The sequence below is a fragment of the Salmo salar genome, chromosome ssa24 (genome assembly GCF_905237065.1).
Source record: "Salmo salar chromosome ssa24, Ssal_v3.1, whole genome shotgun sequence".
Classification (NCBI taxonomy): Eukaryota; Metazoa; Chordata; class Actinopteri; order Salmoniformes; family Salmonidae; genus Salmo; species Salmo salar.
The window spans coordinates 33,408,066-33,552,244 of record NC_059465.1 but is presented as its reverse complement, the minus strand read 5'-3'; the positions used below and the strand labels follow the sequence as shown (position 1 = coordinate 33,552,244).

General features: G+C 43.6%; 2 protein-coding genes across 8 annotated transcripts; one reads left to right on the top strand and one right to left on the bottom strand.

The window, feature by feature from the left end:
- The first annotated feature begins 24,680 nt into the window (after positions 1–24,680).
- LOC106585761 (DNA repair protein XRCC4) lies at positions 24,681–114,245 on the top strand. 7 transcript variants are annotated; one of them, XM_045706641.1, is made up of 9 exons: positions 24,681–25,009; positions 25,200–25,321; positions 51,876–52,049; positions 53,371–53,576; positions 87,466–87,626; positions 104,963–105,112; positions 106,009–106,121; positions 110,851–110,995; positions 113,951–114,245. In XM_045706641.1, exons 2-8 carry the CDS (start codon positions 25,306–25,308, stop codon positions 110,985–110,987), a joined length of 957 nt encoding a protein of 318 aa, XP_045562597.1. In that variant the 5' UTR covers positions 24,681–25,009; positions 25,200–25,305; the 3' UTR covers positions 110,988–110,995; positions 113,951–114,245. The 7 variants fall into 7 exon arrangements, with proteins under 7 accessions (XP_045562597.1, XP_045562600.1, XP_045562599.1 ...); XM_045706644.1 differs by lacking the exon at positions 104,963–105,112 and having other exon boundaries at positions 24,683–25,009; XM_045706643.1 differs by lacking the exons at positions 24,681–25,009; positions 25,200–25,321 and adding an exon at positions 30,869–30,889.
- Positions 25,399–35,428, bottom strand: LOC106585762 (protein kish-A). Its single transcript, XM_014172347.2, has 4 exons — positions 35,230–35,428; positions 30,717–30,826; positions 26,365–26,399; positions 25,399–26,229 (listed from the first exon to the last, which is right to left on the bottom strand). The coding sequence occupies exons 1-4, from the start codon at positions 35,230–35,232 to the stop codon at positions 26,159–26,161; spliced, it is 219 nt and encodes a 72-aa protein (XP_014027822.1). The 5' UTR covers positions 35,233–35,428; the 3' UTR covers positions 25,399–26,158.
- Positions 114,246–144,179: the final 29,934 nt, after the last annotated feature.

Genomic DNA, 144,179 nt, shown 5'->3' with positions numbered 1-144,179 from the left:
ATGATCCCGGGCCGCGCCCCCCCAGCCAAGCTACCCCAGATAGGAGAGGAGAGGACACTGTCTGCAGTGAGGGAGATATGGGGGAGGAACTGTGTTGGTCTTGACCCCGAACAGCAGTTGTTGTGGTAGTTGCTGTTTGAATTCAAAGACAGCTTTGAGCTGAGTGAGGAAGAGGTGGATCAGACTCATCTGGTGCAGCATGAGATCAACACAGATGATGCTCGGCATGAAGATGCGTCCCCGCCGTATCCCGCTGGCACGCCAGGAGGCGGCAGACAAGGCTGTGTTGGAGATGCATCAGGCAGACTTCATCGAGCCTTCAGACATCCCCTGGGCAGCGCCAGTCGTCATAGTTCCTAAGAAGGGGGGCAAGCTGAGGTTCTGTGCAGAATACAGGTGGCTGAATGAGGTAACCAGGAAGGACTCATACCTCATACCACATATATATGAGTTGCTGGACCTGGTTAGGGGGTCCTCCTGGTTCTCATCACTAGACCTCCGCAGTGGCTACTGGCAGGTGCCCCTCTCCCCAGAGGCCAGAGCCAAAACGGCATTCTCCACTAACAGAGGACACTGGCAGATCAAGGTCCTGTGCTTCGGCCTGTGCATCGCTGCAGCTACTTTTGTGCGTTTGATGGACAGGGTGCTGGATGGCAGTGTCTGGTATACCTCAATGACATCCTGGCCCATGGCAGCTCTTTCCAGTCAGCGCTGGGGACGCTACGGCATGTGCTGGAGAGGGTGGTTGCTGTAGGCCTGAAGCTCCACTCCGAGAAGTAAGTGTCACTTCATGAGGAGAGAGGTGTCCTTCTTTGGGCACCGAGTGGGGAAGGAGGGTATCAGCACCATGAAGGACAAGGTGGGGGCTGTCCGAGACTGGCCCACCCCCACCAACCAGCATCAGTTGAAGAGCTTCCTGGCCTCGTACTACAGGAGGTTTGTACAGGTGCATCCACAGCGACCAAGGCAGAAACTTTGAATCCTTCTTTTCGCCACCATGTGTGAGAGGCTGGGTATGCCCCGCACTACTCCTCTCCATCCTCAAAGTGATGGCCTTGTGGAGCGCTTCAACAAAACGCTTGGACAGCAGCTAGCCATCGATTCTGCAAAACACCAGCGTGACTGGGACAAGCACCTGCCTATGGTCCTAATGGCATGCCGTGCCGCTGTCCAAGGCTCCACCTCCTGCACGCCTGCCCTAATCCTGCTGGGGAGAGAGATCCGTACCCCTGCGGAGATGACGTTTGGTCGGCCCCTGGATAGCCCTCCAGTTCCCCCAGGGGCCGGAGTATGCCCAGAGAGTATGCCTGTCTCCGCCTGGAGACAGCCCACACCTTCGCCAGAGAGCAGCTGGTGAATGCAGGTGTGAGGCAGAAGATGAACTATGACGTGCACACCCGGGGAAGGCACTTTGTGGCTAGGGAGCTGGTCTGGGTCTACAGCCCCCTAAGAAAAAAAGGCAGATGCCCCAAGTTGTACAGCCACTGGGTGGGGCCCTGCAGCATCCTGGAGAGGGTAGGGGTGGTTGTTTACCAAGTGCAGCTTTCTCCCAGGGGGACAAAGGTGGCACTGCACCAGGACAGGTTAGCCCCATACAGAAGGGCCTCTTCTCCCCAAACCCCAGGGACCGTAGTGAGCCATGAAATCTAGTCTGCTAATGAAGAGGTCGCAATGAATGTCCCTAGAGAATAAGGGTACATCCTTGTCTACCATTGATTCTATGTGTACATATGTTGGCAAATTTGTGAATATGTATAAACGTATTACAACTGGAGCAGGCCAACCCTGCTGAGTGTGCAGGCTTCTGTTCCAGCCCAGTACTAACACACCTTATTCAATGTATCAAAACTAATTAGTTAATAAAGTGTGCTATTGCTGGAATGGAACGTAAGTCTGCTCACTCAGTAGATCAGGGATAAGTGGACTGAGGTTGGCCACATCTGGTATTGACTTTTTTTTGTTCACCTGAAATTATGGTTTACTACAAATAGCCAACGTGTTACTAAAATGTCTAACCTTTACATATGAGTTAGCTTACTTGTACACTTTATATTATATGAATTATATGAAATAGTGTTGATTCTTTGAAGTTAAGTGTTGAAACTTTTTTAATTGTTAACTTGACTATTATTCAAGATGAACTAGTGTCAATGTTGATTAATCGCAGATCCCAATCCTGCAATAAAGAGGGGAAGGGAATCTGTCTCTAATTTGTCTGTGTTTCTGTCATGTATTCTCAAATAAACATTACCTTTTTGTTCAATAACTCTCCAATGAGTTGTATTTGATTGTCACATTTTTTTCAGGATATCAGACATGTGGACCCATTTTGCAGCTGTTCTTGGCATGCCACACCAATGCAGCCAAACACCTACAGCAGTGGTTCCCAACTCCAGTCCTTGAGTACCGCCAACAGCACACATTTTGGTTGTAGCCCTAGACAAACTCACCTGATTCAACTCATTGAGGGCCTGATGATTAGTGGACAAGTTGACATGGGGATATTAATATAGGTCAGCTGGTAAACCTACAGTACATAAACCAATGAGAAGCACACCTGATGTTAGAATATCACTTCTTCAGGTAACCTGTACCATCATGGCTCTGTAATGTTTGGTTGTGTTTAATTCATTCAGGTGTTTTAGTGTCATATAAAGAATAACTCCATTGTTGGGCTGGAACAACCAATAGTCAACACATCAGGTTGCTCTATCCAATTGAGGCTTTTGTCCTATGCTGTAATGTCCATACATTTTCCCTCTTATGAATACAGTTTCAAATTATCATTGGGTTGTTATATGAATATGAATATATGATTACCACTGGAGTTTTTCTGGACAATAATCTCCTCCAGGCTACATGGAGGTCATATTGTACAATTTGCGTCTCCCCTTTTCCCGATCAAGGCTAGAAGGGATTCAGCTGTTGTCAAATTAACGTCATGTTTGACATTTCAAATCAAATTAAATCGTATTTGTCACATATACATGTTAGCAGATGTTATTGTGGGTGTAGCGAAATGCTTGTGTTTCTAACAGTTCAGTAATATCTAACAATTCACAACAATACACACAATACCTAAAAGTAAAACAATGGAATTATTAAGGAATATATAAATATTAGGATGAGCAACGTCGGAGTGGCATAGACTAAAATACAGTGGAATAGAAGAGTAAAGCAAAAATATGTAAACATTAGAGTGACTAGTGTTCCATTATTAAAGTGGCCAGTGATTTCAAGTCTATGTATATGGGGCAGCAGCCTCTCAGGTGCAGGTTTACGTAATAGGGTGGAAGCCGCCTAGTGATTGTAATGGCCGTCGAAGGGAGTAGACCAAGGCGCAGCGTGGAGAGTGCTCATCATTTAATTTTAATAGAACACTTTAACCTGTTGGGGATAGGGGGCAGTATTTGCACGGCTGGATAAAAAAAGTACCCGATTTAATCTGGTTACTACACCTGCCCAGTAACTAGAATATGCATATAATTATTGGCTTGGATAGAAAACACCCTAAAGTTTCTAAAACTGTTTGAATGGTGTCTGTGAGTATAACAGAACTCCTATGGCAGGCCAAAACCTGAGAAGATTTCAAGCAGGAAGTGGCCTGTCTGAGAAGTAGTGTTTCATCTTGGCTCTTTTTATTGAAGACTCAGGATCTGTGCAATAACGTGACACTTCCTACGTCTTCCATAGGGTCTCAGAGCCCGGGAAAACGTTGAACGATATCGAGGCAGGCTCTGGCTGAAACACTTTATCGCTTTTGGCAAGTGGCCACTCAGAGTACTATGGGCTTAGGCGCGTGCCCGCTTCGACCGAATGGTTTCTTTTCCTTTGTCTGTTTATCTAAACGCAGATTCCCGGTCGGAATATTATCGCTTTTTTATGAGAAAAATGGCATAAAAATTTATTTTAAACAGCGGTTGACATGCTTTGAAGTACGGTAATGAAATATTTAGAATTTTTTTGTCACGAATTGCGCCATGCTCGTCACCCTTATTTAGCCTTTAGGATAGTGTCTAGAACGCACGAACAAAACGCCGCTGTTTGGATATAACGATGGATTATTTTGGACCAAACCAACATTTGTTATTGAAGTAGAAGTCCTGGGAGTGCATTCTGACGAAGACAACAAAGGTAAGAACATTTTTCTTATAGTAAATCTGACTTTGATGAGTGCTAAACCTGCTGGGTGTCTAAATAGCTATCCCTGTGATGCCGGGCTATCTACTGAGAATATTGCAAAATGTGCTTTCACCGAAAAGCTATTTTAAAATCGGACATATCGAGTGCATAGAGGAGTTCTGTATCTATAATTCTTAAAATAATTGTTATGCTTTTTGTGAACGTTTATCGTGAGTAATTTAGTAAATTCACCGGCAGTGTTCGGTGGGAATGCTAGTCACATGCTAGTCACATGCTAATGTAAAAAGCTGGTTTTTGATATAAATATGAACTTGATTGAACAAAACATGCATTTATTGTATAACATAATGTCCTAGGGTTGTCATCTGATGAAGATCATCAAAGGTTAGTGCTACATTTAGCTGTGGTTTGGGTTTATGTGACATTATATGCTAGCTTGAAAAATGGGTGTCTGATTATTTCTGGCTGGGTACTCTGCTGACATAATCTAATGTTTTGCTTTCGTTGTAAAGCCTTTTTGAAATCGGACAGTGTGGTTAGATTAAACCTCTTACATCTAGGCGTTCCGCTAGCGGAACACCTGCTCCAATATCCAATGATAGGCGTGGCGCGAATTACAAATTCCTCAAAAATACAAAAACTTCCATTTTTCAAACATATGACTATTTCACAGCATTTTAAAGACAAGACTCTCCTTTATCTAACCACACTGTCCGATTTCAAAAAGGCTTTACAGCGAAAGCAAAACATTAGATTATGTCAGCAGAGTACCAAGCCAGAAATAATCAGACACCCATTTTTCAAGCTAGCATATAATGTCACAAAAACCCAGAAGACAGCTAAATGCAGCACTAACCTTTGATGATCTTCATCAGATGACACACCTAGGACATTATGTTATACAATACATGCATGTTTTGTTCAGTCAAGTTCATATTTATATCAAAAACCAGCTTTTTACATTAGCATGTGACGTTCATTACTAGCATACCCCCCGCAAACTTCCGGAGGAATTTGCTAAGAATTTACTAAATTACTCACGATAAACGTTCACAAAAAGCATAACAATTATTTTAAGAATTATAGATACAGAACTCCTCTATGCACTCGATATGTCCGATTTTAAAATAGCTTTTTGGTGAAAGCACATTTTGCAATATTCTAAGTACATAGCCCAGGCATCACGGGCTAGCTATTTAGACACCCGGCAGGTTTAGCCTTCACCAAAATCAGATTTACTATTATAAAAGTTTGATTACCTTTTGTTGTCTTCGTCAGAATGCACTCCCAGGACTGCTACTTCAATAACAAATGTTGGTTTGGTCCAAAATAATCCATCGTTATATCCAAATTGCGGCGTTTTGTTCGTGCGTTCCAGACAATATCTGAAAGGGTAAATAAGGGTCGTGCGCATGGCGCAATTCGTGACAAAAAAAATCTAAATATTCCATTACCGTACTTCGAAGCATGTCAACCGCTGTTTAAAATCCATTTTTATGCCATTTTTCTCGTAAAAAAGCGATAATATTCCGACCGGGAATGTCCATTTAGCTAAACAGAGGAAAGTAAACAACGCTTTCGGTCGACGCGGGCACGAGCCTGAGTCTCACAGTACTGTAACCAGCCACTACCCAAACGCGCTACTTTGTTTCAGCCAGAGCCTGCAAAGCCACGATTCAGCTTTTTACCGCCTTCTGAGACCCTATGGCAGCCGTAGGAAATGTCACGGGACAGCTAAGATCCTCACTCTTCAATAAACAGAGACAAGAAGAACGACACCTTGTCAGACAGGCCACTTCCTGAATGAAACCTTCTCAGATTTTGGCCTGCCATATGAGTTCTGTTATACTCACAGACACCATTCAAACAGTTTTAGAAACTTTAGGGTGTTTTCTATCCATATGTAATAAGTATATGCATATTCTAGTTACTGGGTAGGAGTGGTAACCAGATTAAATCGGGTACGTTTTTTATCCAGCCGTGAATATACTGCCCGCTAGCCATAACAGGTTAACGAGAGTCTTATCTTTAAAATGGTGTAAAATAGTCATATTTTTGAAAAATTGAAGTAATAGCATATCTAAGGATTTGAATAACGCGCCACAGGATTCAACTGGCTGTTGAGTAGGTGGGACGCAAGCGTCCCACCTAGCCCATAGAGGTTAAACAAAACAAGAAAATGAACGACAGCCAAACAGTTCTGTCAGGAACATCAACTCTAAACAGAAATTAACCACCCACAAAACCCAAAGGAAAACCGGCTGCCTAAGTATGGCTCCCAATCAGAGACAACGATATACAGCTGTCCCTGATTGAGAACCATACCCTGCCAAAACAAAGAAATACAAAACATAGAAAAAAGGACATAGAATGCCCACCCTAGTCACACCCTGGCCTAACCAAAATAGAGAACAAAAACCTCTCTATGACCAGGACGTGACAGTGATGGCTATTTAACAGTCTGATGGCCTTGAGATAGAAGCTGTTTTTCAGTCTTTTGGTCCAAGCTTTGATGCACTGTTACTGACCTCGCCTTCGGGATGATAGTGGAGTGAACAGGCAGTGGTTTGGGTGGTTGTTGTCCTTGATATCTTCTTGGCCTTTCTGGGACATCGGGTGCTGTAGTTGTCCTGGAGGGTAGGTAGTTTGCCCCCGGTGATGCGTTGGGCAGACCACACCACCATCTGGAGAGCCCTGCAGTTTAGGGCGGTGCAGTTGCCGTACCAGGCGGTGATACAGCCCGACAGGATGCTCTCAATTGTGTATCTGTAAAAGTTTGCGAGGGTTTTAGGTGCCAAGCCAAATTTCTTTAGCCTCCTAAGGTTGAAGAGGCGTTGTTGCGCCTTCTTCCCCACACTGTCTGTGTGGGTGGACCATTTTAGGTCATTATTGAAGCTTTTCACCTGCTCCACTGCTGTCCCGTCGAAGCGGATGGGAGCATGCTCCCTCTGCTGTTTCCTGAAGTCCACAATCAGCTCCTTTGTTTTGTTGAAATTGAGTGAGAGGTTATTTTCCTGGCACCACACTCCCAGGGCCCTCACCTCCTCTCTGTAGGTTGTCTCGTCATTGTTGGTAATCAGGCCTACTACTGTTGTGTCATCTGCAAACTTGTTGATTGAGTAGGAGGCGTGCGTGGCCACACAGTCATGGGTGAACAGAGAATACAGGAGGGGGCTGAGCACGCACCCTTGTGGGGCCACTGTGTTGAGGATCAGCGAAGTGGAGGTGTTGTTTCCTACCTTCACCACCTGGGGGCAGCCTGTCAGGAAGTCCAGGACCCAGTTAAACAGGGTGGGGTTCAGACCCAGGGCTCCGAGCTGAATGATGAGCTTGGAGGGTACTATGGTGTTGAATGCTGTGCTATAGTCAATGAACAGCATTCTTACATAGGTATTCCTCTTGTCCAGATGGGATAGGGCAGTGTGCAGTGCGATGGCGATTGCATCGTCTGTGGATCTATTGGGAGGTAAGCAAATTGAAGTGGGGCTAGGGTGTCAGGTAGGGTAGAGGTGATATGATCCTTAACTAGCCTCTCAAAGCACTTCATGATGACAGAAGTGAGTGCTACAGGGCAATAGTCATTTAGTTCAGTTACCATGTGTTGCTGTCATGCTATGTTGTTCTCTTAGGTCTCTCTTTATGTAGTGTTGTGGTGTCTCTCTTGTCGTGATGTGTGTTTTGTCCTATATTTTTATTAAATTTTTTATTTTTAATCCCCGCAGGAGGCCTTTTGCCTTTTGGTAAGCCGTCATTGACTTGACTTGCCTTGTTAAATAAAAGTTAAATAAAAAAATGAACTTTGCTTTCTTGGGTACAGGAACAATGGTGGACATCTTGAAGCAAGTGGGTACAGCAGACTGGGATAGGGAGAGATTGAATATGTCCGTAAACACTCCAGTCAGCTGGTCTGCAAATGCTCTGAGGACGTGGCTAGGGATGCCGTCTGGGCCGGCAGCATTGCGAGGGTTAACACGTTTAAATGTCTTACTCACGTCGGCCACAGAGAAGGAGAGCCCACAGTCCTTGGTAGCGGGCCGGGTTGGTGGCATTCTGTTTTCCTCAAAGCGGGCGAAGAAGGTGTTTAGCTTGTCCAGAAGCAAGACGTCAGTGTCCGCGACATGGCTGGTTTTTCCTTTGTAGTCCGGGATTGTCTGTAGACCCTGCCACATATGTCTTGTGAATTGCGACTCCACTTTGTCGCTATACTGACGTTTTGCCTGTTTGATTGCCTTACGGAGGGCTATTTCATAGCATATTAGGAGATTTTACGCAGCAGTTTAGGAGAATTAAGTTTAGGTTAGGAAAAAAGTTAGTGTTAGCTAAAATCCCCAAATATTACTTTTTACAATAATTTGACAAAAGCTGGATCCCTTTGAGCCAGGACCCCTTTTCGGCCTAAATTACATGGTTGCTTCAAGGCGTGGTAATTTTTATTGATCTGTTGTCAGTGTCAGTAGAGTAGGCCAAGACTACCATTGTATTAAAAAAGTTCCTGCTAATGTCTCCAGTCATATAAATGGAAATTGAATTGCATGTATTTTTTTAATCAAATACCACATTTTCCTGTGCAAAGGAAAGAAGCATCTCTGATATAGCCTATAAACCTATGCCACTACGCGATTATTAATAGCCTAAATTATCACCATCCAATCTACTCATCACATTAGGAATAGTAGGCTTACAATAGTCTGCAAATGCGATGCTAGAGGCATGCAATCCTTTGTTATAAAGGGGCATTTTTATGGTGAAGAAATTACTTCCCTAAAACTTGAAACTCAAGGGTAGCTACTTGGCTGTTGTTGTCAGAAGAATTAATGCGGTGGTCTTCCAACATGGCCTCCAGGATGCGTTGTACGTCAACAGCAAGCCCTCTTTTGTATGGACACATTCACTGTCCATGTATGGTACAGAGATCGAAATTCCCAAGTGAAACAATGTTTCTGAGGTAGGAAAGGCAGATAGCGAGGCTTATCGAAATTCTAAAGTGAAACAATGTTTCTGAGGTCGGACAGGCAGATAGTGAGGCTAATTTGTTATATTAGCCCATGCTGTACCAAACGCTAGCGTGGAAGCAAGGGGAAATAATGTGTAAGTTGAGAAAAATACAATAGATGATTTGGACAGCAACATGACCATTATATTCTTGAGACGCAATGACAATTTTTACAGGCATAGTGACGTGCCTGTAAAGGCCAATAGACTTGGAACGCTGCTTGACCAATCAGCATCCAAACAACCAGCTTTATACATTTCTCTAAGATACTTACAATAATCTTTTGTCATTATGTCTAGTGACATAAACAAGCATTTCCTACATGTAAATGTACTGTTCTTTAGATAAATACCCTATTGAATGCTTTAATTGCCAAACAAACCCCCCCAAAAGACAACAATGTACCAAGAGTGTGTAAAGCTGTCATCAAGGCAAAGAGTGGCTACTTTGAAAAATCTCAAATATAAAATATATTTTGATTTGTTTATTAACACTTTTTTGGTTACTACATGATTCCGTATGTGTTATTTCATAGTTTTGATGTCTTCACTATTATTCTACAATGTAGAAAATAGTAAAAAAAAAAAAACTAAGAAAAACCCTTGAATGAGTAGGTGTGTCCAAACTTTTAACTGGTACTGTATGTGATTGTCTAATTACATTTATGTCAATAAATTATACCATGACCAGTCAAATCAGTTAACATTTCACTGAATATCAGCATAGCACGTAGCTTGTGGTATTATGTTTCTGTGAGATTATTGATCAATATGCGCTGTGTGAAAGGGACCATTGTTTTGCTTCCAAGAAGAAAAGCCTGGACTGAAGTGACCTTGTTCTGTGAAAGCTCGAAGAAAAAGGGGACTTGGATGGAGTAGAAGAAAGTGTGGAGAGCAGTCATGGGGCAAGTGTCCTTAGAGACCTGTGCTCCTCTCTCTCTCTCTCTCTCTCTCTCTCCTCCCCCTACGCCAATATCTAAATCAACTTCTTTTTTTGGGGGGGGGACTCAGTCGAGGTTCTCCACTTAATGTTGAGAGTTAGAATAGTAGAATACACCAGGTGAAATTTCGAAATTTCACTTGTTATATCAGTCACTGACATTCACTCAATTAGCCTGTGTCATCTCGAAATGTTTAGACTGGTAAATTAGTCTAGCCAGTCATCTAAAACGTGTAGTAATCATGGCTAAATTACCGACTGTGGGGTCCCCCATTGATTTTGTTCGTCACTGTCACTCAGATATCATATTCAAAACTGCAAACATTTCTCTCCAATCTATGGCAAAATGAAGTTAGTTATACAATTGCGAAGTCTTCTCTCTGTCCCATGGCAAAACTTGTAGAATTGCAGCAAACTTGCTTTAAAACTGAAACATTTTCTCTACATCCCATTGTACATGTGTAGAATTGCCGAGCCCCTCAAATGTTTTGCTCGCAACAAAATGTCACTTAGGGCCCCCAAAAGGCTAGGCCGTGTGTGGGTATGCGCGTACACAGACCTGCGAGCCACTGCAGCCCCTCATGAAGAGTTCAGATTTTTTGTGGCCCCCACCACCATCAAAGTTACCCATCCCTGATATAAATGGTAACAAATGTTTAAATAAATGACTTACTTATTATACTGATGGTCCAGTGAGAAGCAGTGGTGTAAAGTACTTTAAAGTATTACTTAAGTAATTTTTTGTGGTATCTGTACTTTACTTTAATATTCATATTTTTGACTACTTTTACTTCATTACATTCCCAAAGAAAAGTATGTACTTTTTAGTCCATAAATTTCCCCTGACACCCAAAAGTACTTATCAAGAGAACATATCTGGTCATCCCAACTGCCTATGATCTGGCAGATTCATGAAACACACATTTGCTAATTATGTCTGAGTATTGGAATGTGCCCCTGGCTATCTGTAAATCAATCAATCACATTTATTTATGAAGCCCTTCACAAAGTGCTGTACAGAAACCCAGCCTAAAACCCCAAACAGAAAGCAATGCAGGTGTAGAAGCACAGTGGCAAGGAAAAATAGATAAAAAATCTAAATAAAATGATGCCTTTGGCTTGCTTAATATAAGCAATTTGAAATGATTTATACTTTTACTTTTGATACTTAAGTAAATTTTAGCAATTACATTTACTTTTGATACTTAAATAAGTCAGAAGTTGACATACACTTAGGTTGGTGTCATTAAAAATCGTTTTTCAACCATTCCACAAATTTCTTGTTAGCCTGTTAGGGCTAGGGGGCAGTATTGACACGGCTGGATAAAAAACATACCCGATTTAATCTGGTTACCACTCCTACCCAGTAACTAGAATATGCATATACTTATTACATATGGATAGAAAACACCCTAAATTTTCTAAAACTGTTTGAATGGTGTCTGTGAGTATAACAGAACTCAAATGGCAGGTCAAAACCTGAGAGATTCCTTTACAGGAAGTGGCCTGTCTGACCATTTCTTGAACTTGTTTTCCATCTCTATCATTTACTAAGGATCTCTGCTCTAACGTGACACTTCCCACGTCTTCCATAGGCTCTCAGAGCCCGGGAAAAAAACAGAATGTCGTCATTCCAGCCCCAGGCTGAAACACATTATCGCCTTTCTCAAGTGGCCGATCAAGGGACACTGGCTTATGCGCGTGACCCCGACCGCCCCGCCTTTGGGATTTTTTTCCTCTGTTTGCCGAAAAGGAGATTCCCTGTCGGAATATTATCGCTTTTCTACGAGAAAAATGTCGTAAAAATTGATTTTAAACAGCGGTTAACATGCTTCGAAGTACGGTAATGGAATACTTCGAATTTTATTGTCACGAATTGCGCCATGCGCGCGACACTTCTTTACTATTTCGGATAGTGTCTGGAACGCACGAACAAAACGCCGCTATTCGGATATAACGATGGATTATTTTGGACCAAACCAACATTTGTTATTGAAGTAGCAGTCCTGGGTGTGTATTCTGACGAAGACAACAAAAGGTAATCAAACTTTTATAATAGTAAATATGATTATGGTGAGTGCTAAACTTGCCGGGTGTCTAAATAGCGAGCCCGTGATGCCTGGGCTATGTACTTAGAATATTGCAAAATGTGCTTTCACCAAAAAGCTATTTTAAAATCGGACATATCGAGTGCATAGAGGAGGTCTGTATCTATAATTCTTAAAATAATTGTTATGCTTTTTGTGAACGTTTATCGTGAGTAATTTAGTAAAATGTTAGCGTATTCCCGGAAGTATGCTAGTTCTGAACGTCACATGCTAATGTAAAAAGCTGGTTTTTGATATAAATATGAACTTGATTGAACAAAACATGCATGTATTGTATAACATAATGTCCTAGGGTTGTCATCTGATGAAGATCATCAAAGGTGAGTGCTGCATTTAGCTGTCTTCTGGGTTTTGGTGACATTATATGCTGGCTTGAAAAATGGGTGTCTGATTATTTCTGGCTTGGTACTCTGCTGACATAATCTAATGTTTTGCTTTCGTTGTAAAGCCTTTTTGAAATCGGACAGTGTGGTTAGATTAACGAGAGTCTTGTCTTTAAATGGCTGTAAAATAGTCATATGTTTGAGAAATTGAAGTAATAGGATTTTTAAGGTTTTGAAAATCGCGCCACAGGATAGCAGTGGCTGTTACGTAGGTGGGACGAATTCGTCCCGCCTAGCCTAGAGAGGTTAACAAACTATAGTTTTGGCAAGTCGGTTAGGACATCTAATTTGTGCATGACACAAGTAATTTCTCCAACAATTGTTTACAGACAGATTATTTCACTTATAATTCACTGTATCACAAATCCAGTGGGTCAGAAGTTTACATGCACTAAGTTGACTGTGCCTTTAAACAGCTTGGAAAATTCCAGAAAATTATGTCATGGCTTTAGAAGCTTCTGATAGGCTAATTGACATCATTTCAGTCAATTGGAGGTGTAGCTGTGGATGTATTTCAAGGCCTACCTTCAAACTCAGTGCCTCTTTGCTTGACATCATGGGAAAATCAAAAGAAATCAGCCAAGATCTCAGAAAAAGAATTGTAGGCCTCCACAAGTCTGGTTCATCCTTGTGAGCAATTTCCAAACGCCTGAAGGTACCACGTTCACCTGTTCAAACAATAGTACGCAAGTATAAACACCATGAGACCACGCAGCCATCATACTGCTCAGGAATGAGAAGCGTTCTGTCTCCTAGAGGTGAATGTACTTTGTTGTGAAAAGTGCAAATCAATCCCAGAACAACAGCAAAGGACCTTGTGAAGATGCTGGAGGAAACGGGTACAAAAATGTCTATATCCACAGTAAAACGAGTCCTATATTGACATAACCTGAAAGGCCGCTCAGCAAGGAAGAAGCCACTGCTCCAAAACCGCCATAAAAAATGCCAGACTACGGTTTGCAACTGCACATGGGGACAAAGATTGTACTTTTTGGAGAAATGTCCTCTGGTCTGATGAAACAAAAATAGAACTGTTTGGCCATAATGACCATCGTTATGTTTGGAGGAAAAAGGGGGAGGCTTGCAAGCCGAAGAACACCATCCCAACCGTGAAGCACGGGGTGGCAGCATCATGTTGTGGGGGTGTTTAGCTGCAGGAGCAGGTGCACTTCACAAAATAGATGGCATCATGAGAAGGGAAAATTATGTGGATATATTGAAGCAACATCTCAAGACATCAGTCAGGAAGTTAAAGATTAGTCTCAAATGGGTCTTCCAAATGGACAATGACCCCAAGCATACTTCCAAAGTTGTAGCAAAATGGCTAAAGTACAACAAGTCAAGGTATTGGAGTGGCCATCACAAAGCCCTGACCTCGATCCTATAGAAGATTTGTGGGCTGAACTGAAAAAGCGTGTGCGAGCAAGGGTCCTACAAACCTGACTCAGTTTCACCAGCTCTGTCAGGAGGAATGGGCCAAAATTCACCCAACTTATTGTGGGAAGCTTGCGGAAGGCTACCCGAAACGTTTGACCAAAGGTAAGCAATTTTAAGGCAATGCTACCAAATACTAATTGAGTGTATGTAAACTTCTGACCCACTTAAAATAAAGTGGTGATCCTAACTCACCTAAGACAAGGAATTATTATTAGGATTAAATGTCAGGAATTGTGAAACTGAGTTTAAATATATTTGGCTAAGATGTGTGTAAACTTTCAACTTCAGCTTGATATTTTAAACCAAATACTTTTAGACTTTTACTCAAGTAGTAATTTACTGGGTGTCACGACTTCCGCCGAAGTCGGTTCCTCTCCTTGTTCGGGCAGCGCTCGGCGATCGACGTCGCCGGTCTTCTACCCATCGTCGATCCACTTTTCATTTTCCATTGGTTTTGTCTTTGTTTCCCACACACCTGGTTTTCATTTCCCTATTACTGGCCATGTATTTAACCCTCTGTTTCCCCCATATCTTTGTGTGTGATTGTTTATTGTTCAGGTCGGTACGTTTCCAGCTGTTTTTTTCCAGCTGCTGTTTTCACCCGTGTTTTGTGACAACCGTTATTATTCACACATTGTTATGTTTACTGTGTGCTATTTCCTAAGTAAAGTGCGTTGTTCACTCATCTCTGCACTCCTGCGCCTAACTTCATGCACCAGCTACACCCACCGCCTGACACTGGGTGACTTTCACTTTTACTTGAGTCATTTTCTATAAAGGTATCTACTTTTACTCAAGTATGACAATTTGATACTTTTTCCACCACTGGTGGGAAGAACCTGAAGAGAAAGTCAAAGAGTATCTAAATGGAGATGGTTGTTATCCTCGATCAGCTGGCTCCACTCAGGCATATGAGTGAGCAAGTTGAGTGAGCATATGATTGAGCATGTTGTGTTGTTCCCTGAGCTGACATTGTTTATACAGTATAGAAGGTCTGACGGATGAGGCAAGAAAGGGAAGAAGGACAGAAATCCCTTGATCTGACTTACTCCAGCAGCTTTCTCCAAGCTCATGTTTGGAACCCTGCCTGCTGGACTCGGGCGTCTATCTCAAGTGCCTGAGTGGAAACACTCTTCAGGCCTCCTGGAAGGGAGACAGAAACTTTGAGCACTGGCAGTGAGGTAATTTACACAAGATTACTTATTTTCTGTGTCATTATACAGAACGCATCACAAAGCAAGTTTCCATGGACCCAGGTTTATTCGACAAAAGCAATGTCGCAAAAACAATCAATGCAACGTGTAATGAGCATGGAATTCAATAGGGTGCTCTTGACATAAAGCCTGTTTTTGCATGCACAGCACCATTGAAGACTTTCACCATTTTAAAGTAGTCAATTGGGCGGGACATCCAGGATCTCAGCAGGAGAGGTCAGACAATGAATGTGCTCCTGAGTCCTGAGAAAACATTCCATAACGGCAGGTGGCAGTAAATCAACAACCTTGGCTTTGTTGCCTGTTCAGACAACGGACTTCAGGTGGTAGTATGCACCCTTTCAGTCTGTTTACTGACTGTCCATAGACTCGAAGTACAAGAAAAATAAATTGAGTACTTTAAAATTCAGATAGCCCTCAATGGCGCTGCCCATGCTGTCAAAGAAGCCATAATGGCAAGATGCAAAGATGTGCCCTCTATCCAACTCCATGGGCCTAAGATGTCTGAAGGTGAATCGAGCAGAAACCCCAGCAAGAGTTTGTCTGAGAGGCCATCCTTGTTAAAAGCATCTTACATTAGGTGCCCATGTACATATTGGCCATCGCCCTGCCCCACTTTCACTAAGCAACTATAGATCAGGTAGGCTGACCTACTAAACCCAACACCACCCTGCAGAGAAACACACACAGATACAATTGAAACAATGTGGATGGTGGGAGGACCAGTGGAAGATGAAACACTGTTTCAAAGAGGATAAAGTTACTGATAGTCCCGCCTGTAAAACTTCAATAGGCTTGTCTTAAAATGGAAAATGTGATTGGATGGCACTAATAAAACATCCTATCCTGTATAACACTCTGTGAGCTACTTTAGTGTCATTTAATTAAGGCTTCTGTCAGGAGTTGAGGATACACAGACACTGCTCTCTGTAAGCCTGAAGTTGTTACATTTTACTAGTAATTGTTCTGTGTCAAACTTGGTCTACACACTTTGAAAGCGTTGTACCTTTGGCTAGTGCAACTGTGTTCTAAGGGGTTGTAATAATATCTTCCCACTTGGCACAGACGTCAATTCAACGTCTATTCGACATTGGTTCAATGTAATTTTGTTGAAATTATGTGGAAACTATGTTGATTCAACCAGTGTCTGCCCAGTGGGTTATTATTTTCATCATAGTGGAATGATCTCTTCAATCTGTCTGTTCTGCTAATGCAATGGATTGTGACGCAGACCAAATCAAAACATGTCAACACCCTCTAATTAGCAATCAGAGTTGGCAAAATAGTTGACTTGCTTTGTCTAATTTACACAAGACCGGGCTTTGGTTGTGCTCCCTCGTTAGCATGGCATGTTAACATGTTTGGTCCACAATTGCTAGGAAACACCAGTGCCTGTCCAAATCATTCCGCTCCAGACACATTTTCCCCTGTCATTTCAACCCCAATAATTAGTTGCCTTTCTATAGTATCTCTATCTATTATCTGACAGCCTATCATATGGAGTCAAGGCTGTAATGGAACTCATTGTGTCAATGCTATGGCAACAGGCACCCAGGAGTAAAAGGTTCTAAGAGTCCCCTTCTGCTCGATCAAAGGTCTAATTGGCTGTCAAGGAATCCATTTGTCCCATAACATGTTGCATTGTAGAGCACTGACCTGTAACTGCAGGGAACAGGCTTGGAGTGAATGGCCATTTGGGACATACTCCTTTGATATGGTAAGAGTTAGTTACTGTCTAACACTTAGACAGAAATGGATTCATAAAAATACACAACATAACACCCACTGCAGAATGAGGGTCATGGATTATTGGAAGGGAACATGTGATAGAATATGAAAAAATAAAAGAAGGTAGGTAGTAGACTCTGTAGCTACACTCAAAAAAATGAGAGGTTCAACAAAGGTTCTTCTAAGATCCTCAAAGTTCTTAGAAGAACCTCAGGGTTCTTGGCACTGAACATTGCCCCCAAAATGTTCTTCCAAGAACCCCATAGGAGGTGGGGTTCATCGAGGAACCTCCTTAGTTGATGGGGGTTCTTGCAGGAACCTAACTGCCCAACTGAAACATTTGAATTTGAAAGGACAGCAGGTGCAGGCACTTAACTGGAAAATGTAAAGATCTCCTCAATTTAAGGTAAGGTTTGTTCCTTGTATGATCTAAATTCATATTGATTCACGATGATCTTGTCTATCTTTTCAAATTTGTGCAAATCTTTCTAAAACAGAACATGAGCACAATTCAATGGATATCAATCAACAAAGAGGTAAGAATATGTAGGCTATAAGAATATGTTGAAGGCTATTTGTATTGGGTGCAGATGACTGAACTGCTCACTTTTGTGTCTATGTCTGCAGGTAAACAGATGAGGCATACAAAGGTATGTCAATTTGGTATTGATTGGTATGTTATGCACATCACATTTATCATCCTCCCTTAACTCTTCAATGAATATCCCATAGGCCTCTACATTATGGACAAGGTATGTGTATGAAAAGCATTATCCCCCAAAAAAATTCATTCACATTTACCACAAAAACCAAGGTATGAATAGTGTTGTGCGTATGTTTTGTTAATCATCTGTATAATTACAAATTTTTTGATTCACAGACTACACCTCTGATGAATATAACAGGAAACCTGTTCGATCATCATGCACTGCAAAGTAATTCTGGCTATGGAATTACATTAACACAACAGAGGATATACCCAGCATTGGACTTGGGGCTCTGCTGGGAGTTTACATCATATTTGGATTTTGACAAATTAAGCCCAAAGGGTTCTTCAAAAGGTTCTTTGAGGATCCATTAAACTTTTTTTTTAAGGAACCTTTTAAAGGGTTCTTTGAAGAACTTATAGGGATTCCCCCACAGTTTCAATTTGAAGAACCCCTAAAGGATACTCCAGGAACCTTTTCTTTTTATAGTGTACTGTAAATGGTTGATGTATTATTACCATTCTTGTTACTATGTCCACATGTCCAAAGGCGTTTATCTATGGGATCAACAGTAAAGGTTGTTTATGCAAATTATGGTTATATTATGCATGACTTGCCCAAGCTAGACGTGTCTAGGTGGAAACATAGAAGACAACCTGAGATCTAATATTCACTCTATGTTTGTAGAAAGTAATGCCTCATTGGTTCAGTAATATGAAATTCTAACTGTGGTTTGATAAGCTAGATAAGAGACTAGCTATTTTGGCAATGACAATTTATCTATCCACCCATGAAAGTGAGCATTTTTTTTAATGGGAACTGGTGAAAACAGGATTCCTCAGAAAATAAGTCAGAAAGTGATTATTCAGAAAGATTAAGAAGAGTTAGATGACTCAGCATGTTATCAATGGGTTATTCATCATTCTGACTGTAGTCTAAGATAGCCAAAACCTCATTGCAAGACCTGCATGTTTCAACACATTCACCAATACTTCCCATAGGTAATGCTGCCAGTTTGACAATGAACTACTGAACAGGAATATACTGTATCTAAAATGAACACAGAGATTCAACCAGATGGAGAACTATAAGACAGAGTTAATCATTATATTGTCCACCTTCAGACCTGGTTATAATCTAGTGACCCGGGCCTGTGACCCAGATTGGGGAGCTTTGATGACCCTGAATCCACCAGGTCAGGTGTTCTTTGAAGTGAGAGAGCTTTGGTTTTACGTAACCTTTCCAGGACCACTGTTAACAGCACATCCTAGCTATGGCTGACTCAGCTATCTGGGCACAGGGAGTGGGCTCCCAGGGCCATGTGGGAATAGACTGTTACATACCACTTCCGCCCAGGGCTGTCGAGAGCGTAATGAACCGCCCTCGGAGCGAAAGCCATCTTCAAAGGAAACACAGTGCCCCAGTTTCTGAGGCCGTGGGGAGTTGCCCAGCAGGACTTTCCTTTTCTCTTTCTCTCGTTAGTTTTCTGTAACAGATTGCATCTGTTGGGGTGAAAGTGACCTAAGTCGCACGCATGCACATGCACACACAAACACATTTTACTATCCTTGTGGGGACCAAACAATTAACTCCCATTCAAAATCATATTTTCCTTAACCCTAACCTTACCCCAGGCCCCCACAGACCTCTCCTGTACACCCTGTTCACGCATGACTGTGTGGCTACGCACGTCTCCAACTCAATCATCAAATTTGCTGAAGACACAACAGTAGTAGGCCTGATTACCAAAAACGATGAGACCGCCTACAGTGAGTGTATCGACCACACGGTACTCTACCTTGCACCTTAGAGACTTTTGCCCTATGTACAGTGACGAGAAAAAAGTATTTGATCCCCTGCTGATTTTGTACATTTGCCCACTGACAAAGAAATGATCAGTCTATAATTTTAATGGTAGGTTTATTTGAACAGTGAGAGACAGAATAACAACAAAAAAATCCAGAAAAATGCATGTCAAAAATGTTATAAATTGATTTGCATTTTAATGAAGGAAATAAGTATTTGACCCCCTCTCAGTCAGAAAGAGTTCTGGCTCCCAGGTGTCTTTTATACAGGTAACGAGCTGAGATTAGGAGCACACTCTTAAAGGGAGTGCTCCTAATCTCAGATTGTTACCTGTATAAAAGACACCTCTCCACAGAAGCAATCAATCAATCAGATTCCAAACTCTCCACCATGGCCAAGACCAAAGAGCTCTCCAAGGATGTCAGGGACAAGATTGTAGACCTACACAAGGCTGGAATGGGCTACAAGACCATCGCCAAGCAGCTTGGTGAGAAGGTAACAGTTGGTGCGATTAATCGCAAATGGAAGAAACACAAAAGAACTGTCAATCTCCCTCGGCCTGGGGCTCCATGCAAGATCTCACCTCGTGGAGTTGCAATGATCATGAGAACGGTGAGGAATCAGCCCAGAACTACACGGGAGGATCTTGTCAATGATCTCAAGGCAGCTGGGACCATAGTCACCAAGAAAACAATTGGTAACACACTACGCTGTGAAGGACTAAAATCCTGCAGCGCCCGCAAGGTCCCCCTGCTCAAGAAAGCACATATACATGCCCATCTGAAGTTTGCCAATGAACATCTGAATGATTCAGAGGACAACTGGGTGAAAGTGTTGTGGTCAGATGAGACCAAAATGGAGCTCTTTGGCATCAACTCAACTCTCCGTGTTTGGAGGAGGAGGAATGCTGCCTATGACCCCAAGAACAAACATGGAGGTGGAAACATTATGCTTTGGGGGTGTTTTTCTGCTAAGGGGACAGGACAAGTTCACCGCATCAAAGGGACGATGGACGGGGCCATATACCGTCAAATCTTGGGTGAGAACCTCCTTCCCTCAGCCAGGGCATTGAAAATGGGTCGTATATGGGTATTCCAGCATGACAATGACCCAAAACACACGGACCAGGCAACAAAGGAGTGGCTCAAGAAGAAGCACATTAAGGTCCTGGAGTGGCCTAGCCAGTCTCCAGACATTAATCCCATAGAAAATCTGTGGAGGGAGCTGAAGGTTTGAGTTGCCAAGCCTCGAAACCTTAATGACTTGGAGAAGATCTGCAAAGAGGAGTGGGACAAAATCCCTCCTGAGATGTGTGCAAACCTGGTGGCCAACTACAAGAAACGTCTGACCTCTGTGATTGCCAACAAGGGTTTTGCCATCAAGTACTAAGTCATGTTTTGCAGAGGGGTCAAATACTTATTTCCCTCATTAAAATGCAAATCAATTTATAACATTTTTGACATGAGTTTTTCTGGATTTTTGTTGTTGTTATTCTGTCTCTCACTGTTCAAATAAACCTACCATTAAAATTATAGACTGATCATTTCTTTGTCAGTGGGCAAACGTACAAAATCAGCAGGGGATCAAATACTTTTTTCCCCGTCACTGTACATAGTAATTGAACATGGGTTACTTTAATAATGTTACATAGTAGTTTAGCCACTTTATACACTACATGACCAAAAGTATGTGGACACCTGCTCGTCAAACATCTCATTCCAAAATCATGGTATTAATATGGAGTTGGTCCCCCCTTTGCTGCTAGAACAGCCTTCAATCTTCTGAGAAGGCTTTCCACTAGATTTTGGAACATTGCTGTGGGGACTTACTTCCATTCAGGCACAAGAGGATTAGTGAGGTCAGGCACTGATGTTGGGCAATTAGTCCTGCAATCGGCGTTCCAATTCATCCCAAAGGTGTTCGATGGGGTTAAGATCAGGCCAGTCAAGTTCTTACACACCGATCTCGCCAAACCATTTCTGTATGGACCTTGCTTTGTGCACGAGGGCATTGTCATGCTGAAACAGGAAAGGGCCTTTCCGAAACTGTTGCAACAAAATTGGAAGCACAGAATTGTCTATAATGCCATTGTATGCTGTAGCATTAAGATTTCCCTTCACTGGAACTAAGGGGGCTAACCCGAACCATGAAAAACAGCCCCAGACGATGAAGAGTGATTAATCACTCTAGAGAATGCGCTTCCACTGCTCCAGAGTCCAATGGCGGCAACCTTTACACCACTCCAACTGATGCTTGGCATTGCGGATAGTGATCTTAGGTTTCCATGCGGCTGCTCGGCCATGGAAACCCATTTCATGAAGCTCCAGATGAACAGTTATTGTGCTGATGTTGGGGAGTGTTGCAACCGAGGACAGGTGATTTTTATGGCGTCAACCATTTACATTATGAGGGTATCATTTTTCACTTTGTAATCCTTTCTCATTGGAGGGAAAAAGACTGAAGACTTCAGGAATGAGAATGTTGTGTTCTTTACAGTGGGGCTTGCTTAGCTGCCTGTGGTTGCTCTGTGTGACACCACAGCAATAACAGATTTGGCCTCTAAAGCTTCAATAAACTAAAGAGAAACAATTAAACAAACAGACAAGGCCATGGATAAACATGGGGTCAGACAGAAGGTAATAAGTGAGAAACTAACTCTCTATAACAAAAATGTATTAATATCCAATATAATCCCATTCTAACTAACTCCAGCCATGCATATTGCCTTTCTAACATCCTACTGTAACATCCTCCCTACCTCTCTCATCAATAAGCTGTCTCTCTCCTCCCCAGCTAACATGTTGAAAGGTCTGTTAGGTCTCCCGTGTGACTCCTGTGGTCCGGTCGTGGACAGTTTTAGCTTGATTGCCTTTGAAGATGTCAAACGAGTCCATGCTAACGATCAAAGGAGCACATGGTCTGTCTGGTCCTACCATGCAGGGCCTCAGTTGAAGATTTGACCATCGCAACATGCTCTGAAAGCAGTAAGAGGAATACATGATGAACCCATTCCACCTCAGAACCAGTAATACGTCTGCTGTGCTGTTTCTCAATAGACATGTCCTCAATGCTCAATATGACAGGCTTTTTCCAGTCATTAATGTAGACAGGAAATCTAGAGGACAGAAACTAAACCAAATGAGCCAAGCTCACTGTTGTCTTATGCTTTCCCACCAACCATCCATCAATTTCAACTTTCTAAGGAGAGGGAATACATGTATTAGAACAGGCCTGACATGAACCATATCTATTCATATGAATTAATTGCGCATTAAATTGACCAGCGAATTAAATTAGGTGTTTTGGATCAGAAATCTTAATTTCGTGCCACTTCATGGAGTCACTTACATCTGGGCTTCTGTTTTATACCTCATAAATGTAGAGGTTATATGGGTTTATCCCAAAACATACCAAATTACAATCAAAATAAAAACTTTATTTGAAACCGTATTCTTAAAAACTGTAGTACAGTAAGTTAGGTGCTGGACCAACAACTGCCAACCATGAAGCGAACATGGTAAACCAAGACCAGTCAAAACCAATTGGGGATATACATTGTGATAATGATAATGCTATTGGCTACACAGTAACTATTTAACACAGCAATGAATACAGAGTGCTTATCCTTTAAAACACTATCCAGGGAATCCGGAGAAGCAGCCTTTGCCCAGCAATGAAAGACAGGGCTTTGTTTCCTGAGATGACTCTGTCATCATTTGTCTGTGTGCCACAGTAGAGGTGAATGCATTATACACAGCTAAGCTATTCATCCCATTAGTTTAGCTTGACTAATACTCCATTTAGTTTGGGACTGGCTGTATAACAATTAGCCTGTTTCGGGTCAGCCTGTCTAATTGCACAATAACTAAATAAAAAACAAAAATATATATATCTCTTTCATGATCCCTGAGTGCCAAAGACACAAATATCAAGAAATGATTGACCATTTCGTTAAAGGGTTAGTTGCTCCTGTCAAGCTAACTCTGTGTATTGTCACAGTGGGGATTGAGACCTGGGGAATAGCAGAGCGTGGAATGTTTTGTGTTGGCGTTTCCCAGAGTGAATTGAGACCCACTCTTGGTGCCATGTCAGGACAAGTCTGTTGTGATGTGTGGTTTTCACACGAAGTGTGTGTGTCACAGGAGGTTGCCGAGGGGATAATGACTTATAATAATAGCCATAAAGCAGCAAATGGAATCAAACACCTGGAAACCATGTGTTTGATATCATTCCATTTATTCCGCTCCAGTCATTACAATGAGCCCGTCCTCCCCAATTAAGGTGCCACCAACCTCCTGTGGTGTGTGTGTGTGGGGGGGAGGGGGTAATGATGTAAAACCAATGATTTGGAAATCCAACTGACAGGTTTAACAGGAAATGGCCACAGTCTTATTTTTTCTGGTCCTTACCCTTTGGCATCACCGTGGGTAAATTCAGAGCAGCCAACTCAAATATATTACCAAGAATCAGGAAAGACTATTTTATTATCGACATGAATGGGTGAACTGTTGTTTTGGACAACCTACTCTAGAGTTTTTCGCCAGGTAGTCTTTTTTGTCAATGGTTATTAATTGAGTAGGAGGATTTAGGCAGATTAAAATGAACAGAGCAATTAAAAGAAAGCACATCTCCACTTTCACAAGAGTTGACATTTGCCAAACTGTTTAAGTATTAGCCAAGCTCAATGTCGATAATTCACATCAGTCTCATCTCAGTCCTGCCATACTAGACTGAATAAGCAGAGGACTCCATTTTGTTTTCATAATCAGTACCATCCCTCTCCTTCCATAATGGCATTGCTACTACCATCACACAGAGAAAAACAGACCCGAGTTTACCCTTTCATCTTCAACCAAGACAGCTTGGTCCTCTAGCCCAACACTGTCTCTCAGGTCCCATATCGGGCCTCTTTAAGATAGCAGCAGTGATGACTGAGGCCACTACTCCTCAGTGGCTCCTGTATCTGCGTCACGGCCTGATTATCACTGCATTACCGGCAGGCTCTGCTTGATGGGTCATCTTAATCAGAATATGCCAAAACAGATACGCACTAATATGGGGACCGGGGCATTCTATTGATGGACGCTGCCAGTTAGGCTACCATGGTTCTTGTATGTCGACACTTCTGCCGGTTAAGTTACCACAGTTGACACTTTTGTAACAACTGACAATGGTGAAATAGCGTGGGAAAACTTGAGTGTGTTCTGGACAGGCTTCAGCAGAGATACCTAGTGAAATGTAGTGTTTAAACTTTTCACAAGTAGTTGGTCTTAGAGACAAGCTTCAGCAAACTCCAAAGGTTCAAAACGAATTGAGAAAAAGTTTCCTCTGCATTTTAAAAGTAGAAGACTAAACAGGAACAGAGCACTACTGCATTAAGGGTGCAGAAATGAGAAGTGGCGTCTTGTATCGTTTGTCATCCTCACCGGAGTGCTACAACCTTAGCAATAGAAGAGTGATGAATGTGAGGTCATAGCCGAAAACACAAGGGCATCAAAATCCCCTCACTGTCTCCCTCAGTCAGGAGAGAATCCAGAGGAGCTCAGATAGGGTAAGCACATTATCCTCATATGACCCTACTGTAAACATTACAATGGAAATTTACATACACTTAGGTAGGAGTCATTAAAACTTGTTTTTCAACCACTCCACAAATGTCTTGTTAACAAACTATAGTTCTGGCAAGTCGGTTAGGACATCTACTTTGTGCATGACACAATTTGTCCAACAATTGTTAACAGACAAATCCGCTCAGGAAGGAGACACGTTCTGTCTCCTAGAGATGAACGTACTTTGGAGCGAAAAGTGCAAATCGATCCCAGAACAACAACAAAGGACCTTGTGAAGATGCTGGAGGAAACAGGTACAAATATGAAATAAGCATAGATGCATGGATCTTAAAGTACTTGACGTATGTAACAAACTGGGCGCCTCAAACAGTTTCAAAAAAGGTTATTTAATAAATAGACCCAATACACCGCTCTGTGAAACTGACATGTAGTTAAGATAATCAGCCTTATGTCTGCTGGGTGTCATGTTATTTTGATCACATTGACTTCCAACAATAACCTCTCAATAATATAAAGAAGATATGATAAGACTATGAGCTTGTGTTGTAAATGCATTATAAACTCTCCACGTTGCAGTTCAATTAACAAATATAAAATTCCCCATGAAACAGGTGTTCCCCGATCGCAATATCATTTTCATGGAGAAAGCATACATGTCCTCAAAAAAACGACACGTCTCAATTACAAAAACACAGTAAAGTTAGTTTAGTGCCCAATCAAGGCAAAATACAAACCACTGTCTTTCACGATATGTTTGAAATTCTATGACCAACCTCTAGCACAAGAGAGGAAACTATGTTTTGATCCCATGAACAAAGAGAGGGTGAAACTGAGTCATTAAAGCATTTGACTGAACAGTGGAGGAGACATTGCCCCCCCCATGACTGGAGTAAACATTACACACACTGACTAGAGTACCTGGTGAATTTCACACACTCCTTATGGGCGAGGGGACAACCACTGACTTTACCCCAGCCTCATACACAGACCCCTCGCTCTATCCATTACTATGGTAGAGATGGGTTTCCCCTTTCTCTCTATCCAGGTTCTGCTGTGCGTTGTGGATCATACAGTCCATTTGATGCTTCTTCTCCTTTCTCGTTCTTCTTCTCCCCTCCTTGTCTGGTGTGCTACTGTACAAACAGGATACTGAAAGCCATCAAGACACAGCAAAAAGCCACCCAGGGACTCTTACGTTCACCTAAAAAAAAAAGAGGGCAAGAGAGAAAAAGGAAGAGTTATAAGACTGTGTTTGGTCACAATTACTCTTATATAGCAAATCAACATATTAGCAATCATCTTAACAATTAAGAAAAAAAGGCTGTACATAGCTTACCTATTCTGGCACACTTCCAGAATATTCCCAAAATTCTGAAAGGGAACAACATATATTTAATTCAACAGCTCAATAAAAAATGTATAACTTCATAATTAAACATGGTGGCCAAACCCTACACAATCCCTCCTCGTGCCTTCCCCCTAAGCCACATCAAAAGGAAGGACAGAAATACTTGAGTCTGAAGATAGCGGCCAAGTCCTATCACATCCCTGCTGCTGTAGGGGGCCTATAGCCTGGGGTTGAGGATGAGCTACTGAGCCATGAGGTGGCAACCAGGCAGGCCTCTTTCACAGCTCCACTGTGTGTGATAATGCTCCTGTCCAGTGTCTCTCCTGTGTTATCTCCACAGAGGAGACACAGACAGGCCAGCCAGTTCACATCCGTGCCCATGTACGGGCTCTTATCGTGGCGGTAGAAGAGGAGGCAATGGCGCCTCCTTTCTGAAGAAGCGCCATGATATTAATTATACTCACAGCAGGACTAGACACCTACAGTGCCTTCAGAAAGTTTTCCACATTTTGTTGTGTTACAGCCTGAAATCAAAATCATCTACACACAATACCCTTTAATGACAAAGTGAAAACATGTTTGTAGAAATGTGTCCACATTTATTGAATGTGAAATACAGATCTATAATTTACATAAGTATTCACACCTCTGAGTCAAAACTTTGTAGAGGCACCGTTGGCAGTGATTACAGCTGTGAGTCTTTCTGGGTACGTCTCTAACAGCTTTACACACCTGGATTGTGCAACATTTCACATTCTTTTCAAAATTATTCAAGCTCTGTCAAATTGGTTGCTGATCATTGCTAGACAACCATTTTCTTGCCGAAGACATTTAAGTAGATTTAAGTCAACACTAAGGAACATTCACTGTCTTCTTGGTAAACAACTCCAGTGTAGATTTGGCCTTGTGTTTTAGGTTATTGTCCTGCTGAAGGGTGAATACATTTTTTCTCCTGAAAAACTCCCCAGTCTTTAACAAATACAAGCATACCCATAACATGATGAAGCCACCACTATGCTTGAAAATATGGAGAGTGGTACTCAGTAATGTGTTATACTGGATTTGCCCCAAACATAACATTTTTTATTCAGGACAAATAAATGTTCCCCACATTTTTTGCATTATTACTTTAGTGCCTTGTTGTGAACAGGATGCATGTTTTGGAATATTTGTTCTGCACAGGTTTCCTTCTTTTCACTTTATCAAATTGGTTAGTATTGTGACTACAATGTTGTTGATCGTTAAGTAACAACAATGCAGTTGAGCCATCCTCGGTTTTCTCCTATCACAGTCATTAAACTCTGTTTTAAAGTCAATATTGGCCTCATGGTGAAATCCGGCAATGGAGTTAGGAAGGACGCCTGTATCTTTGTAGTGACTGGGTGTATTGATACACCATGCAAAGTGTAATTACTAACTTCACCATGCTCAAAGGGACATTGAATGTTTTTTTTTTACAATCTACCAATAGGTGCCCTTTGCAAGGCATTGGAAAAGCTCCCTGGTCTTTGTGGTTGAATCGGTGTTTGAAATTCACTGCTTGATTGAGGGACTTTACAGATAAGTGTCTGTGTGGGGTACAGAGATGAGGTAGTCATTCAAAAATCATGTTAAACACTATTATTGCACACAGAGTGAATCCATGCAAATTATGTGACTTGTTAAGCAAATCACATTTTTACTCTAACTTATTTTAGGCTTGTCATAACAAAGAGGTTGAATACTTAATGACTCAAAGACATTTCAGCTTTTCCGTTAATTAAAAAACATAATTCCACTTTGACGTTATGGGGTATTGTGTGTAGGCCAGTGACAAAACATCTCAATTTAATTCATTTTAAATTCAGGCTGTACAACAAAATGTGGAAAAAGTCAAGGAGTGTGAATACTTTCTGAAGGCCCTGTAAAACCGATTCCCCTTCAGGAGAAAAGATTTGGCATGGGTCCTCAGATCCTCAAAAGGTTCTACAGCTGCACCATCGAGAGCATCCTGACTGGTTGCATCACTGCCTGGTATGGCAACTACTCGGCCTCCAACCGCAAGGCACTACAGAGGGTAGTGCGAACGTCCCAGTACATCACTGGGGCCAGGCTTCCTGCCATCCAGGACCTCTATACCAGGCGGTGTCAGAGGAAGGCCATGAAAATTGTCAAAGACTCCAGCCACCCTAGTCAGAGGCTGTTCTCTCTGCTACCACACGGCAAGCGGTACCGAAGCACCAAGGCTTCTAAACAGCTTCTACCCCCCCAAGCCATAAGACTGCTGAACATCTAGTCAAATGGCTACCCAGACTATTCACATTTGCTCCCCCCCACTCTCGGTTGTCATCTATGCATAGTCACTTAATTAACTCTACCTACATGAACATACTACCTCAACTAACCGGTGCCCCCGCACAATGACTCTGTACCGGCACCCCCCTGTATATATTGTTATTTTTTACTGATCCTCTTTAAATTACTTATCCATATTTTTTTAAACTGCACTGTCGGTTAGGGGCTCGTAAATAAGCATTTCACTGTAAGGTCTACACCTGTTGTATTCGGCGCATGTGACTAATAAAATTTGATTTGAATTCCGCAACTGGCATTTCTACGACTGCATTTTCATCCACAGATTGAATATTTACGTGTGTGTGTGGTCAGACAGATTATGCTCCTGTGTGTGTGTGTGCTAGTTGGCCAATAGCACCTCTCCAACTCAATCCCTCAATGACCAGAGCAGGCTTTTCCATTCTAAACTCTTGCACTGTGAAATAAATTAGCTCATGTATCTGAAGGAAATGTTTTTGGGGCAAACAGAATGTTTTCCAGTGATTGTTTTATTTTGCCACTGAAAGAGTGTAGTACAGGAAACAAGTGTTCTTTTAGGTTATCACCAACATCCTTTTTATAGAGATAAGGATATTGGTCGATGTAGCCGTGATGGTAGCCTCAGAGATTCAATCAATCGCAACACGCATTGGACCCATGATGAAACATTTGCTGTGGCACATCACAACCAAAAACACTCAAGCCAACAAATCATTCTTGAGCAAAATACTGCGTCCCTCCTAGCTCTAGCCGCGTGAAACTAGGTTACCTCAGCCTCATTAAAGTGAATCATGGACTGTGTTCTCCCAAGAAAAATAATGACCCAATGGAGATGAGAATAGGCTGGTCTAACATTCTCTGACAAGTTGTTTATTTGTTGAGAAATAAAACAAAATAGTTTAACAAGTATTAATGTGTCACTGTCAATAGCTAACAAACAAGGCTATCTAGAGGCAGGTTAATAGAAGAAGTCTTGTTCTTCTAGCTGAAATTTATGGTACACTGCTTTGTCCTTATAACTGCATTATATCTGGTAGCTCAGTGCAGTTATTACAACAGTAACATTCCGTCTTAGGGAATAACATTGGAGATGCGTCCCACATTAGAATGTATATCGATAGTCGGTAGGCTGTTGTTATTAAATTGGCATCACTGAGCAGTGCACAAAAAAGTATTAAATCCAGTTGTTAGACGCTAACAGAAAAATGCCGCGAAGTGCTGATAGATTGTTGGAGGCGCTGCGCACAGGCATAAAAATTGGTCCAATTTATGTGCAAGTCTACAAAGTTAGACTTTGTCCTTGTGTTTCTTTGCTATTTACATTGTTTTGCTCACAAGCTTGGTTGTTTTCAATGCTAGTTTGAGTCTTCTGCTTCCACTGACAGCAAAGAGACGCCCTAGTCAGAGCATGCTCAGAGTACACACTCTGGCAATGCGTGTGAATGTTGACCTGTTTAAAGGTCTTACATCGGCAACGGAGAGAGTGATTACAAAGTCATCCGAAACGGCTGATGCTCTCATGTATGCTTCAGTGTTGCTTGCCTCGAAGGAAGCATACAAGTAATTTAGCTCGTCTGGTAGGCTCGTGTCTTTACTAAGAAATGTCTTGTTTTAGAAACATTACAAAGCATGGTCATCTGCTTTTAGTTTGTTCTTTGATGTATGCATGACAAAAATATATTTTGTCTGGGGAAAAAATCTGAGTGGCTTCTAGATTGTTTAAAATCTACCTGCCACAGTGGCTGGTGGTCCAAAAAGTACATTTTAGGCCCTGGTAGCATCTAACAATTGGATTTCATTATTTATTGGGCACTGTAAATAATGCCTTTTTAAAATCAGAACTTTTTACCAATTAAAGGACCTTCTGACGTGGAAAACTTGTCGCAAACAGTACAATCACTGGTCGGGAATTAAGTTGCATGGTTTGCTTGTGAGATACTCATAGACCTTGTTCATCGAGGTCTGTAACATGGGCTAACACCCCGAGTTGCCCTTAAATGTATAAACTGGACTCAAATGGTACCTACCCTGACTTGTTCTTGTCTAGCAGGCTGGGGGCTAGAGCTCTGATGTAGGCACATGTACAGATGAGCAGAAGAATCACAGTCAGAAGACTCTGGAAGTTGAAAATGGCAGACTGCAAGAGGAGAGAGTGACAAATGAAAGAAATGCATCAGACAAACATTTTCAAAGAAAACAGGTATTTAAATTTAAAAAATGAACATATAAAACAAATTCTTAGCATCCTAACAAATGGGCATACACTTTTTGAAGGAGATATTGAAATAAAGTTTGATCTGGTATAAAGGCTCTAAACCTAGCCCAAGCCTTTAACATTAGCTAGTGGCTGCCTTTAATGAGGACCTTCTCAAAAACGTTCAGCAGTTGGGCATCCTCCTGTAGACAACATAACGTGCAAACCTCATCGTACATGTGGCGTGTGCTGCATATTTATTTTTAACACATTCATGTTATTCAATAATTTTAACCACACCGCTCGCTCGTGTGAACGAGCATTTGCATAGCCATCGCTAGAATACAACTTGGTTCTGTTTGAGACGCTCCATAAGTCCCCTCCTTACTGGATTTCAGGAAGATAAACCCATGTGGATGCTTGAAAGACAAATAAGACGAGATTAAAAGAGAACTAAAAAGCTCTTCTTTTTTAGATTTGCAGAATTTATGAGTCACATGCACTGGGTTGCAGATGTTATTGTAGGGTACAATGAGATTTTTATGCGCCGAGCTCCAACAGTGCAGGTCAAAGGGAAGTGAATGAAACAAAAATAATAGCCTAATATAAAACATATGTGGATTAAGCATTGGAGTAGAGAAACTCACAATTTGTATGACTCCAGGTCAAAATTCTACAAATAACCAACTAAAAGGGGCTCCATATGCATATCAAGTAAAATAACCAAATGTTAATCTCCCTGGACAAACAGGCTAGCAACAGCTAGCTAGCTAAATGTAAATTAATGTTGAATGTGTGTTTCGACCTGACCAGAAATTAATATAATTGATTCACAGTTGAATTTGGTATTTTAACCTGTGCGTCATGATTATGTCTGGCGGGGATAGACAAAATACACATGCGCATGATGGCAAGCATGGCCGGTGTAGTCAGCATGTCAAGCCTCGTTCCCATTACCCATAAGCACTCAGTTATGTTGCGCCGGATGTCATGCATTTCAACGGGGACATCCACAACAGAGTGAAAATGGAAGGCTCCATTGCGAGACTGAGGCTGCATACTTGGAAACTTTCCAAACTTCGCACCATCTTCAGTCCAGCCAGACTGTTGAAGAACAGGAAGTTACCAAACCACAGAAGATGAAAATATGTGGTTTTCAGTGATGGCTTTATGGGATAGCTAGCAACTTGTAAACAATTAACCATTCCTATAAATAAGTACCATTTTAATAGTAATGTTAAATAATACGCATTGGCTGTTAAGACAATTATATTATATGACTGTTGCCTCCCGTTTAAGTTTAATGTGATGGTAATGACGTTTTTGATGCTAATTATTAGGTGGTGGTGGTGGTGGGGGTTGCTAGCTACAATGGAATCTTCAACCTAGCCTACCTTTTAGCCAGCTAGCTTGACTTGCTATATTTAAACGTTAAGGCCCAAGGGGGTGTGGTATGTGGCCAATATACCACAGCTTAGGGCTGTGGTATATGGCGTAGATACAGCCATTTTATATTGGCAATATACCACAAATCCCAGAGGAGCCTTATTGTGATTATAAACTAGTTGTACCAGGAGGGCCTGCTGTCCGGACCTCTGGCAGTCTCTATGGGGGTTCCACAGGGTTCAATTCTTGGGCCAACTCTTTTCTCTGTATACATCATTGATGTTGCTCTTGCTGCTGGTGAATCTCTGATCCACCTCTACGCAGACGACATCATTCTGTATACTTCTGGCCCTTCTTTGGACACTGTGTTAACAACCCTCCAGACGAGCTTAAATGCCATTCAACTCTCCTTCCGTGGTCTCCAACTGCTCCTGAACACAAGTAAAACTAAATGAATGCTCTTCAACCGATCGCTGCCTGCACCTGCCCGCCTGTCCAGCATCACTTCTCTGGACGGTTCTGACTTAGAATTTGTGGACAACTACAAATACCTAGGTGTCTGGTTAGACTGTAAACTCTCCTTCCAGACTCACATCAATCATCTCCAATCAAAAGTTAAATCTAGAACTGGCTTCCTATTTCGCAACAAAGCATCCTTCACTCATGCTGCCAAACATACCCTCGTAAAACTGACCATCCTACCAATCCTCGACTTAGGCAATGTCATTTACAAAATAGCCTCCAATACCCTACTCAACAAGCTGGATGCAGTCTATCACAGTGCCATCCGTTTTGTCACCAAAGCCCCATATACTACCCACCACTGCGACCTGTACGCTCTCGTTGGCTGGCCTTCGCTTCATAATTGTCGCCAAACACATTGGCTCCAGGTCATCTACAAGACCCTGCTAGGTAAAGTCCCCCCTTATCTCCGCTCACTGGTCACCATAGCAGCACCCACCTGTAGCACGCGCTCCAGCAGGTGTATCTCTCTGGTCACCCCTAAAGCCAACTCCTCCTTTGGTCGTCTCTCCTTCCAGTTCTCTGCTGCCAATGACTGGAACGAACTACAAAAATCTCTGAAACTGGAAACACTTATCTCCCTCACTAGCTTTAAGCACCAGCTATCAGAGCAGCTCCCAGATCACTGCACCTGTACATAGCCCATCTATAATTTAGCCCAAACTATTACCTCTTCCCCTACTGTATTTAATTTATTTTGCACCTTGCACCATATTATTTATATTTTAACTACAAATCTACCATTCCAGTGTTTTACTTGCTATACTTTATTTACTTTGCCACCATGGCCTTTTTTGCCTTTACCTCCCATATCTCACATCATTTGCTCACATTGTATATAGTCTTATTTTTTTCTACTGCATCATTGATTGTATGTTGTTTTACTCCATGTGTAACTCTGTGTTTTTGAATGTTGTCGAACTGCTTTGCTTTATCTTGGCCAGGTCGCAATTGTAAATGAGAACTTGTTCTCAACTTGCCTACCTGGTTAAATAAAGGTGAAATAAAAAATAAAATGTAATTAGAAGAGTAAAACGTATTTTGTCATATGTTCTGCCAATCAGCATCCAGGGACCAAACCACCAGGTTTCTTTAATTTCATTTATAAACAAGTTGAGAAAAAAAGTAACTTTACAAAACATTTTATATTATCACCTGAAACAATATGTATCCTGTCTTGAACGAAAAAGTCATATTTTGCGGTGGGTATAATTTGTGGAACATTCCAACAAGAATCCGTTCCAAAAACTTTGTAAATAACAAGGTTGCCAACAAACAACGCACACAATGTTGTATAGCGGCAGAATAAAATACCGGGGTAGGGAGTGGGCTATTTAATTACGTTTTTTACTCACAATGTTTAGTCCCGAAAAATGCCTGTACTCACTCTGGTAGCCTATCGACAAACTAAGAATATCTTGATGCCTATTCGGCAGCTAGTTGGATTGATCATGTTACTTTGTATGCGTTGTTTGTTGGCAACCTTGTATTTTACGAAGTTTTTGAAACAGATTCCTGCTGGAACGTGCCACAAATTATACCTACCACATATTTCGCTATCTGATGAGACAGGCTAGGCTCTCTTCCATATTGCGTTACAAAGGCAACGCCACCAGGCAATGACTCAGTGAAGATCATGTAAGGCGTAATTCTAAACACAGGCAAAGAGTCAGTGAAGATGATGTAAGGCGTAATGAAATAGGTGACGATGTAAACGGCGTATAATGCCGCCTTCACATGCTAGTCGGAACTGGGAAACTCGGACGTTTTCGACTTGCTGTTTCGTTGAACGCTGCTCGTGTATAAATATAACCAGTTATAAAGTCGGAAATGTTCAAGTTCTGACTAGCACATGAATGCGGCATAAAACACAAATGCATGCTACATTGGTGGCCCGGAACGGAAAGGCTAATGCCTCGTTAGAAAATAACTGGGAAATCGGAAAAAAAACGAGTTCCGAATGGGAAAAATCTTTTGAACGGTCATCCAACTCGGAATTACAAGTCGAAAACTTGGGCCTCTTTCTAGAGTTCCCACTTTCCAACCCGAAGATCACTGACGTCATCATTTGACCTCTTTGAGTTCCCAAACCTGGTTGTCTTTAAAGTACCAGACGTGGCACAATTTCGTCGAGTTTGCGAACTGTTACACTGATTGGCATCTACCGTGTGGATATGCAATCGATATCTAAATGAAACAGTTAGGTCAGTATGATAGGAGATACTGAGACAACACAGATCGAGATGTTTTTGTCTTGATTTATTGCCCTTGTTGGCAAAGCTAGCTAACGTTACAGTACTGTTTGCTAACAACCAAGCTAGCTACACATACTGTCTGCAGAAACATTTGCCAGCTACTCATGTCATATAGAGGTAATTGGATACTATATACTATTGTCACGAATTGATATTGAAAAGTTAAACAACTCTCACTCTTACCATTTTTGTAGCTAAATTTCTCAAAGCCACATCACACTTCCTCTTCGTCCTCAGAAATGACCTAGTTACTAGTGCGTCATTACGTACTCACACAAGCCCTTCCCTGATTGGCTAACAATTTACCACACATTTTGTGGGCTTAGTTATCAAACTTCAAATGTCTTTGCTTTCAAAACATGCGTTGATTCTCTGAAGTGTAGTATTTAAAGTATGTGGGCAATAGCTAGCTAGCTACTTCGGTTGGTTTATTTAGTGTTGAAAACACATGCAGCCAGTGCATAATTTATTTCAGTGGTGTACAGTTTAAACGCTAGAGACAGTGACAATACCTAACCTACTTCTGAAACGCGGAAGTCAAGGTATTACTCTGAGGTGAACTCATTCATAAGAGGCAAGTTTCATGTAAGATTTGTTTCTCTTGGGTCATGTAGGCTACATGTGATGTATATCGGAAAATGTTTTTATTCATAATGAATGCGTGCAAAGTTGATTGAGAAATTGCTTGCTTACTTCCTGATGAAGATGTGGTGGTCAATATCAAATGAGCTACGACAACATACATTTCAATGGAGGAAAAACAGTGAACGATACTAGCTAGTTACCAAAAGTTCGACACAACACAGTCATAGGTTATATTATTTATAGTAAAGCTCTCAGCGTACAGTGACAGTTTTCCCGACAGTTTACAATCATGTAGGCAGGGAAGGAGAAGTTTAACAATTGGACATTACTAAAATTACTACATTGAAGGTTACTGGCAATGATGTGCTCTCTTTTTCTCTGACGTTCGACATGTTTGTGGTCATTTCCTCACGTCACAAGTTTTCACAATATGCCCCCTCCCTCCGACCATACCTAGAAGACATCTTGACATGATTGCATTTAAACCATGTTTTATGATCTCCCCAACGCCTGCCTCTTAGACACTCCTAATGTACCATTAATGCAAGAATTTTGAATCGAAACCACACATAAATCAACTGTGTTCTACAGTAAAATGCAGATGGGAATTTGGTCATGATTTCTTGGAGTTGAGACTTGTTAGCTCCAGAAGTGTTTATTTGAATCGGATTTGGAATGTTTGTTGTAATTCAATCTCTTAAATAACACACTGCACACTAGCCTTCTTCACCTAGTTGTTATTCATATTAAAAATACATGTCCTTGATTAAATAATTTAAGGTCCTGGTCATGAGTCGACAAGAAACAATAATCAAAGTTCCCAGGGGGGTATTCATTAGGAACCAAATGGGGAGGGACCTACTGGAATTTGTCCAATAGGAGTTTTCATTGCAAAACCTTTCGCTATGGTCCAAAAGTTTTGCTACGGTGTGCGACTAATGAATACACACCTGGTGTTCCACTGACTAGTATGTTACACAATTAGTCAGGTTAATAAAGTGTTGCAGTGTTGGTACAAATTCTCGTTTCAACTGTGATGTCTCGTGGTTTATGTATGTAGGCCTACACAATTAAATATTTAAATTTTCCATGATTTAGATATGCAAAAAGGAAGCTACAAAGTAATATCCATAGTTAATGAGCATATCTACAACATTGTGCAAGCCATGGACAGGTGGGACTATATACCATGTAGACAATTCACCTGCCAATGTAATGCCCATTTACATGGGTTTCAGTGCCACTTGATATGCCCTGAAGCGTCACTTTTAACAAAAAATATTGAGACACCATATTTTTCAATCATGCCCAATCTGTTCAAACTCCCATGGGCTGATCATGAAGGACTGGTGGGGGAGGGGCGGGCGACTTCATGAAATAGGCCTAGTAGCAAAACAAAGTCCTAATATATCACAGTGCTGTTGTCATGCCGCCAAAATTATTCTCTGATGTTTCTGCCCATAGGCAAATCATCAGTTTTGCAAGTGCAGAGCATGTTGGGAATGTCAGTTAATTACACTGCTGGTTGTCCAGGCCTTGGCTGCAGTAACTTGGGTATATGTAATTAGAGAATCACTTATCTCTTGGAAGCATCTTGAATTAGTGGCTGGGGTTGTTTGACTTCACATCCTCCATAACTCATCCTCTATGGAGAATTACCTTTTATCACCTAGGCCTAGTTCACATTTTCCAGGCAGCTCAATGTGCCCTATACAGATCATAGAGTGTCACATGCCCATAATCTTTATTTCTTTCTGGTACATTTGTTTTGATTTTGCCAAAATCATTTCCCTTGGATCAAAAGAGATTTGCATATGTAACAGTGTAGGTTCCGTCCCTCTCTTCGCCGCAACCCGGGCTCGAACCAGGGACCCTTGCACACATCAACAACTGACACCCCACGAAGCATCGTTACCCATCGCGCCACAAAAGCCGCGGCCCTTGCAACGCAAGGGGAAACCCTACTTCAAGTCTCAGAGCGAGTGACGTCACTGATTGAAACGCTATTAGCGCGCACCACTGCTAACTAGCCATTTCACATCGGTTACACATACAACAGTTTGTAATGTTGATTTTTTTTACATTTCACCTTTATTTAACCAGGTAGGCCAGTTGAGAACAAGTTCTCATTTACAACTGCAACCTGGCCAAGATAAAGCAAAGCAGTGTGACAAAAACAACAACACAGAGTTACACATGGGATAAGCAAACGTACAGTCAATAACACAAAATAAAAATCAATGTATAGTGTGTGCAAATGTAAGATTAGGGAGGTAAGGCAATAAATAGGCCATAGTGGTGAAATAATTACAATTTAGCATTAACACTGGAGTGATAGATGTGCAGACGATGATGTGCAAGTAGAGATACTGGGGTGCAAAAGAGCAAAAAAATAAATAACAATATAGGGATGAGGTAGTTGGGTGGGTGGGCTATTTACAGATGGGCTGTGTACAGGTTCAGTGATCGGTAAGCTGCTCTGACAGGTGATGCTTAAAGTTAGTGAGGGAGATGTAAATTGTATGTGATTTTTGCAATTCATTCCAGTCATTTGCAGCAGATAACTGGAAGGAAAGGCGGCCAAAGCAGGTGTTGGCTTTGGGGATGACCAGTGAGATATACCTGCTGGAGCGTGTGCTACAGGTGGGTGTTGCTATGGTGACCAGTGAGCTGAGATAAGGTGGGGCTTTAACTAGCAAAGACTTATAGATGACCTGGAGCCAGTGGGTTTGGCAACGAATATGTAGCGAGGGCCAGCCAACGAGAGCATACAGGCCGCAGTGGTGGGTAGTATATGGGGCTTTGGTGACAAAATGGATGGCACTGTGATAGACTATAATACCGGTCAAAAGTTTTAGAACACCTACTCATTCAAGGGTTTTTCTTTATTTTTACCATTATCTACATTGTAGAATAATAGTGAAGACATCAAAACGATGAAATAACACATATGGAATCATGTAGTAACCAAAAAAGTGTTAAACAAATACAAATATATTTTATATTTGAGATTCTTCAAAGTAGCCACCCTTTGCCTTGATGACAGCTTTGCACATTTTTGGCATTCTCTCAACCAGCTTCATGAGGTAGTCACCTGGAATGCATTTCAATTAAAAGGTGTGCCTTGTTCAAAGTTAATTTGTGGAATTTCTTCCCTTCTTAATGCATTTGAGCCAGTCAGTTGTGTTGTGACAAGGTAAGGGGGTATACAGAAGATAGCCCTATTTGGTAAAAGACCAAGTCCATATTATGGCAAGAACAGCTCAAATAAGCAAAGAGAAACGACAGTCCATCATTACTTTAAGACATGAATATCAGTCAATACGGAACATTTCAAGAAGTTTGAAAGTGTCTTCAAGTGCAGTCGCAAAAACCATCAAGTGCTATGATGAAACTCTCTCATGAGGACCGCCACAGGAAAGGAAGACCCAGAGTTGCCTCTTCTGCAGAGGATAAGTTCATTAGAGTTACCTGCCTCAGAAATTGCAGCCCAAATAAATGCTTCACAGAGTTCAAGTAACAGACACATCTCAATATCAACTGTTCAGAGGAGACTGCGTGAATGAGGCCTTCATGGTCGAATTGCTGCAAAGAAACCACTACTAAAGGACACCAATAAGAAGAAGATACTTGCTTGGGCCAAGAAACACGAGTAATGGACATTAGACTGGTGGAAATTTGTCCTTTGGTCTGGAGTCCAAATTGGAGATTTTTGGTTCCAACTGCCATGTCTTTGTGAGACGAAGTGTGGGTGAACGGATGATCTCTGCATGTGTATTTCCCACAGTAAAGCATGGAGGAGGAGGTGTTATGGTGTGGGTGTGCTTTGCTTTGCTGGTGACACTGTCTGCAATTTATTTTGAATTCAAGGCACACTTAACCAGCATGGCTACCTCAGCATTCTGCAGCGATACGCCATCCCATCTGGTTTGGGCTTAGTGGGACTATAATTTGTTTTTCAACAGGACAATGACCCAACACACCTAACAGGCTGTGTAAGGGCTATTTTACCACAAAGGAGAGTGATGGAGTGCTGCATCAGATGACCTGGCCTCCACAATCCCTCGACCTCAACCAAATTTAGATGTTTTTTTGATGAGTCGGACATCAGAGTGAAGGAAACGCGGCCAACAAGTGCTTAGCATATGTGGGAACTCCTTCAAGACTGTTGGAAAAGCATTCCAGATGAAGCTGGTTGAGCGAATGCCAAGAGTGGGCAAAGCTCTCATCAAGGCAAAGGATGGCTACTTGAAGAATCTCAAATATAAAATATATTTTGATTTGTTTAACCTCTCTGGGCTAGGTGGGACACTTGCGTCCCACCTACTCAACAGCCAGTGGAATCCCGTGGCGCGATATTCAAATACCTTAGAAATGCTATTACTTCAATTTCTCAAACATATGACTATTTTACACCATTTTAAAGACAAGACTCTCATTAATCTAACCACACTGTCCGATTTCAAAAAGGATTTACAACGAAAGCAAAACATTAGATTATGTCAGCAGAGTACCCAGCCAGAAATAATCAGACACCCATTTTTCAAGCTAGCATATAATGTCACAAAAACCAAAACCACAGCTAAATGCAGCACTAACCTTTGATCTTCATCAGATGACACTCCTAGGACATTATGTTATACAATACATGCATGTTTTGTTCAATCAAGTTCATATTTATATCAAAAACCAGCTTTTTACATTAGCATGTGACTAGAATGTGACTAGCATTCCCACCGAACACTTCCGGTGAATTTACTAAATTACTCACGATAAACGTTCACAAAAAACATAACAATTATTTTAAGAATTATAGATACAGACCTCCTTTATGCAATCGCTATGTCCGATTTTAAAATAGCTTTTTGGTGAAAGCACATTTTGCAATATTCTAAGTACATAGCCCAGCCATCACGGGCTAGCTATTTAGACACCCGGCAAGTTTAGCACTCACCAATATCAGATTTACTATTATAAAAGTTTGATTACCTTTTGTTGTCTTCGTCAGAATGCACTCCCAGGACTGCTACTTCAATAACAAATGTTGGTTTGGTCCAAAATAATCCATCGTTATATCCGAATAGCGGCGTTTTGTTCGTGCGTCCCAGACACTATCCGAAATGGTAAATCAGGGTCGCGCGCATGGCGCAATTCGTGACAAAAAAATTCTAAATATTCCATTACCGTACTTCGAAGTATGTCAACCGCTGTTTAAAATCAATTTTTATGCAATTTATCTCGTAAAAAAGCGATAATATTCTGACCGGGAATCTCCTTTTCGGCAAACAGAGGAAAAATCACAAAGACGGGGGCGGCCAGGGCACGCGCCTAAGCCCACAGTCCCTTGATCGGCCACTTGAGAAATGCGATAATGTGTTTCAGCCTGGGGCTGGGATGACGACATTCTGTTTTTTCCCGGGCTCTGAGCGCCCATGGAAGACGTAGGAAGTGTCACGTTAGAGCAGAGATCCTTTGTAAAAGATAGAGATGGCAAAGAAGTTCAAGAAATGGTCAGACAGGCCACTTCCTGTAAAGGAATCTCTCAGGTTTTGACCTGCCATTTGAGTTCTGTTATACTCACAGACACCATTCAAACAGTTTTAGAAACTTTGGAGTGTTTTCTATCCAAAGCCAATAATTATATGCATATTCTAGTTACTGGGCAGGAGTAGTAACCAGATTAAATCGGGTACGTTTTTTTATCCAGCCGTGAAAATACTGCCCCCTAGCCATAACAGGTTAAACGGCCTCCTACTCAAACTCAGAAGCTAGGATATGCATATAATTAGTAGATTTGGATAGAAAACACTAAAGTTTCTAAAACTGTTTGAATGGTGTCTGTGAGTATAACATAACTCATATGGCAGTCAAAACCCCGAGACAGATCCCAACAGGAAGTGGAAATCTGATTTGTGGGATCACTTTCAAGTCTTTGCCTATGAAACACACCGTGAGTTAGGATTCATTGAGAACTTCCTAAGGCTTCCACTAGATGTCAACAGTGTTTACAAAGTGGTTTGAGTCTTCTCCGGTAGAAACTGACCGAACGAGAGGCCTGGAAAGTTGGTCATAGGGGGAGGGCCATTACTACTATGACGCGGGCGCCCCTGGGTACCCTTTCGTTCCGAAACGTTTAGTAAGACAATGCAATCGTCCGCCTTGAATATTATTGAAGCTCTGGTTGAAAAAGGCCCTAAAGATTTATGTTATACAACGTTTTACATGTTTGAACGAACGTAAATATATATTTTTTGCACATTCGTGACGACAAGTCCCGCGCACTTCAGTACATTTTGTGTAGCCATCGTAACGCGCTAACAAGAAGGAGCTATTGGGACATAAATTATTAACTTTTTCCAACAAAACTACATTTGTTGTGGACCTGGGATTCCTGGAAGTGCCTTCTGATGAAGATAATCAAAGGTAAGGGAATATTTACAATAGTATATTTGATTTTAGATGGTTCCAAGATGGCGCTAACCTGTATCGCCTAGCCTATTTTTCTGAGCATAGCACCTCGTTAATTGCAAAGTGTGATTTCCCAGTAAAGTTATTTTTAGATCTGGCAATGCGGTTGCATTCACTAGATGTTAATCTAGAATTCTTTGAATGACAATATTACATTTTACAAATGTTTTCAAATAGTAATTTAGTAAATTGTAGTGCTGATTCACCGGATGCATTTGAGGGAAAATATTTTCTGAACATCATGCGCCGATGTAAAATGCTGTTTTTGTATATAAATATGAACTTTATCGAACAAAAGAATGCATGTATTGTGTAACATGATGTCATAGGAGTGTCATCTGATGAAGATTGTCAAAGGTTAGTGCTTCATTTAGCTGTTTTTTTGGTTATTTGTGATGCATGTGGTTGGTCGGAAAATGGCGGTGTGGCTATTTTGACGATGTACTCTCCTAACATAATGTAATGTTTTGCTTTCGCTGTAAAGCCTTTTTGAAATCGGACAACGTGGTTCGATTCAGGAGAAGTGTATCTATAAAACGGTGTAAAATAGTCCTATGTTTGACAAACAGAAATTATTAGATTTGGTTATGAATATGGCGCTCTGATTTTTCGCTGGATGTTGATCCCGATTACGGGATCAGCGCTGAGCAGTTGAAGGCCACGGAAGGAGTGTTGTATGGCATTGAAGCTTGTTTGGAGGTTTGTTAATACAGTGTCGAAGGAAGGGCCAGATGTATACAGAATGGTGTCGTCTGTGTGGAAGTGGATCAGAGAATCACCAGCAGCAAGTGCGACATCATTGATATATACAGAGAAAAGAGTAGGCCTGAGAATTGAAACCTGTGGAACCCCCATAGAGCCTGCGAGAGGTCCGGACAACAGGCCCTCCGATTTGACACACTGAACGCTATCTGAGAAGTAGTTGGTGAACCAGGCAAGGCAGTCATTTGAGAAACCAAGGCTATTGATTCTGCCGATAATGCGGTGATTGACAGAGTCAAAAGCCTTGGCCAGGTCGATGAATACGGCTGCACAGTAATGTCTCTTATTGATGGCGGTTATGATATCATTTAGGAGCTTGAGCGTGGCTGAGGTGCACCCATGACCAGCTGGCTTTTGAAGACTTTAGAAAGGCAGGGCAGGATGGATATAGGCCTTTAACAGTTTGGGTCTAGAGTGTCTCCCCCTTTGAAGAGGGGGATGACCGCGGCAGCTTTCCAATCTTTAGGGATCTCAGACGATATGAAAGAGAGGTTGAACAGGCTTGAATTAGGGGTTGCAACAATAGGGGGGTTGGGCATGTTGCTGCATGGGGTGCAGAGCAGTTGGTCGGGGTAGGGGTAGCCAGGTGGAAAGCATGGCCAGCCATAGAAAAATGCTTATTGAAAGTCTCAATTATCGTAGATTTATCAGTGGTGACAGTGTTTCCTAGCCTCAGTACAGTGGGCAGCTGGGAGGAGGTGCTCTTATTTTCCATGGACTTTACAGTGTCCCAAAACTTTTTGGAATTAGTGCTACAGGATGCAGATTTCTTTTTGAAAAAGCTAGCCTTAGCTTTCCTAACTGACTGTGTATATTGCTTCCTGACTTCCCTGAAAAGTTGCATATCGTGGGGGATATTCGATGCTAATGCAGAACGCCACAGGATGTTTTTCTGCTGGTCAAGGGCAGTCAAGTCTGGAGTGAACCATGGGCTATATCTGTTCTTAGTTCTACATTTTTTGAATGGGGCATGCTTATTTAAGATGGTGAGGAAAGCACTTTTAAAGAATAACCAGTCATCCTCTACTGACAGGATGAGGTCAATATCCTTCCAGGATACAAGGGCCAGGTCTATTAGAAAGGCCTGCCTGCTGAAGTGTTTTAGGGAGCGTTTGACAATGACAAGGGGTGGTCGTTTGACTCCGGGCCCATTACGGACGCAGGCAATGAGGCAGTGATCGCTGAGATCCTGGTTGAAGACAGCAGAGACGTATTCAGAGGGCAAGTTGGTCAGGATGATATCTATGAGGGTGCCCATGTTTACGGATTTAGGGTTGTACCTGGTTGGTTCCTTGATAATTTGTGTGAGATTGAGGGAATCTAGTTTAGATTGTAGGATGGCCGGGGTGCTAATTATATCCCAGTTTAGGTCACCTAACAGTACGAACTCTGAAGATAGATGGGGGGCAATCAATTCACATGGTGTCCAGGGCACAGCTGGGGGCTGAGGGGGGTCTATAACAAGTGGCAACGCTGAGAGATTTATTTCTTGAAAGGTGGATTTTTAAAAGTAGAAGCTCAAACTGTTTTTGCACAGACCTGGATAGTATGGCAGAACTCTGCAGGCTATCTCTGCAGTAAATTGCAACTCCGCCCACTTTGGCAGTTCTATCTTGATGGAAAATGTTACAGTTAGGGATGGAAATTTCGGAACTTTTGGTGGCCTTCCTAAGCCAGGATTCAGACATGGCTAGGACATCAGGGTTGGCGGAGTGTGCTAAAGCAGTGAATTAAACACATTTACGGAAGAGGCTTCTGATGTTAACATGCATGAAACTAAGGCTTTTACGGTGACAGAAGTTAACAAATGAGAGCGCCTGGGGAATAGGTGTAATGCTGGGGACTACAGGGCCTGGGTTAACCTCTACATCACCAGAGGAACAGAGGAGGAGTTGGATAAGGGTAAGGCTGAAGGCTTTAAGAACTGGTCGTCTAGTGCGTTGGGAACAGAATAAAAGGAGCAGATTTCGGGGCATGGTAGAATAGGTTCAGGGCATAATGTACAGACAATTGTATGGTAGGATGTGATTACAGTGGGGCATTGAGTGACGATGAGGCAAACCTTGGCATTGGGGCATTCGGGCAAACCTAGGCATTGAGTGGCGATGAGAGAGCTTGCATCTCTGGAGACACCAGTTAAGCCTGGTGAGGTCACCCCATAAATGGGGTGTGTGGCAAGAGAGCAATCTAAGGCATGTTGAGCTGGACTAGGGGCTCTACAGTGAAATAAAACAATAATAACTAACCGAAACAGAAGAAAACAAGACATATTGACATTAGAGAGAGGCATGTGTAGCCGAGTGATCATACGGTCCAATGAGCAGCATTAGGTGAGTCAGGGAGCCGTTCGGTAGTAGGTACTATGCTAGGCGAGCGGGAGGCACGGCGTTCAGAAAGCTAGCGGTCTGGGGCTAGCAGATGGGTCTTCTGCGACATCGCAACGGAAAAGCCTGTTGAAACCACATCGGACGATTACATCGGCAGACCAGTTGTGATGGATCGGCGGGGCTACAGGAAAGGAAGACCCAGAGTTACCTCTGCCACAGAGGACAAGTTCATTAGAGTTACCAGCCTTAGAAATTGCAGCCCACATAAATGCTTCGCAGAGTTCAAGTAATAGACACGTCTCAACATCAACTGTTCAGAGACTGCATGAATCAGGCCTTCATGGTCGATTTGGTGCAAACAAACAACTACTAAAGGACACCAATAATAAGAAGAGACTTGCGTGGGCCAAAACACACGAGCAATGGACATTAGACTGGTGGAAATCTGTCCTTTGGTCTGATGAGTCCAAATTTGAGATTTTTGGTTCCAACCGCTGTGTCTTTGTGAGATGCAGAGTAGGTGAACGGATGATCTCCGCATGTGTGGTTCCCACTGTGAAGCATGAAGGAGGAGGTGTGAAGGTGTGAGGGTGCTTTACTGGTGACACTGTCTGCGATTTATTTAGATTTCAAGGCACACTTAACCAGCATGGCTACCACAGCGTTCTGCAGCAATACGCCATCCCATCTGGTTCGCGCTTAGTTTGACTGTCATTTGTTTTTCAACAGGACAATGACCCAACACACCTCCAGGCTGTGTAAGGGCTATTTGACCAAGAAGTAAAGTGATGGAGTGCTGCATCAGATGACCTGGCCTCCACAGTCACCCGCCGTCAAACCAACTGAGATGGTTTGGGATGAGTTGGACCACAGAGTGAAGGAAAAGCAGCCAACAAGTTCCCACAAGCATATGTGGGAACTCCTTCAAGACTGTTGGAAAAGCATTCCAGGGGAATCTGGTTGAGAGAACGCCAAGAGTGTGCAAATATGTCATCAAGGCAAAGAGTGGCTACTTTGAAGAATCTCATAAAACATACTTTGATATGTTTAACACTTTTTTGATTACTACATGATTCCAAATGTGTTATTTCATAGTGCTGATGTCTTCACTATTATTCTACAATGTAGAAAATATTAAAAATAAAGAAAAACCCTTGAATGAGCAGGTGCGTCCAAACATTTGTATATATATATATATACATAAAAAAAATCTTACAGGTGTATTTTACATATAGAATTACAATATCTTTCAATGAACAGACTGAGCAAACGTGTAGAAAAGAAAAGTAAATCAAATCACATTTATTTATATAGCCCTTCTTACATCAGCTGATATCTCAAAGTGCTGTACAGAAACCCAGCCTAAAACCCCAAACAGCAAGCAATGCAGGTGTGCTTCTGATTTTTGCAATGTTACGTAGATGGAAAAAAGCTGTCCTTGAAACAGTCTTCATATGTTCTTCAAAAGAGAGATCAGGGTCCAGAGTAACGCCGAGGTCCTTCACAGTTTTATTTGAGACGACTGTACAACCATCCAGATTAATTGTCAGATTCAACAGAAGATCTCTTTGTTTCTTGGGACCTAGAACAAGCATATCTGTTTTGTCCGAGTTTAAAAGTAGAAAGTTTGCAGCCATCCACTTCCTTACAGGCTTCTAGCGAGGGCAATTTTGGGGCTTCACCATGTTTCATTGAAATGTACAGCTGTGTGTCATCCGCATAGCAGTGAAATTTAACATAGTTTTCGAATGACATCCCCAAGAGGTAAAATATATAGTGAAAACAATAGTGGTCCTAAAACGGAACCTTGAGGAACACCGAAATTTACAGTTGATTTGTCAGAGGACAAACCATTCACAGAGACAAACTGATATCTTTCCGACAGATAAGACCTAAACCAGGCCAGAACTTGTCCATGTAGACCAATTTGGGTTTCCAATCTCTCCAAAAGAATGTGGTGATCAATGGTATCATAAGCAGCACTAAGATCAAGGAGCACGAGGACAGACACAGAGCCTCGGTCTGACGTCATTAAAAGGTCATTTACCACCTTCACAAGTGCAGTCTCAGTTCTATGATGGGGTCTAAAACCAGACTGAAGCGTTTCGTATACTTTGTTTGTCTTCAGGAAGGCAGTGAGTTGCTGCGCAACAGCTTTTTCTAAAATTTTTGAGAGGAATGGAAGATTCGATATAGGCCGATAGTTTTTTATAATTTCTGGGTCAAGATTTGGCTTTTTCAAGAGAGGCTTTATTACTGCCACTTTTAGTGAGTTTGGTACACATCCGGTGGATAGAGAGCCGTTTATTATGTTCAACATAGGAGGGCCAAGCACAGAAAGCAGCTCTTTCAGTAGTTTAGTTGGAATAGGGTCCAGTATGCAGCTTGAAGGTTTAGAGGCCATGATTATTTTCATCATTGTGTCAAGAGATATATTACTAAAACACTTTAGTGTCTCCCTTGATCCTTGGTCCTGGCAGGGTTGTGCAGACTCAGGACAACGGAGCTTTGGAGGAATACGCAGATTTAAAGAGGAGTCCGTAATTTGCTTTCTGATGATCATGATCTTTTCCTCAAAGAAGTTCATGAATTCATTACTGCTGAAGTGAGAGCCATCCTCTCTTGGGGAATGCTGCTTTTTAGTTACCTTTGCGACCGTATCAAAAATAAATTTAGGATTGTTCTTATTTTCCTCAATTAAGTTGGAAAAATAGGCTGATCGAGCAGCAGTGAGGGCTCTTCGATACTGCACGGTACTGTCTTTCCAAGCTAGTCGGAAGACTTCCAGTTTGGTGTGGCGCCATTTCCGTTCCAATTTTCTGGAAGCTTGCTTCAGAGCTCGTGTATTTTCTGAATACCAGGGAGCTAGTTTCTTATGACAAATGTTTTTAGTTTTTAGGGGTGCAACTTTATCTAGGGTATTGCGCAAGGTTAAATTGAGTTCCTCGGTTAGGTGGTTAGCTGATTTTTGTCCTCTGACGTCCTTGGGTAGGCAGAGAGAGTCTGGAAGGGCATCAAGGAATCTTTGGGTTGTCTGAGAATTTATAGCACGACTTTTAATGCTTCTTGGTTGGGGTCTGAGCAGATTATTTGTTGCGATTGCGAATGTAATAAAATGGTGGTCCGATAGTCCAGGATAATGAGGAAAAACATTAAGATCCACAACATTTATTCCATGGGACAAAACTAGGTCCAGAGTATGACTGTGGCAGTGAGTAGGTCCAGAGACATGTTGGACAAAACCCACTGAGTCGATGATGGCTCCGAAAGCCTTTTGGAGTGGGTCTGTGGACTTTTCCAGGTGAATATTAAAGTCACCAAAAGTTTGAATATTATCTGCGATGACTACAAGGTCCGATAGGAATTCAGGGAATTCAGTGAGGAACGCTGCATATGGCCCAGGAGGCCTGTAAACAGTAGCTATAAAAAGTGAGTGAGTAGCTGCATAGATTTCATGACTAGAAGCTCAAAAGACGAAAACGTTGTTGTTGTTTTTTTTGTTGGTAAATTTAAATTTGCTATCGTAAATGTTAGCAACACCTCCGCCTTTGCGGGTTGTGCGGGGGATATGGTCACTAGTGTAACCAGGGGGTGAGGCCTCATTTAACACAGTAAATTCATCAGGCTTAAGCCATGTTTCAGTCAGGCCAATCACATCAAGATTATGATCAGTGATTAGTTAATTGACTATAACTGCCTTTGAAGTGAGGGATCTAACATTAAGTAGTCCTATTTTGAGATGTGAGGTATCACAATCTCTTTCAATAATGGCAGGGATGGAGGAGGTCTTTATACTAGTGAGATTGCTAAGGCGAACACCGCCATCTTTAATTTTGCCCAAGACAAAAGGCACGGTCTCAATGGGGATAGCTGAGCTGACTACACTGACTGTGCTAGTGGCAGACTCCACTAAGCTGGCAGGCTGGCTAACAGCCTGCTGCTTGGCCTGCACCCTATTTCATTGTGGAGCTAGAGGAGTTAGAGCCCTGTCTATGTTCATAGATAAGATGAGAGCACCCCTCCAGCTAGGATGGAGTCCGTCACTCCTCAACAGGCCAGGCTTGGTCCTGTTTGTGGGTGAGTCCCAGAAAGAGGGCCAATTATCTACAAATTCTATCTTTTGGGAGGGGCAGAAAACAGTTTTCAACCAAAAAACCCCCCAAAAAATATGAAAAAACCCCCCGAAAAACACAGTGTGGTCTATTCAGGAATCAAGTTACAGTGATTATTATAAAGAACAAGTGCTTGTTTGGATTTAACCCCCAAAAATATTTAATTGTTTTTATTTCCAAGATTTCATCATGACAAAATATTTCATTCACAAGATGTATTCCCCCCCTTTTTTTATTTACCCCCTGTTCTTTGTCTTAATAGACATGGTAACGTTTTTATAAACATTCTTTGAAATTGGTTGAAATGTTTACAAATTAGATGTGCTGAAATGAAAGCAACTTCCGAAAATGATAATAGTGATTATTATGTCTAAACTTGCAAACAATGGAAGGCATTTAGCTACACCCGCAATAACGGGCTCCCCGTAATTTAAAAAAAAGATCTGCTAAATATGTGTATGTGACCAATTTGATTTGATGTTTAGATACGTGTAATCTAGCGTGATCCAAGCGTGTTGATTTTTACTCTGAGGGTATCCTGCTATTGACACACTTGTTGAATAAGTAATTGAGGCAGTTTAGGCAGTTCAGGTGAGTGCTGGGTGCAGCCCTGTTCCACCCCTTTTTTGTTAATGTATTCATATATGTAAATATACCCTGTGTATTTATGGAAATGAGGAACATCTAATCTTTTTTTTACACTAAATATATATAAAAAATATACCTGATACAATAAGAAAATGTATATATGATTTCATTCTAAGAATACATTTTGACAATACATTTTATACATGAATTCCAACCAAAATCCCTAAACATTACGTTCGCGGCAGTAAAATATTCTTTGTCTGCTATAATTTAGTCAATATCTGATGGATTATAAAAATTCAAAAGTTTGGAGTATCTTTGACGATTTTCCGACTGTTGCATTTATTAGAATTGTTTTTAAACAATTAGCTTTTTGGTCTTAATTTAAGGTTAGGGTTAGGCATATGGTTAGGAGTGTGGTTAAGGTTAGTGTTAGGTTTAAAATACAATTTTAAGATGACAAATTGAAGATATAGGGAGGGTTTACTTTGTGGCTGCGGTAACTTTTGATGACCCCTACATTAGGGTACTGCACCGTTGAGACTTCAACCATTGAGACCCTGTCAAACGTGCTTCAGAAGAGAAAGGACAGAACACTGCATTGGGAAAGAGGGGAGGAGTGAACAAAGAATTACAGAGTTAGTGAGAGGAGAATAGAGGAGTGAGGGGCTGGAGGTGAAAGGGAGGGAGTTTGTGTCATGATTTAGGGATACAGGGATGATTGTGTTTAAGGGATATGAGGATGACATGGCCAGAATTCCAGCATTGGCTTTGAAGCTCTATGGGCATTGCTCCATTCCTGAGAGTCAGCACAGTGTTTATTTAATTGGAGTGTCCTTCTGTCATTACTGCAGGGTCATCGTCTCTTCAGACAGATGTTACAGTAACTAATGAGAAGCTGGGCTCTCTTTATGAGGTTAAAGTTGACCCCACCCCCTTCTCTCCTTATCCTTTACCCCTCCATCCTGCCTAACCAAACCCTCCTCAGAGCACAAAGGGTCAACTTTAATCTGCTGAGAGGGGCGGGTGTGTGTGTCTGTGTGTGTGTGTGAGAGAGGACAGGTCTCAGCTGTACCACTGATTTTGAATCACCTTGACCTGCTCCTTGGGCTTCTTTAGAGAGAGAAAAAAATGTGTGGACACATAACTTTTGGCTCCCTCTCCGAATGGGCTTCTTTTCATTTCTTCAAACGTGTCCAAATGGCCAACTGCCAATGAAGCAGTTCTTTTCACTCAGCCCTATACTTTGGCAGGCAATAGTCCATCTCACCTCTCACTTCACCTGGAAGCTGTAATCATGCTTTTTGGCATGGACATTCGTAATCAAGTAAAAGTTTCCCTGGCTTTGTCAAGGAAAACAAATTTTCCACTACATTTCTAATTCATCAATGGTTTCTGTAATGGGAGATTTGAAGAAATGTTGCAGGTAGGGGAATCTGAGATTGGCTTGTAAACCTCAGATTATCATTTTTGTGATTGAGGATAAATCTTTGTCTGGCAAAAGCTGCAGGGATTCAAGTGATTCAGCCTAGGCCTAACCTATATGTTTTGATACACAACATTCTAATTGTGTTAGCTGTTAAACAACCAGGATGTTGTGCTCTTTTCTTTTATTCTGCACTTTGTTGGTGGTTAGAGAGCCAAAACCCCATTGCCAGACCCCATGGATATCCCCTGTGGTTTTAACGTCACACACACACACATATATATTCAACCTCCTAAAAGGCCCATTGTTGAAACACACTGTATGGCACTGCCCAATCCCTGAGTGAATTTGCATGGGGGCTTGTATTCACAGTAAACCATGAGCAATAAAACAATGCCCGGCATAGCAACCACTGTTAATAATCCAAATTCATAACAGAAAAAGTACAATTATTTTTAAGTTGTCACATCAAGAGTGTTTTATGTACAGTGGACACTATACTCTACCTTGATGAAGATTGTCCTTGTCTAAAGTCGGTCCCTTGGGTCTCTATCTCTGCAGATCTGGAGCTAGAAGAGGGAGGGTATTTGGGAGGCATGAGTGGTACGGTCCGTCAGATCAGTGTGGTGTTGGACCCGAGCATCCCCTATTTCCTGCGGGTGGACTGGGCCGAAGACCTGGGTGCTGGGTTCACTCTCGCCCTCAGTGACGGCAGCTCGTCCTGGATCGGAGAAGGTAAGGGCTAGATGTGGCTTACACAAGCATGGATGTAGATACGTACACACACACACACACACACACACACACACACACACACACACACACACACACAGACAAAGTAAGTCCATGGTAGAGGCCCGACTCCTTCACCATCCTCCAGACTGTGTTGTCACCAGGTGTGTTTGGGGTTCTCTTCATAAGGCTTCTTAAGTAGGCACCTGGCCCAACTATGTACCTCGACTCATAGCACTGTGACTGCAGGTCTGTTAGCCAGAGGGACAGCAGCGGGCTTGTTTCATCATCCATATTCACTCATATGGTGCAGCTTACAGGTGTATTACATTGATGAAGCCTTACAAGGCCTGTCTTTGTGTGGTGTGTGTGTGTGTGTGTGTGTGTGTGTGTGTGTGTGTGTGTGTGTGTGTGTGTGTGTGTGTGTGTGTGTGTGTGTGTGTGTGTGTGTGTGTGTGTGTGTGTGTGTGTGTGTGTGTGTGTGTGTGTGTGTTGAGGGGTGTCCGAGTGAATGCCACACTGTGTCTTTCAACTAAGAAGTTACTTAGTGCACCATTTGTTTTGTGTCATTTAGGAATGGCAACAAAGCACTGCTATGTTTGCTTTCATGTACACATGGAACATAGCTACTCTCTTCTCTAGCTGTCCATCTGGGAGATGACAGGCAGTAACGGCATTGTGACAGATATGCACGTGCATGTGTGTGTGTTTGAACCTGTGTTAATTGGGCCCCTGGCCCCTTAGAGAGCAGCTGTGCACCAGCTAATGATCTTCTTCTTGGCTTCCTTGCATGCTTTCCTTAAAGCTGGAATTCTTAATTGGTGAGACTGCCACGTCTGTTTGGGATATTACAACAACAAAGAACTTACTGAAAAATGAACCGTTTTTTCCCTCCCTCTGACATCGTTGCACACGGGATAGGACAGCAGTGCACAGATTTTTAGATTTTTTTTCACGCTGCCGAATGCTCCTCTACATTGTTTTCATCAACAAAACAAAAACAATAGCAAAGGCGCTGGGGCGAACAGTGGCGCTGTTTCCCCTAATGCAAATTTTCCCCTAATCTTTAAGCCTCCTTTATACATGCATTTAAAGTATGCATTGTCCTTCCAGTGAGACTTCTGTATAGTCACGTCAGCGATTTTATACAACTCCAGTCCTATTTACTGGCATCAATATCATTGACTGGCCAGTCCACACACCTACATGTAGGTAGCTAAGTAGAAATCAGTCTCTGATTGAAAAGTGAGGATCAGTGCCAGAAGAAACCTTGGGGACTAAAGTTGTGTCTTCTTGTTTTAACCCCTGCTTTGTACTCTTACAGTATCAGAGGAGGAGATGACGAGGAAAGCCACAGAGTTGGGAGTGAAAAGGGAGAAATATGTGGAAGATCTTCATCAGGCACTGACCGGAGGAGGAGAAAGCAGAAGAGGAAGAGGAGGAGTGGCAGAAAAGGAGGAGTCCCTGTTCCACCTCTCCTCTGACCACGGTTGTCTGTCGTTTGACAAGAAGACCCAGAGAGGTGTTTTGGTAAGTGTCAGCCATGGCTACTATAGCATGACACCCCACATGAGTCCTTCCCTTTCAGATGGAGATACAGGCTACATCCCAATATCTATGCTAACATACCAGGTAGAATAGTAGTCCAATCCACTGCTTGTTTTACTCATTCAGATGTAGGATATGAATTTGATCACACTGTTGCAGGAGACCTTTCCTGCAATACAGGACATTTAAAACATATAGTTAATTTCAGGTTTAAAAAGTATTCTGTTGTTCGTAATTTCCACTTTGAAATTTCAGACTTGATTTTACCTTACGAAAAATGTATCCACCCCTACAAAAATGTCAATTTATTATAATTCACATTTCCTGTTGCTGCAGATTTATTTTCCTGCTGTAGCAAACTGGTCCAAATTAAGATCCTACATCTGTACTACTCCTGGACCAATGGAGAGTTTCCATTCAACATTCTTTTTAGCCAAGGATTTGAAAGTAGGCTTAATCTGGGCCTGTGAACATGTCCCCAAATGTAAACTGATACTAGGCCTAATGGCTCTCATTGCAAGATCCTTTAGTCTTCTGGTTTCCCATAGGTTTTTCTTATGTGCGGCTCAATTTGACCACACACTTCATTTCCCATGATGCCCCAAGGACGTTGGTCTCTAGCCACACACAAGAAATATACAGGAAGTCACTAAGAGGGTTTACAAGGGGCTGTTTAAAGATAAGATGTATTGTTTCTCCACAATCCAGGATAAAGAAGGTTGTGTTCCCTTGAGGGCCACTTGAGGAGAAACCAAGATAACAATCTGGCAATTTATTACCCATCTTATCAGAACAGAATGGTTTAGTCCCTGTGCGTAAATCATGCATTGAAATCAATGGGGGATTTGTGAGAACATTCTTAGTCTTTACACAGATCTCAAGGTAGGATTTGGTCCATATTGTCCTGTGAGTGGGTGTTTAAAGCCCTGGGGGCCAGGTCACTGGGTGTCCTGGGACCCCTGTCCTGGTAGAGAGAGGGAGGGAGGGCTGGAGGGTAAGAAGCTCTGTTAGCAGGGGCCATAAATAACCTGTTTATGAACTAGGGCCGGCTCCATCTAAGACAATGTGAGACAAAAGGTCAGCTACAGAGGACTAATATAAAGTGTGTGTGTGTGTGTGTGTGTGTGTGTGTGTGTGTGTGTGTGTGTGTGTGTGTGTGTGTGTGACCTTTATTGAGGATTCCTGGGGTCTGTTTGCATTAAACTTTAACAACTTAGCTGGGTTATCACCTGCTTCTTTTCTTTGCTTTTTTTCTCTCATTCTTTTTCAACACACACAGAAGTTGAAAAGTGTAACATGTCTTCTTAGCGAGATAATTTTAGGGTACAAAAGTGACTAAGATGAGGCAAGTTTCCTTCGGGAGCACAAGAAAGGAGAAGAAAGAGTACAAAACAGGTGTTGAACTTAACCTGACATTAATATCTGATGCACATGACCCCTAGAAGTTGTAATGATACACTATATATAATATACGGTTTTGCCGTTAAACTGCTCTTAAGCCTGTGTTTTAGATGACTTACTCTGACATTAAACCCCTAACGGTGCATTTTACTGCCTTACCGTTGCTGGTGGAAAAGATCAAGCTTTTAAATCGACTTGAAAATTGTGTGTTAGTAATGTAGGCTAAGGCGCATCTTTTTTTTAATACTGTTATTATGGTAGTTCATGATACAGTATGCTATTGATATTGCTTGAGTTAAATCACTGTTAGAGAGGGAGAGATGCGCGCACTGGTTGAGCGTGGTCCCTCTGTGTCTTGCCAGGTGGTTAACAGTCTACACCTGTTGCTTCAGAGTCTGAGGTAGCATTGTGGCACCAGGTGATATTCCTCATTTTGGGTTAAATGTCCACAGCAGCTTGCCCAATCATTATGTCAACACAGCGTCCCTTCACACTAGTGATTTTATGATATAGCTATGTAAAGTCAGAGTGTTTGCAAAATAAACAACCTGGGTGCTATTGCTATCACATTCACTATGCTCGTAAACTCTGATCTAGGATCAGGAACGCTGATCACACAATCTATTAATCTATAGGCGCACACACCCAGTCTCTGCTGAATAGGGGACTATCTCTGTAAAATGTGTAACATTTTACATTGCCTGTAAATGTTAAGTTAACAACAGTACTCAGTAGTATGGTCTAGTTGACAATGAGAACAGTGACAGATAGCTATAAAGAGTGGTGTGTGGAGTGATGAATCATGCTTCACCATCTGGCAGTCCGACGGACGAATCTGAGGTTGGCGTATGCCAAGAGAACACTAGCTGCCCGAATGCATAGTGCCAACTGTAAAGTTTGGCAGAGGAGGAATAATGGCCTGGGGCTGTTTTTCATGGTTCAGGCCAGGCCCTTTAGTTCCAGTGAAGGGAAATCTTAACGCTACAGTATACAGTGACATTCTAGACAATTCTTTGCTTCCAAATTTGTGGCAACAGTTTTGGGAAGGCCCTTACCTGTTTCACAATGACAATGCACACAGCGAGGTCCATACAGAAATGGTTTATCGAGATCGGTGTGGAAGAACTTGACTGGCCTGCACAGAGCCCTGACCTCAACCCCATCGAACACCTTTGGGATGAATTGGAACGCCGACTGCGAGCCTGGCCTAATCGCCCGACCTCACTAATGCTCTTGTGGATGAATGGAAACAAGTCCCCGCAGCAATGTTCCAACATCTAGTGGAAAGCCTTCCCAGAATAATGGAGGATGTTATAGCAGCAAAACTCCATATTAATGCCCATGATTTTGATGTTGACGAGCAGGTGTCTACATACTTTTGGTCATATAGTGTATGAGTGCAGATTATACTGACAAACTACATGCTTCGTTGAATTGTAGATGTCAGTAGATTATCACATAGGGTAGAAGGGATGATAAAGAAGGGATGATGAGGGGCGGGGGAGAGGGTCTTCATTTCAACAGACACCAACTTATGGTTTTGTACAGTAGCATACTGTATAGCCTAGTTAAACATGACTATACCTTGTCTGGGATTCCCTTCCTGCTTTATAAACACCTACAGGACAGTTCCATTTCTGGGGTAGTTTCCCGAAGGTGTTAATGCCTTTTTCTGAAGCACATTGATTAGTGATTTAGGTATTTTGTTTAGTTTCCTACTCTCCTTCTTAAGCATTGTCACCCATTGCTTGCATTGATTTCAAGCATAGTTACACATACTGTGAATGCGTTCATATGCAATCAACACAAGACCTATTGATTTGTTGGGCTTCAGTAAAGGAGTCCTGTGTACTACAGTATGTTGGACTATCCTCTTGTAGAGCCTCCCTACCTTATGAATCACTCTTTCCCCTTCTACACAATGCACTAAGCACTGTATGCTTTTTCCCCATTCGCACAAACTGCCATGCCTGGGGAAATAGCACCCCCATGTTCTGTATATGGCACACACTCCACACTATGTTCCCCCATGACAGGCCTGCCTGAGTTGTCACCATTCCACACAGACCACAGGCTGATGTGTGGCTGATGTTGTTGGCTAGCCTAGCTGAGGGGGGAACACCCTGACTGTCACTGCTCCTCTTCCTCCCAGAGGACAGGGCAGGTCCAGGAGCATCCAGTCCCAGGGAATTCCCAGAGGCTTCCTATGGAGGCTCTCCAATGTTTGGAGGTTTTGCGTGTTGAGTCACTTCTCTCATACACATTGAAAAATGGCGCTGGAAGAAGTGGCAGCCGTTTTACGGGCGCCAAACCAATTGTGCTATTATATTTTTTTTTCGCGTTATTTGTAACTTATTTTATACATAATGTTTCTGCAACCAAATCTTACGGCAAAAAATAGCTTCTGGATATCAGGACAGCGATCACTCACCTCGGATTAGAAGAAGATTTTTTTTCTTCAACAAGCAGGACGCACAGGACATTCTCCTAACACCTGACAAGGCCAACATCCCAGTTATTTGCAAGAGGAAGAGACGCAGGTACAGAGGATACAGAGCGGGATGCCTCGTGAGGATCCGCAGAAAGCGAGTGGGAAAGCTGCCATTACCGTCAATATTACTCGCCAACGTGCAATCATTGGACAATAAATTAGACGAGGTATGATGAAGAATATCCTACCAACGGGACATCAAAAACTGTAATATCCTATGTTTCACGGAATCGTGGCTGAATGATGACATGGATATTCAGCTAGTGGGATATACGCTGCACCGGCAAGATAGAACAGCACACTCCGTTAAGACGAGGGGGGGGTCTGTGCATATTTGTAAACAACAGCTGTTGCACGAAATCTAAGGAAGTCTTTAGATTTTGCTCGCCTGAAGAAGAGTATATTGTGATAAATTGCAGGCCACGCTACTTGCCTAGAGAGTTTTCAGCTATACTTTCCTGGCTGTTTATTTACCACCACAGACAGATGCTGGCACTAAGACCGCACTCAGTCAGCTGTATAAGGAAATAAGCAAACAGGAAACCATTCACCTAGAGGCGGCGCTCCTAGTGGTCGGAGACTTTAATGCAGGGAAACTTAAATCAGTTCTCCCAAATGATAAATGTGCAACCAGAGGGAAAAAAATTCTAGATCACCTGTACTCCACACACAGAGACGTGTACAAAGCTCTCCTTCTCCCTCCATTTGGTAAATCCGACCACAACTCTATCCTCCTGATTCCTGCTTACACGCAAAAATTAAAGCAGGAAGCACCAGTGACTCGGTCTACAAAAAAGTGGTCAGATGAAGCAGATGCTAAACTACAGGACTGTTTTGCTATCACAGACTGGAACATGTTCCAGGATTCTTCTGATGGCATTGAGGAGTACACCACATCAGTCACTGGCTTTATCAATAAGTGCATCGAGGACGTCGTCCCCATAGTGACTGTACGTACATACCCCAACAAGAAGCCATGGATAACAGGCAACATTCGCACTGACCTAAAGGGTAGAGCTGCCGCGTTCAAGGTGCGGGATTCTAACCCGGAAGCTTATAAGAAATCCTGCTATGCCCTGCGACGAACCATAAAACAGGCAAAGCGTCAATACAGGGCTAAGATTGAATTATACTACACCGGCTCCGACGCTCGTCTTATGTGGCAGGGCTTGCAAACTATTACAGACTACAAAAGGAACCAAGCCATGAGCTGCCGAGTGACACGAGCCTACCAGACGAGCTAAATCACTTCTATGCTCGCTTTGAGGCAAGCAACACTGAGGCATGCATGAGAGCATCAGCTGTTCCGGACAACTGTGTGATCACGCTCTCCATAGCCGACATGAGTAAGACCTTTAAACAGGTCAACATTCACAAGGCTGCTGGGCCAGACGGATTACCAGGACGTGTGCACCAGGCATGTGCTGACCAACTGGCAGGTGTCTTCACTGACATTTTCAACATGTCCCTGATTGAGTCTGTAATACCAACATGTTTCAAGCAGACCACCATAGTCCCTGTTCCCAAGAACACAAAGGCAACCTGCCTAAATGACTACAGACCCGTAGCACTCACATCTGTAGCCATGAAGTGCTTTGAAAGGCTGGTAATGGCTCACATTAACACCATTATCCCAGAAACCCTAGACCCATTCCAATTTACATACCGCCCAAACAGATTCACAGATGATGCAATCTCTATTGCACTCCACACTGCCCTCTCTCACCTGGACTAAAGGAACACCTATGTGAGAATGCTATTCATTGACTACAGCTCAGTGTTCAATACCATAGGACCCTCAAAGCTCATCACTAAGCTAAGGATCGCTCTGCGGCTGGATCATGGACTTCCTGATGGTCCGCCCCCAGGTGGTGAGGGTAGGTAGCAACACGCTGACCCTCAATACTGGAGCCCCCCAGGGGTGCGTGCTCAGTCCCCTCCTATACTCCCTGTTCACCCACGACTGCATGGCCAGGAACGACTCCAACACCATCATTAAGTTTGCAGACGACACAACAGTGGTAGGCCTGATCACCGACAATGACGAGACAGCCTATAGGGAGGAGGTCAGAGACATGGCCGGGTGGTGCCAGAATAACAACCTATCCCTCAACGTAACCAAGACTAAGGAGATGATTGTGGACTACAGAAAAAGGAGGACCGAGCATTCCCCCATTCTCATTGACGGGGCTGTAGTGGAGCAGATTGAGAGCTTCAAGTTCCTTGGTGTCCACATCACCAACAAACTAGAATGGTCCAAACACACCAAGACAGTCGTGAAGAGGGCATGACAAAGCCTATTCCCTCTCAGGAAACTAAAAAGATTTGGCATGGGTCCTGAGTTCCTCAAAAGGTTCTACAGCTGCAACATCGAGAGCATCCTGACTGGTTGCATCACTGCCTGGTACGGCAATTGCTCGGCCTTCGACCACAAGGCACTACAGAGGGTAGTGCGTACGGCCCAGTTCATCACTGGGGCTAAGCTGCCTGCCATCCAGGACCTCTACGCCAGGTGGTGTCAGAGGAAGGCCCTAAAAATTGTCAAAGGCCCCAGCCACCCCAGTCATAGACTGTTCTCTCGACTATCGCATGGCAAGCGGTACCGGAGTGCCAAGTCTTGGACAAAAGGCTTTTCAACAGTTTTTACCCCCAAGCCATAAGACTCCTGAACAGGTACTCAAATGGCTACGCGAACTATCTGCATTGTGTGCCCAACCTCTCTTTTACGCTGCTGCTACTCTCTGTTTATCATATATGCATAGTCACTTTAACTATACATTCATGTACATACTACCTCATTTGGCCCGACCAACCAGTGCTTCCGCACATTGGCTAACCGGGCTATCTGCATTGTGTCCCGCCACCCACCACCCGCCAACCCCTCTTTTACGCTACTGCTACTCTCTGTTCATCATATATGCATAGTCACTTTAACCATATCTACATGTACATACTACCTCAATCAGCCTGACTAACCGGTGTCTGTATGTAGCCTCGCTGCTGTTATTTTTTTGTCTTTTTACTGTTGTTTTTATGTCTTTACTTACCTATTGTTCACCTTATACCTTTTTTTGCACTATTGGTAAGAGCCTGTAAGTAAGCATTTCACTGTAAGGTCTACACCTGTTGTATTTGGCGCATGTGACAAATAAACTTTGATTTTATTTGACCCATGACTTGTGGCAAGGGCATTCTTGCAGCCGCTCACTTGCATGCATTGCCCAGAGCCATATATTTAGATAAATACCTACAGTACACTGCACTTGACACATGTTCAGGTTCTCTTGTTTGGATCTTCAGTTGACTCGTTGATGCTCCTCTGTGAAAGTAATACTTGAACGAATAGAGATGTGGTAGTTTGGTGTTGAGGTGAAGTTGGATACTGTCCGGATATTGTCAGCGACATCTTCTGTCAGGGGTTCTAGAGAACTATCAAGCTGTGGGATAACTGCTTTACCATGTCAGACAAATCTTTTTTTATATATACCTGTCAAAAGTTTGGACATACCTACTCATTCAAGGGTTTTTCTTTATTTTGACTATTTTCTACAATGTAGAATAATAGTGAAGACATCAAAGCTATGAAATAACACATATGGAATCATGTAGTAACCAAGAAAGTGTTAAACAAATCAAAATCTATTTTATATTTGAGATTCATCAAAGTAGCCACCCTTTGCCTTGATGACAGCTTTGTACACTCTTGGCATTCTCTCAACCTTTGGTCTGAGAGGAAAAACATAATTTTGTATTTATTTTTTTGCGGATTATGATGCTTCCTATTGGATTAATATGGACTAGGAAAGTTCCCTGTCCTTTTCTTTGCGCTACATTAACTCACATTAAAGATTGTACTTATCCATATTATGACTAGACTATACACGGCCTTTCTTACTGTGTTGCCAGTATCCATGCTATTGTACTACTGTAGGTTGTCTAAAGGTCCATATAATGTCCAACCCATTCTGTACCAATGATACCACTGTCTCATCTAGCTGTCTCTACTGGGCATGGAGCTGCTCCAATGCCTGCTTCTGTGGCAGAAAAGAGGAAGAACAGCGAAGGAAACTAAAGAAAACAGTGTGATTGAAATGAAAATGAATTGTCCCCACCCAGCCCAAAACCAAACACGTCTGTGAATACCACAGACACGTCATTGTTGGCAAATAGTCATATAATGGTGCCCATGTCTAGGATGCTGTGGCTTTTGTTAGGCAGAATGCATTGATAGATACGCAGGGTGACTTGACTCTTGAGCTTGCCAACCGAAACAGACAATCTCTGATACAGGTAACACTGCAGGGAAAATGTCTAGATGTCTATTTTACTTAAAGAACTGTAGATAATGTCTTATTAAGAACATGTGCAGTGTTGGGCAGAACAAGTAGTGGTGAATAACAGAATAATTTCAGTCCTATGCCAGAGCCCTCTCGGATACAATAGTATCCTCTCCAAGAAATAATGGCATCCTGTTTTGTGTTTCCATTTTCACAGTTTTGTGTAGTGGTGCGATGACGCTAATTTGTGTTAAATCACTAAACCAACAAAAGCAGACAGGGACCAGAGTGACTGAAAAGTAGGACAATTAATACAACACAAATTGTGTATTTGCTTGCAAATTACAAAGACATTGAGACGGCCAGTTCTGTATGACAATTGGAAGAAAGCTGAAAATGAAGATGGAGGATACAATTTAGGACTAATCCATGTGGTCTGTCTGGGTGTCCATCATTCATCTTTTTATCTGTTTGCACAAGTTGCACTTACAGGTATTTATTAAAGAACTGCATTAATTTTGACATGCAGATTTCTCCCACAATCTTGCTGGAGTCTTTCTGGTACAATCAGAAATGTGACCACCCAATAGTGTCATCATGTTCCATGGCAAGATCTATTCTTAAGAGAAACATGTCTTCTGTGGCTGCTGGCATATTACACGCATAACAGGAGAGACTTGCATGTCCTCCCCCTGTTTAACACACACACACTAAACTGTTTAGAAAGGCTCAAATGGTCAGTCTTTATCAGGGCATTGCCGCCTCTCACTTCCGTCTCATTATCTTCCCCACAGCCTCTGCTAGGTAGATCTGCTGCTGACAGGGCAAGCTTTCCGCTAGATGCCCACGCTTCCCATAATAAAGACCCCCTCCCACCCCAAAACACACATACAGTGCTATACGATCACACACACGCACGTATGCGCACACACACACACACACACACACACACACACACACACACACACACACACACACACACACACACACACACACACACACACACATCATTGTTTTCCAGAGATACATGCCATTTTGAGCTAGGAAAGGGGGATATGGCTATGATTAATGGTTGCGTGGGCTCCAACAGTAATCCTGTCTGTTGTAATAATGTGTACTAATGTGTACTGTCTGACTAAGTCCTGTCTGTTGAAATAATGTATACTGTCTACTAAGTCCTGTCTTTTGTAATAATATATGCTGTCTACTAAATCCTGTCTGTTGTAATAATATATACTGTCTATTAAGTCCTGTCTGTTGTAATAATGTGTACTCTCTACTAAATCCTGTCAGTTGTAATAAAATGTACTGTCTACTAAGTCCTGTCTGTTGAAATAATGTGTACTGTCTACTAAGTCCTGTCTGTTGTAATAATTTGTTCTGTCTACTAAGTCCTGTCTGTTGTAATGTGTACTGTATATTAAGCAATCAATGGGGTTTCACCTTGCGGACTCAATACTCCAGCTCTCTGTGAAAGGGTAGCCTATATCGGTCACACAGGATGGCAGTTCTGGTCCTGCCCAGTTATCTGGGCACACCCTTGCCAGGGTGTGCCCTGGCAAGGCCTGGCAAAGGGCACAGACTTTGATCTTTTAGCTTTATCACTGCGTCTCAGAAGGAAAAGAAAAGTCAAAGAAAAGTAAAGGAATGAGAAAAAGAGAGAAGCAAGACTTCATCCTGTCTGTCTTTCCACAGAGACTTCATCCTGTCTGTCTTTCATTTACATTTACATTTAAGTCATTTAGCAGACGTTCTTATCCAGAGCGACTTACAAATTGGTGCATTCACCTTATAATATCCAGTGGAACAACCACTTTACAATAGTGCATCTAAATCTTTTAAGGGGGGGGGTTAGAAGGATTACTTTATCCTATCCCAGGTATTCCTTAAAGAGGTGGGGTTTCAGGTGTCTCCGGAAGGTGGTGATTGACTCCGCTGTCCTGGCGTCGTGAGGGAGCTTGTTCCACCATTGGGGTGCCAGAGCAGCGAACAGTTTTGACTGGGCTGAGCGGGAACTGTGCTTCCTCAGAGGTAGGGAGGCGAGCAGGCCAGAGGTGGATGAACGCAGTCCCCTTGTTTGAGTGTAGGGCCTGATCAGAGCCTGAAGGTACGGAGGTGCCGTTCCCCTCACAGCTCCGTAGGCAAGCACCATGGTCTTGTAGCGGATGACTTTCCACGGAGACTTCATGCTGTCCGTCTTTCCACGGAGACTTCATCCTGTCCGTCTTTCCACGGAGACATCATCCTGTCCATCTTTCTGCACCTCTTCTATTATAATACGATGTGGTGATCCTTTGGGGATTTTCTGAGATGGAGAAATCAACAGTTCCTGAAAGAATGGCTGTTCTGCTCAACAAGTCTGCAATATGTTTTGTTTTTCACGGTGTGCATCACACACACACACACACACACACACACACACACACACTGAGTACGTTTACATGCACAGTAATAATTCGATAATAAACTGATTATGCAACAGTCATGTAGACATCTTACTCTGCTTATCTTAATCGGCGTAAGGTCAAAATCAAAGTAAACTTACGCCGATTAAAACACCTGGTTTTCAGGGCAGTCTTTCGAATTATTAGGACATATAAACACCTTAATCGGGGGTTTAAACAGTGTATTTGATCTACTCATGTGTTGGCACCAGCCGAGCGAGCCTCCCTCTCTAGCGTGAGTAAAGTGAGTTCAGAACAACTGAATGTATGCATCTTAGAAGTAGTTTTCACATACAAGCTTTATATGTCCCAAAAATAACATGGTTGCTGTGGTAGAACGTTTAGTTTGATTGGCGATTTTCTGCATTTATCAAAGTGCCATCAGGTAGCCTGATTTCAGATGTGTCCATGTAAACAGGAATATTAAGGAAATCGTTCTTCTTCCAAAGCATGTAAACGTTTTCATTTGAACTATTATATTCATCTGACTTTCCACAATAATCACATTATGTAACCATACTCATTGTTTGCATTAGTCCTGTGTAACTGACCTTTTGTCTCAAAATGTCTTAGATGGAGCCGGCCCTACTTCATAAATAGATTCTTTATGCCTCTGCTAACAGCGCTTCTTACCCCCCAGCCCTCCCTCTCTCTACCTGGACAGGGGTCCCAGGATGCCCAGTGACTGGCCCCCAGGGCTTTAAACATCCACTCACAGGACAATATGGACCCAACATAGCCTAAACACATTACGTTGGTCACTGGCAAGAAGGACTTGTGTCAAGGAAACAGTTTGTCGTCAGAATGAGAGGGAGCAGAGAAACAAATGTGCACATAATGATCTTCAAAATATAATGAGCTGCAAAACCAACTGAATACAAGAGGCCCAGAACAGGAGTAGCCAAGCTGCAGTCGAGTTCAGGGCTCACTGTGACTTGTCATCAATGCTCAGCGTGTTAGTGTACACAAGGGTTATTTTTTATTTCGCCTTTATTTAACCAGGTAAGCTAGTTGAGAACAAGTTCTCATTGTAGCTCCCTCCAGTAACCACGAGCACAACAGTTCCTTGATTTTTTTACTGGCGGCTTTATTCTGTAGTTTAGTCAGAATTATCACCTTCCGTGAGAACTATAAAGTAAATGAAAATATAGTTAAGCACACTCTTACAACCTTCTTATCTTACGAGTGACTTATTAGCTTGGTATAACTCTGAAGTGCTTACATACATAAACAGTTTAGCCGGAGCTATAACAGTATCAGATTAAAGACATGAATAAAGGAAAAATACATCATTGGCTGCTTATTACAGAAGGGAGGAAATCAAACTTCACACTTATTATTCCTGGCATGAATTCACACTTCATCCTTAATTATTATAACGTTACCATCCTAACATACACACTTCAACCTTTACGAACTACACCCGATGATATGAAAACTTAGCTAACACAGCGCGGGATTGCCTTCCCTCCAAAGGTGTGTTGCTACAATAATGTTCCCCGCTATAACAGTTATTAGCTACGTAGTTCCGCTTGTATTATCATTTCCCCCGCATAGCAAACACTTAAACAATTCAAACAAAAAACAATGACATAGACTTACAGGTTAATTGTCAGTTACACTGCGACCTGGCCAAGATAAAGCATAGAATTCGACACATACAACAACACAGAGTTACACATAGAATAAACAAACATACAGTCAATTATACAGTAGGGGGGGAGTCTACAGTGAGGGAAAAAAGTATTTGATCCCTTGCTGATTTTGTACGTTTGCCCACTGACAAAGAAATGATCAGTCTATAATTTGAATGATAGGTTTATTTGAACAGTGAGAGACAGAATAACAACAAAAAAATCCAGAAAAACGCATGTCAAAAATGTTATAAATTGATTTGCATTTTAATGAGGTGAATAAGTATTTGACCCCCTCTCAATCAGAAAGATTTCTGGCTCCCAGGTGTCTTTTATACAGGTAACGAGCTGAGATTAGGAGCACACTCTTAAAGGGAGTGCTCCTAATCTCAGTTTGTTACCTATATAAAAGACACCTGTCCACAGAAACAATCAATCAATCAGATTCCAAACTCTCCACCATGGCCAAGACCAAAGAGCTCTCCAAGGATGTCAGGGACAAGATTGTAGACCTACACAAGGCTGGAATGGGCTACAAAACCATCACCAAGCAGCTTGGTGAGAAGGTAACAGTTGGTGCGATTAATCGCAAATGGAAGAAACACAAAAGAACTGTCAATCTCCCTCGGCCTGGGGCTCCATGCAAGATCTCACCTCGTGGAGTTGCAAGGATCATGAGAACGGTGAGGAATCAGCCCAGAACTACACGGGAGGATCTTGTCAATGATCTCAAGGCAGCTGGGACCATAGTCACCAAGAAAACAATTGGTAACACACTACGCTGTGAAGGACTAAAATCCTGCAGCGCCCGCAAGGTCCCCCTGCTCAAGAAAGCACATATACATGCCCGTCTGAAGTTTGCCAATTAACATCTGAATGATTCAGAGGACAACTGGGTGAAAGTGTTGTGGTCAGATGAGACCAAAATGGAGCTCTTTGGCATGAACTCAACTCGCCGTGTTTGGAGGAGGAGGAATGCTGCCTATGACCCCAAGAACAAACATGGAGGTGGAAACATTATGCTTTGGGGGTGTTTTTCTGCTAAGGGGACAGGACAAGTTCACCGCATCAAAGGGACGATGGACGGGGCCATATACCGTCAAATCTTGGGTGAGAACCTCCTTCCCTCAGCCAGGGCATTGAAAATGGGTCGTATATGGGTATTCCAGCATGACAATGACCCAAAACACACGGACAAGTCAACAAAGGAGTGGCTCAAGAAGAAGCACAAGGTCCTGGAGTGGCCTAGCCAGTCTCCAGACGTTAATCCCATAGAAAATCTGTGGAGGGAGCTGAAGGTTCGAGTTGCCAAACGTCAGCCTCGAAACCTTAATGACTTGGAGAAGATCTGCAAAGAGGAGTGGGACAAAATCCCTCCTGAGATGTGTGCAAACCTGGTGGCCAACTACAAGAAACGTCTGACCTCTGTGATTGCCAACAAGGGTTTTGCCACCAAGTACTAAGTCATGTTTTGCAGAGGGGTCAAATACTTATTTCCATCATTAAAATGCAAATCATTTTAGTACATTTTTGACATTCGTTTGTCTTGATTTTTTGTTGTTATTCTGTCTCTCACTGTTCAAATACACCTACCATTTAAATTATAGACTGATTATTTCTTTGTCAGTGGGCAAACGTACAAAATCAGCAGGGGATCAAATACTTTTTTCCCTCACTATATATACAGTTAGTGCAAATGAGGTAAGATAAGGGAGTTAAAGCAATAAATAGGCCATGGTGGCGAAGTAATTACAATATAGCAATTAAACACTGGAATGGTAGATGTGCAGGAGATGAATGTGCAAGTAGAGATACTGGGGTGCAAAGAAGGAAGATAAATAAATACATACAGTATGGGGATGAGGTAGATAGATTGGCTATGTACAGGTGCAGTGATCTGTGAGCTGCTCTGACAGCTGGTGTTTAAAACTAGTGAGGGAGATATGAATCTCCAGCTTCAGTGATTTTTGCAGTTCGTTCCAGTCACTGGCAGCAGAGAACTGGAAGGAAAGGCGACCAAAGGAGGAATTGGCTTTGGGGGTGACCAGTGAGATATACCTGCTGGAGCGCGTGCTACGAGTGGGTGCTGCTATGAGGGTGGTGTAACGTCTTGTCTGTAGTGTGGCGGAAAGAAGCGCAGGAAGCAGCGAACACTGTGTGGTAATTTTAATGGAACCACCTGTACAAAATAAAAGGTCTCCCAACAACAGGGAAAAATACAATAGACAAGCGCAGTCGAACAAACGCAGTCGACACACAGAAAAACAATCCCACACAATAGGGTGCGGGCCAGCTGAACTAAATAGCCCTCTTAATTGCCTAACTCAGGGCAGGTGAGAAAACATAAAAAAAGGGAAAAACAAAAAGGGAATCGGTGGTAGCTAATAGGCCGGTGACGACGACCGCCGAGCGCCACCCGAGCAGGAGTGGCAGTACCCCCCTCCTGACGCGCGGCCCCTGCAGCGCGCCGACACCGGCCTCGAGGCCGACCCGGAGGATGAGGCGCAGGGCGATCCGGACGGAGGCGGTGGAACTCCTTCAACATGGATGGGTCCAAGACGTCCTCCGCCGGCACCCAGCACCTCTCCTCCGGACCGTACCCCTCCCAGTCCACAAGGTACTGCAGGCCCCCCGCCCGGCGTCTCGAGTCCAGAATGGCCCTTACGCTGTACGCCGGGGACCCCCCGATGTCCAGGGGGGGTGGAGGGACCTCCGGCACCTCATCTTCTTGTAGGGGACCAGCCACCACCGGCCTGAGGAGAGACACATGAAACGAGGGGTTAATACGGTAATAGGAAGGGAGTTGAAACCGATAACACACCTCGTTTATCCTCCTCAGGACTTTGGAGGGCCCCACACACTGCGGCCCCAGCTTCCGGCAGGGCACGCGGAGAAACAGGTTCCGGGTCGAGAGCCAGACCCTGTCACCCGGTGCGAACACCGGCGCCTCACTGCGGTGGCGGTCAGCACTCCTTTTCTGCCTAGCACTGGCCTCCTTCAGTGAGTCCTGTACTGCTTTCCAGGTCTCCTTGGAGTGCTGAACCCAGTCCTCCACCGCAGGAGCCTCGGTCTGGCTCTGGTGCCATGGGGCCAGGACCGGCTGGTACCCTAGCACACACTGGAAGGGTGACATGTTAGTAGAGGAGTGGCGAAGTGAGTTCTGGGCTAACTCTGCCCAAGGAATATACCTCGCCCACTCCCCTGGCCGGTCCCGGCAATACGACCTCAGGAACCTGCCCACCTCCTGGTTCACCCTCTCCGCCTGCCCATTGCTCTCGGGGTGATAACCGGAGGTTAAACTGACCGAGACCCCAGCCGCTCCATAAACGCCCTCCAGACCCTGGATGTGAACTGGGAACCCCGATCAGAGACAATATCCTCCGGCACCCCGTAGTGCCGGAAGACGTGGGTAAATAGGGCCTCCGCAGTCTGCAGGGCCGTAGGGAGACCGGGCAAGGGGAGGAGACGGCAGGACTTAGAAAACCGATCCACAACCACCAGAATCGCAGTGTTCCCCTGAGAGGGGGGAAGATCTGTCAGGAAGTCGATAGACAGGTGCGACCATGGCCGTTGCGGAACGGGGAGGGGCTGTAACTTCCCTCTCGGTAAATGCCTAGGAGCCTTACTCTGGGCACACACCGAACAGGAAGAGACATATGACCTCACGTCCTTAGCCAAGGTGGGCCACCAATACTTCCCCCTTAGACTCCGCCCTGTCCTCTCAACACCAGGATGACCCGCCGCAGGTAGCGTGTGCGCCCACCGAATCAACCGATCGCGAACATCGAGCGGCACACACATGCGCCCCACGGGCACCTGCGCAGGCGCAGGATCCAACACCAGTGCCCGCTCGATGTCCGCGTCCACCTCCCACACCACTGGTGCCACCAGCCTAGACGCTGGAATGATGGGAGTTGGATCGATGGGGCGGTCATCCGTGTCATACAGACGGGACAGCGCGTCGGCTTTAGTATTAAGGGAACCCGGTCTATATGAGATGGTAAACCTAAACCGGGCGAAGAACATAGCCCACCTTGCCTGACGTGGATTCAGTCTCCTCGCTGCCCGGATGTACTCCAGGTTTCGGTGGTCGGTCCAGATGAGAAAGGGGTGCTTAGCCCCCTCAAGCCAGTGTCGCCACACCCTCAAGGCTTTGACTACCGCTAGCAACTCCCTGTCCCCCACATCGTAGTTACGCTCCGCCGAACTGAGCTTCCCTGAGAAGAAAGCGCAGGGGCGGAGTTTCGGTGGCGCACCCGAGCGCTGTGATAGCACGGCACCCACCCCAGCCTCGGATGCGTCCACCTCTACTACGAACGCTAAAGACGGGTCCGGGTGCGCCAACACGGGCGCGTCGGTGAACAGGGTCTTCAACTTCTTGAAGGCTCCGTCCGCCTCCGTCGACCATCTCAAACGCGCCGGCCCCCCTTCAGCAGTGAGGTAATGGGAGCTGCTACCTGGCCAAACCCCCGGATAAACCTCCGGTAGTAGTTGGCAAAGCCCAAGAACCGCTGCACTTCCTTCACCGTGGTTGGAGTCGGCCAATTACGCACGGCCTTAACGCGGTCACACTCCATCACCACCCCCGTGATGGAAATGCGATAACCCAGAAAGGAGACGGCTCGTTTGAAAAACTCACACTTCTCAGCCTTAACGTATAGGTCATGCTCCAGCAGTCTACCAAGCACCTTGCGCACCAGGGACACATGCGCGGAGCGGGTGGCGGAATATATCAGAATGTCATCGATATAGACAATCACGCCCTGCCCATGCAGGTCCCTGAGAATCTCGTCAACAAAGGATTGAAAGACGGCTGGAGCATTTTTTCAACCCATACGGCATGACGAGGTACTCATAATGGCCTGATGTGGTACTAAAGGCGGTTTTCCACTCATCTCCCTTCTTGATACGCACCAGGTTATACGCGCTCCTGAGATCCAATTTTGTGAAGAACTGTGCTCCGTGAAATGATTCCACCGCCGTAGCGATAAGAGGTAGTGGGTAACTAAACCCCACCGTGATCGCGTTTAGACCTCTATAATCAATGCACGGACGCAGACCTCCCTCCTTTTTCTTCACAAAAAGAAACTCGAGGAAGTGGGTGAGATGGAGGGCCGAATGTACCCCTGTCCCAAGGATTCCGTGACGTATGTCTCCATAGCCGCCGTCTCCTCTTGTGACAAGGGGTACACGTGACTCCTGGGAAGCGCAGCGTTAACCTGGAGATCTATCGCACAATCCCCTTGTCGATGAGGTGGTAATTTAGTCGCTCTCTTTTACAAAAAGCGATCGCCAAATCGGCGTATTCAGGGGGAATGCGCACGGTGGACACCTGGTCTGGACTCTCCACCCGACGTGGCACCTATGGAAACTCCTAGACACCTCCCTGAACACTCCTCCGACCACCCCTGGAGAACCCCCTGTTTCCATGAAATGAGGGGATTGTGACCAGCCAGCCAGGGGACCCCCAGCACCACTGGAAACGCAGGTGAATCAATAAGGAAAAAGTTAATGCTTTCCTTATGATTCCCCAGCGTTACCATGTCCAGCGGCACCGTAGACTCCCTGACTAGCCCTGACCCTAATGGTCGGCTATCTAAGGAGTGCACGGGGAAGGGGGAATCTATCGGCACCCGTGGAATGCCCAGCTTAATGGCAAGTCCACGGTCCATAAAGTTCCCAGCTGTGCCTGAATCGACTAGCGCCCTATGCTGGGAAGAGGGAAAAAATTTAGAAAATGAAACAGGCAAAAACACATGACCAACCGGGGTTTTTGGGCGAATCTGGTGCTGACTCACCTGAGGTGACCGAGAAGTGTTCTGCCTGCCTTCTCGACTCCCAGACTGGCTCCTCCAGCACCGGTCGGCCGTGTGTCCTCTCCGAGCACAGCTGGTGCAGGAGGAGCCACCTCCTCCGGTGCCCCTTGGCACGGCCCCCCCTACCTCCATAGGGGTAGGGGCGGGGGTGCACGGGGGTGGAACGGGCAGGACCCTCTCCGAACGCCCGCGGGCAGCCAGCAAATTGTCCAACCGTATGGACATGTCAATGAGTTCGTCCAGGGATAGATTGGTGTCCCTACAGGCCAGCTCCCTGCGGACGTCCGCTCGGAGACCACACCGGTAGTGGTCTATGAGGGCCCTGTCATTCCACCCCGCTCCAGCAGCCAAGGTCCTAAACTCCAGCGCGAAGTCTTGAGCGCTCCTCGTCTCCTGCCTGAGGTGGAACAGCCGTTCACCCACCGCTCTACCTTCGGGGGGGTGGTCGAAAACAGCCCGAAAGCGGCGGGTGAACTCTGGGTAGTGGTCCCTCACCGAGTCTGGAGCGTTCCAGACCGCATTAGCCCACTCCAGAGCTCGGCCCGTCAGGCAGGAAACGAGGGCACTTACGCTCTCCTCTCCTGTAGGAGCAGGTCTGACGGTGGCCAGGTACAACTCTAGCTGGAGAAGAAACCCCTTGCACCCAGCCGCCGTCCCATCGTACTCCCTCGGGAGTGCCAGGCGAAGCGCGCCAGAGCCAGACGTCGTAGGAGGAGGAGATGGTTGTATCGGGGGGGGGGGTGTAGGTGGAGAGAGGATACCACTCCTCTCCCATCGGTCCATCCTCTCCATCATCTGGTCCATGGCGGATGCGATGCAGGACCGATGTATTGTGCTGGACACGTTCCTCCATTGAGGGTAGTGGAGTGCCCGCTGCTCCCCCTGATTCCATGCTCCTTCTGGTGGTGCGGGATTCTGTAACGTCTTGTCTGTAGTGTGGCGGAAAGAAGCGCAGGAAGCAGCGAACACAGTGTGGTAATTTTAATGGAACCACCTGTACAAAATAAAAGGTCTCCCAACAACAGGGAAAAATACAATAGACAAGCGCAGTCGAACAAACGCAGTCGACACACAGAAAAACAATCCCGCACAATAGGGTGCGGGCCAGCTGAACTAAATAGCCCTCTTAATTGCCTAACTCAGGGCAGGTGAGAAAACATAAAAAAAGTGAAAAACAAAAAGGGAATCGGTGGTAGCTAATAGGCCGGTGACGACGACCGCCGAGCGCCACCCGAGCAGGAGGGGGCGCCACCGTCGGTAGGAATCGTGACAGGTGGTCTATAGTAAGTTGCAACAGTGAGAGACTTGTTTCTGGAAAGGTGAATTTTTAGAAGTAGAAGCTCAAATTTTTTCGGTACAGACGTGGATAGTAATACAGAACTCTGCAGGCTATCTTTGCAGTAGATTGCAACCCCACCCCCTTTGGCAGTTCTAACTTGGCGGAAAATGTTATAGTTAGGGATGGAGATTTCAGGGTTTTTGGTGGTTTTCCTAAGCCAGGATTCAGACACGGCTAAGACATCCGGGTTGGCAGAGTGTGCTAAAGCAGTGAGTAAAACAAACTTAGGGAGTAGGCTTCTAATGTTGACATGCATGAAACCAAGGTTTTTACAGTTACAGAAGTCAACAAATGAGAGCACCTGGGGAGAGGGAGTGGAGCTAGGCACGGCAGGACCTGGATTAACCTCTACATCACCAGAGGAACAGAGGAGAAGTAGGATAAGGGTACGGCTAAAGGCTATACTAACTGGCCGTCTAGCACGTTCAGAACAGAGAGTAAAAGGAGCAGGTTTCTGGGCACGATAGCATAGCTTCAAGGCATAGTGTACAGACAAAGGTAAGGTAGTGTAACCCTCGTCGTTGAAGGGGGACCAAAACACAACGGGTAAAGTGCTCATCCTCTTCTTTATTAAAGAAAACACTTAATCAATACAAAACAAATGACGAAAACAGTCCAGTAAGGTGCATAGACATACTAGAAACAACCACCCACAAAACCCAGTGAAAACAAACACAACTAAATATGGCCTCCAATTAGAGACAACAACAACCAGCTGCCTCTAATTGGAGGTCATTGACAAAACTCACATAGAACAAGAAAAGCTAGATAAACATAGAAATAAGAAAACTAGAACCTAAACCCACAATACCCAACCACCCAAAACAAACACCCCCTGCCACGCCCTGACCAACTACAATGACAAATAACTGCTTTTACTGGCCAGGACGTGACAGTACCCCCCCCAAAGGTGCAGACCCCGAATGCACCTCAATACAAAACCCACAAAAACAACCACAAACCTAAAGGGAGGGAAAGGAGGGTGGCCAACGTCAACAACGGTTCCTGTGCTTCATCTCCCCCCCCCTTCCCAATCCTCCCACCACGGAGGTGGCTCTGGCCGTAGCTCCCGTTCAGCAGACTCTGGGATGCGCGGCATTGCTGGAGGCCCCGGGCTGAGAGGCGTCGCTGGAGGCCCCGGGCTGAGAGGCGTCGCTGGAGGCCCTGGGCTGGGGAGCATCTCTGGAGGCTCCTGACTGGGGAGCGTCGCTGGAGGCCCCGGGCTGAGAGGCGTTGCTGGAGGCCCCAGGCTGAGAGGCGTAGCTGGAGGCCCCTGGCTGAGGGGCGTCGCTGGAGGCCCTGGTTTGGTGAGCATCTCTGGAGGCTCCTGACTGGGGAGCGTCGCTGGAGGCCCCGGGCTGAGAGGCGTTGCTGGAGGCCCCAGGCTGAAAGGCGTAGCTGGAGGCCCCTGGCTGAGGGGCGTCGCTGGAGGCCTCTGGCTGAGGAGCGTCGCTGGAGGCCCCGGGCTGGGGAGTGTCTCTGGAGGCCCCTGACTGGGGAGCGTCGCTGGAGGCCCCTGGCTGAGGGGCGTCGCTGGAGGCTCCTGGCTGAGGAGCGTCGCTGGAGGCTCAGGGCTGAGGAGCGTCTCTGCAGGCTCCGGACTGTAGGCCGTCTCTGTCGGTTCCGGACTGTAGGCCGTCTCTGTCGGTTCCGGACTGTAGGCCGTCTCTGTCGGTTCCGGACTGTAGGCCGTCTCTGTCGGTTCCGGAAGCACTGGACGGGGAACTGTCGCCGGAAGCTCTGGACGGGGAACTGTCGCCGGAAGCTCTGGACGGGGGACTGTCGCCGGAAGCTCTGGACGGGGGACTGTCGCCGGAAGCTCTGGACGGGGGACTGTCGCCGGAAGCTCTGGACGGAGGACTGTCGCCGGAAGCTCTGGACGGGGGACTGTCGCCGGAAGCTCTGGACGGGGAACTGTCGCCGGAAGCTCTGGACGGGGGACTGTCGCCGGAAGCTCTGGACGGGGGACTGTCGCCGGAAGCTCTGGACGGGGGACTGTCGCCGGAAGCTCTGGACGGGGGACTGTCGCCGGAAGCTCTGGACGGGGAACTGTCGCCGGAAGCTCTGGACGGGGGACTGTCGCCGGAAGCTCTGGACGGGGGACTGTCGCCGGAAGCTCTGGACGGGGGACTGTCGCCGGAAGCTCTGGACGGAGGACTGTCGCCGGAAGCTCTGGACGGGGGACTGTCGCCGGAAGCTCTGGACGGGGGACTGTCGCCGGAAGCTCTGGATGGGGAACTGTTGCCGGAAGCTCTAGACGGGGAACTGTCGCCGGAAGCTCTGGACGGGGGACTGTCGCCGGAAGCTCTGGACGGGGGACTGTCGCCGGAAGCTCTGGACTGGGACTGCGCACTGGAGGCCTGATGCATGGGGCTGGCTTAGGAGGCACCAGACTAGTAACCCGCACCACACGGCTAGTGCGAGGAGCAGGAACAGGACATACTGGGCTGGGCAGGCGCACTGGAGGCCTGATGCCTGGGACTGGCTTTGGAGGCGCCAGACTAGTAACACGCACCACAGGGCTAGTGCGAGGAGCAGGAACAGGATGTACTGGACTGGGCAGGTGCACCGGAGGCCTGATGCGTGGGACTGGCTTTGGAGGCACCAGACTAGTAACACGCACCTCAAGGCTAGTGCGGAGAGCAGGAACAGGAAGCACTGGACTGGGCTGACACACTGGAGGAAGAGTACGAGGAGCAGGAACAGGATACACTGGGCCATGAACCCTCACCGGCGGTCTGATGCTTGCAACTTGCATCACCGGTCCTGGCTCAATGCTGGCTCTAGCATGATACTTGTGAGGAGCTTTCACCAAGCGCACCGGGCTGTAGCTGCGCACTGGTGATACCGTGCGTATCTCCGCATAACACGGTGCTTGCTTGCTCCGTCGCTCCCCATAGTAAGCACAGGTGCTCCTTCGTGCCCTTTCCGCCAGTACCTCTCTCCGGAATCTCTCGTCAAGCTCCTCGCTTGATTCCTTGACTGGCTCCTCTTTGCTCCACAGCTCTCCCCTGTACGCCCGGGAAGTTAGGTCAGGGCTCCCCCCTGACTCAGCCCCCCAATTTTTTTTGGGGGGGGGCTGCCTCCTCACTTCCTGAAATGGAGGATATAATGCCTCATACCTCCATCGTTCCCTCTTAGCTTCCTCCAGCTCCTCCTTCGGGCGCTGGTACTCCCCAGCCTGGTGCCATGGTCCTTTACCATCCAGGATCTCCTCCCATGTCCAGGACTCCAAATAGCTCTGTTTCTGCTACCTCCTCTGCTGCTTGGTCCTTCTTTGGTGGGTGGTTCTGTAACACTCATTGTTGAAGGGGGACCAAAACGCAGCGGGTAAAGTTCTCATCCTCTTCTTTATTAAAGAAAACACTTAATCAATACAACACAAATGACGAAAACAGTCCAGTAAGGTGCATAGACTATACTAGAAACAACCACCCACAAAACCCAGTGAAAACAAACGCAACTAAATATGGTCTCCAATTAGAGACAACAACAACCAGCTGCCTCTAATTGGAGGTCATTGACAAAACTCACATAGAACTAGAAAAGCTAGATAAACATAGAAATGACAAAACTAGAACCTAAACCCACAATACCCAACCACACAAAACAAACACCCCCTGCCACGCCCTGACCAACTACAATGACAAATAACCCCTTTTACTGGCCAGGACGTGACAGGTAGGATGTGTGTACATTGGAGGTAAACCTAGGCATTGAGTAATGATGAGACAGATATAGTCTCTAGAGACGTTTAAACCAGGTGATGTCATCGCATATGTAGGAGGTGGAACAACATGGCTGGTTAAGGCATATTGAGCAGGGCTAGAGGCTCTACAGTGAAATAAGACAGTAATCACTAACCAGGACAGTAATGGACGAGGCATATTGATATTAGAGAGAGGCATGCATAGCCAAGTGAACATATGGGTCCAGTGAGTGGTTGGGCTGGTTGGGGACACGGCGATTCAGACAGTTAGCAGGCTGGTGCTAACAAGCTAGCAGTTAGTAGGCCGGGGCTAAACAAGCTAGCAGTTAGTAGGCCGGGGCTAAACAAGCTAGCTGTTAGCAGACCGGGTTAGCAAGCAAGCAGTTGCCTCTTCGTGCTGTGACGTCGATAGACAAGTCGTGGATTAGTAGGGTTCCAAGTAGCTCTAGGTAGCTAGCAGGCCGCGGTTAGCAGAATGGGCCTTCAGCGGACGTCGCGCCTGAGGGGCCTATTGGAATCCTCGGGTAGATTATGTCAGTATTCCAGTCGTAGAGGATCGGCCGGGTTCCGTGCCCCGTACCGGCAGTAGAAGGGGTCCGGATATTGTAGCCCAGGAGTGGGCTTCAGTGGTAGCACAGGAGCCCTACACGGGCTAGCTTCAGGCTAATTGGTGCTTGCTCCGGGATGAAAACGCTAGCCAGGAGTAGTCACCCGGGATTGCAGTTAGCTAGTTGCGAAGATCCAGATGAAAAGGTTCAGAGTTTGCAGTAGGAATCCGGGGATATGGAGAGAAAAAAATACGTCCATTATGCTCTGGTTTGAGTCACGTTGTACGAACTGGCGAGAGCTTTCCGAGCTAAAGGTTAGCTGATGACCGCTAGCAGTGGTTCGCTAACTGATAGCTGGTAGGTAGTTAGCTGGCTAGCTTCTGTTGAGGGATTCCAGATCCGAAGTAAATACAAATACTTTAGAAAAAAAAACAGATCCACGCCACGTTGGGTGAGGCGGGTTATAGTTTACCCCATGCTATTATGACCTCTTCTACTCCCCTAACCTGTCATTATAGTGATAAATTAAACAGCACATCGTACTGGCAGAGTAATGTGAACCAGGGATGAACCACGGGGTCACAGAGATGTACTTTACAGTATAGATAGACTGACCTGTGATTAGCTACACTGAGCTGACTGACACTCTGCCCTGGCATGGGGGTGAAGGGGGAGATCTGAGGGAAGAAGTGAAGGGGGTTGGAGTTATAGTAAGAACAAAGCCTTACTTAAGTGGGACTCAGTGTGACACATCATTACCTGAACACACGTACACTTTCTAAACCTTTGCTCAGATTCACCTTGGCGCGTTCAAACATGTAACGGTCACTCACACAGACCTGTGTACAAACACCCTCTAGTTAAACAGCTCTCTCATTTGAAACTCTGCACATTACTTTTATCATCTCTTATTAAGCACGCCTACAGTTTCATAGACTCTCAGGCTGTGAGGCTCAGCCTGCATAGGATCAGTCAGTAACATCTTCATTTTGGTCTTATGTTTATGAGGTTGGGAAGCTGTCTTTCAATATAACCTGGGTGGTCTCCTGCGAATCCTGAAGCCATTAGTGCATTGTTAAAGTACTGATTTACATGGCCATGTCGTAATCAGCCCTCGTTGTTGGGGCTCTTTCACAGCCGGTACATCGGCTGTTTGGCAACACCAAGGCGGATGGCAGTGCTTAGGTTAGCAATCACACAAAACAAGGACAGGGAGTCTGAGGGGGGTTAATGTGCATTGTGGTGTTTTAGCTTTGTATTGTCATGTTTTTGAGTGTTGAAAGCTATATAGTTAGTGAACAATAACATATTATGCTGTATATTGAAAACAGAAGAGCATAACTTTGTTTATTGAGAAATTAATGAGGCAGAGCTGTTTAAAGGGCCCTATTCTGCAAGCCAAAGTATTGAATAACATATAAACCAAATCAGTGATCTCCAAACACAATGAAATCCTTACAGGAATTAAACATTGATTTTTGTACCATGAAATACAAACACTGGTGGAAAGAAATGTCAAGTATTGGACAATAGTTGCATTATATCAAAATGAAATAAACAATCATCATGTTTTTCCAAAATTGAAATTACTAGCAGAAGTCAGAATAAACTAGCATTGTGCAAGTTATTTAAATACTGTATAAGAGTGAACTAGCATGGTCTAGTCACAGTAAAAATGAGGAACACTGTACACATATAACTTCTCACAAACTTGTGTTCAGGTTTCCTTAATTTTACTGTGACTAGGCCTGAGTATTTTCTGAAAAGTGTGGTGTGCAGGTTTCCTCACAAGTCAGATTTCTGCTTCTGTTTTCTTCTTCTTTGTGAGAGGGAATACACAGGGAGAAAGAGACCAACAGAGAGCAGGAAGGGAAACGTAGAGAGGACGGTGATGATGAGAAGTGTCTACTTTGACACGATCAGGTTCACCGTGCCAGGAGAAAACAGCTGTGTGGCCTGCCAGGACAACTCTGGCCTAGACAAAAATTACAAGCATTTAATGAGAGCTTTTGAAGACGCCAGCCTTTATTACGGTGGGTCAACGACCCCAACACAGCCCAGCAAAGATTTAGCACCTCACTACCATCTGGTTTCCCAACTCATCATGAGGCATTGCATCCTCAGACCTGAGGTATGCATACGTAAAATTAACTTCATTCCTTTTTCACACACTTCCCTCTTGAATTTGAGCATGGGGAAATGCATGTATTAATTCTCTCATAATTCCACCACCTTTACACGTGAGGAAACCATGAATAAGGTCCAGCAACCTGTCAGTTCCAAGTGGAAAAACATCAACTTTCTTTTTTCTGATAGAAATAACACCATTCTCCATGCACTGTAATTTACAACTTGAAAGAGCTATTAATAAGACCTAGGTAAATGAGTAATCTGTTTGGATAAGGGGAATGTAAATATAAAATGACACTTGTTTTAGATCTATTTTAACTTATAGTCGGTGAAACAAATTTGAAACCAGTCATATAACACACACCCACCCACCCACTAACACACACACACACCCACACACACAAATACATTCATGCTACACACACATCACAACTGCTGCTACCAGACTCTTACTTACTATTGTTAATACTGAACAATTTAAACACTTGCCCCCCAATCCCCCCTTCCCTGAAATCTGTAAATATTGTGCCTTCCTGTATTATACTTATGATAAAAGGTTTATTCTATTCTACCGAGCCATTTACTTTATGTTCGTATTCTTATGTTTTTTCATTTGTAATTGCTGTTGCATTGTCGAGAAGGAGCCTGCAAGTAAGCATTTGGCTACATTTCTTTAAATGGACAATTCTGTGAACTATCTTGTGTATCTTTTAAATTGACACAATACCTGTTAGCAAAGGTGTCAGCAAGAGATTACGTGCAGGAGCTTGCAGGGATTTGTAGTTTTGCATGATGTCTACTTTGATGCTAATTAGCATTTTTGAATCTGAGAGTAAATAGAGGCAAATAAATTGATAAAAGTCACCTTGCCTGCGAGAGATTTACATGGTTATCAAAACGTCATGCCAGTGTAAGGATACACGAAACACAGCCCTTATTTTAAGTGTTTCTAAAATTCCCTATGGGAAAAATGAATGGTAGAAAAACGATTGGAACCTTTTCCCTGTTTGACCGCTAGGTTTTATGGGTATTATGACACCTCCACTGTAGGGCTCTATATCCTAAATAAATTTATGAAAACAAAAATTAGCTGTTTGGTCTTAATTTAAGGTTAGGGTTAGGCATAAGGTTAGCAGTGTGGTTAAGTTTAGGGTTAGATTTAAGGTTAGGGTTAGATAAAATCAGATTTCAAGAAGATAAAATGTAGAAATAGGTGGGGTTTATGACTTTGTGGCTGTGAGGCCTGAGTTTCCCACTTGGAAAGTATCAAAATCAACCAATAGGAAGCTCTACGCAAATAACTTAATTTTAACTCAGAGGTTCAGATTTTCCGACTTGTCACGAATACACCATCTGGCAAGCCAAAATAGTTATTGAGCAAGCACGGTTAACTTGCAAGCACCCCTTTTGAGCAAGCTCTATCCTCAAGATTGACCTCTCTTCTTTTGTCTTCAAATTAAATCAAAGTTTGTCACGTGCGCCGAATACAACAGGTGTAGCCCTTACAGTGAAATGCTTACTTACAGGCTCTAACCAATAGTGCAAAAACAGTATTAGGTGAACAATAGGTAAGTAAAGAAATAAATAACAGTGAAAAATAACAGCAGCGAGGCTATATACAGTAGCGAGGCTATAAAAGTAGCGAGGCTACATACAGACACTGGTTAGTCGGGCTGATGGAGGTAGTATGTACATGTAGATATGGTTAAAGTGACTATGCATATATGATGAACAGAGAGTAGCAGTAGCGTAAAAAAAGAGGGTTGGCGGGTGGTGGGTGGCGGGACACAATGCAGATAGCCCGGTTAGCCAATGTGCGGGAGCACTGGTTGGTCGGGCCAATTGAGGTAGTATGTACATGAATGTATAGTTAAAGTGACTATGCATATATGATAAACAGAGAGTAGCAGCAGCATAAAAGAGAGGTTGGAGGGGGGCGCACAATGCAGATAGTCCGGGTAGCCATTTGATTACCTGTTCAGGAGTCTTATGGCTTGGGGGTAAAAACTGTTGAGAAGCCTTTTTGTCCTAGACTTGGCACTCCGGTACCGCTTGCCATGCGGTAGTAGAGAGAACAATCTATGACTGGGGTGGCTGGGGTTTTTGACAATTTTTAGGGCCTTCCTTTGACACCGCCTGGTGTAGAGGTCCTGGATGGCAGGCAGTGATGTGCTGGGCTGTATGCACTACCCTCTGTAGTGCCTTGCGGTCGGAGGCCAAGCAATTGCCGTACCAGGCAGTGATGCAACCAGTCAGGATGCTCTCGATATTGCAGATGTAGAACCTTTTGAGGATCTCAGGACCCATGCCAAATCTTTTTAGTTTCCTGAGGGGGAATAGGCTTTGTCGTGCCCTCTTCACGACTGTCTTGGTGTGTTTGGACTATCCTAGTTTGTTGCTGATGTGGACACCAAGGAACTTGAAGTTCTCAACCTGCTCCGCTACAGCCCCATTGATGAGAATGGGGGCGTGCTCGGTCCCATCAGGGAGTACAAGAGGGGACTGAGCACGCACCCCTGGGGGGCTCCAATGTTTAGGTTCAGCGTGACAGATGTGTTGCTACCTACCCTCACCACCTGGTGGCAGCCCATCAGGAAGTCCAGGATCCAGTTGCAGAGGGAGTTGTTTAGTCCCAAGATCCTTAGCTTTGTGATGAGCTTTGAGGGTCCTATGGTGTTGAACCATGAGCTGTAGTCAATGAATAGCATTCTCACATAGGTGTTCCTTTTGTCCAGGTGGGAAAGGGCAGTGGAGTGCAATAGAGATTGCATCATCTGTGGATCTGTTTGGGCGGTATGCAAATTGTTGTGGGTCTAGGGTTTCAGGGATAATGGTGTTAATTTGAGCCATTACCTGCCTTTCAAAGCACTTCATGGCTGTGGACGTGAGTGCTACGGGTCTGTAGTCTTTTAGGCAGGTTGCCTTTGTGTTTACATTTACATTTAAGTCATTTAGCAGACGCTCTTATCCAGAGCGACTTACAAATTGGTGCATTCACCTTATGATATCCAGTGGAACAACCACTTTACAATAGTGCATCTAAATCTTTTAAGGGGGGGGGGGGGTTAGAAGGATTACTTTATCCTATCCTAGGTATTCCTTAAAGAGGTGGGGTTTCAGGTGTCTGGAGGAGCGGGGTGACGTGAGAGAACTTGGGAAGGTTGAACACCAGACGGGCTGCGGCATTCTGGATGAGTTGTAGGGGTTTAATGGCACAGGCAGGGAGCCCAGCCAACAGCGAGTTGCAGTAATCCAGACGGGAGATGACAAGTGCCTGGATTAGGACCTGCGCCGCTTCCTGTGTGAGGCAGGGTCGTACTCTGCGAATGTTGTAGAGCATGAACCTACAGGATCGGGTCACCGCCTTGATGTTAGTGGAGAACGACAGGGTGTTGTCCAGGATCACGCCAAGGTTCTTAGCACTCTGGGAGGAGGACACAAGGGAGTTGTCAACCGTGATGGCGAGATCATGGAACGGGCAGTCCTTCCCCGGGAGGAAGAGCAGCTCCGTCTTGCCGAGGTTTAGCTTGAGCTGGTGATCCGTCATCCACACTGATATGTCTGACAGACATGCAGAGATGCGATTCGCCGCCTGGTTATCAGAAGGGGGAAAGGAGAAGATTAATTGTGTGTCGTCTGCATAGCAATGATAGGAGAGACCATGTGAGGATATGACAGAGCCAAGTGACTTGGTGTATAGCGAGAATAGGAGAGGGCCTAGAACAGAGCCCTGGGGGACACCAGTGGTGAGAGCGCATGGTGCGGAGACAGATTCTCGCCACGCCACCTGGTAGGAGCGACCTGTCAGGTAGGACGCAATCCAAGCGTGGGCCGCGCCGGAGATGCCCAACTCGGAGAGGGTGGAGAGGAGGATCTGATGGTTCACAGTATCAAAGGCAGCAGATAGGTCAAGAAGGATGAGAGCAGAGGAGAGAGAGTTAGCTTTACCAGTGCGGAGAGCCTCCGTGACACAGAGAAGAGCAGTCTCAGTTGAATGCCCAGTCTTGAAACCTGACTGATTAGGATCAAGAAGGTAATTCTGAGAGAGATAGCAGGAGAGCTGGCCAAGGATGGCACATTCAAGAGTTTTGGAGAGAAAAGAAAGAAGGGATACTGGTCTGTAGTTGTTGACATCTGAGGGATCGAGTGTAGGTTTTTTCAGAAGGGGTGCAACTCTCGCTCTTTTGAAGACGGAAGGGACGTAGCCAGCGGTCAAGGATGAGTTGATGAGCGAGGTGAGGAAGGGGAGAAGGTCTTCTTGGGCACAGGGACTATGGTGGTCTGCTTGAAACATGTTGGTATTACAGACTCAATCAGGGACATGTTGAAAATGTCAGTGAAGACACCTGCCAGTTGGTCAGCACATGCCCGGAGCACACGTCCTGGTAATCCATCTGGCCCCGCAGCCTTGTGAACGTTGACCTGTTTAAAGGTCTTACTCACGTCGGCTACGGAGTGTGTGATCACACAGTCGTCCGGAACAGCTGATGCTCTCATGCATGCCTCAGTGTTGCTTGCCTCGAAGCGAGCATAGAAGTGATTTAGCTCGTCTGGTAGGCTCGTGTCACTGGGCAGCTCGCGGCTGTGCTTCGCTTTGTAGTCTGTAATAGTTTGCAAGCCCTGCCACATAAGACGAGCGTCGGAGCCGGTGTAGTATGATTCAATCTTAGCCCTGTATTGACGCTTTGCCTATTTGATGGTTCGTCGCAGGGCATAGCAGGATTTCTTATTAGCTTCCGGGTTAGAGTCCCACACCTTAAAAGTGGCAGCTCTACCCTTTAGCTCATTGCGAATGTTGCCTGTAATCCTTGGCTTCTGGTTGGGGTATGTACGTACAGTCACTGTGGGGACGACGTCCTCGATGCACTTATTGATAAAGCCAGTGACTGATGTGGTGTACTCTTCAATGCCATCGGAAGAATCCCGGAACATGTTCCAGTCTGTGATAGCAAAACAGTCCTGTAGTTTAGCAGCTGCTTCATCTGACCACTTTTTTATAGACCAAGTCACTGGTGCTTCCTGCTTTAATTTTTGCTTGTAAAGCAGGAATCAGGAGGATAGAGTTGTGGTCGGATTTACCAAATGGAGGGCGAGGCAGAGCTTTGTACGCGTCTGTGTGTGAAGTACAGGTGATCTAGAATTTTTTTTCCCTGTGGTTGTACATTTAACATGTTAATAGAAATTTGGCTGAACTGATTTAAGTTTCCCTGCATTAAAGTCTCCGGCCACTAGGAGCGCCGCCTCTGGGTGAGTGGTTTCCTGTTTGCTTATTTCATTATACAGCTGACTGAGTGCGGTCTTAGTGCCAGCATCTGTCTGTGGTGGTAAATAAACTGCCATGAAAAGTATAACTGAAAACTCTCTAGGCAAGTAATGTGGCCTGCAATTTATCACAATATACTCTACTTCAGGCGAGCAAAATCTAGAGACTTCCTTAGATTTCGTGCACCAGCTGTTGTTTACAAATATGCACAGACCCCCCCCTTAACATCTTAACGGGGTGTGCTGTTCTATCTTGCCGGTGTAGCGTATATCCCACTTGCTGAATATCCATGTCATCATTCAGCCAAACATAGGATATTACAGTTTTTGATGTCCCGTTGGTAGGACATTCTTGATCGCACCTCGTCTAATTTATTGTCCAATGATTGCACGTTGGCGAGTAATATTGACGGTAAGGGCAGCTTTCTCACTCGCTTTCTGCGGATCCTCACGAGGCATCTCGCTCTGTGTCCTCTGTACCTGCATTTCTTCCTCTTGCAAATAACTGGGATGTTGGCCTTGTCGGGTGTTAGGAGAATGTCCTGTGCTTCACGCTTGTTGAAGAAAAAATCTTTGTCTAATCCGAGGTGAGTGATCGCTGTCCTGATATCCAGAAGCTTTTTTTTGCTGTAAGATACGGTTGAGAACAGCCTCAATTAATTTGATGCGTTTGATACCATTCCTTTTATTCCATTCCATACATTAGAATGAGCATATCCTCCTATACTGTAGCTCCTCCCACCATTCTTCTCTGGTTTTCTAGCTACCAAATGTTATCATGAAACAATGCTTGATAGCTCGACGGAACGTTACGTAAAGCTAGCTATGTTTACTAGTGAAATATTGTGAGTCTATCTATCTAGCTAGCTAGCTAATGAAGTATTAGCCTGTTAGCTACCTATCGTTAACCGTAACCTCGTCCCTAGGCTCAATTGCTACCGCATCTGGTGGATGCATCCTTGTTGCAATTTTGCTAGCTGACCTTCTAATCTCGGAACCTCCTTGACCCTGTCATTTTCCTTGCCCTCATCAATGATGCTTCACATGAAGCTGCCAACCGTGTGGAAATATGACATGAATCTGCTTGAAATCACGAAACTGCAGCAACCGTCATCAATGCAGAGGCAACTGAATGATCTCAGCACCTGGACCGCTACCAATGACATGCTTCTCAATGAGAATATATGTGTAGTGATGCATGTCACCTTCTCTGAAAACCCAGCCCTCACCACCCCTCTTCATCAACAGTGTCCCCCTGTCAGAGACATCAAAGTTCAGGGTGCTGGGTCTCACTGTCCAGCAGGACTTGCACTGGAGCAGCCAGGTTGACACCATGACCACAAGCACCAACAGGAAGCAGTTCCTCCTCAAGCGCATTAAGCACTTCTCTGTAACCACAGCAGACCTACTGTCCATCTACATCTGCTACGTAAAACCAGTTCTGGAGTATGCTGTCCCTGGCACCCTGGCCTCACTCAAACCCTGACTACTCAGGTGTTTTGCTGGTTTAGAATTTTACAATTTGATCATTATTTATGATTGATTTTATAATTGTAAGTATATGTACAATTCAGTCTATGACTGCGAGAAACCAATAAAAGGTACTACTAGCCATGGCCTAACTAGCTAACATAGCTAGCTAGCTAATTCATCCAGCTAGCTCCATCCGGTATTTAGACCACTTCATAGAGAGGGAAAGAGTGACTGAGAGAGAGGGTGGAGCTGTGCATTATGTCATTCAGTTAGCTACTCCTGCCACCTTGACCTCAACAACATCACAATCTTTGACAACATATTAGCTAGCATAACCCAATTGATGTGATTGAGTTACTGCTGTAGCTACAATTTCACTTTGTTATAGCTACATGCACTAGTAAGGACCATCACAGGTCACTTTGCCATACAGATTTTAAAGGTACTTTTTTGGATGCTTATAGGCTAGTAGATTTGACCCAGACAAGTGCACATTCGTAGGAGGGTGAAAGATGGGAGACGGCTAGCCAGAAGCGGAGACAGCCCCCCTCAAGCTGACAGGTTTATAAGGAACACTCACTGTACCACCAGTCTGTCTCCTTCAGGAAACAACAGCAGACGCACAGCGGGCTACCTCATTACCTGAGAGAGGGAAGCTTAGAAGGTTCAACATGTTACAGAAAGAGAAGGAAATGCAGTAAACCAACTCCCACCCTGTCTCTGTCTGATGATCTCACCTTGGCACCATTTGATGACTTATTTTCTTATCCTTTTTGAAAGGCTCCCTATATTTGGCAGCTCTCTGTCTATGCGCTCAGATCAATGGATGTTCACTGTGTGCATGTACAGGCATTCCTGTGTTGTTAGTGTATAAAAACAGAGAATGACGATTATGGGATGTCCCATAATGACCCGTCAGTCAAGAGTCCCTAGGAGGTACAGTACTGTAGCTAGATGTGTCTGGACCGATGAATTAAGTTGACTGTTATACCTTGTTTACAAGGAGTGGGGATGGTGAGGGGGACAAGAGAGGAGACGAGAAAAAGCTTGGAAGATTTATTTTACCTATTCAATCTCACCTCCTTGCCTTTCTCCTCTCTTTTCCTACATCATTCCCTCTCACAAAGGAGTTAGTGAGATGAAGCAAGAGAGAGGGAGCTTTGGAACTTTAAATCTTGTCTTCGAGTCCTAGATCCTGAAAGTATAGCATCTCTCTGTCTGTTTCTGTCTGTTTCTTTCTCTCCCTCTACATTCCCAACCATTTCTCTGTCTGTTTCTGTCTGTTTCTCTCTCTCTCTCTCTACTTTCCCAACCATCTCTCTGTCTGTTGTATGTCTCTATGTGTAGGTGAACATGGGTGCAGTGGAGCTGCACCCTGCCCCTGTGGATCTCAACAGGGAGATGATAGCCCACACTCTGGAGCACAGCGCTGACCTGGAGGCAGAGAACAGACGGCTGCAGGAGAAGAACCAGACACTCCGGCAGGAGCGGCAGCACCTCCTTGCAGAGTAAGGACTGTGTATGTGTGCACGCGTGCATGTGTATGTATAGATTGAGGGCACGAAAAAAGGAAGTAACTTCCCACTTTTACGATGCAGTCCACTTGTCTGTGGGTTGTTGTGCCCGTGCTCCTCATCTTCGGTCTACTCCCTATCCCTCTTTCCCCAGAGACTCAACAATGGCATCATCACTCAATAACATCATCACTAGCCACCCAAGTGAGAGGAGAGAGTTTTCCACGTCCAGGCCACAAAGGCTATTGGGGATTTCTGGGAATTGACTTCAATTAATTAATGAATTTCTTATTTGTTTTGTTTTTCCTCTTAACATTTTTTTTTCCCTCCCTGATCCCTTGAGTAGCTGAAAAAGCCAGACAGTAGAGTGGCTCATGTCTGGCCAGGGTGGGGCACATCATCATCCCAAAAACACCCACCCAAAGTTCTCTCTCTCAATTCAATTCAAAGTGGCTTTAAAGCAAGTGAAATACACCATTAACAAAAGTGGGAAGGAACAAAAAAGCACATTAAAAAAACATTAAAAAAATATACAGTTAACATTGCACAGAAAGGTTTCAAAGGGATAAATATGTTTTAATTTTTAATTTATTTCACCTTTATTTAACCAGGTAGGCTAGTTGAGAACAAGTTCTCAACCTGGCCCAGATAAAGCACAGCAGTTCGACACATACAACAACACAGTGTTACACATGGAATAAACAAACATACAGTCAATAAAACAGTAGAAAAAAAATAAAAGCTATATACAGTGAGTGGAAATGAGGTAAGATAAGGGAGGTAAGGCAATAAATAGACCATGGTGGCGAAGTAATTACAATATAGCAATTAGACACTGGAATGGTAGATGTGCAGAAGATGAATGTGCAAGTAGAGATACTGGGGTGCAAAGGAGCAAGATAAATAAATAAATACAGTATGGGGATGAGGTAGATAGATGGGCTGTTTACAGATGGGCTATGTACAGGTGCAGTGATCTGTGAGCTGCTCTGACAGCTGGTGCTTAAAGCTAGTGAGGGAGGTATGAGTCTCAGGCTTCAGTGATTTTTACAGTTCGTTCCAGTCATTGGCAGCAGAGAACTGGAAGGAAAGGCGACCAAAGGAGGAATTGGCTTTGGGGGTGACCAGTGAGATATACCTGCTGGAGTGCGTGCTACGGGTGGGTGCTGCTATGGTGACCAGTGAGCTGAGATAAGGCGGGGCTTTACCTAGCAGAGACTTGTAGATGACCTGGAGCCAGTGGGTTTGGCGACGAGTATGAAGCGATGGCCAGCCAACGAAAGTGTACAGGTCGAAGTGGTGGGTAATATATGGGGCTTTGGTGACAAAACGGATGGCACTGTGATAGACTGCATCCAATTTGTTGAGTAGAGTGTTGGAGGCTATTTTATAGATGACTTCGCCGAAGTCAAGGATCGGTAGGATGGTCAGTTTTACGAGAGTATGTTTGGCAGCATGAGTGAAGGATGCTTTGTTGCGAAATAGGAAGCCGATTCTAGATGTAATTTTGGATTGGAAATGCTTAATGTGAGTCTGGAAGGAGAGTTTACAGTCTAACCAGACACCTAGGTATTTGTAGTTGTCCACATATTCTAAGTCAGAGCCGTCCAGAGTAGTGATGCTGGACCGGTCGGCAGGTGCGGGCAGTGATCGGTTGAAGAGCATGCATTTAGTTTTACTTGCATTTAAGAGCAGTTGGAGGCCACGGAAAGAGAGTTGTATGGCATTGAAGCTTGTCTGGAGGTTAGTTAACACAGTGTCCAAAGAAGGGCCAGAAGTATACAGAATGGTGTCGTCTGCGTAGAGGTGGATCAGAGAATCACCAGCAGCGAGAGCGACATCATTGATGTATACAGAGAAGAGAGTCGGCCAGAGAATTGAGGTACCACCATAGAGACTGCCAGAGGTCCGGACAACATGCCCTCCGATTTGACACACTGAACTCTATCAGAGAAGTAGTTGGTGAACCAGGCGAGGCAATCATTTGAGAAACCAAGGCTGTTGAGTCTGCCAGTAAGAATGTGGTGATTGACAGAGTCGAAAGCCTTGGCCAGGTTGATGAATACGGCTGCACAGTAATGTCTCTTATCGATGGCGGTTATGATATTGTTTAGGACCTTGAGCGTGGCTGAGGTGCACCCATGACCAGCTCTGAAACCAGATTGCATAGCGGAGAAGGTACGGTGGGATTCGAAATGGTCGGTAATCTGTTTGTTAACTTGGCTTTCGACGACCATAGAAAGGCAGGGTAGGATAGATATAGGTCTGTAGGAATTTGGGTCTAGAGTGTCTCCTCATTTGAAGAGGGGGATGACCACGCCAGCTTTCCAATCTTTGGGAATCTCAGACGATACGAAAGAGAGGTTGAATAGGCTAGTAATAGGGGTTGCAACAATTTCGGCAAATAATTTTAGAAAGAGAAGGTCCAGATTGTCTAGCCCGGCTGATTTGTAGGGGTCCAGGTTTTGCAGTTCTTTAAGAACATCAGCTATCTGGATTTGAGTGAAGGAGAAATGGGGGCTTGGGCGAGCTTGGGCGAGTAGCTGTGGGGAGTGCAGGGCTGTTGACGGGGTATGGGTAGCCAGGTGGAAAGCATGCCCAGCCGTATAAAAATGCTTATTGAAATTCTCAATTATCGTGGATTTTTCGTTGGTGACAGTATTTCCTAGCCTCAGTGCAGTGGGCAGCTGGGAGGAGGTGCTCTTATTCTCCATGGACTTTACAGTGTCCCAGAACTTTTTTGAGTTTGTGCTACAGGATGCACATTTCTGTTTGAAAAAGCTAGCCTTAGCTTTCCTAACTGGCTGTGTATATTTGTTCCTAACTTTCCTAAAAAGTTGCATATCATGGGGGCTATTCACAGCTACACAGATAAATGTTTCAAAAGTATTATTACCAGCTTTGTACAATGTTTTTAACAATGTGTACGTAGTTGTAGTACGAATAGTAGGGGAAGATACGTACACAGATAAATATAAGTTGTATTTACAATGTTGTTTGTGCTCCACTGGTTGCCCTGTTTTCATGGCGATGAGTCACAAATCTTGCTGCTGTGATTGCATATTGCGGTATTTATCCTAACAGATATGGGGGTTTATCAATGTTTGATTTGTTTTCAAATTCTTTGTGAATCTGTGTGATCTGTGGGAAATATGTGGCTGTAATATGGTCATAACTTTGGCAATTGGTAAGGAAGTGTAGATCAGTTTCCATCTCATTTATTTGGGCAGTGGGCACATAGGCATATCTGACTAGAGAAGAAAGGGTATGGCGGCCTCTCTCACGGGGTCTGCACATAGTCAAGGATTTACTTAATTTTGGGTCAGTCACAGTGGTCAGGTATTCTGCTACTGTGTATTCTCTGTTTAGGGCCAGATAGTATTCCAGTTTGCTCAGTTTTTTGTTTGATTCTTTCCAGTGTGTCAAATAGTTATTTTTTATATATATTTTTTGGGGGGTTGGGTCAAATTGTGTTGGGGTTCTGTGGGGTCTGTTTGTGTTTCTGAACAGAGCCCTAGAACCAGCTGGCTGAGGGGACTCTTCTCTAGGTTCATCTCTCTGTAGGTGGGAGCTTTGTGGTTGTAGAATTTAACAGTTCTTTCTGGATTTTAATATTTAGCGGGTATAGTCCTAATTCTGCTCTGTGCATGCAGTGTTTGGTGTTTTGCGTTGTACATGAATGATAATTTCCCCATGTTGTGAATTCTTGGTTGGTGAGTGGTCCACAGACTTCAGAACCTTAGAGAGCAATGGGTTCCAGGGCTCTACGCTAACCTTTTTCCCAAGGAGTACATGCGCTCCTAAATGAAAAAATGTAGGCGCACACAAAGAAATTTAGGAGCACAGTGAAAAATGTAACACAGAGTTTATTAACAAAAATATATTACATACATATTTATACTGCGTGTGTGAGTGTGTGTGCATGTACTAAGGGACACACATCTGTGGAACAGCACATACCACCAAAATCACACATTGACCCATGCATCCTAGACGCAACAGATATCAGTTGTCCAGCTGCTTTTATATGTTGGCCGTCTGGCACGCTTAGAGGTCAGCCAGCGGTCCACGGCAGGAGTGGGATCCAACTCCTCGACAGAAGGCCCCTCCAGGCTGATCCTCATCAGGTCTTCGGTGGTGGAGGCCCCAAGGCAGCTTCTTGTCGAATTCTTAATCCGATTCTGCGCAGAGAAGCCTCGCTCACACTGGGCGGCTGAAATGGCAGCACCAGCATAAGCTGCACCAACTCCAGTATGTTCTAGGGAAAAGATTATATCTTTCAATTTCATTTAAACTCTTACCATTAACTTATCAAAACCAACCATAGGATACCATACATACCCACTCAGGACTGTTAGTCTGTCTACCTTGTAATCGTGCCTGTAGGGGTCCTTTGTCAACATGGCCTCCCACAGGCCAATTTAGGACTTGTCCTTGAAATTGTGGCTGACCAGGATTTTCAGCCCCTGCCACTCATCCTGGATTGCAGCCATGTTACACCCCAATCTGCAGGATTGAACAGAGCAAGTGAGTTTGCAAATATGCAAACATAACATTGTCTCATATGGCAATGCAGTGTCAAATAAATTCTTACCTCTCTAGAGGCTCCTTGAAATGCTTCATCAGGTATGCCACACCATCATCACCAAAGGTGAGAAGGCTGGCCTGGTCTTCTGGCCATGTGTCAGGGTTTAGCACTCTGAAAGACAGCTCTAGTCTGTGAAAGTCAGAACAGAATCTTTCAAACAATTCACTGTCTCCATCCCCCCTGTCTCTTGTGCCAACAGAAAACAATAATTCTGTGGTATTTACCATTCCAGCACTTAGCGCACGCACACAGACACACACACTCACAGTATTGTTTAACATTCTCTGCTAGCAAATAAAACTAAATCATAGAGAATTTATTAGTTACAAACCTATGTGGCATACAGTGGATTGGGATTATATGCCTTCACAGAGGCACCATCTGCCCCGAAGGAGATGCACTTCTTCACCCATGACCCTCCATCCTCCTCTGGGCAAACAGCACGAAATGTGGCCTTGGTGGCATCCAAAACACCTCGAATGACAACACAAAAAAACGTTGTTTTTTTTCAAAAGTATTTCTGACAAACTAAATTAAATTATCTCCATTATGAATAATGATTAAACTTTACACAAGAATAAAGCCTATAAAGAGGAACAACTTACCAATGGCATGAGAGTGCTCAAGGGTCTGTTGTCCGCCCAGGAGATTGACTGGCTTCCCATCCTCCAACAAGCGTACGTAGACAATCTTGCATTTGGTGTTGGATATATCAGTGTCTCCGTCTATTAGAACGGCAAGATACTTTGCGGCTTTCAGCTTCGCTGACAGGCTCTCTCTCATTATATCAGCAATTTGACCGATCATCTCCGCACATCTTACATCATTGTCGTATGTGGGATTAATGTCAACTCCGTTTGTAGTGGAGTCTGATAAACGGCCCAAATTTGACGAAAGGTTATTCTTCTTTCGCAATGAAGTATGCGATGTTTATCTTTATTTTCAGCTGCCTCCTCTTCTCCTCCTCAGACAGCAGCACTTGCCTCCTCAAGGCTGCTGACACCGTGCCTGATGGTTTCTCCTGTCTCAACAGGTACAGATCTCTGCACTGGATATGCCGCCGCGATATGTTATGTTTCGCTACGCTATCTCTTTTCGGATGTGGGTTTCCTGAAACGAAGGACGAGTTGCCCGCCTGTTTCTGCCCTCTACAATATTTGCAGAACATGACGTTGTTTTCGAACTCTAGCCATGGGAACATTTTGAGCCAATTCGCATTGAATCTATATGTTCTCCCTCCACCGGCTACAGTGGATGTTGAAGTGACAGCGGGGGTCACGGTAGCTTTGCTAACGTTAGCCGCCATGTCAACGTTAGCCGCCTCAGGTATTCCTTGTGAAGAGGCTTTATTAGTTGAACCTTGCGAATCCCCCTCGCTGGATTCCTCTTTCTCCTCGTCTCTTCTTCGCTTAAAATAAAATTGAATGGGCTTCATTTTTAGCCATGTCTGCACATTAACTTATAGCCTATACCGATACTATTTTCCAGTGTTCACCTTTCTCTCTCTGACTGGACTGCGTCATCACAGAAAACTCTACTGTGGTTGGCGCATGCCGCTTGTGGAATGTGGGACTTGTAGTTTTGAAACAAATAGCAGCGGGGGAAAAATAGTTTACGGTAGGTTGTAATCTTTAATCGCACACTGTGCTTGTAAATATTTTTTCCGGTTCGCACAAGTCTATTTTTAGGGGCAAATGCGAGTGAAATACTCGCACTGTAGAGCCCTGGGTTCTATAACTGATTCAAGTATTTTTAGTCAGATCCTAATTGGGAGATTGAGTTTTATGTTCCTTTTGATGGCATAAAAAGCCCTTCTTTCCTTGTCTCTTAGATCGTTCACAGCCTTGTGGAAGTTACCTGTGGTGTTGATGTTTAGGCCGAGATAGGTATAATTATTTGTGTGCTCTAGGGCAAAAGTTTCTAGATAGAATGGCAACTGGACATTTTTTGTCAACTGGACATTTTTTGGAACACCTTTATTTTGGTCTTAGTGAGATTTACTGTCAGGGCCCAAGTCTGACAGAATATGTGCAGAAGATCTAGGTGATGCTGTAGGCCAAAGTTCCCCAACTGGCGGCCCGTGGATCAAATTTGGCCCCCCAAGTTTATTTGCCCCCCCCAAAAAAAAATACAAATGTTGGACATAAAATAGTGTTAAAAACACCAGCAAATCAGCTCCAAATGATTTAATTTCGGAAATCTGTTCCAAAGTATTGCCACGCATAAAAGAGGGATATATGTGATCGTATACAAATGTAAGCAAGGTTTGAAATGATTACGTTTTAGTCAAATATATCTGTTTGGGCTTCTTGCGGTCAATTGTTAGTCTACAAATTATTTGTAATAATGTTCCGGCCCCTTGACCATACGCTCAAGAAAACAATTACCCCCCTCGGCTGAATCTTGTTGATGATCACTGCTGGAGGCCCTCCTTGGTTGGGGACAGAAGCAGATCATCTGCAAACACTAAACATTTGACTTCAGAGTCTAGTAAGGTGAGGCCGGGTGCTGCAGACTGTTTTAGTGCCCTCGAGAATTCATTAATATATATATTGAAGAGGGTGGGGCTCAAGGTGCATCCTTGTCTCACCCCACGGCCCTGAGGAAAGAAATCTGTGTGTTTATTGACAATTTTAACTGCACACTTGTTTGTGTACATTCATTTTATAATAGTGTATGTTTTCCACTCAACACAGCTTTCCAACAATTAGTATAGCAGACCGTCATGCCAAATTGAGTCAAAAGCTTTTTTGAAATCAGCTTAGCATGAGAAGACTTTGCTTTTGGTTTGGTTTGTTTGTCAATTGGGGTGTGTAGGGTGTATACAGTGCCTTCAGAAAGTATTCATACCCCTTGACTTATTCCACATTTTGTTGTGTTACAGCTTTTTTTTCACTCATCTACACCCAATAACCCATAATGGCAAAGTGAGAACATGTTTTTAGACATTTTTGCAATAAACCACTTCTCCAACCTTTTTGACCATATAACAAAGAACCAAGCGCAAACACATATACAGTGCATGATCATTTGCCGAACTTAGAATAAGATATTTAAAGACTACTAGAACCCGCTAGATTCTCCAATTACATTGGATGAGCTACAGGACAAATACAGACCCTCCAACCCAAAAAGGCCTGTGGATTTGATGGTATACTAAACTAAATAATAAAATATACAGACCACAAATTCAAATTGGCTATTCTTAGTCTTCAACATTATCCTCAGGACTGGCATCTTCCCCAATATTTGGAACCAAGGCCTGATCATCCAAATTCACAAAAGTAGAGCTAAATTTGACCACAATAACTACCGTGGAATATGCATCAACAGTAAGCTCGGAAAAATCCTCTGCAGTATCATCAACAGCAGACTCCAACATTTCCTCAGTGAAAACAATGTCCTGAGCAAATGTCAAATTGGTTTCTTACCTACAGTAAATATCGTACGACAGACCACATACAGTGCCTTCAGAAAGTATTCATATCCCTTGACTTATTCCACATTTTGTTGTGTTACTGAGTGGATTACACACAAGCCCTAATGAGAATGAGAAAACAGCATGTTTTTTGATATTTTACTAATTTATTGAATACAGAAATAACTATTTTACATAAGTATTCACACCTCTTTGCTATGTCACTCCAAATTGAGCTCAGGTGCATCCAATTTCAACTGATCATCCTTGAGATGTAATTTACCCTGCCCAGCCCCCCCATGGACATATAATAATAATATATTTTTTGGGGGGGTTATTATTGTTTCTTTCACTTCTATTTTTGACCTGCAATGTTGGTGCTCAGAACATACACATTTCATTGTACCCTGCAATTACATCTGCAATGCTGTGTATGTGACTAATAAAAAAATAATTGCTTGATTAACAATATGTTAGCTGTTAGGTCAAATATTATGTTCAGGCTTCCTAAACATTTTGTCCTGGAAGTTGTCTAGGAGGGATTGGATTGTTGGCCAATTTGTTGTTGGCCAATAGTTTTTTGGGAGGTTTCTACACTACACTACCCAGTTTGTTCGGCTTCGATAAGTCATGGTTGCTCTGTTCAAGTAGATTGTGATTTTGCTGTGGTATAAATCAGATAGCGGTGTTAGTTGGCTGACTGTGAACGCTCTGAGAGACTCTGGGTTGAGGTCGGTGATAAAGTAGTCTACAGTACTACTGCCTAGGGTTGAGCTGTAGGTGTACTTACCATAGGAGTCCCCTCGAAGTCTACCATTGTCTATGTACAGACCCAGTGTGTGACAGAATTGCAAGAGTTGTGACCCATTTTTGTTGGTTGTTTTGACCTAGTTGTCTAGGGGGGCATATTTGGGAGGGAATGATGTCACCTCCAGGTAGGTGATTGTCCCCCTGTGTGCTGAGGGTGTCAGGGTCTTGTCCAGTTATGGCATTTAGGTCCCCATGAACTAGTACATGTCCCTGGGTAGGGCTGTTGCAGTGACCATATTACCACCACACCGGCGATCACGAGTTGTGAGTCATGAAGGCAGTCAAATTCCACCTGACCTTTTAGTCACGGTGATTAGGCTTCTCCAAGCTCTGATGCTGCTGATGGTCATTAGTAGCCAACCAAACTTGCTAACTGCCTGGTACTCTATTGTCCCTCTAATCACTCTGACAACAATGCAAATGTAATCGTTAAATCTAATAAAACACTTCATGAGAGCCAATTGAGCTCATGTTGGGCAACATTTCTGTAGGCTATGCAATTGCGAGAGAAAACAGAGTGATGGCCGATATTAACCTCTATGGGCTAGGTGGGACGCTTGCGTCCCACCTACTCAACAGCCAGTGTAATCCCGTGGCGCGTTATTCAAATTCCTCAAAAATGCAAAAACTTCAATTTTTCAAACATATGACTATTTTACACCATTTTAAAGATAAGACTCTCGTTAATCTAACCACACTGTCCGATTTCAAAAAGGCTTTACAACGAAAGCAAAACATTTGATTATGTCAGCAGAGTACCCAGCCAGAAATAATCAGACACCCATTTTTCAAGCTAGCATATAATGTCACATAAACCCAAACCACAGCTAAATGCAGCACTAACCTTTGATGATCTTCATCAGATGACAACCCTAGGACATTATGTTATACAATACATGCATGTTTTGTTCAATCAAGTTCATATTTATATCAAAAACCAGCTTTTTACATTAGCATGTGACTAGCATGTGACTAGCATTCCCACCGAACACTGCCGGTGAATTTACTAAATTACTCACGATAAACGTTCACAAAAAGCATAACAATTATTTTAAGAATTATAGATACAGAACTCCTCCATGCACTCTATGTCCGATTTTAAAATAGCTTTTCGGTGAAAGCACATTTTGCAATATTCTCAGTAGATAGCCCGGCATCACAGGGCTAGCTATTTAGACACCCAGCAAGTTTATCACTCATCAAAGTCAGATTTACTATAAGAAAAATGTTATTACCTTTGCTGTCTTCGTCAGAATGCACTCCCAGGACTTCTACTTCAATAACAAATGTTGGTTTGGTTCAAAATAATCCATAGTTATATCCAAACAGCGGCGTTTTGTTCGTGCGTTCAAGACACTATCCGAAAGGGTAAATAAGGGTGACGAGCATGGCGCAATTCGTGACAAAAAAAATCGAAATATTCCATTACCGTACTTCGAAGCATGTCAACCGCTGTTTAAAATCAATTTTTAGGCCATTTTTCTCATAAAAAAGCGATAATATTCCGACCGGGAATCTGCGTTTAGGTAAACAGACGAAAGAAAATAAAGCATTCGGTCAACTCGGGCACGCGCCTAAGCCCATAGTACTCTGATCGGCCACTTGCCAAAAGCGATAATGTGTTTCAGCCAGAGCCTGCCTCGATATCGTTCAGCTTTTTCCCGGGCTCTGAGAGCCTATGGGAGCCGTAGGAAGTGTCACGTTATTGCAAAGATCCTCAGTCTTCAATAAAAAGAGCCAAGATGAAACACAATTTGTCAGACAGGCCACTTCCTGCATGGAATCTTCTCAGGTTTTGGCCTGCCATATGAGTTCTGTTATACTCACAGACACCATTCAAACAGTTTTAGAAACTTTAGGGTGTTTTTTATAATTATATGCATATTCTAGATACTGGGCAGGAGTAGTAACCAGATTAAATCGGGTACGTTTTTTATCCGGCTGTGTCAATACTGCCCCCTAGCCCTAACAGGTTAAAAAGAGGAGGATCCCATCAGCTTTATATAGGCTAGACCTACTATATTTTTATTTCTCAACATTTCTAATATTAAGCACGTTGCTTATCTTTACAACAGGAGTATAGCCTACCTGGCTGTCATGAAAATGAACCACGGGAAAAGCGCCCTTTATTTATTTTATTTATTTTTTCCCCCTTTTTTTTAAATATCCAAAACATACAATATACTTGCAGTGAAGCCGCTCAACAACTACACCACACCAGTCATCCAACAGACTCCCATTCAGAACGACACACCGAAGCATCCAGGGTCAATGCCCTGCCCAAGGGCACATCGACAGATCTCCCACCAGGCCAAAAACACGGGGACCCGAACCCTCCAAGATCCCCCCACAGTTCCCCAATAGCTGTCCCTCAACAATCCGAGAACCCTCCCACAATCCCCCCCAAGAAGAAAAAAAAACAACAAAAAAAACCCAAATACAATTAATTCCATTCCCCACACCCAATAACCCCCAATGCACCAACAACCAAGAAAATGAACTAAAGAGAAAAAAGAAAAATACAAAAGAAAGCAGCAAACAACAATGCAAGAAAAAAACTAAGACAAAGGACATCAAGGACAACTAAAATCATAACACTAATGCCAACTGCATATGTTTGAGTGCATGTCTAGCACTATTAAGTGTGTGTGTCCGTGTATGTGTGTATTTGAATGAGAGTGTGTGTATATGCATGTGTACAAGCACCTGCACGGTATCAGTCTCAAGCAAACCGTCATTAGCTGTAAAAAACACTGCCCCTTAGTGTCATTGACTTTATTTTTTTATTTTATCTTTGACCATCATTCTATCTCCCGCACAACAACTCCCATCCCACTTGTCTCCAATTCCACATCCCAACCCTCTGCTTCCCTCAGCCCATCCCACCTATCTCTGCTGGCCACCCTCTTCGGAATTCTGCGCAACATATATCTTTCAACTATGCTATGATGTTTAACGTACAATTTCAATCTATCTAATCGAATAGAAACCACAGATTGCGAGTTGAAGATAAATACTTTTACTTAGAGTATTAGTATAATAGTAATTGATCAGCAAGATGGCGCCGACAGAGATGGTCACCTCGCTTCAGGTCCTTAGAGAACTATGCAGTTATTTGTTTTTTATGTATTATTTCTTATATTGTTAGCCCAGAAAATCTCAAGTGTTATTACATACAGCCGGGAAGAACTATTGGATATAAAAGCGATGTCAATTTACCATCATTACGACCAGGAATACATCTTTCCCGAAGTGGATCCTTTGTTCAGACCTCCACCCTGGACATGCGATCTTATCCCAGAGGCCGACCCAAAACAACGTGGTCGCCGCAGGAGAGGCAGACGGAGCGGCCTACTGGTCAGACTCAGAAGGCGAGCACACCATCCACCGCTTCCGAGCATATTACTCACCAATGTCCAATCTCTAGATAACAAGGTGGATGAAATTAGAGCACGAGTTGCCTTCCAGAGAGACATCAGAGATTGTAACATTCTCTGTTTCACGGAAACGTGGCTCACTCGGGATATGTTGTCAGAGTCGGTTCAGCCACCCGGTTTCTTCACGTATCGCGCCGACAGAAACAAACATCTCTCTGGTAAGAAGAAGGGTGGGGTGTATGCTTTATGATTAACGACTCATGGTGTAATCACAACAACATACAGGAACTTAAGTCCTTTTGTTCACCCAACATAGAATTCCTTACAATCAAATGCCGACCGCATTATCTTCCAAGAGAATTCTCTTCGATTATAGTCACAGCCATGTATATCCCCCCCACCAAGCAGATCCCTCGTTGGCCCTGAAAGAACTTCACTGGACTCTATGTAAACTGGAAACCATACATCCTGAGGCTGCATTTATTGTAGCTGGGGATTTTAACAAAGCTAACCTAAGAACTATACTTCCTAAATTTTATCAGCATATCGAATGCGCGACAAGAGCTGGTAGCTTTCTGGATCATTGCTACTCGATCTTCCGCGATGCATACAAAGCCCTCCCCCGCCCTGCCTTCGGAAAATCTGACCATGACTCCATTTTGTTGCTCCCAGCCTATAGACAGAAACTAAAACAAGAAACACCCGTGCTCAGGTCAATACAATGCTGGTCTGACCAATCGGATTCCACGATTCAAGATTGCTTTGAACACGTGGACTGGGATATGTTCGGGATAGCCACAGACAATAACATTGACGTTTACGCTGACTCAGTAAGCGAGTTTATTAGGAAGTGCATCGGAGATGTCGTTCCCTCTGTGACCATTAAAACCTTCCCTAACCAAAAACCATGGATTGATGGCAGCATTTGTGCGAAACTGAAAGCGCTAACCACCGCTTTTACTCATGACAAGGTGACCGGAAACATGACCGAATACAAACAGTGCAGCTAGTCCCTCCGCAAGGCAATCAAACAAGCAAAGCGTCAGTATAGAGACAAAGTTGAGTCGCAGTTCAACGGCTCAAACACGAGGTGAATGTGGCAGGGTCTACAGTCAATCACAGATTACAAAAAGAAAACCAGCCCGTCGCGGACACCGACGTCTTACCAGACTACCAGTCAAATTAAACAACTTCTTTGCTCACAATACAGTGCCACTGACACGGCCCGCTACTAAAACCTGTGGGCTCTCCTTCACCGTGGCCAACGTGAGTAAAACATTTAAACGTGTTAACCCTCGCAGGGCTGCCGGCCCAGACGGCATCCCTAGCCGCGCCCTCAGAGCATGCACAGACCAGTTGGCTGGTGTGTTTACGGACATATTCAACCAATCCTTATCCCAGTCGTGTCCTTACATGCTTCAAGATGGCCACCATTGTTCCTGTCCCCAAGAAAGCTAAAGTAACTGAACTAAATGACTATCGCCCCATTGCACTCACTTCTGTCATCATGAAGTGCTTTGAGAGACTAGTCAAGGATCATATCACCTCCATATCCATGACCATATCACCTGTGCATTGACTACAGCTCAGCATTTAACACCATAATACCCTCCAAACTCGTCATCAAGCTCAAGACCCTGGGTCTCGGCCCTGCCCTGTGCAACCTGGTCCTGGACTTTCTGGGGCCGCCCTCAGGTGGTGAAGGTAGGGAACAACATTTCCACCCCACTGATCCTCAACACTGTGGCCCCACAAGGGTGCGTTCTCAGCCCTGTCCTGTACTCCCTGGTCACCCATGACTGCGTGGCCATGCACGCTTCCAACTCAATCATCAAGTTTGCAGACGACACTACAGTGGTAAGCTTGATTATCAACAATGACGAGACAGCCTACAGGGAGGAGGTAAGGGCCCGGAGTGTGGTGTCAGGAAAATAACCTTTCACTCAATGTCAACAAAACAAAGGAGATGATCGTGAACTTCAGGAAACAGCAGAGCAGCCCCCTATCTACATTGACGAGACAGTAGTGGAGAGGGTGGAGAGTTTTAAGTTCCTCGGCGTACACATCACGGACAAACTGAAATGGTCCACCAAACACAGACATTGTGGTGAAGAAGGCGCAGCAGCGCCTCTTCAACCTCAGGAGGCTGAAGAAATGCGGCTTGTCACCAAAAACACTCACAAACTTTTACAGATGCACAATCGAGAGCATCCTGTCGGGCTGTATCACCGCCTGGTACGGCAGCTGCTCCGCCCATAACCGTAAGGCTCTCCAGAGGGTAGTGAGGTCTGCACAACGCATCACTGGGTGCAAACTACCTGCCCTCCAGGACACCTACACCACCCGATGTCACAGGAAGGCCAAAAAGATCATTAAGGACAACAACCACCCGAGCCTACTGCCTGTTCACCCCGCTATCATCCAGAAGGCGAGGTCAGTACAGATGCATCAAAGCGGGGACCGAGAGACTGAAAAACAGCTTCTATCTCAAGGCCATCAGACTGTTAAACAGCCATCACTAACATTGAGTGGCTGCTGCCAAAATACTGACTCAACTCCAGCCACTTTAATAAAGGAAAAATTGATGTAATCAATTTATCAATAGCCACTTTATATAATGTTTACATACCATACATTACTCATCTCATATGTATATACTGTACGCTATACCATCTACTGCATCTTGCCATCTTGATGTAATTAAATGTATCACTAGCCACTTTAAACAATGCCACTTTATATAATGTTTTCATACCCTACATTACTCATCTCATATGTATATACTGTATACTATACCATCTACTGCATCTTGCCATCTTGGTGTAATGTATCACTAGCCACTTTAAACAATGCCACTTCATATAATGTTTTCATACCCTACATTACTCATCTCATATGTATATACTGTACTCTATACCATCTAATGCATCTTGCCATCTTGATGTAATGTATCACTAGCCACTTTAAACAGTGCCGCTTTATATGTTTCATACCCTACATTTCTTATCTCATATGTATATACTGTACTCTTACCATCTACTGCATCTTGCCTATGCCGTTCGACCATCACTCATTTATATATTTTTATGTACATATTCGTATTCATTCCTTTACACTTGTGTGTATAAGGTAGTTGTTGTGGAATTGTTAGGTTATATTACTTGTTAGATATTACTGCATGGTCAGAACTAGAAGCACAAGCATTTCGCTACACTTGCATTAACATCTGCTAACCATGTGTATGTGACAAATAAATTTGATTTATTTGATTTTGGATACAGTTTCTTGCGACGTTTGTTTATCTCCCTTGGAAATTGGTCATTGAGAACGAACTTTGGTCCCTTTAAGCTCCCTTCCCCTGCTTTTGATCAACTCCTTTTGTTGGTAGTGTTCAAATTTTGCAATGATCGGTTGGGGAACCCTTGGTCTTGTCGTTCCTAGCTCCAAGTCTGTGTACTCGGTGGAAAGCCACCTTGTTTACAGTCTCTATAGAAAGTCTCAAGGCGGATTGCATGAATTCTCTGATCTCGCCCTCTAGATTATTGGACAATGCCTTTTTTTGCGTTTTTTTTTTTTTTGCATCATAGTTGAACACCTCATGTAGCCTAGCCCATAGGCCTATATAGGCCAAATAACTTCTTAAAATTAAGCACATTCATCCGCTTTACAAGAAGTGTAGAGCCTAACTGACATACATAAGTAGCGCATGAGTTTCAACTTTGTAGATGAACATTTTCACCATAAAAATGCACCTTTATAATAAAAGCATTCTATGCATAATCGCATTTGCGGTCACTTTTGATAATGGTGTTTTCCCACTAATGGAACATTTGCACGTATAGCCTACTGCTATGTGCGCATTGCTGTGCTTATAATGTGAAGAAATAGCCTAATCGTTTATCAACAGCTAAACATTCTGATCTGTTGCGTCAGCCACATTGCGTAATAAAGGTTTGCTGATGCTAGTGATTATATTCATTAGGGATCTATCACATCCCACAACTGTCCCAGACTATGTTTGGAATATTTATTTATTGCACAGAATAGAATAGGTCAACTTTTGTACTATGAGGAATAGTAGATTGACATAGGCTAGTGCTTTTGCTGTTTGTTAGGTCTACTCATCTTGTTGGCTGATGAATATCTTCAATTTGCACCTCAGAATTGGATAAGGCCAGGGACAGTTGCGTCCCTGATGTGTCTGTTTTCACTTTTAGCCTGTGAGAAAGACCCGATCACGTGAGGGAAAGCCATGTGAGTGAGAGGTGCTTCGGAGCTAGCAGCACTCAGGGAGAAGGGCACGACACAGCACACCGGGCTGGATTTTTTTAGGGTGCATTACTGCCACACAAAGTGGATGCCACCGTGAAATTCGAGGCATTATCAAGTGCTTGTCAAATTGTGAATGAGAGCACCTGTGCAAGTGTGTACAGCCTGCACAAAAAAAAACAGAGCTAATGCCTTTCAAGCTACTTTTTTCAAATCATGATTATTGTTGCATCACGCAGCCTTACAATGTAAAACAATCTAAACATATAGCCCAATGTTTGTAGAATAACTAAAGTTACATTAATAACTCTAAATTAAGCATATAGGAGTACCGATTTCTTTGTTAACCGCTCAAATAAAGGTTAAATAAATTAAAACACAGAATAGCAGCATTTGCGCACACCCTCAAATCGTTTGGAGAAAATATGCTTTTATATTTTATTCAGCTTTATTCAATTGTATTCTTCATACTATCAAATAAAATAATGTCACGGAATTCTAAGCAAATCCTGTCTGCTAAATGAACTAGTGTAGCCCGTAGCCATTTGGCATAGCCAGATCAGGACCTAACATAAGGACAACTCAGAGTATGCTATTCTGTTCTTCTGAAATAGACTACATTTTTTTCATATCATGCATCTTTCGACATGTGTAAAATAAGTATTGGCAATGTCTCCTTTTCTGATTTCTTTGGTGAAGTCTTGGCTCCTGCTCTTCAGGCAAAAAGCAGATGACCTCAGACCTTGTATATTCCAGTCTCTCTCTCTCTCTCTCTCTCTCTCTCTCTCTCTCTGACATTGTGGCATTAATAGTGTGCGTGCGTACACACACACACCACTAATGTGATGATACCACCTATGATCCCCAGTCTGGAGAAGCATGTCCAGGAGATGGAGACGATGGAGGGAGACCTGTTCTCTCGTTTCATCATGCTGCTCAATGAGAAGAAGGCCAAGATCAGGGCCCTGCAGGACACCATCAGACACGTCCAACAGCAGCTGGATCAGGAGAATCACCGGTTGGACAACAACTGCATATTCCAACACACCGTCGGGTTCTTTGTTTTGTCTGTCTTCATGTCCCCGGCACCCCTGTCTCTTTACCAGCTTGTCAGTTTCTGACATAGGCCGCCGCATGATGATTGTCCTATAAAAAAAGAAAACGTACAATCGGTGTCTTTTGAGGGACTAACTTGTCTGAAAGTAGTTGACTTGAGTTGTACTTTTGACGGACAAAAACCTACAATGATGGACGTTATATATATTTCATCATGCCTCTGAGTGAGCTGTAGCCATAGTCAACCCAAAGTGGAAAGACAGCCACCCTACTGTTGAAGTTAGTTAGATGCCCAAGTGGCTCAGGCCAACCCAGAGCTCTGTGTGTGTGTGTGTGTGTGTGTGTGTGTGTGTGTGTGTGTGTGTGTGTGTGTGTGTGTGTGTGTGTGTGTGTGTGTGTGTGTGTGTGTGTGTGTGTGTGTGTGTGTGTGTGTGTGTGTGTGTGTGTGTGTGTGTGTGTGTCTCTGTCTCTGTATGTGTGTGTGTAACTGAGCAGACAGTGGCTAATAACTTTTATATCTCTCTTCAGTCCATACTACATTGAAAGCTCTACATGGGATACTATCGGAATAGTAGATTTTACACATCAATTAGTTGCTTGTGCTTGGCTGTCTTGCTGTCCCTCATGGTCTTGGATTGAATTTGACTTAATTTAGTTGCTTGTGTAACCAGGAAAATCTGTTGAGATTTTTAATTACATTTTAATCGATTGCTAATGTCAGAAAAAGTTAAACAGATGTCAAAAAATGTCTAATTATTGAGAGAGATGTCAATGATGTCCCCAAATAAAGTGTGATGCCTCAGTGAGTGATCCCTCTCTCTCTCTTTGTCTCTTCTCCCTCACTCTGTCTCTCTGTAGGGTAACTGGGGTAACTGTCAAATCCAAGGCTGGCGACAGCATTAAGGAGGAGGAGGAGGAGGACCTGCCTCAGAGCTTCCACCCATCTCAGGCACCCACCGTGCTCATCAGAGGTGTGTGTGTTTGTGTGTGTGTGTGTTTCTATTCTGATATTCCGATTTTTTTCCACCATGAATACAGCAGCCAAATACTGAAACTCATTGTAATTTGGACACCATGACAAGGCTTGACTAATGAATTTCCCTAAAACACACTGTTGATGTTGATTATGTGGCACTCTATCATTACGTTAGCTTTTTTTCCATAGGTGTTCTTCCATTGGTTCCCACTTCCATTGGTTCCCCCAAGATGCAGCATGGCACATGCCAATTCACAAATAAATGCACTTGTGTTTTTTAGTGGAAAGGGTTGAATAGGTTTAAGAAATATTGTTAAAATCTCACCTAGCCCATCAGAAGACAAGGAGATGCTTTTACCATATTGAATGTACCTATCCTATCCTTTCAGATCTCCACAAAGGTATAGGGGATTGGGTCTAGGAGTCCATTTGGAATTTGGAGTATGACTATAAAAGGACATTGTGTGTCAATCAATCAAGCACCCCATTGGTCTGTGGAAGTGTCATTTTGCCTTAGCCGACACCCACAGAGTTGCCAAGAAGCATTCTTAACCACAGGGTTCACCTATAGCTTTCTAGATCACTGTGCAGTTCTGGAACACTGACATAGCAGCTTCTACCTGTGGTAGAATCTGATTCATGTGTGCTCTATTAAGTTACAGTAGTGTGACCAACACTCTTATTGGTCCACTCCAGCACCACGAGCACAAGCAACAGTTTGGGTGGGGAGTTCAACTGGGTTTCATTTTTCGCCCATTCCCTTTACTGCTCATGATGTCATAGGTCGTGATATGAATTACCATGACGACATATAGGTCAGGCTCTCCCAGTCCATGTCTGCGAGCTCCCAAGTTTATCCATGTTCATTTTTACTGCTCCATAAACTCCACATGGCAACAGCACTGATGTTTGAACAGCGGTTTAGATTGAAACGCCATTGCCTGGGGTATTGGATGCCTGGAAAGCTTTCACCAGTGAGTCATAAACCCACCGTGTGTAGTCCTCTCTGCTTCCAAGGGGTTCAGCACGTCCGCCTGCGAGGTGGTCCCCTGTCTGCGTCAGAGAGAGCCACCCCCCTGTCTCTACTGTACTGGGGGAACCGAGGCCTCCTTGTGTCTGGTCCAAACCCAGCAGAGGGATGGAGCAGGCGGTTTTGAAACGCAACACAGTCATGGTTCTCTCATCTGTACTGTAGCATCGGGATTAGTTGTGGTGGCTCTGTCCAATGGATCGGTCTATCCTGTGTGTGTGTGTGTGTGTGTGTGTGTGTGTGTGTGTGTGTTAGCACTGTTCAATATTCTCAAACTGACTATATATTCTCAGACGGGCTCATGCAGTGTTTGTGTGTTTATAAAGCATCCACTGTTTTCTTGCAAGTAAAGTCTTACAGGTAATTTGTTCATTTGACATGGTGGGATCGTTTTGTGTCGGTAAAGTACATTTTGCTACAAATGGTGGTGGAAATGCCTTTATGCGCAAATACGGATTATAATAACCATCATATCGTATCAAACTTGGAGTCAACGCGATGATATGGTGTGTGGTCCTCCCACTACAATTTGGGAAACCATGCAGTTTATTAGGCTACAGATTAAATAAGTTACAATGAACTTCACAGTGTGATGAAAGTGCCCGATGATAAGCTTGGTACTCCTTTCCAATAAATATTGAGGGTCTTATTTTGGTGACACCTGAAACCCCACCTCTTCAAGGAATACCTGGGATAGGATAAAGTAATCCTTCTAACCCCCCCCCTTAAAAGATTTAGATGCACTATTGTAAAGTGGTTGTTCCACTGGATATTATAGGTGAATGCACCAATTTGTAAGTCGCTCTGGATAAGAGCGTCTGCTAAATGACTAAAATGTAAAAAAAAAAAAAAAAAAAAATGTAAAAAATGTACTCAATGCTTGACTGCCGTTTTAAAAACTGTAATATTCTCGCTCCTATCCATAATAATCTCATCATGCAGACTAGCCTCCCCGCACTGTATCTGCGAGCCGTTGTCCTGAGTGCATGTGCCAAAACCAGAGTAGGTACATTTGCTATTTAACACAACAGTTTTTGGGACAAAACATACAAAATTATCTGTAAAGTTGAAATTGCGATGGAAACACATTAAACTTTACATTATTATTCACCACATAAAAAATACAATTTTGTGTGTACTTTGTAATCACACACTGATTTTTCTCAGCAACAAGTCCATTTCGTGGAAACACCACTGGAGGGAAACTGCCTATTTTCTTTATGCTGATTTTAGAATATTCAAATGAAAATCTGTCGCCATATGTGTCTGCATGCCAGCTTCTTCTGTGTTTTTGTGTTTGTCTGTGAACATGACCAGACCAGAGTAAACCCATGTGGCTGTTTTGACCCTAGTTAACCCATGTCCCTCTGTGAGTGTCCTGGTTTATGTTTTCCTCTTGATTATGGCCTGATAAGAGAGAGTAGGATGACAGACAGACAAGTGTCAGGGAAAAAGGAAATCTAGCCTATAATTTTCCTGTCATTTTGTCTGTGCTCTGTAAATGTCTACATGTGACTCTATGACACACTCCTACAGGAAGTACATTTAGGACCCAAAGACCTATGGAGTGGAAACGAAGGAGGGAGTGTCAGGGTTGAGAGAGGGAAGGGTAGGGAGGGAAGGAGGGTAGGAGTGTGAGGAGGGTAGAGAGAGCAGAGAGGGAAGTGGGGATGATGAGGGGTTATCCTTTAGACTATGACATACCTTTAAATCTACGGCATCCCCAGATGACCCCCTTGTATATTCTATAATGTATGTAGGCTACATTAAATTAGGCTCTACATTATCACCCCTGCTCTCCTATGGATGAAGGGGGAAAAGGTTTAAAGGTGGAAACAGAGTGGAAACAGAGTGGTTACAACATGGGGAGGTTTTCAGCATCTCAGTTCATCAACCGTGGCCAGTCACTCTCCTTGAGATCAGTTGACCTAAATCATTTCTGACCATCACTCATCACGACACTGGCAGTTCCCTGTCTCAGCATGAAACCGTAACAGGGTTTAGAGGACTATGGCTAGGTGTGTGTCTGTGTTTTTCTTCAATGTGTTGGTTTATGGTTTATCAGTGTATGCGTGGGCTTGTGTGGAATGTGAGATCTTTAGTCAGTGGATGTCTGTAGAGGTCATCAGGGGTCAAGAGATTTTCTGAGGTCATCCTCCCAAAAATGTCCCCCATTTACTCTACAAAGGAGACAGTAGGACAGGCAAGTGAATTTGGTTTAGGACCCAGGTTGGAGTAAAGAATTAGGGTTAGGACCCGGGTTGGAGTAAAGGATTACGGTTAGGACCCTGGTTGGAGTAAAGAATTACATGCTGACCACACCGCTCGCATCCCGTTCGCGAGCGTTGCTAAATAAATTTGCACATAGATGTTATTCAATCATTGCACCCACACTGCTCGTGGCCGTCAGCAAGCGTCTGCATGGCCAGGTGCTAAAATAGAAATTGGTTCTATTTGTGACGCTCAACGTGCTCTTCTTTGGTTTTAGGAGCATATACCAATGTGCCATCTCCTCACAGGGTTTTAGGAGCATATACCCACATTGTCACGATCGTCGGATGAAGTAGACCAAGTTGCAGCGTGGTGAGCGTACGTTTTCCTCTTTATTGAATGTCGCCAGCAAAACCAATAAACAATACAAAACGACCGTGAAGCTTACAGGGCAAAGTGCCACAAACAAAGTTAACTACCCACAAGGACAGGTGGGAAAAAGGGCTACCTAAGTATGGCTCCCAATCAGCGACAACGAAGTACAGCTGTCCCTGATTGAGAGCCATACCAGGCCAAAACAACGAAATACAAAACATAGAAAATAGAACATAGAATGCCCAAAACCCCAAAACACACAGAAAAACACCCCCTGCCACGCCCTAACCAAACTACAATAACCAATAACCCCTTTTACTGGTCAGGACGTGACACACGTGGGTGATTGAAAGATGAACTTAGGTCCACATTCCGGTAGGTTGTAGTAATGTTGTAAAGTTTGTTGCCAACTCCAAAGAAGAAAAATAAGCCTTAAGGAAGGAGGAGAGATGACGAGAAACAAATTTGGTTTACTGTTTTATCTGTGGATTAATTGTCGTAGTAGTGGACCTTGTGCATTTCAGGTAAAATAACAACCCAATGTTTAAATACCAGGACAAATTAGCTAGCAACAGCAAGCTAGCAAGCTAAATTGCCATAAATGTTCAATGCTTTTTGACTTGTCCCCAAATTAATATAATTGGTTCAGAGTTTGTTTTGATATTTCAACCTGCGTGTCCTGATCGCTTCTGGTGTGGGTGAACAAAATCAAAGTGCGCACACGGACGGATGTGCGCGTCCGGTTTGGTCAGCATGTTAGGGTTAGGATAATAGGACCTTAGACACAGTCATTTGATACATGTGAATTAAACCTCAAGGGGCAGTTGCATACGTAGGTGTAATCTGGTTTCGTACAATCGCCTTTTTTATAGACATTTCATAAACCTTTTCATAACCTTGGTGTGTTTTCTGGCATTGTGAATGAATGAGCTTATCAAAGAATGTGGCCCTGAATGGCCCTTCTATCAAATTACATGTTAATGCCCCCCTTAATCACTTTACAGCCAAACTGACTTAAAGTAAATACATCACCTCTGACTACTGACACCACCAACAGCTTTGAGAGGGTGTCTTGCATGTAATTTGTGTGTGTGTGTTTGTCACCCAGACATTTCAAGCCAGATGAGCTCTATGGAGGACGCTGTGCGTGACAGCAAAGATGTGTTGCCCAGCCGCAAGCATGGGCTCTGTTACCACCAGAGCCCAGAGTCAAAGGTCAAGAAGCCCTCTCCAGACCAGAAGTAAACTCACAGGTTAGTGCAGCAGCCAATGAAGCCCTAATATGGTAGTTGTCAACATCAGAATGATCCTATTCATTGACCTCCCTACCGCCATTATTATTGTCAAAATGTCATATGTCAACATTATATTGAATTAATATTATTATGATTTTGACGTCATTGACATCATACATGTATCAATATGTATGATACTTAGGTACAGTTGAAGTCCTAAGTTTACATACACTAAGGTTGGAGTCATTAAAACTTGTTTTTCAACCACTCCACAAATTTCTTGTTAACAAACTAGAGTTTTGGCAAGTCAGTTAGGACCTACTTTGTGCATGACAAAAGTAATTTTTCCAACAATTGTTTACAGACAGATTATTTCACTTATAATTCACTGTATCACAATTCCAGTGGGTCAGAAGTTTACATACGCTAAGTTGACTGTGCCTTTAAACAGCTTGGAAAATTCCAGAAAATAATGTGATGGCTTTAGAAGCTTCTGATAGGCTAATTGACATCATTTGAATCAATTGGAGGTGTACCTGTGGATGTACTTCAAGGCCTACCTTCAAACTCAGTGCCTCTTTGCTTGACATCATGGGAAAATCTAAAGAAATCAGCCAAGACCTCAGATCTTTTTTTTTAGACCTCCACAAGTCTAGTTCATCCTTGGGAGCAATTTCCAAACACCTGAAGGTACCACGTTCATCTGTACAAACAATAGTGCGCAAGTATAAACACCATGGGACCACGCAGCCGTCATACCGCTCAGGAAGGAGATGCGTTCTGTCTCCTAGAGATGAACGTACTTTGGTGCTAAAAGTGCAAATCAATCCCAGAACAACAGCAAAGGACCTTGTGAAGATGCTGGAGGAAACAGGTACAAAGTATCTATATCCACAGTAAAACGAGTCCTATATTGACATAACCTGAAAGGCCGCTCAGCAAGGAAGAAGCCACTGCTCCAAAACCGCCATAAAAAATGCCAGACTATGGTTTGCAACTGCACATGGGGACAAAGACCGTACTTTTTGGAGAAATGTCCTCTGGTCGGATGAAACAAAAATAGAACTGTTTGGCCATAATGACCATTGTAATGTTTGGAGGGAAAAGGGGGAGGCTTGCAAGCCGAAGAGCACCATCCCAACCGTGAAGCACGGGGGTGGCAGCATCATGTTGTGGGTGTGCTTTGCTGCAGGAGGGACTGGTGCACTTCACAAAATAGATGGCATCATGAGGAGGAAAATGATGTGGATATATTGAAGCAACATCTCAAGACATCAGTCAGGAAGTTAAATCTTGGTCTCAAATGGGTCTTCCAAATGGACAATGACCCCAAGCATACTTCCAAAGTTGTGACAAAATGGCTAAAGGACAACAAAGTCAAGGTATTGGAGTGGCCATCACAAAGCCCTGACCTCATCATATAGAAAATGTGTCGGCAGAACTGAAAAAGCGTGTGCAAGCATGGTGGCCTACAAACCTGACTCAGTTACACCAGCTCTGTCAGGAGGAATAGGCCAAAATTCACCCAACTTATTGTGGGAAGCTTGTGGAAGGCTACCCGAAACATTTGACCCAAGTTGAACAATTTAAAGTCAATAGTACCAAATACTAATTGAGTGTATGTAAACTTCTGACCCACTGGGAATGTGATAAAAGAAATAAAAACTGAAATAAATAATTATCTCTACTATTATTCTGACATTTCACATTCTTAAAATAACGTGGTGATCCTAACTGACCTAAAACAGGGAATTTTTACTAGAATTAAATATCAGGATTTGCGAAAAACTGAGTTTAAATGTATTTGGCTAAGTTGTATGTAAACTTCGGACTTCAACTGTAAGTGAGTGCCCAGGTTTGAAAACCAGTTATCCATGCCAAAAAGTTCAGGTCTACACAATCACCCCTGAATACTCATACTAATATCATGCATATAAAGCCTGAATGAATATCTATTCGAGGTATTTAATCATAGTCAAAACTAGCAGCTTGGCCACCTCAATAATTTTACAGAACCTTAAAGGCCCACTGCAGTAGAAAACCTGATTTCTCTATGTTTTATATTTACACACTATCAGTCCTAGCAATATTCTTGCTTGAGAAATTGCTCTTTTTGCTAAGATGCTATTTTTGTTTATTTTTTACCATTTTAATTGACAACAATCACAGTAAGGTACTTAATTGTTTCCCTGAAATGATTTGATATTCAGATAAAAACAGCTGTAGTGTAACTTTAAACTTTCTTCAGACCCCTTCACCTGTCCTCTTGCGCCGTATCTTACTTATTACACCTTTGTGACCCCTTGTGGTGTTCAAAACTATTTTCAGCTTTCACAGTGTCCTGCAATGTTCACTAATACAATTTACCTTATGCAAACATCCATAAATAGTGCAAATGAACCATTAAACTGATAGGCTTAACCGACTAATTTATAAAGGGTGGTTAACCAGTCAGCCACTGGCATCCCGATTCGATGCCTACATCAAACAAAGAGTATCTTTTTGTGCATCAATCAGGCTTAAAAGTTATTTCGGCAAGAACTTGATATTGCTATTCATGTAATAAATACTACTACTAATAATAATAATTATCAGCGAAGGGTCTTTCAAGGTTGAGATAAAAAATACATACAAAAACTAGATGTAGGTCTGCTGGTATTTCTTTGCAGAGACAGAAAGTTTTGGCCTAATCCTAAAACGTTTCATGGTTGTTTGTGTAGCCCGGTCAATATGTGCCTGAAGCTAATCTATGCATCTTTCAAATGCTCAACATACTGAGTCATTTCGACAGAATTATGCTTGATCTCGTTAATCTTTCCACATCCTCTAAAATTGTTATGAGCATCCAGTGGGTGGCGAGGCCATTCCTCCACATACACAAAGAGGCATTGCGAGAACAGTTTCACCAGTATGTGACGACCCTTCCTCTCTGTCTGCCAAATTATTTATTTTTGCTCTTGTTTTCCTTAATAGGATGTCGGTGGGCGGAGCCGGGAGGGTCGTCAGCAAAATGGGACACACCTGGGCTCGGGTGTGTCCCGGGATGAATACACCTCTTCCCCATTTATTGAGGAGACTCACTCCATGCAGACACTGATATATTTTTGTTGTGGCCATTTTGTTTGTTTGCTTTGGCACCTTTCAACACCCCTCATTATCACATTTATGCACGCAAACACTCACTTACACTACTGATTACTGACTACACACACCATTTTTAATTGTATTTAGTTTACTTCAGTTAATAAATATATTTTGTTATTCTTTATCTCCACGTGGTCTCCCTTTTTTTCACCTTTATTTAACCAGGTAGGCAAGTTGAGAACAAGTTCTCATTTACAACTGCGACCTGGCCAAGATAAAGCAAAGCAGTGTGACACAGACAACAACACAGAGTTACACATGGAGTAAACAATAAACAAGCCAATAACACAATAAACAAGTCAATGACACAGTAGAAAAAAAAGAAAGTCTATATACAGTGTGTGCAAAAGGCATGAGGAGGTAGGCAATAAATAGGCCATAGGAGCGAATAATTACAATTTAGCAGATTAACACTGGAGTGATAAATGAGCATATGATGATGTGCAAATAGAAATACTGGTGTGCAAAAGAGCAGAAAAGTAAATAAAATAAAAACAGTATGGGGATGAGGTAGGTAGATTGGGTGGGCAATTTACAGATGGACTATGTACAGCTGCAGCGATCGGTTAGCAGCTCAGGTAGCTGATGTTTAAAGTTGGTGAGGGAAATAGTCTCCAACTTCAGTGATTTTTGCAATTCGTTCCAGTCACTGGCAGCAGAGATTTGGAAGGAAAGGCGGCCAAATGAGGTGTTGGCTTTGGGGATGATCAGTGAGATATACCTGCTGGAACATGTGCTACGGGTGGGTGTTGTTATCGTGACCAGTGAACTGAGATAAGGTGGAGCTTTACCTAGCATAGATTTATAGATGACCTGGAGCTAGTGGGTCTGGCGACGAATATGTAGCGAGGGCCAGCCGACTAGAGCATACAGGTCGCAGTGGTGGGTGGTATAAGGTGATTTGGTAACAAAATGGATGGCACTGTGATAGACTGCATCCAGTTTGCTGAGTAGAGTAATGGAAGCTATTTTGTAGATGACATCGCCGAAGTCGAGGATCAGTAGGATAGTCAGTTTTACTAGGGTAAGTTTGGCGGCGTGAGTGAAGGAGGCTTTGTTGCGAAATAGAAATCCGATTCTAGATTTGATTTTGGATTGGATATGTTTAATATGAGTCTGGAAGGAGAGTTTACAGTCTAACCAGACACCTAGGTATTTGTAGTTGTCCACATATTCTAGGTCAGAATCGTCCAGGGTGGTGATGCTAGCCGGGCGGGCAGGTGTGGGCAGCGAACGATTGAAAAGCATGCATTTGGTTTTACTAGCGTTTAAGAGCAGTTGGAGGCCACGGAAGGAGTGTTGTATGGCATTGAAGCTCGTTTGGAGGTTTGTTAGAACAGTGTCCAAGGAAGGGCCAGAAGTATACAGAATGGAGTCGTCTGCGTAGAGGTGGATCAGGGAGTCACCCGCAGCAAGAGCGACATCATTGATATATACAGAGAAAAGAGTCGGCCAGAGAATTGAACCCTGTGGTACCCCCCTAGATACTGCCAGAGGTCCGGACAACATGCCCTCCGATTTGACACATTGAACTTTGTCTGCAAAGTAGTTGGTGAACCAGGCGAGGCAGTCATTAGAAAATTAATGCTATTGAGTCTGCGATAAGAATGATTTTGTTTAGTACCTTGAGCGTGGCTGAGGTGCACCCGTGACTGGCTCGGAAACCGGATTGTACAGCGAAGGTACAGTGGGATTCGAAATGGTCAGTGATCTGTTTATTAACTTGGCTTTCGAAGACTTTAGATAGGCAGGGCAGGATGGAAATAGGTCTGTAACAGTTTGGATCTAGGGTGTCACCCCCTTTGAAGAGGGGGATGACCGCGGCAGCTCTCCAATCTTTAGAGATCTCGGACAATACGAAAGAGAGGTTGAACAGGTAATAGGGGTTGCAACAATGGCGGCGGATAGTTTTAGAAAGAGAGGGTCCAGATTGTCTAGCCCGGCTGATTTGTACGGGTCCAGGTTTTGCAGCTCTTTCAGAACATCTGCTATCTGGATTTGGGTGAAGGAGAAGCTGGGGAGGCTTGGGCGAGTAGCTGGGGGGGAGCTGTTGGCCAGGGTTGGAGTAGCCAGGAGGAAGGCATGGCCAGTCGTTGAGAAATGCTTGTTGAAATTTTCGATTGTCATGGATTTATCGGTGGTGACCGTGTTACCTAGCCTCAGTGCAGTGGGCAGCTGGGAGGAGGTGCTCTTGTTCTCCATGGATTTTACAGTGTCCCAAAACTTTTTGGAATTAGTGCTACAGGATGCAGATTTCTGCTTAAAAAAGCTAGCCTTTGCTTTCCTGACTGACTGCGTGTATTGGTTCCTGACTTCCCTGAACAGTTGCATATCGCGGGGACTTTTCGATGCTATTGCAGTCCACCACAGGATGTTTTTGGGCTGGTCAAGGGCAGTCAGGTCTAGAGTGAACCAAGGGCTATATCTGTTCTTAGTTCAGCATTTTTTGAACGGGGCATGCTTATCTAAGATGGTGAGGAAATTACTTTTAAAGAATGACCAGGCATCCTCGACTGACGGGATGAGGTCAATATCCTTCCAGGATACCCGGGCCAGGTCGATTAGAAAGGCCTGCTCGCAGAAGTGTTTTAGGGAGCGTTTGACAGTGATGAGGGGTGGTCTTTTGACCGCGGACCCATAGCGGATACAGGCAATGAGGCAGTGATCGCTGAGATCCTAATTGAAAACAGCAGAGGTGTATTTGGAGGGCAAGTTGGTCAGGGTAATGTCTATGAGGGTGCCCATGTTTATGGATTTAGGGTTGTACCTGGTGGGTTCCTTGATGATTTGTGTGAGATTGAGGGCATCTAGCTTAGATTGTAGGACTGCCGGGGTGTTAAGCATATCCCAGTTTAGGTCACCTAACAGAATGAACTCTGAGGCTAGATGGGGGGCGATCAATTCACAAATGGTGTCCAGGGCACAGCTGGGAGCGGAGGGGGGTCGATTGCAGGTGGCAATAGTGAGACTTATTTCTGGAGAGATTAATTTTGAAAATTAGAAGTTTCAGCTCTTTGGGTATAGACCTGGAAAGTATGACAGAACTTTGCAGGTTATCTCTGTAGTAGATTGCAACTCCTCCCCCTTTAGCAGTTCTATCTTGATGGAAAAAGTTGTAGTTGGGTATGGAAATCTCAGAATTATTGGTGGCCTTCCTAAGCCAGGATTCAGACACGGCAAGGACATCAGGGTTGGCGGAGTGTGCTAAAGCAGTGAGTAAAACAAACTTAGGGAGGAGGCTTCTGATGTTGACATGCATGAAACCAAGGCTTTTTCGATCACAGAAGTCAACAAATGAGGTTGCCTGGGAACATGCAGGTTCTGGGTTTACCTCCACATCACCCGAGGAACAGAGGAGGAGTAGGATGAGGGTACGGCTAAAGGCTATCAAAACTGGTCGCCTAGAGCATTGGGGACAAAGAATAAAAGGAGCAGGTTTCTGGGCGTGGTAGAATAGATTCAGGGCATAATGTGCAGACAGGGGTATGGTGGGGTGCGGGTACAGCGGAGGTAAGCCCAGGCACTGAGTGATGATAAGAGAGGTTGTATCTGGACATGCTGGTTATAATGGGTGAGGTCACCGCATGTGTGGGAGGTGGGACAAAGGAGGCATCAGAGGTACAGTGGGGGAAAAAAGTATTTGATCCCCTGCTGATTTTGTACGTTTGCCCACTTACAAAGAAATTATCAATCTATAATTTTAATAGTAGGTTTATTTGAACAGTGAGAGACAGAATAACAACAAGAAAATCCAGAAAAACGCATGTAAAAAATGTTATAAAATTATTTGCATTTTAATGGGGGAAATAAGTATTTGACCCCTCTGCAAAACATGACTTAGTACTTGGTGGCAAAACCCTTGTTGGCAATCACAGAGGTCAGACGTTTCTTGTAGTTGGCCACCAGGTTTGCACACATCTCAGGAGGGATTTTGTCCCACTCCTCTTTGCAGATCTTCTCCAAGTCATTAAGGTTTCGAGGCTGACGTTTAGCAACTTGAACCTTCAGCTCCCTCCACAGATTTTCTATGGGATTGGCCACTCCAGGACCTTAATGTGCTTCTTCTTGAGCCACTCCTTTGTTGCCTTGGCCGTGTGTTTTGGATCATTGTCATGCTGGAATACCCATCCACGACCCATTTTCAATGCCCTGGCTGAGGGAAGGAGGTTTTCACCCAAGATTTGACGGTACATGGCCCCGTCCATCGTCCTTTTGATGCAGTGAAGTTGTCCTGTCCCCTTAGCAGAAAAACACCCCCAAAGCACAATGTTTCCACCTCCATGTTTGATGGTGGAGACGGTGTTCTTGGGGTCATAGGCAGCATTCCTCCTCCTCCAAACACAGCGAGTTGAGTTGATGTCAAATAGCTCCATTTTGGTCTCATGTGACCACAACACTTTCACCAGTTGTCCTCTGGGTCATTCAGATGTTCATTGGCAAACATCAGACGGGCATGTATATGTATTCTTGAGCAGGGGGACCTTGCGGGCGCTGCAAAATTTCAGTCCTTCACAGCGTAGTGTGTTACCAATTGTTTTCTTGGTGACTATGGTCCCAGCTGCCTTGAGATCATTGACAAGATCCTCCTGTGTAGTTCTGGGCTGATTCCTCACCGTTCTCATGATCATTGCAACTCCACGAGGTGAGATCTTGCATGGAGCCCCAGGCCGAGGGAGATTGACAGTTCTTTTGTGTTTCTTCCATTTGCGAATAATCGCACCAAATGTTGTCACCTTCTCACCAAGGTGCTTGGCGATGGTCTTGTAGCCCATTCCAGCCTTGTGTAGGTCTACAATCTTGTCCCTAACATCCTTGGAGAGCTCTTTGGTTTTGGCCATGGTGGAGAGTTTGGAATCTGATTGATTGCTTCTGTGGACAGGTGTCTTTTTTACAGGTAACAAGCTGCGGTTAGGAGCACTCCCTTTAAAAGTGTGCTCCTAATCTCAGCTCGTTACCTGTATAAAAGACACCTGGGAGCCAGAAATCTTTCTGATTGAGAGGAGGTAAAATATTTATTTCCCTCATTAAAATGCAAATCAATTTATAACATTTCTGACATGCGTTTTTCTGGATATTTTTGTTGTTATTCTGTCTCTCACTGTTCAAATAAACCTACCATTAAAATTATAGACTGATCCTTTCGTGGTCAGTGGGCAAACGTACAAAATCAGTAGGGGATCAAATACTTTTTTCCCCCACTGTATGATGAGTGGAACTAGGGGCTCCATTGTAAACTAAAACAATGATAACTAACCTAAACAACAGTATACAAGGCATATTGACATTTGAGAGAGACATACAGCGAGGCATAAAGTAATCACAGGTGTTGATTGGGAGAGCTAGCTAGACAACAACGGGTGAGACAGCAACAGCTGATCAGCTAACACAACAACAATAGGTAAAATGGCGATGACTGGGCAGAGAGGGTCGGTTAACTACACACAGAGCCTGAGTTCGCGGCTGGGGTCGACAGATAAACGAACTTCGAGCCGGTTCGTGACAAGTAGATCTAATGGCACATAATATCAACAGTAATTCATGAATTCAAATTGAACAAAATCCAAATGCCCCCAAAAAGTCTATTCAGACTCAAGAATGCTATATAGGACCCAATTTGGGGTTAAAACAATCTGGAAATTAAATAATTTGGGGTTTTCTGAGTGGACAGTTTCATGCAAAGAAAATGTGTGGTCTGTTGGTTGGTGGGTGGATACTTATAAATCATTGCTCTCTGTCAAAGTGCACTGTTGTAATGGGCTTGAACATGGACCTTAGCTACTGACAGAGGACCCATCACACTTTCTGAATGTAAATGTGATGTTATGATTTGGTGTTTGCGTTTTGTACATTTGAGCCTTTGTGAGTTTTAATTTACAGATTAGTATTGGTTCTTCCACTGTAGATGAGTCTGCGATAATTGCTCAACTCTAAAGCTGTTAGAGTATTTAAAAAAAAGAAATGTTTCTCTTCTAAGCTTGCTCCAATTTTCAAATGAATTTGCGTCGCATCGCTTTCTCTCGCCTTGTTTTTGAGAACCCATCACTTCTTCCTCAAGGTGTCTGCAAATAAACAGCCACCCAAAAGACTGCAGCTGAACACCATGACGCAGCATGTACAACAAGGCGTTAACAGCTGCAGCTCATTAGCTCCAGTAAAAACATGCAGTTCTCTCATTTGCACCCTGGCCAGTTCAAACGGCCTGAGTTAATTTGTTGTTACCCTCTTTTTCTTAAACAAATATCACGGTTGCCCGGAGTGGAATACTCAGGGTAATTTAGCCCTGGTCCATGCACTGCACTGGAAAAGAAAACCGATCTACGACAGTGAGCGCTGCTCCTGGATTTGTCTTTCTTCCTCTCCATCCCTTGCTCCCTCTTTCTTTCAAACACTGTCCCTTTCTCTATCGCCCCATCCCCCCACCCTCTCTGTATGGCTGGACTTCAGCCAGAGCTCCCAACCAGCCTGATTAGAATCTTCCTTAGTGCTGTGGATGACTCCCTGTAAACCACGAAACCTCTCCAGCCAGGAGACAGGTAACTGTTGACCAGTGAACCCTCACACCAAAACCCACAACAATAACAACTATGCAGCTGTCTTCTGAAGATCTTTTCAGTTTATTTTTTATTCATATTCAGTGACATATCATCAGGTAACATTTATTACCATTAGATCTTTGTTGCTTGTAGAAATGTTACACAACATTTTCAGTAGAATTGTATCTGGCACTGGTCTGTTGACAACTTGCATCTTGTCCTCCTGTAATTTGTACATCTTGATCCAATCAAAAAGGTCACAAGGTTGACTTGACTTGCCTGGCTACCTAGACTCCTTGCCCCGGCCAAACGTTACGCCACACCCATGGACGTGAGTTTCGTCACCACAATGAGTCTGTTTGAAAATGTGTCATTGGCTTTGATACTCTGATTGGTTAGAGACGATTCAAAAAAACGACTTCAATGATGGCAGTCTCTGACCAAGTATGTAGCAAACGACAGAGCAGCGGAAGAATTTAGTGTGAGTCGTCAGGCTATGATTTGACACCATCCCATCTTTCTTACATACTGTAAATGCCTCTGGCGATTTTCTCCACGCAGTGCTGCGTCAAAAACACACTACAGACATGTTTGTGGTTTTGTGACGACAGTGACTTATCCTTTTCCAGTGCTTCCCGGAAATGGCGTTGGGAGTTAATTACTTGGAAGACGCGGTCGCAAATCGAGGCCAAAGATATGGAAGCAATTTCTCAAGAGCTTGACTTCGCCCCAGAGCTGGAGCTGCCAACTTCCAGGCCTGAGTTTTGAGTCAGACCATGCAGCGGCACACCATGCGGGAATGTCAGAGACTGTGGAGACTACTCCCTTCACAGGGTGTCTTGTCTAGTCTGATAACATTCAGACCTGCCACCACAGTTCTAAAAAAATACAAGTGTTTCATTGTCACATATACCAGATATGTGCAGTGAAATTGTTTTACAGGGTCAGCCATAGTAGTATGGCGCCTCTGGAGCAAACTACGTTTGTGTGTTCCCAGTGGTAAGGCTGATCAATCAGACTCGGGGGAAAGGTCTGAATTTGTTGTTTATGTGGTTTCTTAAACCTTACAGCAATAATTACCTTTGATTAATTGTTAGAATACGGATTGCAGATTGATATGGTGGCATTATGTCGTGATAACCTCAACTTGCACATATTTAGCATTGAACGGTAGTGTCAAGGTTCAGTTTTACTATTACTTGACTTCGGCTGCTGTCGTAATCTATTGTATCATGGTCTGTTTTAACAGAATTGCTAGTCTTGTAAAGGCATTATGAGCACCTATACCTGAACTGTTGTTAAAAGCTCAGTGCACTCAAAAACATGATTTTCCTCTGTTTTATATATATATATCCACACGATGAGGTTGGAATAATATTGTGAAATTGTGAAAATTATGATAATGCCCTTTTAGCGTTAAAGCTGTTTGAAAAGACCGCCTGACATTTCAGCCTGTTTGGGTGGGATGGGGTTTTGGCGAGCCTGGCGACATCACCAGGTGGTAAATTAGTTAATAGACCAATAAGATAGCTCCGAACCTCTCTGCCAATATCAGCTAGTTTTCAGTGTTTCCCTCCCCACTCAGACCACTCCCAGACAGTCCTACAAAAATTCTTGCTTGAGAAATTGCTCTTTTCTAACAAGCTATTTTGGTTTCTTTTTGACCATTTTAATTGAAACCAACCCCATTACGGTACTTAATTGTTACTGAGAAATTATTAGATATTGAGATAAAAACCTCTGCATTGCACCTTTTAAGAGAACTTGCTAATCTCTCACTCTTTTAAAGACTGACCCATAAAGGATCCACAGTAAACCTGACACACACGAGACACAAAGAGAAACCATGAACGTACAGTACAATAAAGAGTCTTCTCAAACATGTTGTGTTCACTGTCTTTTGTTTACAAAACTAGAACCATCGACACTTACACTGTACACACGCAGAGACACATACTGACACAGAACATTTCCTCATAAACTAGACATGTTTACTCGGAGCCCTGAGACTTGGCCGTTAAAATGTAACAGCAGAATGTTCTGACAAATGTGGCACAGATTGTGGTTATTTCCATAGACAATTGTTTTGCTAATTTTAATGGCTGAGGGTGTGGAGGGAAGTGCACAGTTTTGATTTGGAAATATTGATACATCCCAAACCAACTAGTGATATTGTACAAGCAGCATGTGCATTGAGGTTTGTCTTTTAGTGACCTGTCCTACTGAAAGAGATCTTTTTTATTTATCTTGTCTACTGATAAGTTCATGACAAGGCTGCCATGATGTGCTAAACCTTTTAACTGATGGTAGTGTGGAGCATCCAATCTCCCTCTATCTCTCTCCATGGTGCCTCCATGGCCTGGTCTACCCCGGAGGCATCTAGCGGAGGACTAGGTCAGCATGCCCAAGATGGAGTCTGTCTGTGTCACGCTCGTCGGAAAAGACGGACCAAGGCACAGTGTGAGTTGAGTTCCACATTTTTAATATATAGTGAAACTAAGAAAACAACAAACATGCAACGAACGTGAAGTCGTAGTGCTCAACACACTAACACAAAAACAATATCCCACAATGCAGGTGGGAACAGGGACTACTTAAGTATGATCCCCAATTAGAGACAACGATAATCAGCTGCCTCTAATTGGGAACCATACTCAAACCCAAACATAGAAATATAATTGAATAGAACACCCCCAAGTCACGCTCTGACCTACACCACCATAGAGAACCAAGGGCTCTCTATGGTCAGGGCGTGACAGTCTGAGTGCTCCACTCCTCCAAGAGGCAGGTCATGGGTTAGCGCAAGGTTTTTTACACAAGTGGTAATGAAGCTCTGTGTCAGTCTGAACTTGAATTCCTTGCCCCCCTGCAGAGTAGAATGATGATTCCCCCTAGACACTGATCAAATCAAATTAAATTGTATTTGTCACAACAGGTGTTGTATGTGAAATGCTTACTTGCAAGCCCTTAACCAACAATGCAGTTTTAAGAAAATAGTTTAGAAAATATTTACAGAATAATCTAAAGTAAAAAATAAAATGAAAATGTAACACAATAAAATAACGAAGCTATATACAGGGGGTACCGATATAGTCAATGTGTGGGGGTACAGGTTAGTCAAAGTAATTTGTACATGTAGGTAGGGGTAAAGTGACTATGCATAGATAATAAACAGCGAGTAGCAGCAATGCAAATAGTCCAGTTGGCCATTTGATTAATTGTTCAGCAGTCTTATGGCTTGGGGGTAGAAGCTGTTAAGGAGACTTTTGGACCTAGACTTGGTACTCCGGTGCCGCTTGTCATGCGGTAGCAGAGAGAACAGTCTGACTTGTCTTTCACAATTTTTGGGGCTTTCCTCTGACACCGCGTTGTAAATAGGTCCTGGATGGCAGGAAGCTTGGCCCCAGTGATGTACTGTGCCGTACGCACTATCCTCTGTAGCGCCTTGCGGTCGGAGGCCAAAGCAGTTGCCATACAACCGGTCAGGATGCTCTCGATGGTGCAGCTGTAGAACTTCTTGAGGATCTGTGGACCCAAATCTTTTCAGTCTCCTGAGGTGGAAAAGGCATTGGCGTGCCCTCTTCACAACTGTCTTGGAGTGTTTGGACCATGATAGTTTGTTGGTGATGTGGACAGCAAGGAACTTGAATTTCTTGACCCGCTCCACTACAGGCCCATCGATGTGAATGGGGTTGTGTTCGGCCCTCCTTTTCCTGTAGTCCACGATCAGCTCTTTTCTCTTGCTCATGTTGAGGGAGAGGTTGTAGTCCTGGCACCCCACTGCCAGGTCTCTGACCTCCTCCCTATGGACTGTCTCATCGTTGTCGGTGATCAGGCCTACCGCCGTTGTGTCGTCCGTAAACTTAATGATGGTGTTGGAGTCATGCTTGGCCTTCAGTCGTGGGTGAACCGGGAGTAAATGAGGGGACTAAGCACGCACCCCTGAGGGGCCCCCGTGTTGAGTATCAGTGTGGCAGATGTGTTGTTGCCTACCCTTACCACCTGGGGGCGACCCGTCAGGAAGGCCAGTATCCAGTTGCAGAGGGAAGTGTTTAGTCCCAGGGTCCTTAGCTTAGTGATGAGCTTTCTAGGCACTATGGTGTTGAACGCTGAGCTGTAGTCAATGAACAGCATTTTTAAATAGGTGTTCCTTTTGTCCAGGTGGGAAAGGACAGTGTGGAGTGCGATTGAGATTGTGTCATCTGTGGATCCTTCCGGGTAATATGCGAATTGGAGTGGGTCTAGGTTTCCTGGATGATGGTGTTGATGTGGGCCATGACCAGCCTTTCAAAGCACTTCATGCCTACAGTGGCTTGCGAATGTATTCACCCCCCTTGGCATTTTTCCTATTTTGTTGCCTTGCAACCTGGAATTAAAATAGATTTTTGGGGGGTTTGTATCATTTGATTTACACAACATGCCTACCACTTTGAAGATGCTAAATATTTTTTCTTGTGAATCAAACAAGAAATTAGACCAAAAAAATGAAAACCTGAGCATGCATAACTATTCACCCCCCCCCCCCAAAGTCAATACTTTGTAGAACCACCTTTTGCAGCAATTACAGCTGCAGGTCTCTTGGGGTATGTCTCTATAAGCTTGGCACATCTAGCCACTGGGATTTTTGCCCATTATTCAAGGCAAATCTGCTCCAGCTCCTTCAAGTTGGATGGGTTCCACTGGTGTACAGCAATCTTTAAGTCATACCACAGATTCTCAATTGGATTGAGGTCTGGGCTTTGACTAGGCCATTCCAAGACATTTAAATGTTCCCATTAAACCACTCAAGTGTTGTTTTAGCAGTATGCTTAGGGTCATTGTCCTGCTGGAAGGTGAACCTCTGTCCCAGGCTCAAATCTCCGTAAGACTGAAAAAGGTTTCCCTCAAGAATTTACTTGTATTTAGCGCCATCCATCATTCTTTAAATTCGGACCAGTTTCCCAGTCCCTGACGATGGAAAACATCCCCACAGCATGATGCTGCCATCACCATGCTTCACTGTGGGCATGGTGTTCTCGGGTGATGAGAGGTGTTGGGTTTGCGCCAGACATAGCGTTTTCCTTGATGGCCAAAAAGCTAAATTTTAGTCTCATCTGACCAGAGTACCTTCTTCCATATGTTTGGGGAGTCTCCCACATGCCTTTTGGCGAACACCAAACGTGTTTGCTTATTTTTTTCTTTAAGCAATGGATTTTTTTCTGGCCATTCTTCTGTAAAGCCCAGCTCTGTGGAATGTACGGCTTGAAGTGGTCCTATGGACAGGTACTCCAATCTCCGCTGTGGAGCTTTGCAGCTTCTTCAGGGTTATCTTTGGTCTCTTTGTTGCCTTTCTGATTAATGCCCTCCTTGCCTGGTCTGTGAGTTTTGGTGGGCGGCCCTCTCTTGGTAGGTTTGTTGTGGTGCCATATTCTCTCAGATTTTTAATAATGGATTTAATGGCGCTCCGTGGGATGTTCAAAAGTTTTGGATATTCTTTTAGAACCCAACCCTGATCTGTATTTCTCCACAACTTTATCCCTGACCTGTTTGGAAAGCTCCTTGTTCTTCATGGTGCCGCTTTCTTGGTGGTGCCCCTTGCTTAGTAGTGTTGCTGACTCTGGGGTCTATCAGAACAGGTGTATATATACTGAGATCATGTGACAGATCATATATTTGGTATTTGGTATTTTATTAGGATCCCCATCAGCTGTTACAAAAGCAGCAGCTACTCTTCCTGGGGTCCACACAAAACATGAAACATAATACAAAATGGCATAATACAGAACACCATTAGACAAGAACAGCTCCTGGACAGAACTACATGACAATTAGATTGCACACAGGTGGACTTTATTTAACTAATTATGTGACTTCTGAAGGTAATTGGTTGCACCAGATCTTATTTAGGGGCTTCATAGCAAAGGGGGTGAATACATATGCACGCACCACTTTTCCCACAATTGTTATTAGCATTTTTTGAAACAAGTTATTTTTTTCATTTTACTTCACCAATTTGGACTATTTTGTGTATGTCCATTCCATGAAATCCCCCCCCAAAAACATTTAAATTACAGGTTGTAATGCAACAAAATAGGAAAAATGCCAAGGGGGATGAATACTTTTGCAAGGCACTGTACTGTGAGTGTTACGAGACGGTAGTCATTTAGGCAGGTTTCTTGGGCACAGGGATTATGGGACTATGGTGGAAAGTTTAGCATCCAACCCTCACATAATGTCTATCATAATTGATTTGGGGAGGGTAGACTGGTCCCAGACCTGTGCCTAAGGGAAACTTGGACTTGAAGCCTGTGTCTGAGGAGCCAGTCTGACCTCTGACCACTGTGTGTTATGACCTAATGATACTGTTAATGACAGCAGGAGGCCATGCTGCTGCTAATCCCTCCACAAACCCTAATCCACAATGGAATGTCCCACTCAGCCTCCCTCATAGAGTAGCTACTACTGTACATTATGTTCAGTACCAGTCAAAAGTTTGGACACACCTACTCATTCAAGGATTTTTCATTGTCTTTACTATTTTCTACATTGTAGAATAATAGTGAAGACGTCAAAACTTTGATATAACACATGGAATAATGTAGTAACCAAAAAACTGTTAAAAAATAAAATATATTTTATATTTGAGATTCTTCAAATAGCCACCCTTTGCCTTAATGACAGCTTTGCACACTCTTGGCATTCTCTCAACCAGCTTCATGAGGTAGTCACCTGGAATGCATTTCAATTAATAGGTGTGCCTTGTTAAAAGTAAAACATTTCTTGCCTTAATGTGTTTGAGTCAATCAGTTGTGTTGTGACAAGGTATGGGAGGTATACTGAAGATAGCCCTATTTGGTAAAAGACCAAGTCCATATTATGGCAAGAACAGCTTAAATACGCAAAGAGAAATGACAGTCCATCATTACTTGAAAACATGAAGGTAAGTCAATCCGGAAAATGTCAAGAACTTTGAACGTTTCTTCAAGTGCAGTCGCAAAAACCATCAAGCGCTGTGTTGAAACTGGCACTCATGAGGACCGCCACAGGAAAGGAAAACAAAGAGTTAACTCTGCTGCAGAGGATAAGTTCATTAGAGTTAACTGCACCTCAAATTGCAGCCCAAATAAAAGCTTCACAGAGTTCAAGTAACAGACACATCTCAACATCAACTGTTCAGAGAAGACTGCATGAATAAGGCCTTCATTATCGAATTGCTGCAAAGAAACCACTACTAAAGGACACCATTAAGAAGAAGAGACTTGCTTAGGCCAAGAAACACAAGCAATGGACATTAAAACGGTGGAAATCTGTCCTTTGGACCAAATTTGAGATTCTTGGTTCCAACCTCTGTGTCTTTGTGAGACGCAGAGTAGGTGAACAGGTCTCCGCATGTGTGGTTCCCACCGTGAAGCATGGAGGAGGAGTTGTGATGGTGTGGGGGTGCTTTGCTGATGACACTCAGTGATTTATTTAGAATTCAAAACACTCTTAACCAGCATGGCTACCACGTGATTCTGCAGCGATATGCCATCCCATCTGGTTTGTACTTTGTATGAGTAAAATTTGTTTTTCAACAGGACAATGACCCAACACACTACCAGGCTGTGCAAGGGTTATTTGAACAAGAAGGAGAGTGATGGAGTGCTACATCAGATGACCTGGCCTCCACAATCACCCGACCTCAACCCAATTGAGATGGTTTGGGATGAGTTGGACCGCAGAGTGAAGGAAAAGCAGCCATCAAGCGCTCAGCATATTTGGGAACTCGTTCAATTCTGTTGGAAAAGCATTCCAGGTGAAGAGAATTTAACCTTCATTTAACTAGGCAAGTCAGTTAAGAACAAATTCTTATTTACAATGACGGCCTTCCCCGGCCAAACACTAACCCGGACGACGTTGGGCGAATTGTGCACCACACTATGGGACTCCCAATCACGGCCGGTTGTGATACAGCCCAGGACCAAACCAGGATCTGTAGTGACGCCTCTAGCATTGATATGCAGTGCCTTATACCGCTGCGCCATTCGGGAGCCCCTAAAGAATGCCAAGAGTTTGCAAAGCTGTCATCAAGGTAAAGGGTGGCTACTTTGAAGAATCTAAAATATATTTAGATTTTTTTAACACTTTTTTCATTACTACATGATTCCATACATGTTATTTTATAGTTTTGATGTCTTCACTACTATTCTACAATGTAGTAAAAATAAAGAAAAACCCTTGAATGAGTAGGTGTATCCAAACTTTTGACTGGTACTGTATATGAAGAAGATTTTGAAGTAGAGAATTTGAACTTGATTTTCTCAATCTCCAGAGACTCTAAACTTCCATGGAATACCATATTATGGCTTATATGTGTCAAAGCCAGAGTATCCCTGGCAGCTGAGAAGGTTAACACTGGTAGTGAGAAAGCTTTGATTGCTATGCCAGCCTCAAATTAAGCGTCCAATGACTTGCTTATCGTCTTAATTCACTTAAGTGTGCACCTGCACCCTTCTCTCACTCCTGATGATGACAGGACTCTTCCTGCTCTGCTCCTTGTCCTGCCATGTTGGAGGAGTGAGACATAGGGCTCCTTATCAGGAGAATAGGTGTGTGGTGTTCGGACTACCCACTGTGCTGGTACTGTAATGTCTGACACTGCTCCTACAGTCAACAAGCAATATTTAGAGAATGTTGTGTTCCCTGTACAACTTCCCTGTACAACTTCTGTGTCTTTTAAGTTGAGGGTTTTTCCGTATTCTGTTACTGAAACAATTGTACTGAATTAACTGGTTCATTTTACCCAGGCAGTCTGTTGTAGGTCATCCAGTATTTTTAGATAACTATTGGCATGATCTTGCTTGTTGCGTCGCGTTTTCTTAAGGCTTGGCAGATACAAAGGTTCAGTTTGCTCCAAAAAAAACATAGCATCATGAGTTATGTTTGGCTCTGAATCTGATTTGAATCAATGGGACTTGAAAATCTAAAACATGGTACTGACTGGTTTTTCTAGAAAGGAAGACAGTTGAACAGTTCAGTGCTCCTCTAAGTTATGGTAACTTTCCTTTCATGAGTTTATTTGGTTTTGTTGGCCCAACAATGTCAGACCACATTACCCATCAAGCTTGGTGTTCGCAGTGGGCAGTGCGGCTCTTCACGCCGGGGGTGGTACAGGTATGTAGGTCAGGCAGCAGCCAGGCTGTTGGAAACTGGAGGAATACATTTCAGGGCATTACAAGCACAGCAGTTGGCCTTCCTTCTGCCCCTCTTTGAACTGACTGTGCCATCTTGTGTGTGTGTGAGAGAGAGAGGGGGCCATCTTTTGTCCTGGGGCTCAGGCCTGTAAGTCTGTTTAGCACCTAAAAGGGAACATGATCTGCCATTTCGCGAATGATCAGAAAGTGGCTACTGTAGCCTCTCAGTGTGTGTATGTGTATATTGCATATGACTCCTGTTCTTTACAATTCACACAATGTTGACAAGGAATATTGTGTCACTATAAGGACCTGTAAACTCATGTGTTGTGCTTGATTGAGATTCCATTCTATGAAGCTATTTTTTATAGTCTGTCCCTATTTGATGCTGCATGCAAGAGTGGAACCATAGAATTAGGAATTAGAAGACTAGAGCGGACATTAACCTTCTTATGATGGTCCTAAGGTCAGGCATGTTGGTCAATCATTGTTTGCCAGTGCTGTGGAAATATATTGTGTAAAATAATGAATTTGAAGAATGTGTCTGCACTGTATGTGTGTTAGCTAGCTAGCTAGACAGTTTTAGAGAAATTATTCTATAAATCTGTACGGGATAATCAGTGAGGGGCTATGTGTTCTATGGAAAATAGTGAACGACGTGGAAGGTGTGTTCCACGATGCACTAGTGGAGTGAAACTAACCTTCCACGGAGTTGCGTTATTTTCCAGAGAACGCATAGAGCCCTAAGTTGATTATCCCTTTTATACCATCGCTAATTGAACACATTTGCCTCTAGAAATGTGTTAATTTGACAGTGGAATTGTGTTCAACATCCACTGAAGTAGCTAGCAAGTTTACTAGATAGCTACAGTAGTTACCTTGGTAGCCAAATAGACTTGCTAGTTTAGTAAACCAAACCATCAGTCCTATCTTGCTAAATCTAATTCAACAATGCAATAACGTTAATGTTTTCAATTCAACTTTTGCTTTCAAAAGCAGCTCAAACATAGAACATGTAAGAATGAACTAGGCATTGAATTATACTGTGCTGATATACCATGCAATATCGGGAAATAATGCACACTCTAGAATGACCTTCAAACCAATCAAAAATAAGTATTCAAAAACGCCATGGTATAATTAAGCAATAAGGCCCGAGGTGTGTGGTATATGGCCAATATGCCATGGTTAAGGGCTGTTCTTATGCAGATTTAATTCAAAACTGTATCTCGGCCACTCAGGAACATTCACTGTCTTCTTGGTAAAAATTCCAGTCTAGATTTGGCCTTGTGTTTTATGTTATTGTCCTGCTGAAAGGTGTTTGGGGAAGATTGTAATGATACTAAAGTAGGCCAAGTGAACATAGAATCCATCTCTCAGTGTCTTGTAAAAAGCAGACTGAACCAGGTTTTCCTCTAGGATTTTGCCTGTGCTTAGCTCCATTCTGTTTATTTAAAAAAAAAAAATATCCTGAAAAACTCCCCAGTCCTTAAGAATTCAAAGCATACCCATAACATGATGCAGCCACCACTATGCTTGAAAATATGGCGAGTGGTACTCTGTAATGTGTTGTATTTGATTTGGACCAAACATAACACTCTGGACAAAAAAGTGAATTGCTTTGCCACGTTTTTTCCAGTATTACTTTATTGCCTTGTTGCAAAAAGGATGCATGTTTTGGAATCTTTTTTATTATTTACAGGCTTCCTTCTTTTCACTCTGTCAATTAGGTTAGAATTATGGAGAAACTACAATGTTGTTGATTCATCCTCAGTTTTCTCGTATTACAGCCTTCAAACTTTAACTGTTTTAAAGTCACCATTGGCCTCATGGTGAAATCCCTGAGTGGTTTTCATCCTCTTCGGCAACTGAGTATCTTTGTAGTGACTGAGTGTATTGAGACTGAGTGTGCATGTACAGTACAACCAGATGAGCCCAGTGTTTCCAAGTCTAATTGGTGTGTGTGTTATAAGACTTTTAGCTTCTTCTCCTGTATTATCAGGATTCTATGTTCACTTGGCCTACTTTAGTATCATTACAATCTTCCCCAAACTGCTAGCAGATGGTGGCAGGTAGCGTAGCGGTTAACAGCATTGGGCCAGTAACCGAAAGGTCGTTGATTTGAATCCCCGAGGCAACTAGATGAAAATTCTGTAAATGTGCCCTTGAGCAAGGCACTTAACCCTAATTGCTTCTGTACGTCTCTCTGGATAAGAGTGTCTGCTAAATTACTTAAATGTTTTTTTTTAAATTGCAGGGCCAAGGGTGACGTGGGAACAGTGTATATGACCGCTGGTCACCCAATTATAAACGTATACCTGTACTCAAGCTCATCCTTTGGATTAACAAAGCTATGGTTGAGTCTTGGCTCATAACCACATTCTTGACCTCTGTCTTTCCCTTGAAGTGATTAAACATGGCACAGTAAACACTATCTTGTTTAGTGTTCTATGATTCAGAAGTTTATCTGACGGTATGGTGTCTCTTGTGTGAAATATTCTTATGTGAATTTACTGGGCAAATGCTATGGATTGAATAGGACCATCATTTTGCTAATGAAAACCTTGCTTTAGAGTGGTCTTGAGCATGATTCTATATGTGCTCTGTGATTCTCACACACCAACTGACTGAACATTTTCAATGAGACTGAGACGAAAACATGGCAAGATCTTTATTTGTCCCTATCGTAAAGTCACACCTCAGGCTGTTACAATGGGTGGTCCAAAACTGTTATTATTGGGCTTTGTTCAAATAAAATGCTTTGAAAATCCTAAATGGATTTTATTAAAAGTAATTTTCCTTAATTGCATGAATTAGATTATTCTCATCAGCAATCTGGGATATTATGTTGTTATCATGCCTCTTGGTCAGACTAGGCAATCGACAAGCTTCCCACCCATCATGCCTTCTCCCATGTAATTGCAACCTGGCTAGACTGCTGACTGTAAAGCGTCTCACTCACTTAGCTCTTTTCATTTAACTGTGGCTGAGCTACAGCAAGAATCAATGTTTTCATTGTGAGTTGCAATTTTAAACCAATGAATTAACGCATAGTCGGCTGAAATCTAGCCTACGTGACGTTTCTCATACCGTGTTTGGTTGCACAATCTGGAGATTTTCCCCACATATATGTGATTCTGAATCCCCTATGAAGCAGTATGTGCTGATTAACTTATTTACAGCAAGGGGGTAGGGAATTATATGGATCCCACACTTCTGCAATCTATTTACTGTAACTGACTCAAGTCTATGAGTACGCAAGCAGTCTGTTTAATATTATCAAACTCACTTTTTCTCAGAAGGAAATTTCAAAAGTTGGGTAGATTGTAGGTGGATGAAATTATTGATTCACTCAATCTCATTTCATTATGCTGGGAATTACTCGGATTCATTGGAAGAAAAAATGTGTGACCTTCTCTTTTCTGACAGAAGTGTATTTGCAAATTGTGTGGCTGCGTGCAGGTATGCAGATTTGGTGTTTGGTTAGTCATCCCATTGGGATTACTGTTCTGGGCCTGGTTTCCCAATAGCGATGGAATTTGTGTTTTAACAGGAATTTGTGTTTTAACAGTGTATTGTTTCTATAACGGCCAAACAACTTACATATGTTTCCCAAAACAGTACATAGGAAGAACTTCCACTAAGTGCTTAGTTGGAGCATGTGTCAATACTGATAGGATGGAAAGAAAGGCAGCTCTGCACTTGGATCCACTTTCTCCGTTCAAATCTTACATTAATATTATAATTATTCTACAATACTGATGACAGATCAGCTCCTAGAGAGATATTATCACCTATATGGAATATTGCGTCTTATTCAAATGCTTACCCTACACAGTTTAGCAGGTGTTATAGCGGGTGCAGCAAAATGCTTATATTACTAGCTCCTAACAATGCAGTAAAGTGTCAAACAATTCAAATGTAAGAGGAAAAAAAGACAAAAAAGACAAGAAATCAAGAATGGCGAGACAAATCTGATTAACAGCCCAAATAGCACTGTAGCAATAATCAAATAAATCTATATGTATGTAATCTAGGAACATTTACACAAGATCAACTAAGAATGATTTGTACAGCAGTAGATATATTACAATTTATTTTTATTTATTCATTTCACCTTTATTTAACCAGGTAGGCTAGTTGAGAACAAGTTCTCATTTGCAACTGCGACCTGGCCAAGATAAAGCATAGCAATTCGACACATACAACAACACAGAGTTACACTTGGAATAAACAAAACATACAGTCAATAATACAGTAAAACAAAAGAAAACTAAAAGTCTATATACAGTGAGTGGAAAGGAGGTAAGTTAAGGCAATAAATAGGCCATGGTGGCGAAGTAATTACAATATAGCAATTAAACACTGGAATGATAGATGTGCAGAAGATGAATGTGCAAGTAGAGATACTGGAGTGCAAAGGAGCAAGATAAATAAATACAGTATGGGGAGGAGGTAGGTAGATAGATGGGCTGTTTACAGATGGGCTATGTACAGGTGCAGTGATCTGTGAGCTGCTCTGACAGCTGGTGCTTAAAGCTAGTGAGGGAGATATGAGTCTCCAGCTTCAGAGATTTTTGCAGTTCGTTCCAGTCATTGGCAGCAGAGAACTGGAAGGAAAGATGACCAAAGGAGGAATTGGCTTTGGGGGTGACCAGTGAGATATACCTGCTGGAGCGCGTGCTACGAGTGGGTGCTGCTATGGTGACCAGTGAGCTGAGATAAGGCGGGGCTTTACCTAGCAGAGACTTGTAGATAACCTGTAGCCAGTGGGTTTGGCGACGAGTATAAAGCGAGGGCCAACCAACGAGAGCGCACAGGTCGCAGTGGTGGGTAGTGTATGGGGCTTTGGTGACAAAACGGATGGCACTGTGATAGACTGCATCCAGTTTGTTGAGTAGAGTGTTGGAGGCTATTTTATAGATGGCATCACCGAAGTCGAGGATCGGTAGGATGGCCAGTTTTATGAGGGTATGTTTGGCAGCATGAGTGAAGGATGCTTTGTTGCAATATAGGAAGCCAATTCTAGATTTAATTTTGGATTGGAGATGCTTAATGTGAGCCTGGAAGGAGAGTTTACTGTCTAACCAGACACCCTGATATTTGTAGTTGTCCACGTTTTCTAAGTCAGAGCCGGCCAGAGTAGGGATGCTGGACGGGTGAGCAGGTGCGGGCAGTGATCGATTGAATAGCATGCATTTATTTTTGTAATAAGCTATGTCAAGAATCCAGTGTATAAATAAATATTACATTTACATTTACATTTAAGTCATTTAGCAGACGCTCTTATCCAGAGCGACTTACAAATTGGTGCATTCACCTTATGATATCCAGTGGAACAACCACTTTACAATAGTGCATCTAAATCTTTTAAGGGGGGGGTTAGAAGGATTACTTTATCCTATCCTAGGTATTCCTTAAAGAGGTGGGGTTTCAGGTGTCTCCGGAAGGTGGTGATTGACTCCGCTGTCCTGGCGTCGTGAGGGAGCTTGTTCCAACATTGGGGTGCCAGAGCAGCGAACAGTTTTGACTGGGCTGAGCGGGAACTGTGCTTCCTCAGAGGTAGGGGGGCCAGCAGGCCAGAGGTGGATGAACGCAGTGCCCTTGTTTGGGTGTAGGGCCTGATCAGAGCCTGAAGGTATGGAGGTGCCGTTCCCTTCACAGCTCCGTAGGCAATCACCATGGTCTTGTAGCGGATGCGAGCTTCAACTGGAAGCCAGTGGAGAGAGCGGAGGAGCGGGGTGACGTGAGAGAACTTGGGAAGGTTGAACACCAGACGGGCTGCGGCGTTCTGGATGAGTTGTAGGGGTTTAATGGCACAGGCAGGGAGCCCAGCCAACAGCGAGTTGCAGTAATCCAGACGGGAGATGACAAGTGCCTGGATTAGGACCTGCGTCGCTTCCTGTGTGAGGCAGGGTCGTACTCTGCGAATGTTGTAGAGCATGAACCTACAGGATCGGGTCACCGCCTTGATGTTAGTGGAGAACGACAGGGTGTTGTCCAGGATCACGCCAAGGTTCTTAGCACTCTGGGAGGAGGACACAAGGGAGTTGTCAACCGTGATGGCGAGATCATGGAACGGGCAGTCCTTCCCCGGGAGGAAGAGCAGCTCCGTCTTGCCGAGGTTCAGCTTGAGCTGGTGATCCGTCATCCACACTGATATGTCTGACAGACAAATCAAAATATGCAGTGTGTATTAACAAAACTAAAATACAATGTACAGTTGTAGAAATATTATGTTGAGTTACGTCAGGGATACAGTTTTTAAATACACAGTGTGAAACGGAAGTGACCAGTGGTTCAAATGTCTCTATAAAAGGCCAATGCACTAAATCACAGATTTGGCACATCATTGTGACACATCAAGAAATATACTGGGAAAAAATATAAACGCAACATGCAATAATTTCCATGATTTTACTAAGTTACAGTTCATGTAAGGAAATCTGTCAACTGAAATAAATAAATTAGGTCCTAATCTATGGATTTCACAAAAGGGCTTTATTACAGACAGAAATAATCCTAAGTTTCATCAGCAAACGATCCCACAGGTGAAGAAGCAGGACTTGGAGGTGCTGGGCTGGTTACACGTGGTCTGCATTTGTGAGGCCAGTTGGACGTACTGCCAAATTCTCTAAAAAGATGTTGGAGGCAGTTTATGGTAGATTAATGAACATGAAATTCTCTGGCAACAGCTCTGGTTGACATTCCTGCAGTCAGCATGCTAATTGCACTCTGCCTCAAAACTTGAGACATCTGTGGCAAAACTGCACATTTTAGTGTAGCCTTTTATTGTCCCCATTACTGTGCACTGATCATGCTGTTTAATCAGCTTCTTGATTTGCCACACCAGTCAGGTGGATGGATTATCTTGGCAACCCAGTAAATTCAATGAGAACATGTTTTAAATTACAGCAATGACCTGGGGAATAGTTACAGGGATGAATGAACCAATTGTAAACCAGAGATGATTAGGTGGCCATGAACGCCAGATTGGGAATTTAGGCAGGACACCAGGGTTAACAACTCTACTCTTTCAATAAGTGCCATGGGATCTTTAGTGACCACAGAGAGTCAGGACATCTGTTTAACGTCCCATCCGAAAGACAGCACCCTACACAGGGCAATGTCCCCAATCACTGCCCTGCAGCATTGGGATTTTTTTTTTTAGACCAGTGGAAAGGGTGCCTCCTTCACACCCTCCTACACCACTTCCAGCAGCATCTGGTCTCCCATCCAGGGACTGACCAGGACCAACCCTGCTTAGCTTCAGAAGCAAGCCAACAGTGGGACACAGGGAGGTATGCTGCTGGCTTTTTGATCACTAACAGGGAAGTAAACAAATGTGTGCACAAATTGGAGAGAAATAAGCTATCTGTGCGTATGGAACATTTCTGGGATCTTTTATTTCAGCTCATGAAACATGGGACCAATACTTGACATGTTGCCTTGTACTGTATTGATCTTTTAATGCACTCATTTCGGTTTTAATTTGAATAATCTTTTTATATTTTGCTTGTTTGTAACAATTGCAAAGACGTTGGCAACTTTGTATTTTTGTAACGCCCTGGCCATAGAGAGGGTTTTTTTGTTCTTTATTTTGGTTAGGCCAGGGTGTTACATTGGGTGGGCGTTCTATGTTCTGTTTCTATGTTTTTGTATTTCTTTGTTTTGGGCCGTGTGTGGCTCCCAATCAGGCACAGCTGAAGTTCGTTGTTGTTGATTGGGAGTCACACATAAGTGCAGGTTTTCCCGCTGTGGTTTTGTGGGTAATTGTTTCTGTCATTGTGTTTCACCTGACATGACTGTTTGGCTGTCACTTTCTTGTTTTGTAATTGTATAGTGTTCCGTTTAAGTATTAAATATGATGAACACTAACTCCGCTGCATTTTGGTCCACGCTCTCTCATGGCAGTCGTCACAATTTTTAGTCAACTACTTCTGAAGTTATCAGCGACCACAGAGACAGATAAACATCTTCATTCTATGTTTAGCGGAGATCTTCTGTGTATAAAGTGACGTGGAAGGGCAAAAAAGCATCTAACAATGCACTTAGCTGTTCTACTGGTGGTCTGAGGCAGTCAGTAATAAACAAGTGTTTTCAAGAGTAACTTTTAGTAATAATGGTTTGGGAAAAGAGCTCGGAGATTTAACGATGCTCCTACCAAGGTTCTAACGATTAACTTAGCCTTCAGATGCTTTTGCGAAACCAGGCCCAGGAAGCTTCCTTGATAAGTTCCTTTGTATGTTTCATGTTCCCTACCTGTGCGTCTCAGGACACGTTAATCTGACTCACAGACCAGGGAAGGGTCCAACATGTGTCTGAACATGAAGCCCACTAACCTAAAGCAGCTGTCTGAGGAAGGCCTTCTTATCTCCCTACCCTGTTACAACCCACTGTCTCTCCCTCTCTTTAGGGGTGAGGTAAGAGAGCCCCTTGTAAAATCTGTTAGCCTCGTCGAGTCATGTGGTGTGTTGACTGGAGGATGCCATGGTGAGCAAAGTATTGGCATGGACAAGGTCAATGACAAAGTTCTTTAAGCAAGGTGGTCTGGGTATAAATTGCCCTCAGTAACAGATCTAGGATCAGCTTAGCTTCCTCAATCCTAACCTTATTGGTAGTGATCATTCACTACTAAAATCTACGTTTTCCAGATGTTTCAGACCTCAGAAGTCCATGCCCCATGCCATTGGTCTTGTAGAACATCTCTGCAACTCTGTGTTATTCCTGATGACTGACTTGCTGTCCAAAGGTGATTGATACCTGTCCTAAGATTCAAATAAAATCAAAGTTTATTGGTCATGTACACAGATTTGCAGGTGTTTTAGTAGGTGCAGTGAAATGCTTGTTTCTCGCTCCAACAGTGCAGTAGAATGTCTCGCAAATACAATACTAATACACAAATAGTAAATTGTAAATAACGTAACAAAATGTGGAAAAAGTCAAGGGGTCTGTACTATAAAATAAATATAAAATAACTCTGATCTACACATTTTACCCTAGTCAAAAATCCTATAGGATTACAATAAAATTATTGGAATCCAATCTGAAAATCTTGGATTATATTCTATAGATACAGTGCAAAAGGATAAAATCCTATAAGATAGGTTCCAAAATCTTTTGGATTGTCTTTTTGATTGTAATAAATGTTAATATTGGATTTTTTTGGACAAGGGTGCCCTCCTCTCGTTTCCAGTTTCACCACTCTAGGCCAGCCAGCTGTAGGAAGGGGGTATAGTAGGTACCTGGTGGTCAGCCCGGGGATGATTACAGTGCAGACAGGCATGGAGACGTCACCTAACACTTTTACAAGGGCCCCCAGGGGGCCAGGACCATCTTCCCTAAAAACAGGCTGATCACCCCTGCTCCAGCTCTCATCTGGTCTGAAGAGTCTCTGAGACAACACAGTGATGTCACAATACAACTAGCCTGCACTGCTAGACCAGACCTGCCTGTCAGCTTTGATTCACAGAGCCTGTTCTCAATTACTACTATTAAGGGCAGTCATTAGTGTTGTTATTAGCGGCTAAATTTGCTTAAGGAAACTAAACGACATGCAACTTTCACATTTTCAGGAAGGACCCACCAACGTGAGCTGAGCAGATAACCAATCAGGATGCCGTTTCGAGGTTGTTCTCAGCATCACAGCCAAAGTAAAGGAAGACAGACTTTCAATAACTCACCACTGTCAATCAAATCAAATCAAATGTATTTATATAGCCCTTCTTACATCAGCTGATATCTCAAAGTGCTGTACAGAAACCCAGCCTAAAACCCCAAACAGCAACCAATGCAGGTGTAGAAGCACGGTGGCTAGGAAAAACTCCCTAGAAAGGCCAAAACCTAGGAAGAAACCTAGAGAGGAACCAGGCTATGAGGGGTGGCCAGTCCTCTTCTGGCTGTGCCGGGTGGAGATTATAACAGAACATGGCCAAGGTGTTCAAATGTTCATAAATGACCAGCATGGTCAAATAATAATAATCACAGTAGTTGTCGAGGGTGCAACAAGTCAGCACCTCAAGAGTAAATGTCAGTTGGCTTTTCATAGCCAATCATTGAGAGTATCTCTACCGCTCCTGCTGTCTCTAGAGAGTTGAAAACAGCAGGTCTGGGACAGGTAGCATGTCCAGTGAACAGGTCAGGGTTACATAGATGCAGACAGAACAGTTGAAACTGGAGCAGCAGCACAACCAGGTGGACTGGGGACAGCAAGGAGTCATCAGGCCAGGTAGTCCTGAGGCATGGTCCTAGTGTTCAGTTCCAAAAGAGAGAGAGAAAGAGAGAGAATTAGAGAGAGCATACTTAAATTCACACAGGACACCGGATAAGACAGGAGAAATACTCCAGATATAACAGACTGACCCTAGCCCCCTGACACATGATCTACTGCAGCATAAATACTGGAGGATGAGACAGGAGGGGTCGGGAGACACTGTGGCCCCGTCCGACGATACCCCCAGACAGGGCAGAACAGGCAGGATATAACCCCACCCACTTTGCCAAAGCACAGCCCCCACACCACTAGAGGGATATCTCCAACCACCAACTTACCACCCTGAGACAAGGCCGAGTATAGCCCACGAAGATCTCCCCCACGGCACAACCCAAGGGGGGGAGCCAACCCGGACAGGGAGATCACGTTATTGACTCAACCCACTCAAGTGACGCACCCCTCCTAGGGATGGCATGGAAGAGCACCAGTAAGCCAGTGACTCAGCCCCTGTCATAGGGTTAGAGGCAGAGAATCCCAGTGCACAGAGGGGAACCGGCCAGGCAGAGACAGCAAGGGCGGTCCATTGCTCCAGTGCCTTTCCGTTCACCTTCACACTCCTGGGCCAGACTACACTCAATCATAGGACCTACTGAAGAGATGAATCTTCAATAAACAGTCTGCATCTGTCACATGGATAGGCAGACCATTCCATAAAAATTGAGCTCTATTGGAGAAAGCCCTGCCTCCAGCTGTTTGCTTAGAAATTCTAGGGATAGTAAGGAGGCCTGTGTCTTGTGACCGTAGCGTACGTGTAGGTATGTACGGCAGGACCAAATCGGAAAGATAGGTAGGAGCAAGCCCATGTAATGCTTTGTAAGTTAGCAGTAAAACCTTGAAATCAGCCCTTGCCTTAACAGGAAGCCAGTGTAGAGAGGCTAGCACTGGAGTAATATGATACAATTATTTGGTTCTAGTCAAGATTCTTGCAGCCGTGTTTAGCACTAACTGAAATGTATTTTGTGCTTTATCCAGGTAGCCGGAAAGTAGAGCATTGCAGTAGTCTAACCTAGAAGTGATAAAAGCATGGATTAATCATTATGCATCATGTTTGGACAGAAAGTTTCTGATTTTTGCAATGTTAAGTAGATTGAAAAAAGCTGTCCTTGAAACAGTCTTGATATGTTCGTCAAAACAGAGATCAGGGTCCAGAGTAACGCCGAGGTCCTTCACAGTTTTATTTGAGACGACTTTACTGTACAACCATCAAGATTAATTGTCAGATTCAACAGAAGATCCCTTTGTTTCTTGGGACCTAGAACAAGCATCTCTGTTTTGTCTAAGTTTAAAAGTAGAAAATGGATTGTTCTTATTTTCCTCAATTAAGTTGGAAAAATAGGATGATCGAGCAGCAGTGAGGGCTCTTCGATACTGCACGGTACTGTCTTTCCAAGCTAGTCGGAAGACTTCCAGTTTGGTGTAACACCATTTCCGATCCAATTTTCTGGAAGCTTGCTTCAGAGCTCGGGTATTTTCTGTATACCAGGGAGATAGTTTCCTATGACAAATATTTTTTGTTTTTAGGGGTGCGACTGCATCTAGGGTATTGCGCAATGTTAAACTGAGTTCCTCACTTAGGTGGTTAACTGATTTTTGTACTCTGACATCCTTGGGTAGGTGGAGGGAGTCTGGAAGGGCATCTAGGAATCTTTGGATTGTCCGAGAATTTATAGCACGACTTTTGATGATCCTTGGTTGGGGTCTGAGCAGATTATTTGTTGCGATTGCAAACATAATAAAATGGTTGTCCGATAGTCCAGGATTATGAGGAAAAACATTGAGATCCACAACATTTATTCCACGGGACAAAACTAGGTCCAGAGTATGACTGTGGCAGTGAGTAGGTCCGGAGACATGTTGGACAAAACCCACTGAGTCGATGATGGCTCTGAAAGCCTTTTGGAGTGGGTCTGTGGACTTTTCCATGTGAATATTAAAGTCACCAAAAATTTGAATATTATCTGCCATCACTACAAGGTCCAATAGGAATTCATGGAACTCAATGAGGAACGCTGTATATGGCCCAGGAGGCCTGTCAACAGTAGCCTTAAAAAGTGTTTTTTTATTTTTATTTTTTAAATTTGCTATCATAAATGTTAGCAACACCTCCGACTAGGAAAAAGTAGGCTACATCATTCACATACTTTACAGAGAAGGAACACACATTCCCACTGTGTGGATCCACTATAATGATAATGGGGTGCCATGTTGTCAGTTTTATGTGATCAATGATCATAGACTGTATTAAAGTCTAATAACACATCTAAGCACATAACAGGTGTGGAGGTCCCCATTATACTGTGTAAACATCCCAAATGGGGCTGTTAGCCATCTCCACTATCCAAATGGTAAGACTTAAATCACCTATTAGGCATGTAGGGGCTGAATTATGTTGGATTGGACATCCCTGTGTAAACAGTTGACGGGATAGTCTGAATAAAGTGTCTGTTGGGAATAGTTATTTTAACCCTTAACCTACGGAACTAACAATTCCATAACACATATCATGATAACATTGTTTAATGACAAATTTGTGAATACATATTATTGACCAACATGTCATGTAAAAGTAGGTGAAACATTCTAACATTTATATTATCTTAAAGCACTTTTAAATTACAATAATTCATGCAAAAACAATAACTATTAAAAAATAAATAAAAAAAATAAACATTTTCCTATCCCTGGCCAAGCATGATTTTCATAATGAATTGTTTTATGGAGAAGTGTGGTATTAGACCTAAGAATACTGTAAGTAGTTCTGGATAAGAACGTCTGCTAAATGACTAAAGTGTACTGTATCAAGAACTAAGAGATTTGAAATTGATGATAGGCTGCATGAGAAAGACTGCATGTGCAATCCTTGATTGCTTTAACAATGAACAAGCTCCTCTGACAACGATTTCGGAATGGAATCCCTTTTTTTGAGTTTTGGTCACACACCTCCCCCAGAGGTTCATCCAGCCTCCGTATCATGACAGTAGCCAATGAACGTTACTATCAGCCAGGAGGTAGAGCGGTCCGGCCTCTCCCCCGTGTGGAAAGGACAAGCAAAGGGGCTTCATTGTCAGATCAGTCACTGGCTCTCAGGCTCAGGCTCTGTCGGGTCATGTCAGTGGTCTCGGTTATCCGACCAATTTAGAGCCGTGAAGTAGCCTTGTTCTTAGATCACCATAAGATACACGCTGGCATATTTGCGTTGACAATGGTGAACTTAATGAAATGCCTGCAACAAATGAAGTGAACTTGCCAACTTCTCATACAGTAGGCTACATTAGATGTTTTCATTTAATTATCACACATTTGCTTGTGTTTATCGCCGGACCGCAAGGTTGGCAGGATTAGGCTTTTGCGCAAAAGTGTATGTTTACGCACCATTTGTAGCCTATTGATTCGATTTGGTTGTATCGAATTTTTTTCAAAAGTGGGCAACCTCATCCCTCTACAGTTGTGTGTGTTGTCCAACCTGTTAGCACAAGGAACTTTATCCAGTTGTTGAATTACACATCACTCATTTAACGCGCTCCGTTCCATTACGCGCACCCTTAGGTAGGAGCAGTCTACACCTAGCATCATTTTGGACACCCTTTTATTCCAAAGGAATTCGTTGATCATCTTCAGTATTTTCTTGGATCAAAGTATGGAAAAAAAGATGATGGCTCTGACTAGTGATTTGAATATTGAACAGAAACATATCATTCTTTTGTATTGATTAATTCAATTGACGCATGGGTACATCTGGGTTCCAAATGGAAAGTTAAATGGTTTCATTGACGGTCTGACCAGTGCAAGTGAATTGTGTGGTGTAGCAACAACGTTATTGGATGAGGATGTTCGTGTTAGACAAAGGGTCTAATTATGTTTTTTTTCTCCCTCCCAAAGGTGTCCACAATTTTTTGGGGATGGGCGGTGGGCCCCTCCTCTCCAACAGTGACGAAATAACAGTGGGTGTAAAGAGAATTTGAACTTGCAGCCGGCTACCACTTCTTGGTTGCTCTTGCCCGGATCAGAACAAGCAACATACTGGAGTGGGACACTGCACCACATGAGCAGTGATTGGAGAGGATCTGCGCACCCGGGAAATAAGTGCTCAGTGACCGACT

Excerpts from the sequence above, each read along its gene's own strand:
- LOC106585761 (XM_045706641.1), top strand. Across the intron at positions 53,577-87,465 it reads AGACCCAGAGAGGTGTTTTG|GTGAACATGGGTGCAGTGGA; the intron begins GTAAGTGTCAGC and ends CTCTATGTGTAG. Across the intron at positions 87,627-104,962 it reads CGGCAGCACCTCCTTGCAGA|TCTGGAGAAGCATGTCCAGG; the intron begins GTAAGGACTGTG and ends TATGATCCCCAG.
- LOC106585762 (XM_014172347.2), bottom strand. Across the intron at positions 26,400-30,716 it reads CTAGACAAGAACAAGTCAGG|AATTTTGGGAATATTCTGGA; the intron begins GTAGGTACCATT and ends GTTCCCTTTCAG. Across the intron at positions 26,230-26,364 it reads CTGGAAGTGTGCCAGAATAG|GTGAACGTAAGAGTCCCTGG; the intron begins GTAAGCTATGTA and ends TTTTTTTTTTAG.